Genomic DNA, 102,805 nt, shown 5'->3' with positions numbered 1-102,805 from the left:
CCAGGTTCCTGCAAGACAGAACTGACTTCCTCCATAAACACCATGAACAACTTCCCTCAGAACAACACCCTCGCCGCCATAGATGTCAGCTCCCTATACACCAACATCCTTCATAATGGCGGCATAGCTGCCTGCCTCAAATATTTACCAGACACTGGACAACCCTCACACATCACTCCAAACACATCACCAAACTCATCCATTTCATCCCAGCTCATAACAACTTTACATTACACAGCAAACACTGTGAACAAACCACGGGAGCATCCAGGGGTACTAGGATGGCTCCCCAACAGGAAGAAGAATTTCTGGACAAATGCACCATGAAACCAATGATATACCTGAGAGAAATCAATGATATATCCATCCTCTGGACAGATAGCTTAAACTCCCTCATAGATTTCCACCACCACATCAACAACCAACACCCATCCAGTGAACTCTCTTTTGGACACTCCCACACTAGCATCAATGTCTTGGACACCATGATCAGCTTCAACAATGGAACTCTACGGACAACTATGTACAAGAAACCCCCAGACCCACAAACACACCAAAGAAATCTGTTATCTACAGCCAGGCACTCATACCACAGCATATGCTCCAAGAAGAAAGTCCAGGATGTACACTTTAATATGATCAGAACTGCCTTCACCAAATAAGGACACTCCCCCAGAGAAGTAGATCACCGTCACAGCGTCCCCGGGAGATGCTCTGGATCTGCTCCCTATGAAGCCAGGCAGGACTCTGGGGGAGCCTCCTCTTTCTGAGCAGACTGTCTCCAGGGCAAGAAGCTCACACAACTTCGACCTTCCTGGGTCTGACCTCAGAGCATTCAGCCTCCTCTGCCCCTCCGTGCTTTTCCCACAGCGAGTCCACCCAGGCGGGGCTCCTGGAGAAGCCAGAGGGTCCTGCCCCCCAACTTCGCAGTCAGACGTGACTCTCAGCCAGCCAGTAAAACACAAGGTTTATTCATAGAATCATAGAAGATCAGGGTGGGAAGGGACCTCAGGAGGTCATCTAGTCCAACCCCCTGCTCAAAGCAGGATCGATCCCCAATTAAATCATCCCAGCCAGGGCTTTGTCAAGCCTGACCTTAAAAACTTCTAAGGAAGGAGATTCCACCACCTCCCTAGGTAATGCATTCCAGTGTTTCACCACCCTCCTAGTGAAAAAGTTTTTCCTAATATCCAACCTAAATCTCCCCCACTGCAACTTGAGACCATTGCTCCTTGTTCTGTCATCTGCTACCACTGAGAACAGTCTAGAGCCATCCTCTTTGGAACCCCCTTTCAGGTAGTTGAAAACAGCTATCAAATCCCCCCTCATTCTTCTCTTCTGCAGACTAAACAATCCCAGTTCCCTCAACCTCTCGTCATAAGTCATGTGTTCCAGTCCCCTAATCATTTTTGTTGCCCTCCGCTGGACTCTCTCCAATTTTTCCACATCCTTCTTGTAGTGTGGGGCCCAAAACTGGACACAGTACTCCAGATGAGGCCTCACCAATGTCGAATAGAGGGGAACGATCACGTCCCTCGATCTGCTGGCAATGCCCCTACTTATACAGCCCAAAATGCCATTGGCCTTCTTGGCAACAAGGGCACACTGTTGACTCATATCCAGCTTCTCATCCACTGTAACCGCTAGGTCCTTTTCTGCAGAACTGCTGCCGAGCTATTCGGTCCCTAGTCTGTAGCGGTGCATGGGATTCTTCCGTCCTAAGTGCAGGACTCTGCACTTGTCCTTGTTGAACCTCATCAGATTTCTTTTGGCCCAACCCTCCAATTTGTCTAGGTCTCTCTGTATCCTATCCCTACCCTCCAGCGTATCTACCACTCCTCCCAGTTTAGTGTCATCTGCAAACTTGCTGAGGGTGCAATCCACACCATCCTCCAGATCATTTATGAAGATATTGAACAAAACAGGACCAACCCTTGGGGTACTCCACTTGATACAGGCTGCCAACTAGACATGGAGCCATTGATCACTACCCATTGAGCCCGACAATCAAGCCAGCTTTCTTTCCACCTTACAGTCCATTCATCCAATCCATACTTTTTTAACTTGCTGGCAAGAATTCTGTGGGAGACCCTATCAAAAGCTTTGCTAAAGTCAAGGAACAACATGTCCACCGCTTTCCCTTCATCCACAGAGCCAGTTATCTCATCATAGAAGGCAATTAGATTAGTCAGGCATGACTTGCCCTTGGTGAATCCATGCTGACTGTTCCTGATCACTTTCCTCTCCTCTAAGTGCTTCAGAATTGATTCCTTGAGGACTTGCTCCATGATTTTTCCAGGGACTGAGGTGAGGCTGACTGGCCTGTTGTTCCCAGGATCCTCCTTCTTCCCTTTTTTAAAGATGGGCACTACATTAGCCTTTTTCCAGTCGTCCGGGACTTCCCCCAATCGCCATGAGTTTTCAAAGATAATGGCCAATGGCTCTGCAGTCACATCCGCCAACTCCTTTAGCACTCTCGGATGCAGCGCATCGGCCCCATGGACATGTGCACGTCCAGCTTTTCTAAATAGTCCCGAACCACTTCTTTCTCCACAGAGGGCTGGTCACCTCCTCCCCATGCTGTGCTGCCCAGTGCAGTAGTCTGGAAGCTGACCTTGTTTGTGAAGACAGAGGCAAAAAAAGCATTGAGTACATTAGCTTTTTCCACATCCTCTGTCACTAGGTTGCCTCCCTCATTCAGTAAGGGGCCCAAACTATCCTTGACTTTCTTCTTGTTGCCAACATACCTGAAGAAACCCTTCTTGTTACTCTTAACATCTCTTGCTAGCTGCAGCTCCAGGTGCGATTTGGCCCTCCTGATTTCATTCCTACATGCCCGAGCAACATTTTTATACTCTTCCCTGGTCATTTGTCCAGTCTTCCACTTCTTGTAAGCTTCTTTTTTGTATTTAAGATCAGCAAGGATTTCACTGTTAAGCCACGCTGGTCGCCTGCCATATTTACTATTCTTTCGACACATCGGGATGGTTTGTCCCTGTAACCTCAATAAGAATTCTTTAAAATACAGCCAGCTCTCCTGGACTCCTTTCCCCCTCATGTTATTCTCCCAGGGGATCCTGCCCATCATTTCCCTGAGGGAGTCAAAGTCTGCTTTTCTGAAGTCCAGGGTCCGTATTCTGCTGCTTTCCTTTCTTCCTTGTGTCAGGATCCTGAACTTGACCATTTCATGGTCACTGCCTCCCAGGTTCCCATCCACTTTAGCTTCCCCTACTAATTCTTCCCGGTTTGTGAGCAGCAGGTCAAGAAGAGCTCTGCCCCTAGTTGGTTCCTCCAGCACTTGCACCAGGAAATTGTCCCCTACACTTTCCAAAAACTTCCTGGATTGTCTGTGCACCGCTGTATTGCTCTCCCAGCAGATATCAGGGTGATTGAAGTCTCCCATGAGAACCAGAGCTTGCGATCTAGTAACATCTGCGAGTTGCCGGAAGAAAGCCTCATCCACCTCATCCCCCTGGTCTGGTGGTCTATAGCAGACTCCCACCACAACATCACCCTTGTTGTTCGCACTTCTAAACTTAATCCAGAGACTCTCAGGTTTTTCTGCAGGTTCATACCGGAGCTCTGAGCAGTCATACTGCTCCCTTACATACAGTGCTACTCCCCCACCTTTTCTGGCCTCCCTGTCCTTCCTGAACAGTTTATAACCACCCATGACTGTACTCCAGCCATGTGAGTTATCCCACCAAGTCTCTGTTATTCCAATCACATCATAATTCCTTGACTGTGCCAGGACTTCCAGTTCTCCCTGCTTGTTTCCCAGGCTTCGTGCATTTGTGTATAGGCACTTGAGATAACCTGCTGATCGCCCCTCTTTCTCAGTATGAGGCAGGAGCCCTCTCCTCTCAAGCGCTCCTGCTCGTGCCTCCTCCCGGTATCCCACTTCCCCACTTACCTCAGGGCTTTGGTCTCCTTCCCCCGGTGAATCTAGTTTAAAGCCCTCCTCACTAGGTTAGCCAGCCTGCTTGCGAGGATGCTCTTCCCTCTCTTCATTAGGTGGATCCCGTCTCTGCCTAGCACGCACTCCTCCTTCTTGGAATACCGTCCCATGGTCAAAGAATCCAAAGCCTTCTCTCCGACACCACCTGCGTAGCTATTCGTTGACTTCCACGATTCAACAATCCCTACCCTGGCCTTTTCCTTCCACGGGGAGGATGCACGAGAAGACCACTTGCGCCTCAAACTCCTTTATCCTTCTTCCCAGAGCCACGTAGTCCGCAGTGATCCGCTCAAGGTCATTCTTGGCAGTATAACTGGTGCCCATGTGGAGAGGCAGGAAGGGGTCGCGATCCGATGAGTCTCGGCAGACTCTCCGTCACATCGTGAATCTTAGCTCCTGGCAAGCAGCAGACTTCTCGGTTTTCCCGGTCGGGGTGGCAGATAGATGACTCAGTCCCCCTGAAGATAGAGTCCCCAACCACCACCACCCGCCTCCTTCTCTTGGGAGCATTGGTTGTGGACTCCCAACCCTAGGACAGTGCATCCCATGCCTTCCAATCGGCAGAGTCTCCTTCTGCTCCCTTCCCTCAGACATATCATCTGGTCCACTCTCCGCATTAGTACCTGTGGAGAGAACATGAAAACGGTTACTTACCTGTATCTGCCCTGCTGGTAGATGGACGTTCCCCTTTTTTCTTCTGGAGGTCACATGATGCCAAATTTCTTCACCGTCCTCCTGTCCCCTGCTCTGAATCTTCAGAACCTTGTGCCTGTAGAAGCCTATCCTGACATCTGTCCAGGAAATCTTCAGTTTCTCTTATGCAACGCAGGGTCGATACCTGTTGTTCCAGACCTTGAACCTTCTCTTCCAATATGGAGACCAGCTTGCACTTTGTACAGACAAAGTCGCTTCTGTCCTGAGGAAGAAAGACAAACATGGCACATCCAGTGCAGGTCACAACAGCTGAACACCCCCCATCCATATTACCTTCCTTCTACGAGCTTCCTCAGGAGTTGTAGTAACTACTTAGAGAAGCCGACCAGATGTCAGCCTCAGCAGGCTCTCCCCAGGCGAACTCCCAGGCAAACTCCTTCTGTTCGCTGCTCAGCTGTTCGCAGCTGACTGGCTTTTTATACAGTCAGGCCCACTTAAGGCTCACCTGGAACAAAGCACTCCCAGTTCCCGCCCTTTTCAAACAACCCATCAAGCACACAGGACGACAGGAACATGGTCTAAAACAGAGTTTGTAGGTACAGAGAACAGGACCCCTCAGTCAGGTCCATCTTGGGGGTAGGTAGCCCAGACCTCAGTTCTGGGTCTCCCTCCATTTCCCCAGCCAGCTCTAAACTGAAACTCTCCAGCCCCTCCTCTGGCCTTTGTCTCTTTCCCAGGCCAGGAGGCCACCTGATCTCTTTGTTCTCCAACACCTTCAGTCGGCATCTTTGCAGGGGAGGGACCCAAGCCATCAGTTGCTAGGAGACAGGGTGTCGGCCATTCTCTGTGTAGACGCCATCACACTGGCTCTCTAAGGCTCTGCAATAATCGCACACCCTTATCCCCCCACCTAGATACTTAAGAATTGCGTAGGGAAAACTGAGGCACCCCCACAATATTCAGAGGAAACAGTCCTCTGAACAGTCCCACTTCATCACATCTCTCCCCGCTTCGAGACCGAACTGAACAGGGTCACTTTAGCCGGTGACCTGGGGAAGTTCAAAGCCACCAACGTTCGCATGGATGCCCCAACATCCTCCCATTCCTGGTGGGAGTTACACCAGGCCCTTCCCGTTTTACGTCCTTCCAGTTTCACGCCCTCCCTTAGGTCGGGGGTGCTCGATGGCACTTGCAGGCTGCATGTGGGAAGGTTTATGCGGCCTGTGCCCTTTTGCCACCCCAAAACCCCCAGGGGTCAAACTGGGATCTGGTCTTCTCCCAGCGCTCCAGTCTGGAGGGCTGCAATTTGGGCTGTCTTGGTTAAGAGCCCCCATCTTGACCTGGAAAGAAAAGGAGTACTTGTGGCACCTTAGAGACTAACCAATTTATTTGAGCATAAGCTTTCGTGAGCTACAGCTCACTTGACCTGGGCCACCCTCTGGCCAGGTGTCTCTATCACCCGCCGCTCGGCATCAGCCCCTTTATTGGATACAGCCACGTCGGGGCAGAAGGGTCAGGTATACCGCAAAGCGCCGCCCCATAGATCCGGCTGCAGCTTCTTAAGGGCCTGCCCCACGGCTAGGCATTTCTTCTCTATGGCCGCATAGTTCTGCTCCCGGGGCAGCAGCTTCTTGCTCACCTACCCAAAGGGGTGTCTCCCCCCCTTAGCATCAGGTTGCATTAGCACCGTGCCCAGCCCTGCATCTGAGGGGTCGGTGAACGCTGAAAAGGGTTTGGCACTGTCCGGGTTTATCAGATTTACCAGGCCCTGGATTAGAGCCTCCCTCAGTGCACAGAGAGCCCTCTGGCACGGCTCGGTCCAGACCAGCTCGTCTGGCTTCTCCTTCTTACATAGCTCAGTGATGGGGGCAGCTAGGGAGCTAAAGTGGGGTACAAACCTCCGGTAGCACCCCGTGTGACGAAGTGGGGGGAGTTTCTTGTTTTTCATTGTTTCCTGTGGGGGATTTTCTTGGTTTTCCTATGGTTTGCATGCAGAGGGGGTGGGACTCAGTTTCCCTAGGTGCTACGGGTTTAATGAGGGGATTGGAGAGGGAGTTTGTTGTTACAGAGGACCGGCAAGGGAACTTGGGACCCCAACCACTGGCGTGGAGAATGGAAACCCCAGCGACTGGTGACCTGGGGACCCGGAGGCCCAGATCGGGAGTCCCAGCAGGGTCTGGCCAGTGGGAGGACAATGGGCTGTGAAGAGAGGAGAGGGGGCCCAGGCGACACTGTTTACGCCCTGTTTACCTGGAGAGAAGACAATGGACAGAGGCGGGGCCTGGGGCCGGTGATATCAGATGCCCAGCTGGGAAGCAGGGGGGCTCGGGGCTGGAGGGAGGGAGCAGGCAGAGCCCCCCTGGATGCAGGGGAGACTTGGATATGCTGTGCTGAGGGAGGCCAGGACTGAGGCCCTGAGAGTTTCCTGTGCTGGGTTCAATGCTTAATATACCCTCCTGTGTTACGCTGGCTGAAAGTCGCTCCGGCCTAGAGAACAGGGTGGCATCATCCCCTTCGGGTGGTGGAGGCCCCAGGGGTCCAGAGCGAGGGGACTCCCTGAGGGGGCCCACGGCGAGAAACAGGTGTGCTAAGGCTCAGAGAGGTGCGGCTCCAGGAGGTGGAGGGGCTTAACCCCAAGAGAGAGTGGACCCCTGGGAGAAGGGCACCCCCCACGGACCGCACGGGGCCAAGAGTGGGCACGATCTGTGAGTCCGTGACACTCCACCATCCCAATAAAGGCCTGGACCTGTTCCTTGGTCTGGGGAATGGGCCAATCTCTGATCATCTCCCCCTTGGCCAACTCTGGGCTTGGGCATCCGCTCTCCACCTTGTGGGCCAGGTACGACACCTCTGCCATCCCCACCTTACACTTTTCAGCTTTTACCATCAGTCCTTCCTCCTTGAGGCAGCCCAGCCCCCTCTTCACCTGGGATACGTGCTCCTCCCAAGTCTGGCTAAAGACACAGATGTCGTCAATGGACGCCAGGGCCAAGTTCTCCATCCCCCTCAGTAGCCGATCCAGCCTGCGCTGGGAGGTGGCCAATGGCCCTTTGAGGTCGAAAGGCAGGATCAGGAACTCAAAGATCCCCAAAGGGGTGGTGAAGGCAGATTTCAGCCTGGCATCTGGGTTCAAAGGCATCTGCCAGTCGCCCTTGGTGAGATCCATAGTAGAGTGGTAATGAACCCCCCCCAGCCTGTCTAGAATCTCACCAGGCCTAGGCCTGGGGTAGGCATCGGACACGGTGATGGCATTAAGCTTCTGATAGTCCCCACAGAATCGGATCGACCCGTCTTTCTTGGGGACCAGCCCCATGGGTGAGGCCCATGGGCTGTTGAATGGCTGGATCACCTCTAAAGCCAGCATGTCCTTGACCTCTCTCTCCAGGTTCTGGGCTGTTTTCCCAGTGACTCTGGACGGGGGACCCCTGATGGGAGGATTGGCTCCCATCTCAGGGAAGAGGTCCACCAGGGGGTCTTCCCCCTTCTCCTCCCAATCGTCCCTTTCCAGGTCCAGGGGTCCCCTCACTCTCCTCCCATACAGCAGCTCGAAAGGGAAGAACCCGGTGGATTCCTGGGGCACCTCCCCGCAGCGCAGGTGGGGCAGGTCCTTGTCCCCTTCCTGCGGATGCTGAGTCATAAAAGTCCTCAGCATCAACCCCAAGGCCCCATAGACTCTCTCCACCAGCCCGTGGGACAGAGGGTCACCTGCAGAGGCCCAGGTGGGCCAGACCCCACCTTTCTCCCACCAGCCCTGGAGCCGGGCTGACAGGACATTGGACCCCTGGTCTGTAAGGGCCTCGCTGGGGACCCCCCTCTGCTGAAGATGGTCAGCAGCGCGTTTGCCCCGGTGTCTGTCTCGGTGGAGGACAGAGCCCCCGCCCCTGGGTAGCGGGTGGCGAAATCCATCACCCCCAGGACGTATTTCTTCCCTGACCGGGTCGCCTTGCTGAGGGCCCCAACTATGTCCAGAGCCCCCTTCTGGAAAGGTTCCTCTATGATGGGCAGGGGTCTCAAGGGGGCTTCACCCTTATCCCGGCCTTCCCCCCCCACCTTTGGCCGGGGTTGCAGGACCTGCCGTGCTCCCGGGCTGCGTCCCAGACTCCGGGCCAGTCACGGCTGCCTGGGGCCTGGATCCCCTGGTGTCCCAAGAGAGGGACATCGTGGGCCAGGTACGACAGCGCGGTGATACTTCTGGGGCACCCCCAGCTGCCTCCTGATCCCCAACAGTTCTACTTCCCCTGGGGGAGCCCCTTCCCGGTACAGGAATCCCTTCTCCCACAGGGATCTGTCCCTGCAGCCTTCCCCACGGGGGTTTGCAGCCTGTGGCCAGCAAGTCCCCTCAGCTCCTCCAAGGAGGGATCCTCCTGCCGCTCGGTCTGGAATTCAGCTGCTGGGGGAGGGAGCGGGACCTGTTCCCTCTCGCGGGCTGGGCCTGGGGTCACAGCCCCACTGAGCCCTGTCCCTGGTCGCTCCCTCCCTGCCGTGGGATCACTTCCCAGCAGCGCCTCTGGACAAGGTGAACCTGGTTGGCAGCTGACCTGCCCTGCCTGTGGGTCCCCCCACTCAGCTGGGGTCTCAGCTCCCACTGTGCTCAGCGCTGCCCTTGCTGTCCCAGTGGGGGTAGGCAGCGAGCTCGCTGCTTTCCTCACTGCATCAGAGCCAGCCTGAGCCCCCTCTCCGGTGTGCAGGGTGTGACCCAGCAGGGAGGGTGGAGGGTTGACCTGGGAATGTGGCAGGGGGGTTTCACTGGGGATGGGAGACCTGAAAGCCTTTCATCTGAGCCAGGAGGGGGAGGGGGAGGTAACACCTCTGCCCAGGAAACTGGACAAAGGCTGCAGGAGGGAGCCTCCTGGGGGCGGGGGGGGGGGGTTAGTTTCAGTTTGGTGCTGGGTGGAGGAATGCAGGGAACCCCAGGGCTGGGATCTAAGCTCCCTGCCCCCCAGAAGGACTTGACTGAGGGGTCCTGGTTGTACCCACAAGCTCTGTTTTAGACTGGTTTCAGAGTAACAGCCGTGTTAGTCTGTATTCGCAAAAAGAAAAGGAGGACTTGTGGCACCTTAGAGACTAACCAATTTATTTGAGCATAAGCTTTCGTGAGCTACAGCTCATTTCATCGGATGCATTCAGTGGAAAATACAGTGGGAGTGGATGGGTCCTTACACAAAGTAAAACTATTTCCCCTTGTTTATTCCCCCCCCCACACACACACACTCTGTTTCTCAGACGTTCTTGTCAACTGCTGGAAATGGCCCACCTTGATTATCACTACAAACGGTTCCAGCCCCCGGCTCTCCTGCTGGTAATAGCTCACCTTACCTGATCACTCTCCTTACAGTGTGCATGGTAACACCCATTGTTTCATGTTCTCTATGTTTATAAATCTCCCCACTGTATTTTCCACTGAATGCATCCGATGAAGTGAGCTGTAGCTCATGAAAGCTTATGCTCAAATAAATTGGTTAGTCTCTAAGATGCCACAAGTCCTCCTTTTCTTTTTGCGACTACAGACTAACATGGCTGCTACTCTGAAACCGTTCATTTTGTAGCGTTCTAGTTTCTTAATCAATAAGTCGTGTGGTACCAAGTCAAACGCCCTACAGAAGTCTAAGTACATTACATCACCACTGGTACCTATCGCCACCGAATAATCTCATCAAAAAGAGATCACGTTAGGTTCACAGGATCTATCCTCTACCACCCTCTGTGGCTTGGCATTAATTCTGTTACCCTCTTTGTATGTTTCTGAATCGAATCCCAGATCAGCCATCCCAGTACTTTGCCGGGATCGCTGTCAGTCTGTGTGACGTTATTGGCAGAATCTGTAACCATATAGATCATTGTTGCAACCACTGTTCTATATTTGCAGCAAATATTGTACCAAGGTTGTCGTGTGAGGTGTCTATGGGAGGGTTATGGTTTGCTGGTTAGGATGATGCTGTCTGGGTGCAGGTATCATTTAAAGATATAAGTATTGGCTCTACACTGTCTGTAGTTCAAACTTGTGCTGTGCTTCTGGGGGACACCCCGGACACGTTGGTGTCAGCTCTGCCTGGCCTGCTGGATGGCCCATTAAGGACCATCAGCGACACACCTGACCCATTGAGAGAAGGCAGACACGCCTTGCAACTCAGCCAGGGGTGCAGGGACCTGCCAATGGACAGAACTCTGAGGTGTTTCCAGGCCATGGGATGGGCAGCTTGTCTTTGGGACAAAGAAAGCAGAGACCACATGGCAAGAGACTATCAAAAGTTGCCGCAGCTCCTCCATCTGGTCTTCAGTCCTGCTTCCTACCTCTGGAGGGACTTTGCTACAAACGGAAGCTCTGAACCAAGGACTGAATGACCCATCCCAGCTGGGGATGTTCTCCAGAGACTTGATTTGAACCTGCCGTTTATTCCATCACTGCTACAAGCCCGAACCAAGGACCCTGCCATTCCTGTATGTCATTGATTCCATTTAACCAATTCTAGCTCTCGTCTCTATCTTTTTCCTTTTATGAATAAACCTTTAGATTTTAGATTCTAAGGGATTGGCAACAGCGTGATTTGTGGGTAAGATCTGATTTGTATATTGACCTGGGTCTGGGGCTTGGTCCTTTGGGATCGAGAGACCCTTTTTTCTTTTGCTGGGGTATTGGTTTTCATAACCATTTGTCCCCATGATGAGTGGCCCTGGTGGAGATACTGGGAAACTGTGTGTGTGTGTGCGGGGGCGGGGGGCGGGGGTGAGAAAACCTGGATTTGTGCTGGAAATGGCCCAACTTGATTATCATACACATTGTAAGGAGAGTGATCACTTTAGATAAGCTATTACCAGCAGGAGAGTGGGGTGGGAGGAGGTATTTTTTCATGCTTTGTGTGTATATAAAAAGATCTTCTACACTTTCCACAGTATGCATCCGATGAAGTGAGCTGTAGCTCACGAAAGCTTATGCTCAAATAAATTGGTTAGTCTCTAAGGTGCCACAAGTCCTCCTTTTCTTTTTGCGAATACAGACTAACACGGCTGTTACTCTGAAACCTGGGAAACTGGAGTGTCTAAGGGAATTGCTTGTGTGACTTGTGGTTAGCCAGTGGGGTAAAAACAAAGTCTGGGATGCAGTGGGGTAAAATTGGACCAGCCTCCTCCTGGCAAACCACCTAATGAGTTTTATGTAAGCTTCTGCCTGGGGTTTAAGTGAGGGGCTGGCCTGCGATAGCAGGGGCTGGACTCAGTGACCCAGCAGGGTCCCTTCCAGTCCTGTGCCCTACGCAGAGATCCCTGCACACGGAACATCCTCCAGCTCCTGAGAGGGATGCAGCTGTCACAGGCGGGCGGCCCCAGAAAATGGAGCAAGGCCAGCTCCCTGTGCAGAGCAGCTGCTCCCTTTTGCCCAGGTAAGAGGGCAGGGCAGCAGCTGGGGGAATGAAAGGTCCAGGAGAGCCAGTGAGGGAGAGTCCAGGGGTGAGTCAGGAGGTTAGAGGAGCTCTGGGGAAAGCTGTTAGGAACCACTAGGAAAGCGATAAATAACAAGACAAAAAATATCACATTGCCTCTATCTAAATCCATGGTACAGCCACAGCTTGAATACTGCTTGTGGATCTGGCTGTGACGAAGCAGGACTGTTCTTAATGTTTCCTCTGAATAGTGTGGGGGTGCCTCAGTTTCCCCTATGCAGTTCTTAAGTATCTAGGTGGTGGCGTAAGGGTGTATGATCCTTGCAGAGCCCTAGAGGGCAGGTGTGTGCGGGGGTCTGGACACAGAGAATGGCCGACACCCTGTTTCCTGGCACCTGATGGCCTGGGCCCTTCCCCCCTGCAAGGTGAGAGCTAAAGGGTTGGAGAACAAAGGAATCCGGTGACCTCCTGGCCCGGAAAAGGGACAAAGCCCAGAGGAGGAGGGGCTGGAGGGAGTTTCAGTTTGGGGCTGGCTGGGACATGGAGTGAAGTGCAGACGGGGTTGTCTGGCTCACTGCCCCGCAAAATGGACCCCGCTGAGGGGTCCGGTTCTCTGCACCTATAAGCTCTGTGTTAGACCATGTGCCTGTCATCTAATAAACCTCTGTTTTACTGGCTGGCTGAGAGTCACGTCTGACTGCGGAGTTGGGGTGCAGGACCCTCTGGCTTCCCCAGGACCCCACCTGGGCGGACTGGCTGTGGGAAGCGCACGGAGGGGCAGAGGAGGCTGAATGCTCCGAGCTCAGACCCAGGAAGGTGGACGTTGTGTGAGCTGTGTGTCCTGCAGACAGGCTGCTCCCAGAGAGGAGACTTCCCCAGAGTCCTGACGGGCTTTGTAGGGAGCAGTTCCAGAGCATCGCCCGGGGACTCCGTGACAACTGGCATCTCAAAAAAGATCTATTGGAAGTGGAAAAGGTACAGAGAAGAGCAACAAAAAATGATTCGGGGTATGGAACAGCTGCTGTATGAGGAGAGGTTAATAAACCTGGGACTTTTCAGCTTGGAAAAGAGACAGCGAAGGCGGGATGTGATCGAGGTCTATATGATTGTGACGGGTGTGGAGCATGTGAATAAGGACGTGTTATTTACGCCTTCATGTAACACACAAACCAGGGGGTCACCCAATGAAATTGACAGGCAGCAGGTTTAAAACAAACAAAAGGAAGTATTTCTTCACACAACGCACAGTCAACCTGTGGAACTCCTTGCCAGAGGATGTTGTGAAGGCCAAGATTATAACAGGGTTCAAAAAAGAACTAGGTAAGTTCATGGAGGACAGGTCATTCAATGACTATTAGCCAGGATGGGCAGGGATGGTGTCCCTAGCCTTTGTTTGCCGGAAGCTGGGAATGAGCGACGGGGATGGATCACTTGATGATTCTGTAGTATCTGGCTGATGAATCTTGCCCATATGCTCAGGGTTTAGCTGATCGCCATATTTGGGGTCGGGAAGGAATTTTCCTCCAGGGCAGATTGGAAGGCCCTGGAGGTTTTTCGCCTTCCTCTGTAGCATGGGGCACGGGTCACTTGCTGGAGGATTCTCTGCTCCTTGAGGTCTTTAAACTACAATTTGAGGACTTCAATAGCTCAGATACAGGTGTGAGGTTTTTCGCAGGAGTGGGTGGGTGAAATTCTGTGGCCTGCGTTGTGCAGGAGGTCAGACTAGATGATCATAATGGTCCCTTCTGACCTAAATATCTATGAATCTATGAATCTATGATTCCCTGTTTTGCCTGGCCTCCCCCACTGCTCTGCGCATGCAGGAGCCAGGGCTCCCTGAGAGGGCCTCGCTTGGCCCCATCTGCTGCGGTGCTGCCCTCCTCTTCCTCCTCCTGCCTGGCTCTAAGCCTCTGAACCCCGACAGGCCCCGCCTGGCAAGTCCCCCTCAGCGGGGTCGCCCCCTGACCCCGAGAGTGGAGCTGGCTTGGGGAGCTCCACAGCTTGTTATTGCCACGGGGCCCCGGGCATCTCCCCCGTCCCTTCCCCGGGGGCAACACCGGTCCCTGGTGGGTGAACCTTTCCTTTCCCGCAGGCTGCCCGGGGGTCGGTGGGGGCCAGGCAGCTGTGAAGGGGTGTGGGCAGGGTGGCACGGTCATAGCATGTCATCTCCTCGTTGCCCACCAGGTGTCTCTCCTGATCCACAGGCCACGTCCCCTCCCCGGGCGGCTGCTTCCTACCCCGGGCGAGGCAGGGAGCAAAGGTGGCCAGGCCGGGGGCTGCTGCTGGCACCCACGGGGCTCTGGCCAAGCACTGGGCACCAGCAGCCGTGGCATCTATTCCACAGACCCACCAACCCCCTGTCATGGCGCCCCCGGGCGATGCTCTGGACCTGCTCCCTACGAAGCCAGGCAGGACTCTGGGGAAGTCTCCTCTCGGGGAGCAGCCTGTCTGCAGGACACACAGCTCACCCGGGTCCACCTTCCTGGATCTGACCTCGGAGCATTCAGCATCCTCTGCCCCTCCCTGCGCTTCCCTCAGCGAGTCCGCTCAGGCGGGGTCCTGGGGAAGCCAGAGGGTCCTGCCCCCCAACTCCGCAGTCAGACGGGACTCTCACCCAGCCAGTAAAACAGAGGTTTGTTAGACGACAAGAACATGGTCTAACACAGAGCTTGTCGGTGCAGAGAAGAGGATCCCTCAGCTGGGTCCGTTCTGGGGGGCAGTGAGCCAGACAACCACGTCTGCACTTCACTCCATGTCCCAGCCAGCCCCAAACTGAAACTCCCTCCAGCCCCTCCTCCTCTGGGCTTTGTCCCTTTCCCGGGCCAGGAGGGCACCTGATTCCTTTGTTCTCCAACCCTTTAGCTCTCACCTCGCAGGGGGGAAGGGCCCAGGCCATCAGTGGCCAGGAAACAGGGTGTTGGCCATTCTCTGTGTCCAGACCCCTGCACACACCTGCCCTCTAGGGCTCTGCAACGATCATACACCCTTACCCCACCCCCTAGAGACTTACGAACTGCCTAGGGGAAACTGAGGCAACCCCACACTATTCAGAGGAACCTTTGAAAACAGTCCCACTTCATCACCCCCCCCGTGGCGCTGTGTCCCACAGGGGACAAGGACCCCCTCCCCGGTGCTTGGTGGTGCCGTGTTATGTCTGGAGAGCCGGCGTCTCCGTCCCAGGGCTCTGGGGCCGGGGTCACCCAGGGGAATGTACGTGTTCCATGTTCTGAACATCTTGAATTTTACTCTTGAAAAGCCTCGTGGCCGATCTCTCGCTGGCTGCGGGGGCCCGGCCGGAGAGCCAGACAAGCTGCTGGCCCCACTGCTGGGGCTGAGCCGCGAAGCTGGTGTTAGCTGTGCCCCCCCTTGCTTGTGCCCCCCCTTGTGCGGGGTTGTCTTATGTCCGGCCTGGCGCAATGACAGACCCTGTCCTGGGGACGGGATGGCAGCTGGTTATTCGGAGCACGCTCCTGCTTCGCACGGCTGCAGCCCTCGGCCTCCCTGGGCACCCCCCCCCAGGGGCCCACCCTACGTCCCCTTTCGCTGAAGCCCTACCCCACCCTGGCTGCACACCCCACCCCTTGCACCGGAGCCCCCCAGCACACACACTCTCGCCAGCCCATGCGGGGAGATATTTTTATTGCACAAGATTTAACTGAAGTCGGTTGTAACAAAACCAAGAGTGAGAAAGGGGAAGTTCCCAGCCCGGGCTGGGGGCTGGGGACGCAGCGGGACGCTCGCCCCAGGCTGGGTTTGGGGAAGCTGGGGCTGCGGGATGGGGTTTCTGACTGGCCTGTGAGCAGTTCCCACGCTTCTTCCACATCGCACCCGCTCTCGGAGACGTGACCCCAGCTGGACCCGGGCGGGTGGAGCTGTGAGATCTGTGGCGGCTCCCCAGCCCAGCACGGCCGCACGGCCCAGCCTGGCCAGGCGCAGGGGGCTCCTGCCTGGGCCGAGGGCTCCCAGCCGTGACCAGTTTGGCACAGCGCCGACTCCCTCCCGTTTGGCGTCTGGCTTGGGGCCCAGCCGCAGACACAGCCTGTGCTATGGATGGGCCCCTGCCCGCGACACGGCGGGCACAAGCGTCTCTCCTTCCCTGCCCAGCAGGGACCCCAGCACTGCCGGCCTCTGCGGGGCTGGGGGGCAAATGGGTTTTCTGACCCCTGGACAGCCGGAACTGACTGCCCCACCCCCTGGTCTGGCTTGCCAGGTCTAACACTGAGCGTGGCCCTGGCCTGGCCCAGCTCTTGCTTCGCCCCCCCTCCCACCCCCGCGGGCCAGGGAGAACGGAGCTCTGAGGCCTGGGAACACCCCCCACACACCCGAATCCTCCTGCTGACCATAGGGTTGCCAACCCTCCAGGATTGTCCTGGACTCTCCAGGAATTAAAGATTAATCTTGAATTAAAGACTATGTCATGTGATGAAACCTCCAGGAATATGTCCAACCAAAACTGGCAACCCTAGCCTGGCCAGCACCACGTCCTGGGGCCTGCAGAGGGTCTGACAGCTTCGGGGAGGGGGCAGCGTGGATGTGACCTACACGTCCCAACTCCCCATCACCTGGGGGACAGGGTCTGGAGTGGGGTCAGCTGCTTGTCCAGCTCCCACTCGCTGGGCTAGTGACCGTCAGGGCAGATCTCTGCCCGCTGCCTGGGGACGGGAGCCCTGCGTCTTGCTCTGGTTCACTCTCTGGCTCCATCTCTCCCCACATCCGGCTGACCCCCACTGCCATGGCTCCCTACGCCACGTTTCGCACTGGAGTGCCCAGGAGTGCCCCCAGTCCATGGGGCGTGTAGTCACTCCAGACCCTGGCGATAAGGGGGAAGGCTCCGGAGGCTCCCCCTTTGGTGTGAGCTCTGGCCGTTGGCCTGGAATAGCCCGTGTCTCCTGCCCCTCCTGCCCCACTGGGAGCAGTGGGTGCCAGAGGGTGCTGGCTCAAGGTGGGGGGGGGGATGGGTGCTGGATCTGTGCCAGATGGTGGGCCTGGGGGTCATTGCTGCTGCCCTCTTCTCTATGGATGGGAGGTCGGGTATCGATTATCCCGACCAGGGGGGTTGGCAGGGTGGTGCCCATCTAAGTTCCCTCTAAGCTGCGTGGCCGTGCATCAGGCTATCAAGGGCGTGCAGGCGCAGAGCCACAGGGGCCTGGACTGGAGCGGCGCCTCTCCCCCGGCACCAGGCTGCTGCAGAGCGCAAGGGCTGGGGGGAGTCATCTCTCCCTGCCGCAGCCCCAGGGCAGCCTGCACCCCAAATCCTCCATCCCCTCTCCCTCCCGAGCCCACACCCTTAGCTGGAGCCCTCTACTGCACCTTGAACCCGCCATTTCTGGCCCCACCCAGAGCCTGCACCCCCAGGCCAGAGCCTATACCCCACTGCACCCCTGCCCCAGCCCAGAGCCCTCTCCTGCACCCCAAACCCCTCATCCCCAACCTCACCCCAGAGCCCATACCCCCAGCCCAGAGCCTATACCTTACTGCACCCCAACTCCCTGCTGCAGCCTGGAGCCCCCTCCTGCACCCCAAACCCCTCATCCCTGGCTCCATTCCAGAGCCTGCCCCCTCAGCTGGAGCCCTCACCCCCATCCTGCACCCCAACCCTCTGCCCCAGCCCTGAGCCCCCTCCCACACTCTGACCCCCTTGGCCCAGCCCCGCCACACATCCCCTCCATATTGGTGCACATAACAAAATTCATTCCGCACATGGATGTAAAATATTAGGGGGAACACTGCCCTCCATCACACCTTGTGGTGGCAGGTTCTACACACAGAAGGGGGAGGCCCTTGGCCCAGAGGATACGACAGCTGCCTTTTGTGGGCTCCTAAATCTCACCAAATATCACCATTGCCATGGAAATGCCTGCGAGGGGTCCGCTCCCCGCAGCCCCCGATGGGTCCTGGTGCAAGGGGGCTGCTCCTGCCACCCCTCGACAGACCCGGGCATGAGGGGTCCACTCCTCCCACACCCCCTGATAGGTCTTGGCATGAGGGATCCCTTCCCTCCAGCCCCCGACAGGCCCTGGTGAGAGGGGGTCAGTCCCCATGCACACCCCAGGCCCGGCCCTGGGGGAGGAGCTCTCCTGCCCCCCGTGTTCTCAGAAATGCCCTGTACCTGGTTCTGCTGCTGCCCCAGAACCCCGGGCTCCAGATGTGCTCACGGCACCGGGGACACGTCTCCAACCTGCTCTCCCAGCCCAGCCGTGTCCCCTCCCCAATGGGGACTGCCCTCCCCATCGCCCCCCTGCCCGATACCCCCTTCCCCTACGTGCCAGCTCTGCCCCCCAGGGTGAGCAGCAGGCTCTGCCCTGGACTCCCTGGGTGAAGCTGCCTCTGGTCGCCCCCTGCACGGATGGCACCCCCAGCACCTATGTTAGGGCCCCGGCCCCCAGTGCTCTGCCCCATAGTCCCTGCCCTTGCTCCCAGTGCTGTCCCCAGATGCCGGTAGTGGCCCGCCCCAGGCAGGGCGAAAGTTCAGAGCAGCCCCAGGGGCTCGGCTGGTGCTGGGGTTCCAGGTTGGACCCCAGTTTCCTGTACAGGGCCGGAGTTCTGGTACCCAGGGGCTGGCGTTTCCCCTTTTCGCGTCTCAGCCTGGCCAAGCTCCCAGGGATGAATAGGTGCCCAGAAGCCACCCAGGGTAAGTGGGAACAGGGAAGTGCCCAAAATACCCTATGCCCAGAAGGGTCCGGATGGAAAAGGGAAGGAAAAGCCAAGCAGCTGCTTCCCAAGCGGGCTGGGACCAGGGGCTGGACGGGGGGCAGCGGAGCTGGGGCGCTCGGGGCTGCTCCACCCTCCTTCTCAGCACCCTCCGGGCAGGTCTGTCCTCCCCCTGCCCCGGCCAGGTTGGAGCAATGACCCCCCCTCGCTCGTGCAGGGGTCTCTGGGACTGGCCCTGTGCCTGGCCAGAGAATTCCAGGCACCTCTGCTCGGCCCAGGCCTCAAGGCGGGAGCAGGAGCACTCGGGGCATTACAGGCCCTCGGGCGCTTGTCGTCAGAGCCAGGGCGTGAACCCAGGCATCCGGGCCAAAGGCCAGCTGTTAATCACCAGTGGCCATGGGGTGCTGCTGCCCTACAGCGCAGCCCCACGGTGCCCTGCGTTGCTCACGCAGCCGGGCCTTGGTGCATGTGGCGAGCCCGGGGGCAGGATGGCAAAGGGGGGGAGAAATCAGGCCTCTGGCACTGCTGGCAGCTGCCCCTCCCTGGGCCATGCAGCGACAGCTCCAGTCTGACCCACGGCCCCCTGAGTGTCGGAGAGGGGGAGGGTTGCCACCTTTCTAATCACACAAAACTGAACAAGCTACCCCTGCTGTGACGTTCGGAGTGTAATATAATATCTCATTGAAAGGTGACAGGGCCAGAAAGAGTTAATTACCTCCCAGACTGCCTGACCCAGGCCTGACTTTAGGGACTGGTTAGGAAGAGATGGAAATGGAGAGAGCTGTGCAGTGCAGCCGGCATTGTGAGAGAGAGAAGGGGAGCTGTGTGCTCAGGGCTTGTGATGTCCACAAACAAGTCTTGTCTATGGCTGTAGCTTTGATTCAAAGATCAACAAAAGGAATATTAACATTTAGGAAGACACTTCAGTGAAATGTATCAGGGGGTCGCCGTGTTAGTCTGTGACCCCAAAAACAACAAGGAGTCCGGTGGCACCTTAAAGACTCTCACGAAAGCTTATGCTCAAATAAATCTGTTAGTCCTTAAGGTGCCACCGGACTCCTTGTTGTACTTGAGTGCAATAGTGTTATTGTCTATGGGTATGTCTACACTACGAAATCAGGTCGAATTTATAAAAGTTGGTTTTTTAGAAATCGGTTTTATATATTCGAGTGTGTGTGTCCCCACAGAAAATCCTCTAAGTGCATTAACTCGGCGGAGTGCTTCCACAGTACCGAGGCTAGCGTCAACTTCCGGAGTGTTGCACTGTGGGTAGCTATCCCACAGTTCCCGCAGTCTCCGCTGCCCATTGGAATTCTGGGTTGAGATCCCAGTGCCTGATGGGGCTAAAACATTGTCGCGGGTGGTTCTGGGTACGTATCGTCAGGCCCCCGTTCCCTCCCTCCTTCCCTCCGTGAAAGCAAGGGCAGACAATCATTTCTCGCCTTTTTTCCTGAGTTACCTGTGCAGACGCCATACCACGGCAAGCATGGAGCCCGCTCAGCTCACTGTCACCGTATGTCTCCTGGGTGCTGGCAGACGCGGTACTGCATTGCTACACAGCAGCAGCAACCCCTTCCTTGTGGCAGCAGACGGTACAGTAGGACTGGTAGCCGTCATCGTTGTGTCCGAGGTGCTCCTTGCTGCGTCGGCCGGGAGCGCCTGGACAGACAGGGGCTCAGGGACTAAATTTGGAGTGACTCGACCAGGTCATTCTCTTTAGTCCTGCAGTCAGTCCTATTGCACCGTCTTATGGTGAGCAGGCAGGCGATACGGATTGCTAGCAGTCCTACTGCACCGTCTTCTGCCAAGCAGCCATGAGATGTGGATGGCTTGCAGTCCTTCTGCACCATCTGCTGCCAGCCAAAGATGTAAAAGATAGATGGAGTGGATCAAAACAAGAAATAGACCAGATTTGTTTTGTACTCATTTGCTTCCCCCCCTCCCCCGTCTAGGGGACTCATTCCTCTAGGTCACACGCAGTCACTCACAGAGAAGGTGCAGCGAGGTAAATCTAGCCATGTATCAATCAGAGGCCAGACCAACCTGCTTGTTCCAATAAGAACAATAACTTAGGTGCACCATTTCTTATTGGAACCCTCCATGAAGTCCTGCCTGAAATACTCCTTGATGTAAAGCCACCCCATTTGTTGATTTTAGCTCCCTGAAGCCAACCCTGTAAGCCATGTCGTCAGTCGCCCCTCCCTCCATCAGGGAAACGGCAGACAAACGTTCCGCGCCTTCTTTCTGTGCGGACGCCACACCAAGGCAAGCATGGAGGCCGCTCAGCTCACTTTGGCAATTAGGAGCACATTAAACACCACACGCCTTATCCAGCAGTATATGCAGCACCAGAACCTGGCAGAGTGATGCCGGGCAAGGAGGCGACGTCAGCGCGGTGACGAGAGTGATGAGGACATGGACACAGATTTCTCTGAAAGCATGGGCCCTGCCAATGCATGCATCATGGTGCTAATGGGGCAGGTTCATGCTGTGGAACGCCGATTCTGGGCTCGGGAAACAAGCACAGACTGGTGGGACCGCAGAGTGTTGCAGGTCTGGGACGATTCCCAGTGGCTGCGAAACTTTCGCATGCGTAAGGGCACTTTCATGGAACTTTGTGACTTGCTTTCCCCTGCCCTGAAGCGCATGAATACCAAGATGAGAGCAGCCCTCACAGTTGAGAAGCGAGTGGAGATAGCCCTGTGGAAGCTTGCAACGCCAGACAGCTACCGGTCAGTTGGGAATCAATTTGGAGTGGGCAAATCTACTGTTGGAGCTGCTGTGATGCAAGTAGCCCACGCAATCAAAGATCTGCTGATATCAAGGGTAGTGACCCTGGGAAATGTGCAGGTCATAGTGGATGGCTTTGCTGCAATGGGATTCCCTAACTGTGGTGGGGCCATAGACGGAACCCATATCCCTATCTTGGCACCGGAGCACCAAGCCGGCGAGTACATAAACCGCAAGGGGTACTTTTCAATAGTGCTGCAAGCTCTGGTGGATCACAAGGGACATTTCACCAACATCAACGTGGGATGGCCGGGAAAGGTACATGACGCTCGCATCTTCAGGAACTCTGGTCTGTTTCCAAAGCTGCAGGAAGGGACTTTATTCCCAGACCAGAAAATAACTGTTGGGGATGTTGAAATACCTATAGTTATCCTTGGGGACCCAGCCTACCCCTTAACGCCGTGCCTCATGAAGCCATACACAGGCAGCCTGGACAGTAGTCAGGAGCTGTTCAACTACAGGCTGAGCAAGTGCAGAATGGTGGTAGAATTTGCATTTGGATGTTTAAAGGCGCGCTGGCGCAGTTTACTGACTCATTTAGACCTCAGCTAAACCAATATTCCCACTGTTATTACTGCTTGCTGTGCGCTCCACAATATCTGTGAGAGTAAGGGGGAGACATTTATGGTGGGGTGGGAGGTTGAGGCAAATCGCCTGGCTGCTGGTTACGTGCAGCCAGACACCAGGGCGGTTAGAAGAGCACAGGAGGGCGCGGTGCGCATCAGAGAAGCTTTGAAAACCAGTTTCATGACTGGCCAGGCTACGGTGTGAAAGTTCTGTTTGTTTCTCCATGATGAAACCCCCCGCCCTTGGTTCACTCTACTTCCCTGTAAGCTAACCACCCTCCCCTCCTCCCTTCGATCACCGCTTGCAGAGGCAATAAGGTCATTGTTGCTTCACATTCATGCATTCTTTATTCATTCATCACACAAATAGGGGGATGACTACCAAGGTAGCCCAGGAGCGGTGGTGGAGGAGGGAAGGAAAATGCCACACAGCACTTTAAAAGTTTACAACTTTAAAATTTATTGAATGCCAGCCTTCTGTTTTTTGGGCAATCCTCTGTGGCGGAGTGGCTGGTTGGCCGGTGGCCCACCCACCACATTCTTGGGCGTCTGGGTGAGGAGGCTATGGAACTTGGGGAGGAGGGCGGTTGGTTACACAGGGGCTGTAGTGGCAGTCTGTGCTCCAGCTGCCTTTGCTGCAGCTCAACCATACACTGGAGCATACTGGTTTGGTCCTCCAGCAGCCTCAGCATTGAATCCTGCCTCCTCTCATCACGCTGCCGCCACATTTGAGCTTCAGCCCTGTCTTCAGCCCGCCCCTTACTCTCTTCAGCCCGCCACCTCTCCTCCCGGTCATTTTGTGCTTTCCTGCACTCTGACATTATTTGCCTACACACATTCGTCTGTGCTCTGTCAGTGTGGGAGGACAGCATGAGCTCAGAGAACATTTCATCACGAGTGCGGTTTTTTTTCTTTCTAATCTTCACTAGCCTCTCGGAAGGAGAAGATCCTGTGATCATTGAAACACATGCAGCTGGTGGAGAAAAAAAAAGGGACAGCGGTATTTAAAAAGACACATTTTATAAAACAGTGGCTACACTCTTTCAGTGTGTTAACATTGCTGTTAACATTACATACATAGCACATGTGCTTTTATTCCAAGGTCGCATTTTGCCTCCCCCCACTGCGTGGCTACCCCCTCAACCCTCCCCCTCCCCGTGGCTAACAGCAGGGAACATTTCTGTTCAGCCGCAGGCAAACAGCCCAGCAGGAACGGGCATCTCTGAGTGTCCCCTGAAGAAAAGCACCCTATTTCAACCAGGTGACCATGAATTATATCTCGCTCTCCTGAGGATAACACAGAGAGATAAAGAACGGATGTTGTTTGAATGCCAGCAAACATACACTGCAATGCTTTGTTGTACAATGATTCCCGAGTACGTGCTACTGGCCTGGTGTGGTAAAGTGTCCTACCATGGAGGACGCAATAAGGCTGCCCTCCCCAGAAACCTTTTCAAAGGCTTTGGGAGTACATCCAGGAGAGCCGCGAATGCCAGGGCAAAGTAATCCTTTCACATGCTTGCTTTTAAACCATGTACAGTATTTTAAAAGGTACACTCACCGGAGGTCCCTTCTCCGCCTGCCGGGTCCAGGAGGCAGCCTTGGGTGGGTTTCGGGGGCACTGGCTCCAGGTCCAGGGTGAGAAACAATTCCTAGCTGTTGGGAAAACCGGTTTCTCCGCTTGCTTGCTGTGAGCTATCTACAACCTCACCATCATCATCATCATCTTCTTCGTCCCCAAAACCTGCTTCTGTGTTGCCTCCATCTCCATTGAAGGAGTCAAACAACACGGCTGGGGTAGTGGTGGCTGAACCCCCTAAAATGGCATGCAGCTCATCGTAGAAGCGGCATGTTTGGGGCTCTGACCCGGAGCGGCCGTTCGCCTCTCTGGTTTTCTGGTAGGCTTGCCTCTGCTCCTTAAGTTTCACGCGGCACTGCTTCGGGTCCCTGTTATGGCCTCTGTCCTTCATGCCCTGGGAGATTTTGACAAAGGTTTTGGCATTTCGAAAACTGGAACGGAGTTCTGATAGCATGGATTCCTCTCCCCATACAGCGATCAGATCCCGTACCTCCCGTTCAGTCCACGCTGGAGCTCTTTTGCGATTCTGGGACTCCATCATGGTCACCTCTGCTGATGAGCTCTGCATGGTCACCTGCAGCTTGCCATGCTGGCCAAACAGGAAATGAAATTCAAAAGTTCGCGGTTCTTTTTCTGTCTACCTGGCCAGTGCATCTGAGTTGAGAGTGCTGTCCAGAGTGGTCACAATGGAGCTCTCTAGGATAGCTCCCGGAGGCCAATACCGTCGAATTGTGTCCACAGTACCCCAAATTCGACCCGGCAAGGCCGATTTAAGCGCTAATCCACTTGTCAGGGGTGGAGTAAGGAAATCGATTTTAAGAGCCCTTTAAGTCGAAATAAAGGGCTTCATCGTGTGGACGGGTGCAAGTTTACATGATTTAACGCTGCTAAATTCGACCTAAAGTCCTAGTGTAGACCAGGGCTATGTCTCTTTGAAGGTTGCGGTAACCTGTGTCTGAACTGTTAATGGATAAGTTACCCTGTGCTAATGGCCAGGATGTTTGGAAGAAGGAAAGTTAAACTTATTGTTTTCTCAGGCCAAAAGGCTGCAGGAAATATATAAAAACCTTGGGACACGATCCTTCTTCATCTCAGATCTGCTCTGGGTTTCAAGAGGGGGAAACCTTAAGCCATAAGGACTGAGATCCCCAGTCACTGACTGGAGTCACCCTGAACATGGACATTGGACTATAACCCGTGGACTATTTCTAAAAGGACTTTTGGCAACTACAAGCTCAGCTCTGCTACGTATCTGACCTCAAGAATTGAATTCAAGTCTGTCTGTGTATTGATCTTTTAACCAACTCTCTCCCTCTTTTTTTCTTTTTTTTAATAAATTTTAGTTTAGTTAACAAAAATTGACTATAGCGTGTATTTTGGGTAAGATCTAAGTTATTATTTGACCTGGGTCTGGGGCTTGGTCCTTTGGGGTCAGGAGAACCTTTTCTTTTATATGATTGTGACGAAGTGGGACTGTTCTTAATGTTTCCTCTGAATACTGTAGGGGTGCCTCAGTTTCCCCTATGCATTTCTTAAGTCTCTAGGTGGTGGGATAAGGGACTGTAATTGTTGCAGAGCAAAGGGCCAGGGTACATAAATAGCCGGCACTCTGTCTCCTGGCAACTGATGGCCTGGGCCTTTCCCCTGCAAGGTGAGAGCTAAAGGGTTGGAGAACAAAGGAATCCGGTGACCTCCTGGCCCGGGAAAGGGGAAAGCCCAGAGGAGGAGGGGCTGGAGGGTGAGTCAGTTTGGGTCTGGCTGGAGATGTGGAGTGAAGTGCAGACATGGTTGTCTTGCTCACTGCCCCCCAAAATGGACCCGGCTGAGGGGTCCGGTTCTCTGCACCTACAAGCTCTGTGTTAGACCATGTTCCTGTCGTCTAATAAACCTTCTGTTTTACTGGCTGGCTGAGAGTCACGTCTGACTGCGGAGTTGGGGGGCAGGACCCTCTGGCTTCCCCAGGACCCCGCCTGAGCGGACTCGCTGTGGGAAGTGCACGGAGGGGCAGAGGAGGCTGAATGCTCCGAGGTCAGACCCAGGAAGGTGGAAGCCGGGTGAGCTGTGTGTCCTGCAGACAGGCTGCTCCCAGAGAGGAGACTTCCCCAGAGTCCTGCCTGGCTTCGTGGGGAGCAATTGCAGAGCATCGCCAGGGGACGCCGTGACAATGATGAAATAAGATTTTCAGAGATTATCATCTTCTGTTTGATGTGTGTGTCTGGATGGAGGCCGGAGGCCGGTACTTTAAGGGAACTGCGTTGTGTGGACGTCTGAGCACCCAGGGAGGGGCTAGAGAAGCTGGTTTGGGCTGGCTGGGTAAATCCCAGTGTTGGAATATCCCCCAGCGTTTGGGGTTTGTCTGCCCTGCTCTGTTTGCAGATCACCCTGACTGAGTGACCTCAGCTGGCTCCCAGGGACAAGCCCGCCTGTCCCAGAGGCCCCGCCCCACTCAGTCCATCCCCCTCCCTCAGTGGCTCGCTCTCCCCCACCCTCACTCACTTTCACTGGGCTGGGGTTGGGGCTTGGGATGCTGGAGGGGGTGAGGGCTCCGGCTGGGGGTGCTGGCTCTGGGGTGGGGCTGGGAATGAGGGGTTTGAGGTGCAGGGGGGGACTCCAGGCTGGGAGGTGGGGCTGAGGGATTCAGAGTGTGGGAGGGGCCAGTGGGTTGAGGCAGGGGGGTGGGGTGTGGGAGGGGGTGCAGGCTCTGGGCTGGGGCTGGGGATGAGGGTTTTGGGGTGCAGGAGAGGACTCCAGGTTTGGGGGGGCTCAGGGCAGGGGCAAGGGGTTGGGGTTCAGGGTTGGGGCGTGGGCTTACACAGCAGGGGGGCTAATGCAGGCTGCCTGCTTGTCCTGACACCCTGTTGCGTGTGCCCCAGAAGTGGCCAGCAGGTCTGGCACTAGTAGGCGGGTGGGCAGGAGGCTCTACATGCTGCTCTTGCCTGCAGGCACCGCCCCCCAGCTCCTATTGGCCATTTCCCAGCCAATGGGAGTGCGGAGCCGGTGCTCGGGGCAGGGGCAGCACGCGAAGCCCTGTGGCGCCCCTGCCTAGGAGCTGGACCTGCTGCTGGCTGCTGCCGGGGCGCCGCGTGGAGCCAGGACTGGTCGGGACCAGCCTGTCTTAGCACCACAGCACGGCCAAGCAGACCTTTAACGGCACGGTCGGTGGGACTGACCGGAGCCGCCAGGGTCCCTTTTTGACGGGGTGTTCCGGTCACCAAGGGGACACCGGGTCACCCTAGCAGAGGGGAGGCTGCCGGCAGGGCACTGCCATGTGGGCCCTTCAGCTGTGGGCTTCACCCCACGCCCGCCTTGGCCGAGTCTGCAGGAGCGTGGCCCTGCAGAGCATGCTGGGAGGAGCCTGCGGGAAGGGGCTGGGGCCAGGCAGTTGCTTGTTCTGCCCTGCTCCAGGGGAGGGCGGGGGGAGGTTGGCAGTAGGGTAACCAGATCCAAGGTGTGAGAAATCGGGACGGGGTGGGGAGTGATAGGCGCTTATTACCCCAAAATATCAGGACTGTCCCGATAAAATTGGGACATCTGGTCACCCTGGCTGGCAGGGGCGCTGGTTTGGTGTCACTGGAGGAGCCGGCTGGGAGGAGATAAACAAAGGCCAGTGACCCTCGGAGCTCACCACTAAGGGCAGGGGCCTGGATGGCCTGGACCCGGGGCCTGGGCTTGTCCCGGGAGAGGTCAAAGTCAGCCACCCCCTGCCGGCTGCAGCCACACGCCTTCAGCCTCTTTGATGACACTGGGCTGGGGCTTAGGCCTGAGCGGTGGGTCCAGAGGGCCAGGGAGGCTGAGCCGCCCCAACCCAGGCTGTGGCCCTGCCCGTGCTCTGCCCCAAGGCCCTGACCTCGCTCCCCCTCTCCCCTGAAGACGGCGGGGGCTCAGCTCCAGCCAGCGGCCGGCAGGGGGGCACTTGAGACTCCTCCAGCTGCGGGGTGGGGGGGGGGGCACTTGGGGCTCTGGTGGGCAGGGGGTGGGGCCTCGGGCAGAAGGGGTGGGGGCGGGGCCTCTCGCTCAGCAGCCATTGAACCCGCAGCCCGGACAGACACGGGGTGTGACCGGGAGTCACGGCCATGGCAGCCACGCAGGGCATCCTGCAGGACATGTGCCCCCCGACCCCTTCGCTGGAGGACATGGCTGGCTGAGCTTCAGGGGCCTCAGGGGTCCCTCTGGGGTGAGCTGGTCATTTCAGCTCCCGGCTGGGCTAGCCTGGCTCACACAGAAGCCCTTGCCCGGGGGTCCCCATCAGGCCAGCCCAACCCCTATTCTGCCAACAGGGGCCCCTTAGGGCTCCCCTTGCCGGGTGGAGGACAGAGCCATGCTGGCTGGCCAAGCAAAGACCCACACCTGCTGGCTGAGGGAAGGCACAGGTGGAAGCCCTTGGGGCATCTAGAGCCCTGCTCCCCTTCCCCAGAGGCACTTGCCTTCCTCCCACCTTCCCTTGCACTCCCACCTGCTGGGAACAGCTGGCATCACTCTGTGGGGAAGGGGAGTGTGGGACCAATTCGTCTGCAGGACGCTCCATGGGCAGGGTGTGACAAAGTGGGAACAGTTTGTAATATTTTTATGAGGCCTGTTTGTGCCTCAGTTTCCCCATATGCTGCATTGTTACCTGGGTGGAAGGGGACTGCTTGTTCTCAGGGCAGGCTGACACACATAGGTGTGGGTGTCCCCAGCTGTCTGGGCCTGAGAAGAGAGAGCAACTCCAACCAACAGGACACTGGCGCCTAGCAACCAATGACCCAGGGGATATGGACTGTCCCGCCTCTCCTTAGGGAAACTGAATAATCCCCAGCTCGAGATCAAAGGACTGGGGAGGAACAAGGTGGAGGATCAGAGCTGGCAGCTGGGAGGAGTCAGGCTCTCACCTGGAGTCTGATCTACGAGGTCAGACAGAGCTTGACCCAAGGGGTTCCCTACAGCTTGGCTGGGCTCTGGGCTGACCAGACTGGACGATGCTCCAACCGTCAGTTCTCTGGGCTACTGTGATGTTATTGACATCATCTGGGACCGTATAGATCATTGTTGCAACCAAGGTCATGCAGTGGCACCAAATCTTGTATAAAGGGGGTCAAATGAGGTGTCTAAGACGAGGTTATGGTTTGCTGGTTTTGATTATGCTGTCTGTTTGCATGTATCATTTTTGTATTTAAAGTTATAAGTATTGGCTCTAGACTGTCTGTTTTTCAAACTTGTGCTGTGCTTCTGGGGGACACCCCAGACACGTTGGTGTCAGCTCTGCCTGGCCTGCTGGATGGCCCATTAAGGACCATCAGCTACACACCCGGCCCATTGAGAGAAGGCAGACATGCCTTGCGACCTGCCTATGGACAGAAGTCTGAGGTGTTTCCAGGCCAGGTGATGAACAGCTTGTCTTTGGGACAAAGAAAGCAGAGACCACATGGCAAGAGACTATAAAACGCTGCTGCAGCTCCTCCATCTTGTCTTCAGTCCTGCTTCCTGCCTCTGGAGGGACTTTGCTACCCTGAAGCTCTGAACAAAGGACTGAATGACCCATCCCAGCTGTGGATGTTCTCTAGAGACTTGATTTGAACCTGCCGTTTATTCCATCACTGCTACAAGCCCGAACCAAGGACTCTGCCATCACTGTATGTCATTGATTCCATTGAACCCATTCTAACTCCCATCTCTATCTTTTTCCTTTTATGACTAAACCTTTAGATTTCCAATTCTAAAGGATTGGCAACAGCGTGATTTGTGGGTAAGATCTGATTTGTATAGTGACCTGGGTCTGGGGCTTGGTCCTTTGGGATCAAGGGAACCTTTTTTCTTTTACTGGGGTATTGGTTTTCATAACCATCTGTCCCCATAACGAGTGGCACTGGTGGAGATACTGGGAAACTGGACAGGTTTCAAAGTAGCAGCCGTGTTAGTCTGTATTCGCAAAAAGAAAAGGAGGACTTGTGGCACCTTAGAGACTAACCAATTTATTTGAGCATCAGCTTTCGTGAGCTACAGCTCACTTCAACGGAGTGTCTAAGGGAATTGCTTGTGTGACGTGTGGTTAGCCAGTGCTGTAAAATCAAAGTCCTTTCTGTCTGGCTGGTTTGGTTTGCCTTGGTGTGCATAGAAACCCAGCCTGGGGCTGTGACTGCCCTGCTCGAAGCCGTTTGTCCTGAATTGGCACTCTCGGGTGGGTTACTGCTACCCTAAGGGCTCCCTGTGCTGTGTCCAGGTGACTGATCGACCCGACGGCTCTGGCAGCGCTGTGGGATCATAGAATCATAGAATCATAGAATATCAGGGTTGGAAGGGACCCCAGAAGGTCATCTAGTCCAACCCCCTGCTCAAAGCAGGACCAAGTCCCAGTTAAATCATCCCAGCCAGGGCTTTGTCAAGCCTGACCTTAAAAACCTCTAAGGAAGGAGATTCTACCACCTCCCTAGGTAACGCATTCCAGTGTTTCACCACCCTCTTAGTGAAAAAGTTTTTCCTAATATCCAATCTAAACCTCCCCCATTGCAACTTGAGACCATTACTCCTCGTTCTGTCATCTGCTACCATTGAGAACAGTCTAGAGCCATCCTCTTTGGAACCCCCTTTCAGGTAGTTGAAAGCAGCTATCAAATCCCCCCTCATTCTTCTCTTCTGCAGACTAAACAATCCCAGCTCCCTCAGCCTCTCCTCATAAGTCATGTGCTCTAGACCCCTAATCATTTTTGTTGCCCTTCGCTGGACTCTCTCCAATTTATCCACATCCTTCTTGTAGTGTGGGGCCCAAAACTGGACACAGTACTCCAGATGAGGCCTCACCAGTGTCGAATAGAGGGGAACGATCACGTCCCTCGATCTGCTCGCTATGCCCCTACTTATACATCCCAAAATGCCATTGGCCTTCTTGGCAACAAGGGCACACTGCTGACTCATATCCAGCTTCTCGTCCACTGTCACCCCTAGGTCCTTTTCCGCAGAACTGCTGCCTAGCCATTCGGTCCCTAGTCTGTAGCGGTGCATTGGGTTCTTCCGTCCTAAGTGCAGGACCCTGCACTTATCCTTATTGAACCTCATCAGATTTCTTTTGGCCCAATCCTCCAATTTGTCTAGGTCCTTCTGTATCCTATCCCTCCCCTCCAGCGTATCTACCACTCCTCCCAGTTTAGTATCATCCGCAAATTTGCTGAGAGTGCAATCCACACCATCCTCCAGATCATTTATGAAGATATTGAACAAAACCGGCCCCAGGACCGACCCCTGGGGCACTCCACTTGACACCGGCTGCCAACTAGACATGGAGCCATTGATCACTACCCGTTGAGCCCGACAATCTAGCCAGCTTCCTACCCACCTTATAGTGCATTCATCCAGCCCATACTTCCTTAACTTGCTGACAAGAATGCTGTGGGAGACCGTGTCAAAAGCTTTGCTAAAGTCAAGAAACAATACATCCACTGCTTTCCCTTCATCCACAGAACCAGTAATCTCATCATAAAAGGCGATTAGATTAGTCAGGCATGACCTTCCCTTGGTGAATCCATGCTGACTGTTCCTGATCACTTTCCTCTCCTCTAAGTGCTTCAGGATTGATTCTTTGAGGACCTGCTCCATGATTTTTCCAGGGACTGAGGTGAGGCTGACTGGCCTGTAGTTCCCAGGATCCTCCTTCTTCCCTTTTTTAAAGATGGGCACTACATTAGCCTTTTTCCAGTCATCCGGGACTTCCCCCGTTCGCCACGAGTTTTCAAAGATAATGGCCAAGGGCTCTGCAATCACAGCCGCCAATTCCTTCAGCACTCTCGGATGCAATTCGTCCGGCCCCATGGACTTGTGCACGTCCAGCTTTTCTAAATAGTCCCTAACCACCTCTATCTCTACAGAGGGCTGGCCATCTCTTCCCCATTTTGTGATGCCCAGCGCAGCAGTCTGGGAGCTGACCTTGTTAGTGAAAACAGAGGCAAAAAAAGCATTGAGTACATTAGCTTTTTCCACATCCTCTGTCACTAGGTTGCCTCCCTCATTCAGTAAGGGGCCCACACTTTCCTTGGCTTTCTTCTTGTTGCCAACATACCTGAAGAAACCCTTCTTGTTACTCTTGACATCTCTTGCTAGCTGCAGCTCCAGGTGCGATTTGGCCCTCCTGATATCTTTCCTACATGCCCGAGCAATATTTTTATACTCTTCCCTGGTCATATGTCCAACCTTCCACTTCTTGTAAGCTTCTTTTTTATGTTTAAGATCCGCTAGGATTTCACCATTAAGCCAAGCTGGTCGCCTGCCATATTTACTATTCTTTCGACTCATCGGGATGGTTTGTCCCTGTAACCTCAACAGGGATTCCTTGAAATACAGCTGGGCGAGCTGCATTAATCCCTGCGGAGTGGACAGGTCTCCACTGGGCTCTGTCTCAGTGGGACTCACTGAGCGGAGCTCATGGGGTGAAATGGGGGGGGCTGCAGGCCCAGGGGTCCAGCCTAAGGAGGCGGTGAAACTGCGTGGCTCACCCTGGAGGAAGAAGAGCAAGACCCCTAGGGGTCTGGCACTCTGACAGGTTCCTCTTACAGACCATTGCAAAGCTGGGACCTAGCAGCGACCCTGTGGGTCCTTGACACCTCTGTGCCAAGGCAGCCAGTACAGCAGGGCCTGGTCCTGCTCAGGGCCTGGGGGTGCTGCTGAAAGGCAAAGAGGTAACAATCCTGCCCTGCCAGGGGCCCCAGCGCCCCTTTGCCTGGGTATCTGTCACGGGCCGCTGCCCTGCCCTGCAGCGAGCGCTGACACACTTGGCTCACCATGAGCACTGGCTCGCACACACACTTGTAAAAGCCCCTGGCCTGGAGGATGCTAATTTCCTCTGGGAGAGAGTCGGAGACCTGTTTGTCCAGAGCCAGTCGAACCTGCCCAGGCAGGGATCAGCAGGGTGGGGTAACTGACATCCTGAAATAGGACAGGAGAGAAACTAGGCCAGGGCTAGTCTGGTTATTTATTCATGCCATGGAGGTCCCTGGAGCCCCAGCTGGGAGCAGGGCCCTGTTGCACCGGGCGCTCTGCCAGCTGCTGCACAGACGCAGTGGGAGACAGGCCCCACTATCGGGCAGCGAGAGGTGGCGCAGCGGGGAGAGCGCTGGCCTCCTGTCTACACTAGCGGCCCCCCTGCACTAGCCCAGACACAGATACTAGGGGCTCCGGCCATGGGTGTCACCAGGCTGTTCTCTCACCCAGTGCCCCACACAGCCCACACCTTCCTGGGGAGCTGGGAACACGGGTGCTGTTTGAACCCTTTTCCTTCCCCATTTGTAGCCTGCCTGGGGAGTGCAGCGAGCGGCTCTCTGGCCTCAGAGTGTCAGAGAGACCGTCCCGCAGAGGATCTCCCTGTCTGCCCAGGCTGTGCGACCCCGGCACATCTGGCCAGGTGGAGGGGCGAGGGATGTTCCTAGCAGCCAGCCTGGGGCTCGGCCACTGCAGCAGCTGCGGGAGGCAGGTTTTCCCCGGGCCGGCTGGTTCTGATCCACGCTCGGCTCACGCTGGGGGCTGCCTCGGCGTGGAGCAGCAGAAGAGGATGAGAAATGTCAGCGAGCCGCGTGGTTGCTTATTAAGCTCTAAATGGGATTTGCCAGGCCGGGAGAGGCAATAAAGGGCAGAGCCTGCATTGGCTCTGAGCAGCAGCAGAGTCCCCGGCCAGCCCGCCCCCCTCGTCCCATCGCCCACTCAGCTCTGCGGCATCGGAGCGGGATGGGCCCTTCTGGGCTCTGTGATGGTCAGTGGGGCGCTCTCGGGGAGCTGGGGGGCCAAGCCCAGCAGCTCTCCCCGGGGCTCTCTGCCCCCTTCCTGGCACAGGAAGCAGCCGCTGTGGGCAGCGTGGGGGCTGGGTGCCTTACGCTAATGCTCTCTCCGTTTGTGGTGGTTCCTTAGCAACATCCCCAAAAGTGCCCTGCCCACATGATGCCCCCTCCGCCCCACGGGAGGGGGTGAGGCACCAGCCTCAGGCCGGGCGGTGCTGGGTTAACACCCTCAGCCAGGGAGGGGATGGAGCTAGGAGTAAGGAGGTGAAATGCACCATATCCTAGGAGCTTTCTTCTGGGCGGGGGAGAGGGTCCAAGAAGCTGGCAGCTCGTGGGGGCTCAGCACAGACCCACGAAAGGATCGCCCCACAGCCAGGCTGCCCAGCTCCCGCCCTTGTCTGAGCCTGGGGCTGCCTGGCTAGTGAAGGGCAAACAGAGGTGAGATCGGCTTCCTCTTCTGCTGTGACTTCCTGTCCCTGAGCCTGTGCCTCACGTTCTAGCCCCTCATCCTCAGCCCTGCCCTACTCTCGGCTTCTACTGTCAGTACCACTCACCTTCACTCTGCCCCCTGAGCCCAGCTGGCCCCAACCTCACTGTCACGGGGTCCCTGGGCGATGCTCTGGAACTGCTCCCCATGAAGCCAGTCAGGACTCTGGGGAAGTCTCCTTTCTGTGAGCAGCCTGTCTGCAGGACACACAGCTCACCCGGCTTCCACCTTCCTGGGCCTGACCTCGGAGCATTCAGCCTCCTCTGCCCCTCCGTGCGCTTCCCACAGCGAGTCCACCCAGGCGGGGTCCTGGGGAAGCCAGGGGGTCCTGCCCCCCAACTCCGCAGTCAGACGGGACTCTCAGCCAGCCAGTAAAACTGAGGTTTATTAGATGACAGGAACATGGTCTAAACCAGAGCTTGTAGGTACAGAGAACAGGACCCCTCCGCCGGGTCCATTTTGGGGGCAGTGAGCCAGACAACCACGTCTGCACTTCACTCCATGTCCCCAGCCAGCCCCAAACTGACTCACCCTCCAGCCCCTCCTCCTCTGGGCTTTCCCCTTTCCCGGGCCAGGAGGGCACCGGATTCCTTTGTTCTCCAACCCTTTAGCTCTCACCTTGCAGGGGGGAAGGGCCAGGGCATCAGTGTCCAGGAGACAGAGTGTCGGCCATTTATGTACCCTGGCCCTTTGCTCTGCAACAATTGCACCCCCTTATCCCACCACCTAGAGACTTAAGAAATGCATAGGGGAAACTGAGGCACCCCTACAGTATTCAGAGGAAACATTAAGAACAGTCCCATGTCGTCACACCCACGGGGCTCCTATGCCCAGAGCAGCCCCCTCTGCATGCCTGGCACCTTGTCTTGCCCCAGAGCTCGGTCCTTGGGCCTCCTCCCATCTGGGCTGCTCCTGGGCTCACAGCTGGGTACCCGCCATGCAGACAGGCCCTGGCTGCAGACAGGCCCTGGCTGGTGCATCACATCTGCTATCGGGCCACAGGCGGCCGGGGGGGTCTGCCCAGAGCTCAGAACTAGCTGTTTCCTAGTCACTGCTGGATCCTAGCATAGCGAACATCGGCAGGACTCTGGGACCTGGTGAATGCGGGAGGAGGTGAGACCTGTCATCTGGCTCAGAGAGAACAGCTGAGATCCCTGACCTAGCCCCGCTCTGTGTGTATGGCCGGGGGGGATGCAGGCTGAGTGCTGACACAGCGAAAGGGCTGCGACCAGAAGAGAAGGAAGAGGGCACAAAGATTACCCGTTAGGGAGGCGACACTCTGCCGGCGGGGGTGGCTCATAAAAGGCGGATCCCAGCTCTCAGAAGGGGACAAGCGCCATGTGGATTGACTGGGGGGGCGGGGGAAGCTCCTTGTTAGACCGGGCAGGACTGCATGAAGAGGTGCGGGCTCTACATTGCACGGTACGTTTTTCTGTTCTCTGCAGACAGATCTTTTCAAACCCTTTTGTTTGAATTTCTGTCTCAGGCTCTGGTAAATAAACATCAGTTGGGATTGACTATGAACCGGTCTAGGTGCCTGGTGCTTAGGAGAGCTGAGCTGAGGTGAGACGGGGCCCAGGGGACACTGCTTCCCCGAGGGCAGTGGGTCGGTGGGCATGTCGGTGGCCAGAACATAGGGGACGGGGCACTTGAGTGTAGCAAAGCAGGGTGTGTAAGCTGCAAGCCTGCGGAGGGAAAGGGCAGGGCCTGCAGCAGCCTGGAGTGGGGTGCGTGTGTAGCCGGCAGCCGGTAGCTTTGGGGGAACCTCCCCTGGTGGGCTCAGACAAGACGCCTTCGCGCTGCGAGCAGGTGGTAGCGATTCACCCTGACCCCCCGGCTCCCCCGAGTGATGGCACAGGACCAAGATGTGGGTGGCTCAATACCGAGGTGAGATAATACCGAGCGTGTGAGAGGACAAACCCTCCCGGCTCCCCCGGCTCGGTCCCCCGGCCCCACCGCTGGGACGCTCCTTGGGGCACAGGCCTGGGCTTACCCCATCGCCAAAGCCCAGGGCCGGTCCCGGGGCGGTAACACCTCCAGCAGCAGCCCCTCCATGGCGGACTCTGCGCCCGGGTTCCCATCCCACGCCATGCAGCAGGGCTCGCAGGGGCGCGGGAGCTGGAGACGGTTCTGCTGGGGGCCCTGGTAGGGAGCAGAGGGGACAAGAGCCGCATGAGACCCTGGGGCGGGGGGGGAACGGCCAGGGGGCAGCGCCGGGGAGATGCGCTGGAAGCCAGGGGCCGGCAGGGAAGATGGCTGCGCCCTAGGGAGCACAGCCAGGCCTCGCCAGCGACAGCAAGTGTAGCAGGAGCCGGGGAGCAGGCGGGCGAGGCTGGGGCCGCAGGGAGAAGGACTGTGTCAAGTGTCCCAGGCCCACAGGATCGGGGCTGAGCCCCAACTTAGAAACGGGCTCTCGGAGGATCCCTTCAGTAGGTCAGGACCACCCCCCCCGCTGGGGCCGCTCTTCCTTCCGGCACCCGCTGGCCTCCGAGACTGAGGGCAGACGCTGCAAGCCGGGGGGGAGCACTCCCCGTGGGCGTGGTGAACCCCCCTCCCCGAGGGGCGGGAGAAGCCATAGCGCGGCCTGTGCGGGGCCAAGGGCGGTGTGACTGCATGTGGGTTACCCCGAGGGACGGAGCTACACCGAAGCAATTCTGCAGTGTGGACCGGGGCTGAGCCTCCTGCCACCCCTGGACCCCTGCCCCCTGAGCCAGACCCTGGTACTGACGCGCCCAGCTCGGCCCTGCAGGGACACCCGGCAGCCTGGCCCAGCCGGAGCAGGTGTGTTAGTCTGTAGCCAGGCGGCTGCAGGATCCGTTCCCTGGCTCTGCCTGTCTGTCAGTCAGTCCCAGCGAGAGCTCAGCTCTGAACACAGACACCTCCTGGCATCTCAGGCCACTGCCCCCCGCAGCCCCACGCCGGGTCACGGGCTCCACCTGCAGGGGATTCGTTCTGTCCCTGGGGCTCCCCTTGTGCTCTGGGATCCTCCGTCCGTCTGGCTGGCTCCAGCCAGATTGTTAACACCCCATGCACCCCCACCCCGATGGTCACGTGACCCACCCCACCCCTGTCTCCCGCTCTGCCCACTGGGGAGCAATCCACTATCCGGCCAGGCACTGCCAGGCTCAGGGGTCACCCCGACATCACAGGCAGGCCCCATGTGGGCACACAAGGGAGGGTTTCTCACTTACCCCCAGGGCAGGGCCCCCCAGCGGAGTGGAGTTGGGGGGCGGGGGGAGGGTTGGTCTCAGCTGTTTTCTCTCACCTGCCTCAGAAGAAAACAACCTGAAATTCACCAGAATTTGAGTAGCACCCAGGGCCACCCCTAAGTGAGCTCACCCCCCCAGCAGCCCCCAGATCCTACCCACCCCACCCCAGGGACCCCATCTCCCCAGCAGCCCCCAGATCCCACCCCACCCCAGGGACCCCTATGTCCCCGGCAGTCCCCAGATCCCACCCCACCCCAGGGACCCCTATGTCCCCGGCAGCCCCCAGATCCCACCCCAGGGACCCCTAACTCCCCAGCAGCCCCTAGGGCCCCCTCCCAACTTCCTCTTTGCATTCCCCACATTGTGGTGCCCAGTCTCCTGCTGTATTTGGAGGTTTGTCCCTGGCACATTTCTTCCCATCTGATCATCTCTGCTGCCGTACGTGCCAGGCAAGGGACCAGGAGCCGGACCAGCGTGAGGGGCCCTGGCCTAGGGAGAAGGTCCCAGCTTCACTGGCTAAACTCCAGGTAGCACGGGGGCCCAAGGCTGCTCTGGGATGGGGGACCCATGGAGACCAGGGCCCCTGGCATGCAAAGCATCAGCCAGCTCTGAACAGCTTGGCCCCACTGCATGCTGGGATCTGCAGTCTCCCCCCACGTCTAGCCGTGAGCTTCTGCAATCCGCTTCCAGCAACGAGCTTCGAGCTTCGGGTCAGGGCTCAGCCTCGCCCCGTGCCAGCGAGTGACTCCCACCAGCGCTCCAGCTGCCAGGCCGGGCAGACGGGGTCACTCTGCTGGGGGCGTGGCTGGGAGCTCCAGGGCGTTTGTTATCAGCCCGGGGTTTGTTATCAGTCACTCGGGCATGAACCTGCAGTGCCATCTGGTTAATGAGCCTCCTGCACATTGAGCCGCTCTTATCTCCTGCTGTCGTATGCAATGCCAGGCCCTGCACCCCATGGGCAGGGCTGCCTCTGGGCTCCCAGCTGCACCGGGAGCAGCCAGGGACCCACGTGGTTCCAGGCGGATTCGGAGCGATTGCCCCCTGTACATCCTCTGCTCCAGCGAGCGATGGGACCGCAGTGCTCTGCATGCAACGGGCACCATGAGAACCCAAACTGGCCCTAACCCTGAGCCCCGATGAGCAGGCCTGGCCCAGCAGCCCCTCGGGCTCTCGGGACAGGCCTTGGTCTGAGCGGTGTCTGTGCAGCCAGGCCAGCCTGCCAAGGCGGCTCTGAGAAAGCCAGGACCAGCTGGCCCCGGCTATGGCCACCCCTCCTCCATAGTTCACTGATCAGAGTTGCTGAAGTCGGGGGGGACAGCCCGTCAGGCGATCTAGCCCATCCTTAGCCCGGCTGGGTAAACAGGGCCCATGGCAGCCCCTTCCCCGGCACCTGCCATCCTTAGCCCATCTAGCCCATCCTCCGAGCCACAAGCCACAGGACGGAGCTGCTGTTATTTGCCCATGAGGGGGCCATCCAGAGTGCAGCCTCTGTAGGGATGGGCATGGGCAGAGCTGCCAGGCACATATACAGTTTGACCAGTTCACAGCTTCCATGGCAAATAACAAGAGTTCGCCCTTCCCTACACCTCACCCACTCCCTAGGAGAGGTGCTGTCACTAGATGGGGAAACTGAGGCTCAGAGAAGGGACGTGGCCTGCCTAAGATCACATACTGAGTGAATGGCAGAGCTGGGAAGAGAACCCAGGAGTCCTGGCTCCCAGGTCCCTGCTCTAACCACTTGATCCCACTCCCCTGCCAGAGCTGGGGATAGAACCCAGGAGTCCTGCCCCCATCCCCGCTCTATCTAGGTGTCATGGATCCACAAGATGTGTGCTATGCCCCAGCTTGTGAACAGTCCTTTGGAGGATCCCTTCAGAGGGCCAGACTCCCACAGGGCCCTGCTCTGGGAATGGGTGACAGGGGATGGATCACTTGATGATTCCCTGTTCTGTTCATTCCCTCTGGGGCACCTGGACTTGGCCACTGTCGGGAGACAGGATACTGGGCTAGATGGACCTTTGGTCTGGCCATTCTTCCTTCTCCCAGCCCCACAGCCCCATCGCCTCCGAATCTGAGCCCCTGGGCCCCAGCCTCCTGCTCCACCCCCAGAGCCCTGCCCAGCGAGTCCCAGCCAGACCCTGGGCAAGACGTGTCCCCTCCACAGGGACCGATGCCCCCTGCCAGGGTCTGCAGCGGTGCCCAGCAGCCTGTTCCAGCCAGAGCAGCGTTTGTCAGACACCTGGAGCCCCCATGGGCAGCCCTTAGCTCAGCCCAGAGACCTGCAGGCTGGAGCATCATCCACCTGGCCGAGCAGAGCAGCTCCCCAGCCAGGCTGGCCTGGCCCCAGCTCAGGCCCTGGCCCTCTCTCGCTCCCTCGGCTGGTCAGTCCCAGGTGCGAGCAGCCAGTTCCCTCCAGTAGCCTGCTCTGTACCCCCTGCCTGGCCTGTCTCAGCCCTTTGTCCTCGAGCGGGGATCTCTGCCCAGCTTCCCTGCTGAGAGCTGGGGGGACCTCCTGCCCCTTGCCTGTGGGTCCCTGGGTGTCCAGGTGCTGGGCACTGGGGGTCCCATGGCCTGGCTGGGATCCAGCATCACCACGGGGTGCGGCCAGCTCCTTAAGAACCCTCTGCACTGCGGCCCAGACAGCCCCGGGACACCCACTTCCTGTTCTGCGCTGGCCCTGGAGCAGACTTACCCCCCCCCCATGGGTAACAACGCAAAGTGCGGCAGGAAACTGAGGCACGCCTAGGAGTCATCCAGACACTACAGACCATCCCCCTTCTTTGGCGGCCAGTATCGGGGCCCCGTCCCCCAGCCCACGGGGCCTGCCCAGAGCAAGTTGCCAGAGCGGTGCTGGGAGAATCTCTGCCCTCAACACCGTGGCCCTGGCAGGAGCACGCAGTCTTGCGGGCGGTGCCAGCTCGGCCAGGGGGTCGCTGGGCTGCCGTTCCCAAAGACACGGAGTCCAGTTGCCCTCCTGGCGCAGGCTGCGCTCAGCCCACTCGGGGCCATCTGTAAATGGCTGGGGCTGGGCACAGCAGGCCGGGGAGGCCGGCGGGGAAGTGGAGCCCAGAGTCCTGGGTGACGGAGCAAGGCCGACGGGACGTGGCGGGGGCTGGCGGCCGGCTCGGGGGGGCTGGGACCTGAGGGCAGGTCTAAGACCCGTCCAGGCCTGTAGTGGAGACACCCCCACACCGAGGGGCCATTTCTGTCACCCTCCTCTGAACCTTTCCGATTTGAATGTACCGGCTGGGGCTGGGGCAACCAGCCCTGCCCGCCGTGTTCACGGGGTGGGGACCGGGGATTTCTACAGGGGCTTCATGGCATTTTCCCTCTTAATAACTAAACATTAATCACGGGGGACCCTGCCCAGGTAGGCGCTAGGTGTTCTTGGGGGCAGGGCCCCACACGCCCTGGGGAGCCCCGTCCCGGCCAGGCTCTGGGATGTTGGGCCCTTTGCAGGGCCTGCGGCTTGTCAGGTCAGAGGCTGAACCGGAGCGGAGGCTGGGGCAGGGGGCCGGGGCAGGGGCCAGGAGGGAGCCGGAGAGTGGGGCAGGGGGACGGGACAAGAGCCGGGAGGGGGCCGGGGAGCGGGGCTGGGGCAGGGGCAGGGGCCGGGAGGGAGCCGGGGAGCGGGGCAGGGGGACGGGGCAGGGGCCGGGAGGGAGCCGGGGAGCGGGGCAGGGGGACGGGAGGGAGCCGGGGAGCGGGGCAGGGGGACGGGACAAGAGCCGGGAGGGGGCCGGGGAGCGGGACGGGGCAGGGGCAGGGGCCAGGAGGGAGCCGGGGAGCGGGACAGGGGGACGGGGCCGGGGCAGGGGGCCGGGGCAGGGGCAGGGGCAGGGGCCGGGAGGGAGCTGGGGGGCGGGACAGGGGGACCGGACAGGACCCAGGGAGCGGGGCAGGGGAACGGGACAGGGGCCGGGAGGGAGCCGGGGAGCGTGGCAGGGGGACGGGACAAGAGCCGGGAGGGGGCCGGGGAGCGGGGCTGGGGCAGGGGCAGGGGCCAGGAGGGAGCCGGGGAGCGGGACAGGGGGACGGGGCCGGGGCAGGTGGCTGGGGCAGGGGCAGGGGCAGGGGCCGGGAGGGAGCCGGGGAGCGGGACAGGGGGACGGGGCCGGGGCCGGTGGCCGGGGCAGGGGCCGGGAGGGAGCCGGGGAGCGGGACAGGGGGACGGGGACGGGGCCGGGGCAGGTGGCCGGGGCAGGGGCAGGAGCTGGGGGGCGGGACAGGGGGACCGGACAGGACCCAGGGAGCGGGGCAGGGGCCGGGAGGGAGCCGGGGAGCGGGGCAGGGGGACGGGGAAGCTGGTACCCAAGGAGTTAAGGGCTCGCCCCGCCCCGGCTCCGCCTCTCCGGTCCCCTCCGCTCTCAGGGCCGCGCTCGGAGCCGCAGAGAAGCGGAGACACGGAGCGGCGGAACCGAGCCCGGCCGGGCCCCTGGCGAGCCCGAGCTCCGCTGCGCCCCGGGGCTGCCCCCGCCGGAGCCCCCTGCTCCCGATCCCCTGCCCCGGCTCCAGCCGGGGCCCCCGCCCCCACTCCGGCCATTGCCCCGGGCCTGCTGCAGCCCCCCGGCCCCTCCCCAGGGCATGACCCCCCCATCCCCACCCCTCCCCAGGGGCTGCCCCCTCCCCTGCCCCTGGTGCCAAACTCCCCTGGATCCCCTCTGGTCCTGGGGCCCCTGAAGGCCCCCAGGCCCTGCGCCTGTCTGTGCCCCCGCCCGGGCAGGACACTGGGCTCGCAGCTGGGGGCGAGGGGAGCTGTGCCCAGGCAGGGGGCCGAGCCGAGCACTATGTGAATGGCGCTGGGGGTGCTCAGCGCGCCCGACATGGACTGGGAGAAGCTGAGCCGGCGGCCCGGGCTCTCCCTGCGGGTGGACCGGCTGGACGAGGGTGACGGGGAGCCTCTGGCCGCCTGGCAGGGCTGTGGGCGCCTCCGGCCCTCCTCGTACCGGGCCCTGCGCAGCGCTGTCTCCACCCTGGCCCGCATCGACGACTTCTATTGCGAGAAGATTGGAGCCGGCTTCTTCTCCGAGGTCTTCAAGGTACAGGGATGGGCACCTGGGGACGGGCAGTGCGGGACGGGGACGGGCACCTGGGGACGGGCAGGGCAGGATGGGGACGGGCACCTGGGGACGGGCAGTGCGGGATGGAGACGGGCACCTGGGGAGAGGCAGTGCGGGACAGGGACGGGCACCTGGGGATGGGCAGGACGGACATGTGAGGATGGGCAGCGTGGGATGGGGACAGGCACTTCAGGGACAGGGCAGGTGCATGGGTTGGGCACCTCAGAGGGGCAAGGGATGGGTGCCATGGGGATGGGCGTTTGCGCAGGGTTCTGTGGAGACTGGCGCTTCAAAGGGGTGGGGCAGGTGCATGGAGATGGGAGGGCTCCGTGGGGATGGCGCCTTGGAGGGGTGGGAAACTGGGCAGTGTGGGGACCGTACATGGGGCAGGGACCATGGTTGCCTTGTGGCAGTTGCCTCTTCCTTGTCCTATGCCCCTGGCTCAAGGCCTCTGGCTGGGGGTGGAGAGGGCCGGCTCAGCAACCTGTCAGAGCCGTTCCTCCAGTTCCTCTGGGCCATGGGCGCGTGGGCTGGGCTGTGGGCTAGGGGCTAGAAGATAGGAGGGTGGGTACCAGTGGGCACCAGCCATGGGGGCTGGGTGCCTGGGAGCGCCGGCCATTGGGCTATTGTGGGGACACCCCACTCCCTCTCCCAGGTCCCTGGCACAGCTTCCCCCAGGCTCCTGCTGGCCTCTGGTCTTCGGGCCTTGGTCCTGGCATTTGGCCAGGTATAGAGTTCAGCAAGGCAAGCAAGGCTGGTCGGCGTGGCTGGGGAACCCTGAACCCCGCACCTCGTCTCCAGGACAGTGGCTTTCCCCTCCCCCACCCAAACCTGGGAGCCCAGGGTCCCTGGCGTGGGGACCTGGGTCAGGCAGCTCCGCTGTGGGCAGTGCTTCCCCTCTGCAAACCCAGAGCAACCTCACCTTGGGGCTCTGGGACGCGCCAGACACCACACGCTCTCTGCTGGGCCCTGGGCTGTTAGGCACCACAGGGCCTGGGCACGAGGAGGGGGCTTTGTTAGCTGGGGTGTCCCGTCCCCTTGGGTCTCGGGTGCTTCAGAACCCCCCCTTGCTGAGCTCCTGAGTGTGTGCGCGGGTGTCGGGACTCCTAGGGCAGAGGGGCAGTGTGTGTGCGTGGCTGTGTGGGGGTGTCGGGACTCCCAGGGTAGAGGGGCAGTGTGTGTGTCCGCCCAGCCGCAGGGGAGGGGGCTGCCGTGGCTGAGCTGTGGGGGCCCCTGCCCCGGGCTCCCAGGGCAGAGGGCTGGCAGCTGGGGCCGGAGCACAGGATTGTGTGTCGCAGGGTGTGGGGCGTGTCCAGGCTGTTTACAGCTGTAGGGACAGTGGGAAGCCAAGCCAGGAAGCTCTGGGTGTGAGTGGAGCCCATGGGGCCGAGTGGGAGACAGGGGGTCCCTTGTAGTTCTGTGGGGCAGGTCAGGGAAGAGCAACGTCTTTGCACCTCAGTATGGCAGCTTAGCAGGGTGCAGCTGTGGGCCCAGGTGGCATTGGGCAGAATGGGATGGGGGTGCTGGGCCCATCGATGACCTGGGTCCCACCCACTGTTGAGGGCGGTGGCGGGGCCAGTTGTGGGCAGGGCGCTGGCCCTTCCGTCTGCCTGCCTGGGGTACAGGGGAAGGCTCGTGCACAGGGTGCCGGGGGGCAGCTGTGGCATCGCCGACCCGGATGATGGCTGGGGCTTGGGGAAGCAGTTTGATTATCGAATCGCAGCCCAGCAGAGGGGCCCTGACGCTGGCTGTGGTGGTGTGTCTGTGCCGTGGGCTGCAGGGAGTCGGGCCCTGCCCCTGTGGTTCCAGAGCTCATCGCGCCAGGGGCCATGGGGCCGGGGTTGTGCCTGCCGCGGGGTTCGTGGGCCGCAGGGACGGCCTGTCTCGCCAGGGGCCGTGGGGCTGGGGTCGTGCCTGTTGCGGGGTTCGTGGGCCGCAGGGGCCGTGGGGCCGGGGTCGTGCCTGCCGCAGGGTTCATGGGCCGCAGGGGCCGTGGGGCCGGGGTCGTGCCTGCCGCGGGGTTCGTGGGCCTCAGGGGCCGTGGGGCTGGGGTCGTGCCTGCTGCGGGGTTCGTGGGTTGCAGGGGCGGCCCGTCTCACCAGGGGCCATGGGGCCGGGGTCGTGCCTGCCGCGGGGTTCGTGGGCCGTGGGGCCGGGGTCGTGCCTGCCGCGGGGTTCGTGGGCCGTGGGGCCGGGGTCGTGCCTGCCGCGGGGTTCGTGGGCCGCAGGGGCCGTGGGGCCAGGGTTGTGCCTGCCGCGGGGGTCGTGGGGCCGGGGTCGTGCCTGCCGCCGGGTTTCTGGAGGGGGGAGCGGCAGGGTCTGGCCTGGGCTCCCCGCACGGCCTGTCTCACCGCCCCAGGGCGCTGCTCGTTTTCACAGCAGCTGTCCTGGTGCGATGTGGGGAGGGGCCGCTGGGGGCGGGAGGCTCCTTCTCTGCCCCTCCCTCCGCGGAGGAGCGTGCGAGTGTGTGCCTGCCCGGCTGCCCGGGACGGTTCGGCAGCGTAAGGCACGAGGTGTTCGAGGCGCCCACGGGCCGTGGGCGGGTAACACCCTCCCCCCCATGCCTGGCCCATGCGGCTTCATCCCTGGGGTCCTTTCAGGGGGGAGCAGAGCTGAGAGGGGCTCCCCAGGGTGCTTGTGGGTGCTGCCCAGCATGACAGCGCGAGCTCCAGCCCCCGTTGGCAGCCCTCCGGTGGGGCGCGGGGTCAGCCTGGGTCCCATGGAGCTCGCTAGCTCCGTGCCTGGACGAGCCCCCTGAAGGTCCCCCTGCCCCGGCCTCCTGCTGTGGCCTTGGCACCTGGGGCCGGTGGGCAGGGATCTGGGTCTGGCGTGCTTTCCCCGCCCCAGGGCCCCGCAGGAGGGCTGGCGGCCGTGGGGAGCAGCTGCTGCCTTGGTGACGCTGGCCGTCCCCGCGAGAGGCTGGCCCAGGCAGGCTAAGGGTGGCATTCAACACAGCCAGGCGGGCGGTTGGCTGCTCAGGGAATACGGCTCCATCTAATAACGACTCTCCTGCCAGCCGGTGGGATCCGCGCCCCCTGCGCCCCCAGCCGGCAGGATCTGTGCCCCCAGCCGCCGGGATCCACGCCCCCTGCGCCCCCAGCCGGCAGGATCCACACACACTGTGCCCCTGCTGGGGGTTAGGGTGGCAGTGGCGGGGGAAGGGCCAGGGGTTCGGGTGGCAGCAGCGGGGGAGGGGCTGGGGGTTAAGGTGGCTGCGGCAGGGGAGGGGCAGGGGGTTAGGGTGGCAGCGGCGGGGGAAGGGCCGGGGGTTAGGGTGGCAGCGGCGGGGGAGGGGCAGGGGGTTAGGGTGGGCAGCGGCAGGGGAGGGGCAGAGGGATAGGGTGGCTGTGGCGGGGGAAGGGCTGGGGGTTAGGGTGGCTGTGGCGGGGGAAGGGCAGGGGGTTAGGGTGGCTGTGGCAGGGGATGGGCAGGGGGTTAGGGTGGCAGCGGCGGGGGAAGGGCAGGGCGTTAGGGTGGCAGCGGCGGGGGAAGGGCAGGGCGTTAGGGTGGGCAGCGGCGGGGGAGGGGCAGGGGGTTAGGGTGGCAGCGGCGGGGGAGGGGTAGGGGGTTAGGGTGGCAGCGGTGGGGGAAGGGCAGGGGTTTAGGGTGTCAGCGGCGGGGAATGGGCAGGGGGTTAGGGTGGCAGCGGCGGGGGAAGGGCAGGGAGTTAGGGTGGCAGCGGCGGGGGAGGGGCAGGGGTTTAGGGTGGCAGCAGCGGGGGAAGGGCAGGGGGTTAGGGTGGCAGCGGCGGGGGAAGGGCGCAGTTGGGCGGGGCAGAGGCGGAGGAAGTCCCGGGGGTTAGGTTGTCAGAGGCGGGGGAAGGGCAGGGGGTTAGGGTGACAGCAGCGGGGGAGGGGCAGGGGGTTAGGGTGGCAGCGGCGGGGGAAGGGCAGGGGGTTAGGGTGGCAGCGGCGGGGGAAGGGCAGGGGGTTAGGGTGGCAGCGGCGGGGGAAGGGCGCAGTTGGGGGTGGGCAGCGGCGGGGAAAGGGACGGGGTTAGGGTGACAGCAGCGGGGGAAGGGCAGGGGGTTAGGGTGGCTGTGTCGGGGGAAGGGCACAGTTGGGGGTGGGCAGCGGCGGGGAAGGGCAGGGGGTTAGGGTGGCTGTGTCGGGGGAAGGGCGCAGTTGCGGGTGGGCAGCGGCGGGGGAAGGGCAGGGGGTTCAGGTGGCAGCGGCGGGGGAAGGGCAGGGGGTTAGGGTGGCTGTGTCGGGGGAAGGGCACAGTTGCGGGTGGGCAGCGGCGGGGGAAGGGCAGGGGGTTCAGGTGGCAGCGGCGGGGGAAGGGCAGGGGGTTCAGGTGGCAGCAGCGGGGGAAGGGCAGGGGGTTCGGGTGGGCAGCGGCGGGGGAAGGGCAGGGGGTTAGGGTGGCAGCGGCGGGGGAAGGGCAGGGGGTTAGGGTGGCTGTGTCGGGGGAAGGGCGCAGTTGCGGGTGGGCAGCGGCGGGGGAAGGGCGGGGGGTTCAGGTGGCAGCAGCGGGGGAAGGGCAGGGGGTTCAGGTGGCAGCGGCGGGGGAAGGGCAGGGGGTTAGGGTGGCAGCGGCGGGGGAAGGGCAGGGGGTTAGGGTGGCAGCGGCGGGGGAAGGGCAGGGGGTTAGGGTGGCTGTGTCGGGGGAAGGGCACAGTTGGGGGTGGGCAGCGGCGGGGGAAGGGCAGGGGGTTAGGGTGGCAGCGGCGGGGGAAGGGCAGGGGGTTAGGGTGGCTGTGTCGGGGGAAGGGCACAGTTGGGGGTGGGCAGCGGCGGGGGAAGGGCAGAGGGTTCAGTTGGCAGCGGCGGGGGAAGGGCGGGGGGTTAGGGTGGCAGCGGCGGGGGAAGGGCGGGGGGTTAGGGTGGCAGCGGCGGGGGAAGGGCGGGGGGTTCGGGTGGCAGCGGCGGGGGAAGGGCGGCCGGTCGGCGTTCAGTGTGCGGTGGGGGAAGGGACGGGGGTTAGGTGGCAGTGGTGGGGGAAGGGCAGGGGGTTAGGGTGGCAGCGGCGGGGGAAGGGCAGGGGGTTAGGGTGGCAGTGGCGGGGGAAGGGCAGGGGGTTAGGGTGGCTGTGTCGGGGGAAGGGCGCAGTTGGGGGTGGGCAGCGGCGGGGAAAGGGCGGGGGGTTCAGGTGGCAGCAGCGGGGGAAGGGCAGGGGGTTAGGGTGGCAGTGGCGGGGGAAGGGCAGGGGGTTAGGGTGGCTGTGTCGGGGGAAGGGCGCAGTTGCGGGTGGGCAGCGGCGGGGGAAGGGCAGGGGGTTCAGGTGGCAGCGGCGGGGGAAGGGCAGGGGGTTAGGGTGGCAGCGGCGGGGGAAGGGCAGGGGGTTAGGGTGGCTGTGTCGGGGGAAGGGCACAGTTGGGGGTGGGCAGCGGCGGGGGAAGGGCAGAGGGTTCAGTTGGCAGCGGCGGGGGAAGGGCAGGGGGTTCCGGTGGCAGCGGCGGGGGAAGGGCGGGGGGTTAGGATGTCAGCAGCGGGGGAAGGGCGGGGGGTTCGGGTGGCCGCGGCGGGGGAAGGGCGGGGGGTTCGGGTGGCAGCGGCGGGGAAGGGCAGGGGGTTCGGGTGGCAGCGGCGGGGGAAGGGCAGGGGGTTCGGGTGGCAGCGGCGGGGGAAGGGCGGCCGGTCGGCGTTCAGTGTTCGGTGGGGAGGTGTCGTTCCATACCACGGGGGTCCTGGCTTAGTACAGCTGGGGAATCTCACCTGTTACCCCTGTGCTAAGCCCAGTGCCTGGTTTGACCAAAGCCCCCTCCAGAAGGGCTCCGGCGTGGATCGGCAACCCGAGCCGGGGAGTCCCTGGCCGTCTGTGCCAGCGGGAACCACCTCCCTGGCACGCATTTGGGTCTTGTTTCTAATGTGCATTTCTTTGGCCTCAGCTTCCAGCCCTTTGTCTCTCACTCGTCGTTTTCACCAGTGCTGGAATAATTTGTAACAGCAGCGAGGAGTCCTTGTGGCACCTTAGAGACTAACCAATTTGTCTGAGCACAAGCTTTCATGAGCTACAGCTCACTTCATCGGCTGCCTGCAGTGGAAAATAATTTGTGTGTCTCTTCTCTGCACCTCTCCAAGTTTTCCACATCTCTTTAATACTGTGGCCCCCAGAGCTGGACGCAGGATCCAGCATCCGTCTCAGCAGCGCTGTGTACGGAGGTAAAATCCCCCCGCTCCTGCTCATACACCCCCGGGCTCACCTTAGCCCTTTGCAGCAGAGCATCGCGCTGGAAGCGCTTGTTTTCTTCCTCATCCACTCTGGGCCCGGATCCTTTTCCGAGTCGCTGTTTGCGTTTGGCTGTTTTAAACCCCATGTTGTTTGAATGGGCCCAGCTTAGCGAGTGTCACCCTGTCCTCATTACTTGCTGCCCCGCCCGTCTGGCTGCTCTCCACAGATCTCCCCAGATTGCTGATGACAGTAGTAATCCCTGGCCTTTTCCTCAGTAGCTCTGCACAAAGGAGGGCAGGATCAGTCTCCAGTTTTACAGGTGGAGAAATCGAGGCACAGGGCAGGGAAGCGACTTGCCCCAGGTCACGCAGCAGGCCAGTGGCCAAGCTCAGGCTAGAACCCAGCTCTCCTGAGACCCAGCCCAGTGCACTATTCCAGTATTCTAGCCACTTGGCCAGGCCACCTCTTACAGTGACTAGTGTCAGGCATAGTACCAATCCCAGCAGAACCCCACTAGAAACACCCCCGTTCAGTGATTCCCCATCAGTGACCGCTTCTTGAGATCCGTCAGTTAGCCAGTCCTTAAGCTATTTAGCAAGTGCCTTATTGATAGTGTACACTGCTCGTTTTTAACCAGAATGTCACACACCTTCCAACAGTCTGTTCCATCTGCGCCGTTACCTTCGTTAACTTGGAATCTCATCAAAGGATGAAATCAGATATGGTTGACAAGACCTGTTTTCCATAAAACCTGTTTTCCTGTCTTTCCATTCTTTGTCACTTGAATCCCATATCAGTTTTTCCATTATTTTGTCTGGGATTTATGTCAGGCTAACCAGCCTATTGTTACCCGGGTCATCCTGCTTGAGCTTTTTGAATATTGATGCAACATTAGCACTTTTCCAGTGTTCCGAATTTTCCCCAGTATTCCGGGATTTATTAAACATTTATCATCAGCAGGCCAACTCTTTTAGGACTCTTGGGTGCAAGTTACCAAGACCGCTGATTTAAAAATGTTTATCCCTAGTAGATGTTGTCTAACATCATCCTCAGTTCCTACTGGACTGGGTAGTACTTCATTCTTGTGTGATATGAGTACATCATCCTGCTTCTTTCCAAATACAGAATAGAAATATTTTTGAATGCTTCTTCATTTTCTGTGTCATTGTGAAAAACTTTGCCATCTCCATCTAGTAATGAGCCTCTGCCATTGCTAGGGTTTCTTTTATTCCTGACATACCTTAAAAAAACCCTCCTTTTTATTGTCCTTGGCCCAGCCAGCCATGGATATTTTCCCTGATGTCTTCAGCTTCCCTTATCAATTTTCCATTCTGCATAACTTCTCATTTATATCAGTTGCAATCTGCTTGCCCCCATTCCCGTTCTGTTCCTCTTAGTTCCATTTGTTAGATATTGCTTTTTTATTTCTAATTGCTGCCTTCGCATCGTGTCTGAACCTGGATGGGATTTAGCCCATGTTGGGAACATGCCTAGAGCCTGAGGTGCAGACTGGCACCCATGCCTAAGCACATAAGGATCCCTGGCCGTTAGGGTCAGGAACGCATGCTGGGGCGTGTGTCCATACTGCAGCTAACAGCTACCTGCCATGTTGCAGAACCCCATGGCTCATGCTCTGGGACCCAGTGAGGGCCGGGGGGCACAGCGCAGCTGCAGGAGTTCCAGTTCCCCAGAGCCTGGCCGTGCCCAGAGGAGGTGCTGAATGCCAGAGCCCAGAGAGGCTAACCTGGAGCATGGCAAGCGGCTGGTAACCATGGGGATGGGAGGGCAAGGTGCCCGCAGCACCGAAGGGCCCCAGGCAGTGCTGAGCCCAGGCATGGAGACTTGTGAGCAAAGAAGGCTGGCAGGGGAGCCACAGGCTGCTGACGGGGATCCCGCACTCGGGCTCCATCCTAACAGGCCGGATCAGCCTGGCCCGGGGGTGTGACGCTTGGACCCGGGCGACTCCGGCGCGCCTCCCAGCTGGGGCGTAGAGCCAGGCCCCCAGAGACCTGCCACCCTGCGCCCGAGTGCGCTCTGTGTCCATCCATGGCGAGTGGGCAGGTTCCCTGGAATCCGCCTGCTGTCCAGTCACCGGCTGCTGGAGCAGGTCTCCCCGCGCCCCCGGGGGCAGGACTGTCCCGTCTTGCAGGAGGAGGGGGCTGAGGCAGGGACGGGCCCCGGGTGCAGAGCGGGAGGTAGAGCATGGCCCCCAGGCTTGTGCCTAGGCAGTTAAGCCCTGCTGGGATGGCACCTTGCTGGGCTCTGCTGGGGAGGGGGGGACTGGTCCGTGGGGAAGCGGGGGCCAGGCTGCGGCTCATGGGCTGTCTGCTCGCTCTCATTAACGTTCTCGTTAATCCTTTCTAATGTCTGCTGCTAGGGCAGCTCAGCTGCCTGGTGCCCGGGTGGCGTGGCAGGGGATGGATCTTGGAGCTAGCGTGTGCCAGGGGCCCGGTGCTGGGGTCCAAGTGCTGGATGAACTAGAGCGGGCAGCCAGTGCTGTGGGGGTGTGGGGAGTCGCGGGGTGCCAGGCCGGGGGCACTGGGTGCCAGGCGGGTGTCACATAGGGAGGAGCAGAAGGGCCCATCCAGCCCTGTGGGTGGTGGGCAGGACCCGGCTGCCTGCCCGTCACCCAGAGCAGGGCTGCATGTGGTTGCCCGGCAGAGCTCAGCTCTGGGGAATGTGCCGGGATTCCAGGGCAGGGTGCCAGCGCCTGGGGATGCGAGGGCGGGTGGCGTAGCTTATCTCTGCCCCCCCCCCCCCCCCCGTGCTCTGGGCTGCAAGGGATCAGGCAGCCTGCCTACAAGGGCTCTGCCCGCGGCTCCCATCTCGCGGGGCTGCCCCTGCTGAAGGCTGTCCCGGGGCGGAGGGTGCATTAGACCCTGGTCGTGCCTGGCCGGGGCTGCCTGTTCCCTGATGTTGCCCACTGGGGAGTGAGCATGCAGCTGGGGGAGCCTTGTCTCTGCACACGGCCACAGCACCCCCCAGTGGGGAAGTGTGGGGAGGGAGCTGGAGTTGCAGGACCCAGCGATGGCCCTGGGGTTTCCTCTCTCTGGGGGCCATGCTGGGGTGGGCCCTGACGGGTGAGGTGCCCCCATGGTCCTGGGTAGCAGGAGCTTGGGGGCCTAGCGGGTGTGGGGCCCAGCTGGAGCTGTACCTGAGCTGGGGTGCCAGACAGAGGAGGTGCCCCGATGCAGGTGGGTAGGTGCAGGGAATGGGGGTCAGGCGGCCCCGCTAGGGGCACCCGAACCCTGGCAGCTCCCTGGAGCTGAGCCTGGGCCGGGGGGTGCCGTGGCCACACCCCACGCTCCCGGCACAGCCAAGCAGGGCGCCAGCCGCCGACTGCAGCCGTGTGTGGGAGGCTGGTTGCACGTACACCGCTTAACCCCTTCACCACTGGCCCAGGGTGCCCGCGGGCTGGGGGGGTCATGCTGGGGGCGCTGGGGCAGGGAACGGTAGTGATGTGCTAGGCGCGCAGGAGCTGCATGGAGAGGGGTTTCTGGGGGGCCCGGCTGGTCGCTGGGTACCGGGGGGGGAGCAGGATGTGGGGGGGGAGCTGGTCTCCCCAAGGTAGGGCTTGGCAGTCCCTCAGGCAGCCAGCTGGGAAGAGGTGCTCGACATGGGGTCCTTGGGGGGGGGTCTCCCATGTTTTAGTGAGGGAGGGGGAGGGGCAGGAGCTGCCTCGGCTCAGTGTGTTCACGGGGTGCCTGGGGGGCTTCTCCTGGGGGTTGCCACGGTGGAGGTCCTAGCAGAGGGAGGGGCCAGGGAACAATGCACTGGGGGGGGTGCATCATATGGGGGCCCAGCTGGTACCTCTCCATGCTGGGGGAGCTGTCACAGGGGGTCTGCAGGGAGCCCAGCGGGCCCTGCTCCCTGGGGCTGGGCAGGGCATGGGCTGTCGCTGTCTCATTTTGGTACCTTCTATGCCCAAGGCAGTTTTACTTCCTAATTTCATGGTTTGTTTCTCTCGCAGCTGAGAGGTGCTGGTTAGCCACCACCAGAGGGGTTTTATGTGGCTTTTAGGGGATTAGGCCTCTTTGTACCAAATTCGTAGTAGTATTTGCCTGCTTGCGAATGAGACTAGTTTGCAGCTGTGACAAGAAACGTAACTTGTTTTAGTTACCGTTAGGGTTACAGTATTTATAATTTTTGCTTTAAATTTAACTTTCTTTGCTGTGGTGTTTACTACATTTTGTCTTGCTCAGCCATTGGGGTGTGGATGTGTTTTTATTTGGGTTCCAATTTAGACATGTTTAGCTGAGTTTAATTTATACCAATTTTTATGTTTATTAATAGTGGATTTAACAAGACTTTTACTGGATCACTTTCAGTTACAAACAACTCTGGTGTGTCTATGTTAATTGGGGTGCCTTTTTTGAATGCATAGTTTTTGGTTTAGGTTTTGGTGCATGTGTTTGGGAACCATAGGGTCAGTTTACTACGGGGTATTGGGCAGGATCCCACAAGAACTGTTCGTACTGTTCCTGTTTTAACTGGCTGATTTTATTGATAGGGTCACTGTGGGTAGCTGGAGTGCTGGGTGGTATTTTCATAGGGACTCCTTATTTTAACCCCTGTTCCCCAGTGGTTTGGTATTTCTGTGGTGTTTATAAGGTGAACTTTAATTCCCACCTCCCCTTCCCAGGCGCTCATACTGGTATTTTAAAGGGGTTTGAGATTCGGCTGGTGTTCCATGAGGATCACCAGATCACGGGGGGAGGGGGGCGGATTTATGATCAGTTGGCAGGCAGTGAATTATTTCTTAAATATTGGCTTATAAGGAGGGCTGCGTTGGGGTGCGCGCTGCAGGGAGACTGTTGGGGAGAGGGCCCAGGAGGCAGGGTGAAGCTGCTCTCAGCCAGCTGGGGGTGCCTTGGCTCTGGGGTGCTGGGTTTGCCCAGCCCTCTGGCAGCGGAGTGGGGTGGGGGGTGCAGGCTCTGTCTGTCCCATGGCAGCCCCCTACCCAATCAGTGGGAATTCGGGCGCTCTCTTGCCTGCCTGTGCTACCCGGGCTGGCTCCTGGCCAGCAGAGCATGGCAGCCAGTGCCTTGCCCCCCCCCCCCCCCCCCCCCCCCCCCCCCCGTCTGTGGGATCCTGTTACGGGATCCAGTGACATGGGAGGAGTGGCGGGGGGCAGGGACTGACACAGAGCTGGGATCTCTCGGTGCCTGTTCCCCAGGGTGTGGAGGGGAGTGTTTGGGAAAGTTTGGGGGGGTGCAGTGTCCTTGGCAGGAGATGGGGCAGGGCTGGGCCGGCCCATGGGAAGAAATTGGGGCAGGGAGGGGTCTGTGCCCAGCTAGCTGACCCCTTGGAGATGGCCCCACATGCCTGCTCTAGGATGACCAGACAGCAAGTGTGAAAAATCCTGACCGGGGTGGGGGGTAATAGGAGTCATATCAGAAAAAGACCCCAAAATCGGGACTGTCCCTATAAAATCGGGACATCTGGTCACCCTACCCTGCTCTGTCCTGCTGCCCTGGGCGGGCAGGGTCCAGAGATATGCAGGGATCCCGGGGGACCTGCCCCCAGTGCAAGGGGAGTGTCTTGTCTGCCCCCCACCTTTTCAGACAGCTCCTCCTGGGGGGCCCTGCCATGTGCTGGCCCTCACCTTCCCCCAGTCCTGCAGCACTTGGGAGCCCCCCTTCCCCCTCCCTGCCCCCGTACAAGGGGATTAGGCCGCATTAGTCTCCATCTGTCCTGGCCAATTACCATGGGAGGAGGCTTATTAGAGGGGATGAGGACGGGGGCTTCCCAGCCAGCAGAGCCGAAGGAGCTCACCCCTCCCCCATGGCAGGAGGCTGCCCACTTGTCCCTGGGCCCTTCCCGACCCATGTGGGATCCTGCTCCCTGCCCCGGCTGCTGGGGTCCCCTGGGCATTGGGGCGCCTGGGCCCGACTGCACAGCCCCCGCTCCCCTGCTGGGACCCGGGCTGGCTGCGCACGACGGGGGCCTTGCTGCTCCTGGCGGGGTGCAGGGGGGCTGGGCCATCCCCTGCTGGGGAGCTGGGCTCTCGCAGGCCTGGCACCTGGGCGTGCATCCCAGTCCCCTGCCCGACGGGGCCCGCACTCCCCCAGAGCGCACTGCTGTGAACAGCAGGCCAGGGCGCGTGCGTGCGTGTGTATACAGGTTTGTGCGTGCGTGTGTATATATGTGTTTGTGCGAGCGTGTGCGTGCAGCTCCCGGCACAATGGGGCCCGGTGCTGCCGCGCCCTGTGCGCCCTTTGCTGGGGGGTAGCAGCAGAACCTGCTCCTGCCTCTCGTGCCGATGGGCCTTAGCTGGCGCTTGTGTGCCGGGGCAGCTCTGCTTGTGCCCTCCGGCGGGGCAGCGCCTGTGAGCCCGCTCTGCGGGGAGTGCTGGGTGGGGAGAGAGCGCCCGCTGCTTGACGGGGACCCAGCGGGCTGGTACTTCCAGCTGGGGAGCCGGGGTGCACGGGGGTGAGGTGGGGTGGTCAGGGATCACGATCGCCCCGGGTACTCTGGCTGGGGAGGGGGGTATCAGGAATCAGGGTGCCCCTGGGAGTGGCCAGGCCTGGGTCTCTGTCTGGTCGCTGCCCTTGGGCCAGGTGGCTCCAGAGGAGAGCGGGTGCTAAGCAGGGAGCTGCCCTTAGCGCCCGGGCCCCTCGGTGGCACAGGTGCGGGGAGCTGGCTGGGAAGGCGACACCGGTGAAACGCGAGCGCCCAGGCCGAGGGGCTGCTGAATAATGCAGGGCCCGCGGGAGGGCAGAATGGAGAGGCAGGCGCAGGCGAGGCCATTGGGGCCCAGGGGAGACACCCGGCCTTGGGACACAGGGCGCCAGCCTGGGGGGTGCTCTGGCTGTAGCCTGAATCTGCCCCCCCAAAGCCGTGGGAATGAGCGCAGGGTACCATGGTGGGGGTGCGTCTACCCTAGGCCCCGTGCACCACGAGCATGGCCACGGACGTCTGTAGGGAAGGGGCACTCAGTCTGGCTGGGCCCGGCGCCTCCTGGGGCCCCACCTGGGCAAGGCACGGCAACGCCCGGGCACAGTGCCCCCCGGGCCGGGCATGGCGCCTCCCGGCTACGTCTCCTGTGTGCTGTGTGTGCGTGGGAGCGCCCGGTGGGGCAGGGGGCTCTGTGTGACCCCTCACTCTCCAGCCCAGAGAAGGGGCTGGGTTTGAGGCAGGCTCCCCCCAGAACCCCCTGGCCCCTGCCCCCCAACCTCGGCTGGCCTGCCAGCTGCAGTATCTGGTCCCCGCATGGCTCTCGCCCCGTGGTGGAGGCTGTGCCGGGATCACCACGTGCCCCGCTCTGCACTGGGGGGCAGGAGGGGGCACAGGCATCTGCGCAGGTCCCTGAGGGATGGGGCACCCCCCACAGGATGACGCACTCGGGTCCTGTGCTGAGGGAGGGGGCAGGCAGCAGAAGGAGACAGGTTCACGGTGTAACTATCATTTCCTTGGCCCCATTCACCCAAAGTGCTGCACACACGGTATGTGGGGCACCCCTGCCCAGCACTGGCATGCAGCCACCTCTGGGGCAGGCTTGGCAGCTCTCTTAACAGTGCACAGCAACACCGCCCAACTGCTCAGGACAGCAAGGGAGGCAGACAGCCTTGTGCTGCGAGGGGCCTGCTCCCCTCCTGCCTCTGCCGGGGGAACTGCCCAGGGCCTGTCTACATCTGCCCCCCAGACAGCTCCCGTGCCCTGCCGGTACTGACTGGGGGAGGCAGACTCTGCCTAGAGCCCAGCAGAGCCCCTCACGGGGGGGGCAGGCCTGGCTGGGGGCGGGCCGGGGCCTGGCACAGCCACAGCGACTCAGAGCTGCATTGACTAAAAAGGGCAAACGTGGGGAGCTGACAGCAGCCCTGAGGAATGTCTGAGCCTGCCTGCGGCTCCCTGGGGGCTGGGGCTCCTCCCTCAGCGGCTGGGCCCCACCGCAGGGCCCCGCCCGGTGGGCAGCTGGGCTGGGGGGTGCTCTGCACTGCTCTCCGGAAATGGGGCGAGGCCCCTTGTTCTTCCCAGCACCCCCAGAGCCCAGGGACCCCCCTAGGGAATTGGAACCCCCGGGGAAGACTCTGAGCCTGTGTGGCAGTGGGGGCTCCGTGTGTGCGCGTGCGTCTGTCAGCCGTGTGTGCGTGTGGCGGGGACTCCGTGTGCGTGTGTGTGTGTCAGCCGTGTGTGCATGCGATGGGGGCTCTGTGCCTGCGTGTGCGTGTCAGCCGTGTGTGCATGGCAGTGGGGGTTCCGTGTGCATGCGTGTGTCAGCTGTTTGTGTGTGTGTGTGATGGGGTCTGTGTGCGTGTGGTGGGGGCGCCGTGTGTGCATGCATGTGTCAGCCGTGTGTGCGTGTGGCGGGGGCTCCGTGTGCTTGCGCATGTCAGCTGTGTGTGCGTGCGGCGGGGTCTGTGTGCGTGTGTGTGTCAGCCGTGTGTGCGTGTGGCAGGGGCTCCGTGTGCTTGCGCATGTCAGCTGTGTGTGTGTGCGGCGGGGTCTGTGTGCATGTGTGTGTCAGTCGTGTGTGCGTGTGGCAGGGGCTCCATGTGCTTGCGCATGTCAGCTGTGTGTGCGTGCGGCGGGATCTGTGTGCGTGTGTGTGTCAGCCGTGTGTGCGTGTGGCAGGGGCTCCGTGTGCTTGCGCGTGTCAGCTGTGTGTTCGTGTGGCAAGGTCTGTGTGCGAGCGACGGGGGCTCTGTGTGTGCTGGGAGGACGGACCCCGGCAGCCACCGCCCCTCTGGGATTCCCTGGAGCAGCCCCAGTAACGCGGATCACGTGGTGGCCTCCGCTCAGAGCAGGCTAAATATACCGCCCTGCTACGGCTGCCAGGGCTGGGCGCCGAGCCCCCGCTCCCTGCGGCCGGCTGCTCACCCAGGCAGGGCCCCCGGGTCCGCCAGGGCCTGGTGCTGAGCCTGCAGGCTCGGGGCCGACGCTGCGCTTTGGGAAAGTGGTTCTGGTCAGTTGCAGAGTGCTGAGCTCCCGGCTCCTCCCCTAGCCCCCGAGAGCCTTGCCGGGCTCCAGGGGCCGCTCAGTCCTCTGCTAAGGGGCCTTGTTAATACAACGGCGCTGACGTGCCCAGAGCCGGCCATCCGCAGTGTGCTTGCAGACCTTCCTCTCCACTTCACATGGGGAAACTGAGGCTCCTGGCAGGGTGGGACCCAGCAGGTCCCTCTCAGCACTCGGCGTCCTGGCTCCCAGTCCTGTGCTCTGCCCGCTAGGCCATGCTGTCTCCCACCCCTAGAATTATAGAAGATCCAGGTTGGAAGAGGGCTCAGGAGGTCATCTAGTCCAACCCCCTGCTCAAAGCAGGACCAATCCCCAACTAAATCATCCCAGCCAGGGCTTTGTCCAGCCTGACCTTAAAAACCTCTAAGGAAGGAGATTCCACCACCTCCCTAGGGAACCCATTCCAGTGCTTCACCAGCCTCCTAGTGAAATAGTGTTTCCTCACATCCGGCCTAGACCTCCCCCACTGCAACTTGAGAGCATTACTCCTGGTTCTCCGCTCCCCCAGGTGCGGCACCGCCAGTCCGGCCAGATCATGGTGCTGAAGATGAACAAGCTGATGAGCAACCGGGGGAACATGCTGCGGGAGGTGCAGCTCATGAACCGCCTCTCGCACCCCAACATCCTCAGGTGAGGGGCCCGCAGTGACCCCCCCGTCGCCCCCTGCCACCCGGGCGGCCCTTGCCCTGCTCTGCAGAGAGGGGCAGCTGGCTTCTGCGAGCCCTGCTCCCAGCCGAGCGTGGCCCCTCCTGGCCCGGCCTGGCTGCTGCGCCTGGCTCTGTGGCCCTCGTGGAGGCCCTGGCTCTGCCCGTGTGCCTCCGCCCAGGGCAAGGGGAAGCCAGCTCGGGCTCGGGGGGTGAGGTCCCTGCCCCGGATTGGCATGTGCTGGGCAGAGGGAGCCGGTCCCTTCTCCGCCTCGTGGATTCTCTCTCTTCTCTGCGAGCGGCTCTGGCCCGTCCAGGGGGCAGGTCCCTGGCGCTGCCGGTCTAACCCGCTCCCCTCTGTGTCTCAGGTTCATGGGGGTCTGTGTGCACCAGGGCCAGCTGCACGCGCTCACGGAGGTAAGCGGGGGAGGCGGTGGGGAGGTGGGCAGGGCAGGAGGACGGGGGGATGGGCCCCATGGGGGAGGCGGGCAGGGCAGGGTGGCTGGGGAGGTGGGCAGGGCAGGGCAGTAGGTCGGGCCCCATGGGGGAGGCAGGCAGGGCAGGGTGGCTGGGGGAGGCGGTGGGGAGGCGGGCAGGGCAGGAGGACGGGGGGACGGGCCCCATGGGGGAGGCGGGCAGGGCAGGGTGGCTGGGGGAGGTGGTGGGGAGGTGGGCAGGGCAGGGCAGTAGGACGGGCCCCATGGGGGAGGCAGGCAGGGCAGGGTGGCTGGGGGAGGCGACAGGGCAGGGCAAGGCAGGGGAACGGGCCCCGTAGGGGTGCGGGGGGCTGACGGCACGCTGCCCGTCCCCTCTCCCTGGCAGTACATCAACGGCGGGAACCTGGAGCAGCTGCTGGACAGCCCGGTGCCGCTCTCCTGGGCCGTGCGCATCCGGCTGGCCCTGGACATCGCCTGCGGCCTGCGCTACCTGCACTCCAAGGGCATCTTCCACCGTGACCTCACCTCAAAGGTGGGCAGTGCCCCCCCTGCACTCCCCCCAGCTGACAGGCCCCTCCCCTGCACTCCCCGGCCCCCCGGAGCCCTCGCTCGCTCGCCCACGGCGCAGGGTCCCGGAGGAGCCAGCCCCTCCATTGCCCGGCCCCGTGGAAGCCGCGGGGGCCTCGGGACGAGCCGGGGCTGGCAGGGTGCTGAGCCCAAGCCTCGCTCTGCCGCCTGGGGGCTTCCCTGACGGGACGGTGTGAAGGGCACGTTGTCCCGGCCCCGTACGGTCCCTGGGGGGGCCCCCTCAGTGTGACAGCTCTTCGCGGGGTCCGCTTGCTCTCAGGGGTCCAGCCCCTCCACCTCCTGGAGCGGCACCGCTCTGAGCCTTAGCCCGCCTGTCTCTGCCATGGGCCCCCTCGGGGAGCCCCCTCGCTCTGGACCCCCAGGGCCTCCACGGCCAGAGGGAATAATCCCCCTGATCTCTAGACCAGAGCGGCTCTCAGCCAGCATAACACAGGAGGGTTTATTGAACGTCTGAACCCAGCACAGGAAACTCTCCGGCCTCAGGCCTGGCCTCCCTCTGCCCAGCACATCTAGGGCCATCCCACATCCAGGGGGGCTCTGGTTGCTCTGCCCTCCCAGCCCAGAGACACCCCCCCCCCCTCCAGCTGGGCATCTGATATCACCGTCCCCAACAGCTCCTCCCCTGGCCTTTGTCTTCAGTCCCAGGTAAACAGGCTGCCTGGTTTCCTCTGCTCTCTTCTGTCCTTTGTTCCCTTCTGGCTGGACCAGCTGGTCAGGTCACCTGGGTCCTCTCTCCGCAGCCCGGTGTCCTCCCACTGGCCAGAACCGGCCGACTGCCAAGCGGGGGTGGGCCTCTTAGTCACCAGGACAGCAGTTGTTGGGGTTCCCCATCTCCAGGCCGTTGTCTGGGGGTCCCAGCTGCTTGGCGAGGTCACACCTGGTCCTCTACAACAACAAACCCTCTCCCGCCACCTTGTTAAACATGCAGCACACAGGGAAACTGAGGCGCGCACACGCTATTCGTGTAGAACGCTACAAACATCCCCAACTTCATCACACACGCAGAGAGGGCCGAGCTGGACCCCCTGCGCTCCCTCGGACGCTCGCTGCCCTCCCCCGGCACAGCAGGGTGGGAATGCCCCTGCCCGCGACCCTCTCGATTGCCTGTGGGGGGCAGTGTGTCATGGGGCAGGTGCCAGGCGGGGCGGGCAGCATGACGTCTCCTCTCCTCTGGCTCTCAGAACTGCCTGGTGAAGAGCGAGGACAACGGCTACACGGCCGTGGTGGGCGACTTCGGCCTGGCAGAGAAGATTCCCACCTACAGGTGCGTGGGGAGCTCCCCCACCCCGGAGTGGGGCAGGCCTAGGCAGAGGGGCCAGCAGTCCCCTCTGGACCCTTCCCACACCTGAGGCAGGGCGGCACCCACCCCCTCCTGGGGATCAGAGCCAGCTGGGGGAGGGAAATCGGGGGGTAGTTTGGGTGGTGTGGGTTGCCCCTGCCTGGAGGGGGGATGGGGAGGGCTTGGGGAAGGGATTTGAAGCGCTGCAAGCTGACCCTGGCTTGGGGCGGGGACCCAGGGGGACTGGGGGTTGCCTGGCTTGGGGAGGGGACCTGGGTGCTGGGGGTTGCCCCGGCTGTGAGCAGGGACCCCGGGGAGGAGACCCGGGGGCGGGGGGACTGCGGGCAGCGACCCAGTGGGGCTGGGGCTTGCCCGGCTGGGGGAGGAGACCCGGGGGGAGAACTGGGGGTTGCCCCGGCTGGGCAGGGGACGCAGGGGAGCTGGGCGTTCCCCGGGTGGGGGAGGAGACCGTGGGGGCTGGGGGTTGCCCGGCAGGGCCGGGGGCCGGGGCTAACCCTGCGGCTCTGCCCCACCAGCGAGGACGCTCAGAAGGAGCCGCTGGCCGTGGTGGGCTCGCCGTACTGGATGGCCCCGGAGGTGCTGCGTGGGGAGCTGTACAACGAGAAGGTAACTCGCTGCCTGCGCCTGGGGCCTTCCCCTCGCTGTGCTGGGCACCGGGCACGGCCAGGCTGGCGGGACCGGGGGCTGCTTGCCTTTGCCACGCCTGGGCTCGGCCATTTCCAGGGGCAGTGCCAGCCTGGCAGCCAGCAGGGCCCCAGTGGAGCGGGGGGATGTGTGTGTGATGGTGGGTCCTGGGGGTCGGCGGGGGGGAAGGTGCTGGGAGGCAGCAGGGCATGGGGGGGCCGGCAGGGTGCGGGGGGCATGGGGGGTGCTGGGGGCGGCAGGGCATGGAGAGGGTGAGGGGGCCAGCAGGGTGGGGGGAGATGTGGGGGCAGGGTGCGGGGGCCATGAGGGGTGGTGGGACATGGGGGGTGCCAGGGGATGGCAGGGCGAGAGGGCTGTGTGGGTGTCACAGATTCCCTGGGCGATGCTCTGGAACTGCTCCCCATGAAGCCAGGCAGGACTCTGGGGAAGTCTCCTTTCTGGGAGCAGCCTGTCTGCAGGACACACAGCTCATACGGCTTCCTGGGTCTGACCTCGGAGCATTCAGCCTCCTCTGCCCCTCCGTGCGCTTCCCACAGCGAGTCCGCCCAGGCGGGGTCCTGGGGAAGCCAGAGGGTCCTGCCCCCGAACTCCGCAGTCAGACGTGACTCTCAGCCAGCCAGTAAAACAGAGGTTTATTAGACAACAGGAACATGGTCTAACACAGAGCTTGTAGGTGCAGAGAACAGGACCCCTCAGCCGGGTCCATTTTGGGGGGCAGTGAGCCAGACAACCACGTCTGCCCTTCACTCCATGTCCCAGCCAGCCCCAAACTGAAACTCCCTCCAGCCCCTCCTCCTCTGGGCTTTGTTCCTTTCCGCGGGCCAGGAGGGCACCTGATTCCTTTGTTCTCCAACCCTTTAGCTCTCACCTTGCAGGGGGGAAGGGCCAGGCCATCAGGTGCCAGGAGACAGAGTGTCGGCCATTTATGTACCCAGCCCTTTGCTCTGCAACAATTACATCCCATTATCCCACCACCTAGATACTTAAGAACTGCCTAGGGGAAACTGAGGCACCCCCACAATATTCAGAGGAAACATTAAGAACAGTCCCGCTTTGTCACAGTGGTCACTGACACTGTCCTTCCAGCATTTCCTGGAGGGCATCCTGAACCTGTCACTCCCCTGGCCAACCCACCACACCTCCGACACGCACCCTGCTGGGAGCGGCCAGGCTGGAGTAGCCGGGAGCCCCCCACAGCCAGCACCCCCTCCCCCCCGCCGCATTGGGAGAGGCCGGGGCTGCAGAAGCCATGATGTGCCGCGCTGTACGGCGGGGCCGTGGCCCTGGCGGGCGCCGTGAGGATGTCCTGGCTCATGCGTGCCCAGCAGAAGGGCAGTCGGATTCCCCTCAGCGCCTCTGCCAAACCCTCCACCTCCTGCTCCTCTCCACAGGCCGACGTCTTTGCCTACGGCATCATCCTGTGTGAGACCATCGCGCGGGTCCCCGCGGATCCGGACTACCTGCCCCGCACCGAGGTAACGCTCGGCTGGGCCACCTGGTGCCGGGAGGGACGATGGCCTGCCCCGGGGTCGGGTGCGAGCTGGGGGGCCGAGGCGGAGTGTGGCGGGGGGGCCCGTGGCAGGGGTGCGGAGGCCTGCATGCGGCCTGGCTCCCGCTACAACCCTGCAGCCATGACTCTGCCCCATGTGCCAGCAGCATTGCCACGGGCTGAGCTACAGGTGCCAGGCTCCCTGGGGCACCCGGCCCATGGGGCACCCGGCCCATGGGGCACCCGGCCCATGGGGCCGCCTAGCTGTGAGCCAGCGCAAGGGGATCGTGTGACCTGGCGCCTGTGCGGGGAGCAGCCCCTGGGGGCCAGGCTCTTGTGTTCTCTGCGGGCAGCCAGGACCCCCGCAGACAACGCCAACGGGGCAGAGGCACCGCGGCCGGCACCCCCTGGCGTTTCCTGTCTCGAGTGTCTGCCCTGCTCCCCGGGATGCCCTTTCCCCTGGCTGGCCAGGGCTGCGTGGGGAGCCCCCTCGCGGGGCCAGCCGGGCTGTGCACACTGAGCGTCTCTGGGCTGTGAGCATGGCCTGAGGGGAGGCCCCTGCAGCTGGCCCACGCTGGTCAGTGATCCCGCCAGTCACGCTGCACTGCAGCAGGGAGTTCCGCAGGCTCCTAGCTCGCTCAGCGCCAGCACGCGGCGTGCGTCTCCTCCCTATGGGCCACGCCCCAGCTCAGATACCAGGGTGACGGGCGTCACGCCGCGAGAGCTGTGCAGACCCCACCGCCCAGCCGGGTCATGCTCCAAAGCCGGCGAGCTGTGGGTGACTGAGGCAGGGGCTGAGTGGGGATGCTTGGGCAGCCCTCGTGCTAGGGTCGCTGTCTCTCTAGCTGGGGTGTCCTGCCCCAAGGACCCTGGGGGTGCCAGCCCATCGCCCGGGCTGTGGCTGTGTTGCCCAGGGGTGGAGGTGCTGCTCCCCTCTGCGTTGCCCTGGGGTCGGGGGTCTGGTGTACGTGTGGGGTGACGGGGACGTGCTGCTCCGTGCTAATAACTGGACCCAGCGTTCAGAGCACGGACCAGCCTGCCCATTGTCCCTGTCCGGGGAGCCGGGGACGAGCTGGAGCCGCCTCCAGCTGCAGCGGGAGGGAAGGCCGAGGCCAAGCAATTCCTGGGCCCGGGCCCCCGGTGCTGGGAGGGAGGCCGAGCCCCTGCAGTGACCTGTCGGGCTGAGCCATCTCCGGCGCCGTCCCAGGAGACACTGGCTGCCCCCGACCCTTCCTCGTGGCAGGGGAGTTGTACTCCTGGTCCCGGTTTGACCCTGCGCCCTGAGGCCCCGATCCCCCCTGGGCACCTCTACGCTGCAAGCGAAACCCGCGGCGCCGCCCCAGAGCCGGCTCAGCTGGCTCAGGCTGCAGGGCTAGCCAGCAGCGTGGGCCCTGGGACCCTCCCCGTCGCCCCGCAGCCCCTGTCGGCTGAGCTGGGCCAGCTGCGGCTGTGCCACGGCTCCTTTAGTGCAGTGTAGACGCACCGCAGGAGGCCACGCACCCTCCCCCCCCCCCCCGGAGACACGGGGCCCTGCTCCCCGGGTCCAGGGACGGCTCCTGTGCGGGGCAGGGCTTTGGGGCACTTCCTGACCCATGGCTGGGATCCCCCTGGGGCGCCGTCTGGGGCAGGAGCTCGATGCAGAGGGGCGCTGGGGAGGGGGGCAGGCCTCCTGCCCTAGACCCCGTGATTCGGGCTCAGTTGCTGACCTCCCCTCGTCTCCCCGGGCAGGATTTTGGGCTGGACGTTGCTGCTTTCTGCAACATGGTGGGGGACGATTGCCCTGCGGCCTTCCTCCAGCTGGCCTTCCACTGCTGCAGGGTACGTATCCCTCTCTTCCCTTCCCTCCCCCTGGGCAGGGTCCCTGGGCCTGCCCCCGTCTCCCGGACACCGAGACGAGGCAGCCGGGTTATTGCCTCAAACAGGGACCCTCATCTGAAATTCAGATTCCTGGTGCCAAGGCCTGCCCCCCTGCCAGCCTGTCCCCGAATGGGACTGGGATCCTGGCACCACAGAGCCACTGGGATCCGTGCCTGCTCTCCCCTCCCTCGCCCCCAGCATGCAGGACGGGGAGCACAACCAAGCTGTCCCCTGCTCTGGAGGGAAGCTGCCCCCGTCTCCTGCCCAGCCATCCCCCCCAAGTCCCACGGGGGCGGGGGCCCCGGTGAAGCCGGGCAGGCGGGTGGGAGAGTTGGTGCCCCGTGGCCATCGGTGATGTGGCGACTCCCGCACCCAGATGGAGCCGACGGCCCGACCCGCCTTCGTGGAGATCACGCAGCGCCTGGAGGGTATCCTGCAGCACCAGCTGGGAGCGGGGGGCACTGGCCCCGACCCACAGAGCGGTGGGGAGAGTGTGCCCTCGCCCGGGACCCCGGCCACGCTGAACGGTACCGTGACTGCCCCTCCCCCGGGCCTGTCCGTCTTGCTGACCCCCCCGGGCACCCCCAGCAGCCCTTGGCACTGGGCTGGGCACTGCGGGTGCTGAAGGGACCTTAGGGCATGTGCTGCCCCCACGTGGCCAGAGCTGGGCGCTGCGGGCGCTGAGCCCGTCCCCTGGGCGCTTGCTGGACAGGGCTGCAGCAAAGGGGTCCGCGGGCGGCTTGCTGGCTGTCCCCCCCGTGGGGACCCGTCTCTCACCCCACTGAACTAATGGGGAGGCCCCACAGCCCTGGGGTGGGATCAGGCGGAAATGCCAGCCCCACTCTGCGGGGCTGGCGTGACCCAGGCCTGCTGAGGCGGGGCAGACGGCCGGCAGCAGGGTGCCCAGGGGGTTCTCCCGCCCGGTGCCCAGAGCCCCTGGCTGCGCACGGCGCCAGGCGCTCTCCAAACGGCCGGGAGGGGCTGGAGGCCGCGGGCCCGGGCCAGCCTGGGGGGCTGCTAACCCGCTGTCTGTGTTGTGCCAGGCGAGGCAGCGAGCGAGCCCGCGCTCCCCAAGCAGCCAGCGCCGCGGGATCTGAGCTGGCCGCACCTCCAGCCCGACCCCCGCCTCGCCCGCAGCCGCTCGGACATGTTCCCCCCCAGGTCCCCGGCCCTGCTGCCGCCCCAGGAGCCCGACGCGGGCGCCCGCCCCAAGGAGATGCCGCTGCGCCTCAACCCCTTCTCCCGGCGCGAGGACCTGAAGGGCGGGAAGATCAAGCTCTTCGACACGCCCAGCAAGTCGGTCATCTCGCTGACCTTCGCCCTGCCGCCGGCCGCCCCCTACCAGCTGGGCACGCCCGTCACGCCCGAGCCCGTGGTGGAGGTGCAGTGCGACTTCTCCGCCCCCCTGGTGCTGACACGCAAGTGCCGCTCGCTGCCCACGTCCCCCGAGCCGGCCCGCCGGGGGAGCCTGGCGCTGTGGGGGGAGCCGGCCCGCGCCTGCCGGCGGCAGGAGTCCCCGGCGTGTGGGGAGGGCCCCCAGCCTCACAGCCCCTTCCCCGCTCGGAGCTGGGGGGCGGCGGGGGAGGTGGCAGGGCGCTCGCCCCTTCCCAGCCCCCCCGCGGTGGAGCAGATGGACTGCAGCCCCGACAGCCCCGAGCCCGAGCCGGCGCCCGCCCCGCCGCTCACCAACGGCACCTTCATCAGCACCTCGGCGTCGGGCGCCCAGCCCTGGCCGCCGGGGCCCCCCAACGGCCTGCCCCTCAACAACAACAGCGTGGTGGTGAGCACCCCGCACGGCTGGGGCCGCGGCCTGGAGCGCGGCTGCTCGGAGCTCAGCATCCCCCGCGCGGCGGCCTTGGAGCGGACGGAGCACTCGAGCGCGCTGCCCCGGCACGCCTCCAGCGCCGGGCTGGAGCAGGACGAGGTGCTGGCCTGCCCCGGCTGCTGCCTGGGCCCCTTCAGCTTCAGCTTCGCCTCCGTCTGCCATCGGCCCGCGCCCAGCCCGCCCCGCTACCAGCACCTCACCTGCGAGGCCAAGAGCCTCCTCTGCCAGGACCGGGGCCGCCACCCCAAGCGCCCGCCCGAGCCCAGCCTCAAGCTGCCGGAGGCGCAGTCCTAGTGGGGGGCAGATGGGGCGATGGACAGATGGGCGAGCCCCCCGCCACGGCTCCAGCTCCCCCCATGGCCTGCGCTGAGCAGGGCCCGGAGCAAGGAGCCCAGCAATCCCCGGACCTGGCCTGCCGGCCGGGACCCCAGTTCTCCCCTAGGGCCGCCTCAGGACCGCTCGCCGTGTTGGTGAGACCGTCAGCCATTGTCAAGGCCGCGCACAACCTGGGCTCGGGTCCTGGCTGGCCAAGTGTGAGCGGGGTGGAGGGGGACCTCGTGCAGGGAGCTACAGGCTGGGCACAGACCCAGCAGCGAGGTGGTGCCGGCTCTGTGCGGGGCTGGCTCCCTGCAGTGGTACCAGGGGCGGGCGAGTCGTGCTGGGCTGATGTGCAATAACGTGGCGGCCTCATGCGCACGACCATGTCGGGGCCAGCGCTTCCCCTAGGAGGGGGGAGCGGTGCCGGTTCATGTCCCGCCATGGGGACGTGGCTGGGCAGAGGGGCTCTGCACCCCCACTCAAAGCTGGGGGCTCCAGTGACCAGACACAGGTGTGGCGCCGATGGACCAGCGGGGCGCGATGCCACCCAGGAGTCTCTGGGAAGGCTCGCTGGGGCAGGTGGGCTGGGCCGGCCCTCCAACCCGCCCCTCCCTGCCCGCGGCTGTGGGGAGAGGAGCAGGGGTGACCCCGAGCAGGTGCAGTCAGGGGGTCACTCCAGGGCCTGGGGCTCCTCCTTGGCCGCTTGTCCCTGCATGTCCGCTCCCCAGCCCCCGTGCTCAGAGGCGACGGGAGCACAAGCCTGGGGGGCAGCAGTGTGCACTGGGGGCTCCCCTCTGTCCATCACACGCAGGGGTAAGGGGGCTGGGTAACGGGTGAGCCGGGCGCTGAGCAGGGGAGACAGCGCGATGCCCTCCCCCATGGAACCTGCCTGTCTGGGGGGCGGGGGGGCAGGGCCTGCGGCCCACCGGGCACAAAGCAGGCTGGATGCCAGTCCCTGGCAAGTGGGGATAAATACACCCCCCCACCCCACCCCATCCCCATCATCACTTCCTGGTTCAGGCCCTGTCCCCTCCATGGCGGCTGTGGAGTGGCCAATGGGGCAGGTCTGTTTGCAATATGGTGGCTGGGGCTTGCCCCCCCCAGCTGCGTCCCCAAGCGGCCCAGTCCCTGCCTGGGGCGGCCCCCGGGCTCCCCGCAGCCGACGTGTACGATGCCCTGGTGAGTGCAGACTCTTGTTTTTTATTATGATTGATAATTGCTAGTAATATATACGGCTTATTTAAAGTGTTCCAATAAAAGTGACTGTCCCAGCACCCACTGTGTGTGTGCCGTGTGACCCAAGGGGGGCGGGGGGGCGCTGATCTTGCTGGTCTCAGGACAGGGACACAGCCAGGCCTGGGAGTGTGAGTCAGGAAAACCCACCTCAAGTGAGGCCCCTCAGTGCTGTGCCTCGGTTTCCCCATCTGTGCCCTTGGGATTGCACAGCCCTGGGGGTGGGCAGCGTGTCAGCAGCACTGAAGGCTGTTCCTGTGGGTTTCAGCCCCATGAGGCCCCTGGTTGCAGCGCAGGGAGGAGGGGATGGTGGGGGGCAGGCAGTGGGGCAGGTATGGCTCAGCAGCTGCTGGTGCAAAGGGAGGTGTTGCTGGGGAGGGGGCTCGTCCTTGCTGCCTTCTGGCCGGGGCCCAGGGGGATACACAGGTGGGAGGGATGGAGCCAATCCTGTGCTGGGAGCACGGCAGCTGGGGCCACCCTGGCTCCATCCCTGCACCATGTTGCTGGGGGCAGCTGTCACGGGGTCCCCGGGCGATGCTCTGGAACTGCTCCCCATGAAGCCAGTCAGGACTCCGGGGAAGTCTCCTCTCAGGGAGCAGCCTGTCTGCAGGACACACAGCTCACCCGGCTTCCACCTTCCTGGGTCTGACCTCGGAGCATTCAGCATCCTCTGCCCCTCCGTGCGCTTCCCACAGCGAGTCCGCCCAGGCGGGGTCCTGGGGCAGCCAGAGGGTCCTGCCCCCCAACTTCGCAGTCAGACGGGACTCTCAGCCAGCCAGTAAAACAGAGGTTTATTAGACGACAGGGACATGGTCTAACACAGAGCTTGTCGGTGCAGAGAACTGGACCCCTCAGCTGGGTCCATTTTGGGGGGCAGTGAGCCAGACAACCCCGTCTGCCCTTCACTCCTCGTCCCCAGCCAGCCCCAAACTGACTCCCCCTCCAGCCCCTCCTCCTCTGGGCTTTGTCCCTTTCCGGACCAGGAGGTCACGAGATTCCTTTGTTCTCCAACCCTTTAGCTCTCACCTGGCAGGGGGGAAGGGCCCAGGCCATCAGGTGCCAGGAGACAGAGTGTCGGCCATTTATGTACCCTGGCCCTTTGCTCTGCAACAATTACACCCCCTTATCCCACCACCTAGAGACTTAAGAAATGCCTAAGGGAAACTGAGGCATCCCTACAGTATTCAGAGGAAACATTAAGAACAGTCCCACTTCGTCACAGCAGCATCTCGGGGTGGGGCATGGGCATTGCCCCATCTCTGCACCTTGGCCCTGTGCTGCCCCCCTGCTCAGCCCAGCCCCGCTGCAGCGTGGCTCCCCACTCCAGCCTGGCCCCCTTCTGACCTGCCCCAGGCACGCGGCCGGCTCCCACCCCCCTGGGCTCGCCACTCAGTGACCCTCCTTGGTCATAAACCTTCACATGCCGGTGCCAGCCAAACTCCTGGGCCTGCTCTGCCCCCCTGCCCGCAGCACCGGCCTCCTCCCACGCCCTCTGCTTGCCCCCAGCCTCCGGCCGCTCTCAGCCCCTGCACTGCCCAGCTCCAGGCACGGCTGCTGGGCCGCACTTTGACAGGCCCCTGCAAGCCCAGCGGGGGGAGGGGGTGCCGTGTTGTGTCTCTGAAGCCTGGGGGAGCAGGGGGTGCCGTGTGGGTGCCATGTTGTGTCTCTGAAGCCCAGTGGGGGGGTGCCGTGTTGTGTCTCTGGAGCCTGGGGGAGTACGGGGGGCTTAAGGAAATCGAGGCTCAGGTGATCTTCAGTGGGATTCTGCCTGTTCCTAGAGAAGGGCAACAAAGGTGTGACAAGATTATGACTATCCACAGCTGGGTTAGGCAGTGGCGCTGTCAGGAGGGCTTTGGGATGTGTGGCCACTGGGAGGCATTCCTGGACAGAGGACAGTTCTCTCCGGATGGACTTCATCTGAGTAGGGAGGGAAATAGACTTCTAGGATGGAGGCTGGCACAACTGATTAAGAGAGCTTTAAACTAGGAATCTGGGGGAGATGGCTGGGACATGTCCAGGTAATCTCCACGCCGGATTTTAGCCTTGAGAGGGAAGAAAACGAAGTAAGAAAGGAGACAGCCGTGGGTAGGAGAATGGACATGAGGAGGAAGGGCAGTGTGGGTACCAGTCTAATAGGAGATACTGGCGGGAGTGTGTCTGTGTCCAATCGGGTACAGAATGTGAGCGAGGCCAAACAGCAAAAACGAAGATGTCTGTACGCCAGTGTGAGGAGCCCCGGTAACAAAAAGGAGGAACTAGAGCCACTGGTGCAGGGAGTGAAACCAGATATTCTAGGGAGAACAGAAACAGGGTGGAACAGTCGTCACGACTGGAGTACGGGTATGGAAGGGTAAGTGCTGTTTAGGAAAGACCGAAATAAAGGCAAAGGTGGTGGAGTAGCATTGTCTATCACTGAGGCGGTCGACTGTAAAGAAATAAGAAGTGATGAAATGGACAAGACAGAGTCAGTCTGGGCAAAAATCACATTGGGGAAGAAAGCTACTAGAGCCCCCCGGGATAGTGCTTGGGGTGTGCTAGAGACCGCCGGGATCCGATCTGGATACGGATAGAGCCCTCTTTAATGTTTTTAATGACGTAAATACTGATGGGAATTGTGTGATCATGGGAGACTTTAACTTGGAGGACGAGTGCTAGTAATAATAATCGGGCTCAGATGTGCCTAGATGCGATAGCTGATGGATTCCTTCACCAAGTAGTTGCTGAACCGACAAGAGGGGATGCCATTTTAGATTTGGTTTTGGTGAGTAGTGAGGACCTCATAGAAGTAATGGCTGTAGGGGACAGCCTTGGTTCGAGTGATCATGAGCTAAGTCAGTTCAGACTAAATGGAAGGATAAACAAAAATAGATCTGTGACTAGGGTTTTTGATTTCAAAAGGGCTGACTTTAAAAAATTAAGGAAATTAGTTAGGGAAGTGGATTGGACTGAAAAACTTGTGGCTCTCAAGGCGGAGGAGGCCTGGAATTACTTCAAGTCAAGGTTGCAGAAACTACCAGAAGCCTGCATCCCAAGAAAGGGGGGGAAATTCATAGGCAGGAGTTGTAGACCAGGCTGGGTGAGCAAGCATCTCAGAGAGGTGATTAAGAAAAAGCAGAAAGTCTACAAGGAGTGGAAGATGGGAGGGATCAGCAAGGAAAGCTACCTTATTGAGGTCAGAACATGTAGGGATAAAGTGAGAAAGGCCAAAAGGAGTTGGACCTTGCAAAGGGAATTAAAACCAATAGTACAAGGTTCTATAGCCATATAAATAAGAAGAAAACAAAGAAAGAAATTGCAAGTCCGTTAGCAAGAATTTTTAATGAATCTGTAAACTCAGGGGTTCTACCGTATGACTGGAGAATTGCTAACATAGTTCGTATTTTTAAGAAAGGAAAAAAAAGTGATCCTGGTGTGACGAAGTGGGACTGTTCTTAATGTTTCCTCTGAATATTGTGGGGGAGCCTCAGTTTCCCTATGCAGTTCTTAAGTATCTAGGGGGTGGGGTAAGGGTGTATGATCATTGCAGAGCCCTAGAGGGCAGGTGTGTGCAGGAGTCTGGACACAGAGAATGGCCGACACCCTGTTTCCTGGCAACTGATGGCCTGGGCCCTTCCCCCCTGCAAGGTGAGAGCTAAAGGGTTGGAGAACAAAGGGATCCGGTGACCTCCTGGCCCGGGAAAGGGGAAAGCCCAGAGGAGGAGGGGCTGGGGGGAGTCAGTTTGGGGCTGGCTGGGGACGAGGAGTGAAGGGCAGACGGGGTTGTCTGGCTCACTGCCCCCAAAATGGACCCAGCTGAGGGGTCCGGTTCTCTGCACCTACAAGCTCTGTGTTAGACCATGTTCCTGTCGTCTAATAAACCTCAGTTTTACTGGCTGGCTGAGAGTCCCGTCTGACTGCGGAGTTGGGGGGCAGGACCCTCTGGCTTCCCCAGGACCCCGCCTGGGCGGACTCGCTGTGGGAAGCGCACGGAGGGGCAGAGGATGCTGAAGGCTCCGAGGTCAGACCCAGGAAGGTGGAAGCCGTGTGAGCTGTGTGTCCTGAAGACAGGGTGCTCCCCGAGAGGAGACTCCCCCAGAGTCCTGCCTGGCTTCGCAGGGAGCAGTTCCAGAGCATCGCCCAGGGACTCTGTGACACCAGGTAACTACACGTCTTTTAATTTGACATCTGTAGTATGCAAGGTCTTGGAAAAAATTTTGAAGGAGAAAGTAGTTAAGGACGTTGAGGTCAATGGTAACTGGGACAAAATATGGCTTTACAAAAGGTAGATCGTGCCAAACCAACCTGATCTCCTTCTTTGAGAAGGTAACAGATTTTTTAGACAAAGGAAACGCAGTGGATCTAATTTACCTCGATTTCAGTAACACAGCTGATATGGTTCCACATGGGGAATTACTAGCTAAATTGGAAAAGATGGGGATCAATTTGAAAGGTGGATAAGGAACTGGTTAAAGGGGAGACTACAGCGGGTCACACTGAAAGGTGAACTGTCAGGCTGGAGGGAGGTTTCCAGTGGAGTTCCTCAGGGATCGGTTTTGGGACCAATCTTATTTAATCTTTTTATTACTGACCTTGGCACAAAACGCGGGAATGTGCTAATAAAGTTTGCGGATGATACAAAGCTGGGAGGTATTGCCAATACAGAGAAGGACCGGGATATCATACAGGAAGATCTGGATGACCTTGTAAACTGGAGTAATAGTAATAGGATGAAATTTAATAGTGAGAAGTGTAAAGTCATGCATTTAGGGATTAATAACAAGAATTTCTGTTGTAAACTGGGGACGCATCACTTGGAAGTAACGGAGGAGGAAAAGGACCTCGGAGTATTGGTTTATCACAGAATGACTATGAGCCGCCAATGTGACATGGCCGTGAAAAAAGCTAACGCGGTCTTGGGATGCATCAGGCGAGGTATTTCCAGTAGAGATAAGGAGGCGTTAGTACCGGTATACAAGGCACTGGGGAGACCTCCCCTGGAATACTGTGTGCAGTTCTGGTCTCCCATGTTTAAGAAGGATGAATTCAAACTGGAACAGGTACAGAGAAGGGCTACTAGGATGATCCGAGGAATGGAAAACCTGTCTTATGAAGGGAGACTCAAAGAGGTTGGCTTGTTTAGCCTAACCAAAAGAAGGTTGAGGGGAGATAGGATTGCTCTCTATAAATATACCAGAGGGATAAATACCGGAGAGGGAGAGGAATTATTTAAGCTCAGTACCAATGTGGACACAAGAACAAATGGATGTAAACTGGCCATCAGGAAGTTTAGACTTGAAATTAGACGAAGGTTTCTAACCATCAGAGGAGTGAAGTTCTGGAACAGCCTTCCAAGGGAAGCACTGGGGGCAGAAGATCTATCTGGCTTCAAGACTGAGCTTGATAAGTTTATGGAGGGGATGGTATGATGGGATAGCCTAATTTTGGCAATTAATTGACCTTTGACTATTAGCGGTAGATATGCCCAATGGCCTGTGATGGGATGTTAGATGGGGTGGGATCTGAGTTACTACAGACAATTCTTTCCTGGGTGTCTGGCTGGTGAATCTTGCCCATATGCTCAGGGTTTAGCTGATCGCCATATTTGGGGTCGGGAAGGAATTTTCCTCCAGGGCAGATTGGCAGAGGCCCTGCGGGTTTTTCACCGTCCTCTGCAGCGTGGGGCACGGGTCACTTGCTGGAGGATTCTCTGCACCTTGAAGTCTTTAAACCACGAATTGAGGACTTCAATAGCTCAGACATAGGTCAGGAGCGGGTGGGTGAGATTCTGTGGCCTGCGTTATGCAGGAGGTCAGACTAGACGATCATAATGGTCCCTTCTCACCTTAAAGTCTATCAGTCTGTGAATCTATGTTGTGTCTCTGAAGCCCAGGGGAGCAGGAGCGGGGGCGTGTTGTGTCTCTGAAGACCGGAGGGGTGTGGGGGGGGGGGCGTGTTGTGTCTCTGAAGGCTGGAGGGGTGTGTGGGGGGACGTGGGTGTGTGTGTTGTGTCTCTGAAGGCCGGAGGGGTGGGGGGGGCGTGGGGGGGCGTGTTGTGTCTCTGAAGACCGGAGGGGTGTGGGGGGGGGCGTGTTGTGTCTCTGAAGGCCGGAGGGGTGTGTGGGGGGACGTGGGGGGGTGTGTTGTGTCTCTGAAGGCCGGAGGGGTGGGGTGGGGCGTGGGGGGGCGTGTTGTGTCTCTGAAGGCCGGAGGGGTGGGGGGGGGCGTGTTGTGTCTCTGAAGGCCGGAGGGGTGTGTGGGGGGACATGGGGGGGGCGTGTTGTGTCTCTGAAGGCCGGAGGGGTGGGGTGGGGCGTGGGGGGACGTGTTGTGTCTCTGAAGGCCGGAGGGGTGTGGGGGGGGCGTGTTGTGTCTCTGAAGGCCGGAGGGGTGTGGGGGGGGGCGTGGGGGGGGGCGTGTTGTGTCTCTGAAGGCCGGGGGTATGGGGGGGGGGCGTGTTGTGTCTCTGAAGGCCAGGGGGGCGTGGGGGGGCGTGTTGTATCTCTGAAGGCCGGGGGGGCGTGGGGGGCATGTTGTGTCTCTGAAGGCCGGGGGCGGTGTGGGGGGGGCGTGTTGTGTCTCTGAAGGCCGGGGGGGGCGTGGGGGGGGCGTGTTGTGTCTCTGAAGACCGGCGGTGTGGGGGGGGGGGGGGCGTGTTGTGTCTCTGAAGGCCGGGGGCAGGACCGGGGGGGCCGTCTTGGGCTCACCCATCAAACGCCGGGTGCGGAAGGCGGGGCGGCGAGGGCTGTGCCCCAGGCCCGGTGCTGACACCCCCGGGCACAGCTGGGCCTGGGACCAGCCCTGGGTGCTCTGGGTCACTGCTCTGCAGCCCCAGAGGCTGGGCAGCGCCCCAACCCCAGCCACGCCGGGCTGTGGGCAGCAGAAATCACCCCGCACGAGTGACCCGGCCTGCGTGGGAGCCCGCCACCGTTAGAAAGGGGCAGGCCGCTTGCCCTGCATGGGCCCATGCCCATAGCCAGGGGCTGCAGGAGGATCTGTGGGGCAGAGCACAGCTCCCTGCTCCTGCCCTGCTGGCAGGTGTCGGCAGCCGTGGGGAGAGCTCTGGGCGCCCCTCCCCGGAGCCTGCCCCACTGGGGCATTTAGTGGCCGCTCGCCCCCATGGAACCCAGCCCCATGTGCGGGAAGGGGGCTGGCTGTGTGCTGATGGCCGGCAGCTCTTTTCCTGGGCATGACGCCCCCAGCCCTTTGCTGCGAGCACCCTGCCCTGCCCAGTGCGCGAGCTGGCACCTGCCGGGAGCGAGGCCGGGCTCCAGGCCGGAGCAGGGGCCCTGCCCCCCAGGCAGGGGGCAAGGCTGAGTGTGGAGCAGGCGATGCTGGTGGAGCCGGCCCTCGGGTGCTGTGTCCTCGGCACTGGGAGCAGGGCAGGAAGACGACACAGGAGCCGAGCCTGGCGCAATGGGAGCTGTAAGGGAACAGCCAGGGTGAGCTGGGCCGGGGGGTCAGTCCCCCGCCCCCGGCTGGGGCAGGCCTGAGACCCCGATGGATGCAATGGCAGTGCCAGCTAGGCCTGACCTCTGCCCCTCGTACAGCCGGGGTGGGGGGCCTGATTCTGTGGCTCTGCACGGCCTGGGGAACGGGGTGAGTTTGGGCTCAGGGGCGGCTGATTTGGGGCATGCCCAGGGCGACGCGAATCGACCTGACTGGTGCCCGGAGCCCGCAGGGGAGCCTGGCTGGTGCTTTAGTTCAGAAACATCCTCGGTTATACTGAGCCCTGGATCTGCACCACAGGGAGGAGGGGGACAGGCACGCTCACTGGGCCCCCCTGTTACCCCAGCACAACCCACTGAACCCACAGCTAACCTGTGTGCCCTGCCCCGCAGCACCACCCTGAAAACCCACCGCTCCCCTGCCCCCCGAGTGCCCTGCCCCCCAGCACCACCCTGCAAAGCCACCGCTCCCCTGCCCCCCATGTGCCCTACCCCCCAGCACCACCCTGAAACCCCCCCGCGCCCCTGTCCCCCGTGTGCCCTGCCCCCCCAGCACCACCCTGCAAACCCACCACTCCCCTGCCCCAGTCTGCCCTACCCCCCAGCACCACCCTGCAAAGCCACCGCTCCCCTGCCCCCCATGTGCCCTGCCCCCCAGCCCCGCCCTGCAAACACCCCGCTCCCCTGCCCCCCGAGTGCCCTGCCCCCCAGCACCACCCTGCAAACCCACCGCTCCCCTGCCCCCCATGTGCCCTACCCCCCAGCACCACCCTGAAAACCCTCCGCGCCCCTGTCCCCCGTGTGCCCTGCCCCCCCCAGCTCCGCCCTGCCAACCCCCTGCTCCCCTGCCCCCCGTGTGCCCTGCCCCCCAGCCCTGCCCTGCAGACGTGGACCTTGCCCGAGATGTCCCCAATACGGGGATGGTGCTGCAGACTCACAGGACTGTCCGGTAGGGCTCTCACTGATTGTCCCTCCAGGGACTCTAAGGAAACCAGCGTCCGGCTGGGCTGGGCTGGCTGGGTGCCTTCTCACAGATCCATGGCTTTCGATCGTAGCACGAGTCCCTGTTTATGACGCCATTTCTTATTGCTCCACACGACATATAGCCGTAACTCGGATAGCTCAAGTCTCTGGAAAGAGAAGGGGCATTGCTGAGACGGCCCGGCCCGCCCCACGCTGGCTGTCAGCTCTGCCACCCTGGCGCACTAAGGCCAGGTCACTAAGGCCAGGTCACCCAGCGACAGCCGCAGCCCACCCAGGAGCCCCTCCTTCAGCAAAAGCGACACCCACTCGTCACGGAAACCCGGGGGATGGAGACTCCGCCGCGTGCCTGGGTGAGTTGTTCCACTGGTTAACTCCCCGCCCGGTTTTCTGCCTTATTTCCTGTCTGATTTTTGTCTCTCTTCGTCTTCCAGCCACTGGGGCTTGTTCTGTTCTCGTCTGCAGCGAGATTGAGGAGCCGCCTGCCACCAGAAATCTGCTCTGTATGTAGGTGCCCTGGGCCCAGATCCACAAAGACACGCAAGTCCCAGGCCTAGGCACCCTGCGCTGCAGAAAATCCCCCCTCGGCTGCCGCTGAGCCCTGGAGGAGCCTAAAGTCACTCAGCACCTAACCTTTGGCTGTCAAGGGTTCCTGGCCCTGGCTGCTGTGGTCACAGCTGAGCTTCTGCCTTGGAATCCTGTTCCCCCTGGGCATTCACACCTCCCCTGCCTGCTGCTGCTTCTGCCGGCTCCCTTCAGCCTCTCCTGCCCCTCTCGGTGGGCTTGGCACAGGGCTCGTCTCCCTGTCCACCCTGGTCCAGTCGTGCTGCTTCTGCCCCCGGCTCTGCGGTGACTCAGCTCTGCCTCTCCATACTCAGCTTCATGGATTCCCGGGCCAGAAGGGACCACCGTGCAAATCTAGTCTGACCCCCTGCACAGCGCGGGCCCTAGGACCGGCCTGACCCCCTGCACAGCGCGGGCCCTAGGACCGGCCTGACCCCCTGCACGGCACGGGCCCTAGGACCGGCCTGACCCCTGCACAGCGCGGGCCCTAGTACCGGCCTGACCCCCTGCACAGCACAGGCCCTAGGACCGGCCTGACCCCCTGCACAGCACGGGCCCTAGGACCGGCCCGACCCCCTGCACAGCGCGGGCTAGAGACCTGCCCTGAAATAATTACCAGAGCAGATCTCTTAGAAAAAGATCCCATCTTGAGTTAAACATGGCCAGTGATGGAGAATCCACCATGGCCATTGGTAACTTGCTCCAATGGGTTAATTACTCTCACTATCAAAAATGTACACCTTATTTCCAATCTGAATGTGTCTAGCTTCAACTTCCACCCAATGGATCATGTTAGATCTTCCTCTGAAGAACCCAGTATTAAATACGTGTTCCCCATGCAGGTACTGATAGACTAATCAAGTCACCCTGTACCTTCTCCTTGTTAAGTTAACTAGACGGAGCTCTTTGCGTCTCTCACTGTAAGGCAGGTTTTCCAAACGCTTACTCATTGTCGTGGCTCTTCTCTGAACCCTCTCCAATTATCAACGTCCTTCTTGACCGGTGAACAGCTGAACTGGACACACTGTTCCAGCAACATTGGCTTCCTTCTGGGAGTTCCCCAGTGTTCCAAGAGTTACTGAAACTCAACACTCACTGTCCAGTTAAAGGGCCAGTTTCCCAAAGCTTAAAGCAATTGTTGGCATGGCTGACTGGGCACACCTGTTGACAGTTGGGTAGCTGTGATGGGATGGACTTGCCCCACGACAGTAGCGTTAACAAGAACTGGAATTGTTCAAGGCCATCCCACCGGATGTCCCAAATGCCACGATTTCACAAACATGAAGTTACTCTGGTCAAAAAACATCCTGCTTAAATGGAGCTGTGACAGCAGCCACAAAACATTTAAAAAAAAACAATGGAAGACGGGGGACTACCCCACAGGTGCTGAAAAGGCTGATGTGGGCCTGAGAGGCCAGTAACCCACCTGCGTACACCGGGAGGATGGGCCATGGCCAGGTAGTGAGGAAACCCAGCAGGGGGTGCTAGAAACAGAGGGTGTTTACAGCGGGAGGGCTGCCGGGGGAGCTTCACAGTCCCTCTCCGGGGAGTGAGGAGACCTGGGGGACAGCCAGGCTCTTGCAGGGTGAGGAAGAAGTGCAGGGAGGTGGGAGCAAGGAGTCTGGTGGAGTGACCCCTGACTGCCCGGCCTAGGTCCCTGGGCTGGAGCCCGGTGTAGGGGGCAGGCCTGGGCTCCTCCACCAGCCATGGGGAAGGAGGCGTGAAGGTCCCTGAGAAGGGGGGTGGATGACTCGAAGCCCTGGGAAAAGGGTCTATGGACCAGTGGGCCCAGAATGGAGGGTGACAGATGGGGCGGAGGGAGTGTATATTTGTTTCTGTGGGACTTTGTTACCGCAGAAGAGGTGGGGCTAAATGTGACCCAGCCAGAGGGCTGAGTCATGGGAAGAAAGAGACCACTGCAGGGCCACAGTAGTTGTCAACAGGGGGTGTGAGAAGCAGCGATCCTGCCACTCGCTGCCCAGCTGCGAAGGGGCGCACCAACCCCAACTAAATCATCCCAGCCAGGGCTTTGTCAAGCCGGGCCTTATAAACCTCAGTCAGCATGGTTTCATGGAAGGTCAGGCTGACAAGCCTTTTTTACAGGGTTACAGGTCTGGCTGGTAAAGATACAGTGTGATAAAAGTAGCTGTGTTCATACAGGTACAGCGTGATCAAGGTACAGCGTGACCAAGGTCCAGTGACTTGGATTTCTCCAGGCAGTTGACTTAGTACCACATGGTATTTTGATTTAAAAACTTGCAATATAGGTGTAAGCAGGGTCTGAAAGAGCTCTCCCCTGACAGCTAGCTGGGGAGCGGAAAACGTTTCAGGACCAGACTGTATTTACATGAACACACCCACTCGGCGTCGGTATCCAGCATTCAGCGCGGTGCTGCCCAAAGTGACCAACGCTGGCTGGTGTTGGGATACAAATCACTTCACTCCTGACTGCAGGGGGGAGTGAAACGGTGTTATCCATGTTACCTTTATTGTATGACTAAAGGGCAGCCGAACCATGCTGAGCCTGTCCTGATTGAGGGGGTCGCCCTCAACTGAAAGGAGCTTGCTAAGCCAGGGGCTCGAATGCCAGAGCCCTCCCCTGTGAAAGTAAGAGGGGTGGGGACAGGTGTCCCTGCTAGGAGGTGTGGATGATACTTAAGGGTCCCAGGTACAGTTTGACCTGCCCCTCCCCACTGTTCACAGATACAGCTGAGCGCGGCGTCTTTTGTTAAGTGCTCACTAGCACTGACATCACTTGTGGGGGGCAGCGTTTCTGTCCAGCCTGCTTCAGCAAGGCAGTCCCCCCCACCAAGAGCTGACAGTCCCTGAGAGCTGGGGGAGCCTCAAGGGACGGACGTGCCGAGGTCACAGCAGAGAGGCAGGAGGCAGTGGAAGATGACAGGGTGCAGTGGAGCAGCGAGTGGCTGGCAGAGCAGCGAGCGGGTTGGCCAGAGGAACCGCAGCTGGCAGGGCAGCCAGACAGAGCAAGTGCTCAGAGGCCGGAGCAAGCCAGGTACCTTCTTCCCTGGGTGGGAGGGGATCTCACACAGCTGCGCCTCTGAACCCTGGGTCCTCACTGACCCAGGACAACCCCTGTGAGTGGGGTGTGGTGAGGGAGCAGAGGGGGGCACAGAAAGGGAACGGTTGGTTGTAGATCTCAAGAACACGAGACGGAAGCTCTGCCCCATGCACTCTGGGCTGGGCGTCCTGCTCACAGTTTATGTTTATGTATCCTGCTTGTGGCATTTTCCCTAATTAATGTCAGGTGACTTTTTCCTTTCATTAAAAGTTTCTTTCCTACACTCAGCCTCAGAGTTTGTGAGAGGGGAAGTTTTGCCTCTCGAGGTGCCCAGGGGTGGGGGTGTAATTGTCCTAGGTCACTGGGTGGGGGCTCGAGCCGGTTTTGTGTTGGATAGATGGAAAGGAACCCCCAGATATTGAACCCGGCCCTGGTTGCTGCCGGCTCCACCTGGCAGAAGGGTTACAAATGGAACTAATAGGGCACATGTTAGATGGATTAAAAACTGGCTCACTGGGAGGTTGCAAAATGTCTTTGTTCCCAATGAGCGGGGCCATTTCTAGTGGGGGCTCCCAAAAATCGGTTCCTGGTCCAACACTTCAATATTATCAAGAATCTAGATCATGATATAAAATCTTGGTTGGTAATTATGCAGGTGACACAAAGATTCGTGGGGTGGTGAGTAATGAGGAAGACAGGAGACTGTCACAGTCATCTGTATTGGCTGGTTAAATAGTCACAATCCGACAAAACGTGATTTAATACAGCCAAATGCATGGCAGTGCATCTGGGAACCAAGAACACTGGTTATTTCTACAGGACATTTGACTTTGTCTTGGGAAGCAGCGACTCACAAAAGGACTTTGTGTGGCCTCAACCTGAGCCGTGAGTGCCAGGCTGTGGCAAAAAGGGCTAATGTGCTCCTTGGGTGTATAAAAAAGGGAATTTCAGTAGAAATAAGAAAGTGATCTTAGCCTGACCATGCTGTGTACAGAGGCGATACCAGAATACCGTGTCCAGTCCTGGTGTCCGCACCTGAAGAAGGATGTGGAAATACCAAAGAATGTTTAGAGGCGGGTCACAAAAATGATCCAGAGGATGGAAAACAAGATATATGATGTGAGGTTTAAGGAGCCCAATTTAATCAGCTTATCAAAGACAAGGTTGAGAGGTGACGCCGTCTCAGTGTCTAGGTTCTGACACATGGAAAAGAGAGCTGACACCAAGGGGCTTTTCAGGGTAGCAGACAAAGCCATAACAAGGTCCAATGGCTGGAAGTTGGAGTTGGACAAATTCATCCTTGAAATAAGATGCTGTTTCCTAGCTGTGAGGGTGATTAACCACCAGAACAGCTCACCATGGCAGGTGGTGGTGTCTCCATGGCCTGGAGTCTTTAAAGCGAGGTCAGATAGCTTTCTAGACGATATGTTTAGTGCATCTTTGGGGAGCAGCGCTCTGGCCTGTGTGTGACGGACGTCAGGCTAGATGAACACCGTGGTCCCTTCTGGTCTATGAATAAATTACTGGTTGGGACTGTCCTCTGTGTGCCCACACTGAATGTGATCAGGTCGTGATCACTGGTCTCTAGACAACCACCAGCTTCCAGTCTAGTGATGAATTCAGCTGTATCCATCAGAATGAGGGCCAAAATAGCTACCCCGTGTTGTGGGTAAGAACATAAGAGCGGCCAGAGGAGGTCAGACCAAAGGTCCATCTAGCCCAGTATCCTGTCTCCCAACAGTGGCCAATGCCAGGTGCTTCAGAGGGAATGCACAGAACAGATAATCATCAAGTGATCCATCCCCGTCGCTCATTCCCAGCCTCTGGCAAACACAGGCTAGGGACACCATCCCTGCCCATCCCGGCTAATAGCCATTGATGGACCTATCCTCCATGAACTTATCTAGCTCTTTTTCGAACCCTGTTATAGTCTTGGCCTTCACAACATCCTCTGGCAAAGAGTTCCACGGGTTGGCTGAGTGTTGTGTGAAAAAATACTTTCTTTTGTTTGTTTTAAACCTGCTGCCTATTAAACACCCCCTGTGTTAGAATATTATCGCTAATGTTTAGAAACTTAAATGAGGTTTTACTACTGGCTGCAGGAGACCTCCCACACCTCTCCCAGACTGAAGTCCCTCATAACACAGGTTTTCTTCCCACGTCACAGACAAGAGGTTAGTGAGTGTCCCATTCTGTTCTCTGGTTTGATTTGGTGTCTGTAACCCGCTGGGCTTTGTTAGCACATTCATCCATAGGCATCATCCTGCACTTCTGAGTTAGCAACACCTCTAAAACAGGTGATGCTGCCTTTCATGCAGAGTGCCCCCCAAAAACCTTCCTAAAGAGGCTGTAACCAGAGAGTTTAACATCCCCGTCCTGTGACTCATCCCGCCAGGCCTCAGTGATGACAATAATACCTCATTTCTTCTCATCAATGAGAATTTCCAATTCCTCTGGCTTGTTAGCCAGATTCCCAGCATTGGGTCAGAGACAATTAAGAAATGTCTCCTCTTCGCGTTCCCTGCCAGCGCTGTTCAGTACGTTCCTGACATCTGGATTTGTTTTACACTCATTTGCTCTGTGGTTTTGCCCCTTGCCCTCCCAGGAACCACCTGACTTACGCTTGGGCACTGCTGATAAAGAATTTACTCAGAGGACTTGAAACTGCTTGAAACTCGTTATTTTGCAGCTTTCAAGTACATGGTGTTGCTTTAAATATTCCCCTCTGGCAAAGGGTCCACATGAGGAACTGCAGGCCCGTTGGTTCCATTTCGGGGAAACCACTTCTAACCCTTCCAGCGCACTTTAGTCAGTGGCTTTAGCTACAGTTACCAAAGTGCATGTTTCTTTTGCATGGTGCCACTGGTTAGCAAATGGAGCATCTAGCTTAAGAAATAAATATGATACTCACTTTTCAAAGGGTGAGTTATCAACCCACTTCCACTGCCACTGTGTTTCCTTATTCCAGACTAGTCCAATCCAGTACTGGACATAAGTATTTTTCAGAAAATTCTAGGAAGAAAAGAGTTACATAATGACACCCCTGCATACAAGTGACTGCTGTGAAGAAGCAGAGAACTGCAGGGAGAGGATTAGCTGGTGGAGAAAAGGATGTTTCCATGAGCACGATCACATTGCTCCAGAAGTGGGGTTACCCAGGTAGCCAGGTGTGGGGCGGCGAACAGCATCCTCCCAGCGCGCCCTGCTATTGGTTATCCATCGTACTGGATCCCACTCACCCCAGCCCACCAGAAATGAGAGACCCTGGGTACTCTCCCTGCTGGGACCGGCTGTGCTAACTGGGCCTACGAGTTTCCCCGAAGTGTGAGCTCAGCTGTGAAAAGTGGGCGACGGTTCCTAAGATGTCACAATACCCCTAGGACAACAAATGTGATGGGAAAAGGTGGAAAAAGGAGACAGACTGAATTAGTCCAAACAAAAAGGCCCCCTGGTCTAACTCAAGGACTGCGTTAAGGCCTTGCCTGATAAACGAGAGATGTGTGGGATTGAAGTCAAGGAGCCAAAATTGGTGTGTCAGAAATTAGGTCTAATTGGTGGACAAAACAAGGAGGGCAGAGGCTGTTCTACCCACTACTCCCTTCGGCATCCTTAAAGAAAGAGACTTTGGGAGACAAATTGCCTACTGGAGCCAGCTTCACCATCCTGGCTGCCCTTCACCCCATCTCCTGGGACCATCATTCGGACCCTGAGAGATGTCCTGTCCTGACCAGACCGGACCAGAGAGAGGGACCCAGAGGACACCAGCTCTGGCTGAGTCCTGAACACCACTTGGGATGTGAGACTTCATCTCTCCATCTCCCTTGGGTGTCCCTTTCCTTCCCCACCTTATTTCTTCCCTCCCCTGTCCTTCTCCTTTTGACTTCTGTCTAATAAGAGTCTGGGTAGCCAGCCAAGACTGTACATTTTGCAGCAAGGCTGTGAGCCTGTGACCAGGGAGGCAGAGGAATGCAATGCCCTAACCAGCCCAATGGTGGTACGAGTTTGTCAGGTCTCAGAGTGGCCGATCAGACCTTGTGCTGGGCCTGAGTCTCTCCAGCAGTGAGGCTGCACGTGAGAGTCAGCACCAGAGAGAGAAGCTGCATTTTCTCTCTTTGCTGTTCTCTTCTCTCCCCTTTTGGGTGTTTGTCTTGTTTTGTCTTTTAGGAAACAGGACTGGACTTTAACAGCAGCGCTAGCCCATCTCAGCTAACGTCTTGTCCTCTCCCCAGAAGGACAGTTATCACCATCTTTGATACCATCTAGACACTGTCAAAAGGGGGGCTGGTTCTTTTTAAAAATTCTCTCCAGCTGAAGGGAAAGGGAACAAGGGATGTTGTTCAAATGCAAGCCTTACGTAATACTTTAATTCCAAAGGCTTTAACTGTTTTGCCTTCTCTTCTGTATCTTTAATGAAAGGTTAAGAGGCTGTTGAATGGGGTGTTTGCCGGGGCTCTCAGCAGGCCGAGGTCTCTGTAGACCAAACCCTGAACGTTGTTTAAAACTGTTCAATGCTGGACAGTGACAGGGTCGTGTTAACACCTTTGACTCTTTGGGCTGCTACATTCCCTCTAAATTAATACAACAGGCCTGCAGGCCCGGACCAGCCCAACGCTCCATGGCTATAGCGGAGGAGTTTGCTGCTGCAGAAGCTGGGAGAGCTGCATTTACCCTGCCTGGCCCCAGCTGCCCCAGTCAGAGTGTACTGCCCCACTGCATGGAGAGGGGCTGCTTCTCCCCAAGGTAATGAGCCCTTTCTCCCTGCTCATCAGCCCAGATGCACCATCAGCCATGAGCTGTGTCAGGTCCACCAAGGCTCAGCCCCCTCCTCTTCTCCCTCCACTCACCCCTCGCTCTGGGTGACCTCATCTCCACAGCCACTCACAAATTTGCCTCCTGCTCCTGCCTTGTCTCCTCCCTCCAATCCCACATCTCAGCCAGGCTCGGCGACATCTCCTCCTGGATGTCTCACCTGCAGCTTAACACTGAACTCCTGATCATCCCATGGAGAAGCCCATGGGGAAAGCAATAATTTGGTGTTCAGAGCAGGGTTTGATAGTGCGCAGTGAATAAGGCAGGGGCCACACCTTGAATGAGGAGCTGTGATAAATGAAGGGGGATAGCTCCCTTTTATGGACACCCAGCCAGCCAGTAGCTATAAAGTCCCTCTTGATGGTTGTTCTCTGCTTGCTTTACCTGTAAAGGGTTAACAAAGTCCTCCAGGTAAAGGAAAGGGAGTGGGCACCTGACCAAAAGAGAAGCTAGAACTTTTTTAAAAAACTTCCCCTTTGTCTCTGTTATTCTCCGGGAAAAAGGGGAACAGGGAGCAGTTACGCTGTGAGAAGCTTTAAGCCAGGTGTGATCATAGATCATCAGCTCATACCTAGAACTATTTATTTGGAACCCCCAAATGTGTAAGCAGATCAGGAATGTTTAGAAAGATGCGATTAGGTTTATTTCTGTTTATTTCTTATGGCTAGTGGCCTCTGTGCTATCCTCAAATGCTTTTGTTTGCTTGTAACCTTTAAGCTGAAACCCCAGGAAAGCTATTTTGGGCGCTTAATTTTTGGAATTGCTCTTTTAAAATCTAGCAAAAACCTAAGTTCCAGATGGATTTTCTTTCTTTTTTGTTTTTAATAAAATTTACCTTTTTTTTAAGAACAGGATTGGAGTTTTGGGGTCCTAAGAGGTTTGTGCACATGTTGTTTGATTAGCTGGTGGCAACAGTTAATTTCCTTTGTTTTCTTTCTCAGCTCTTCCCCTGGGGAAGGGGGGGAAGCGGGGTGTGTGAAAGGGCTTGAGGGTACCCCACAAGGAGGAATTCCCAAGTGCGTCTGCCTGGGTTCCAAAAGGCATTTTGCATTTGGGTGGTGGCAGCGTTTACCAAGCCAAGGTCAGAGAGAAGCTGTAACCTTGGGAGTTTATTACAAGCCTGGAGTGGCCAGTATTAATTTTTAAAATCCTTGTGGGCCCCCACCTTCTGCACTCGGAGTGCCAGAGAGGGAGATCAGCGTTGACAGGAGGATAAAAGAAACATCCTGGGAACAGGTCCATCTTGTGCCCTGAATGAGGCAGGGGTCATGGGGGAACAATAGCCTGTGGCCATGTAATTAAATGCTGTATCGTAAGGCATATGCATCAGGGGGCGAATTAAGGTAGCAAAGGCAACCTTAATTCTGGCATTTCCTACCTGTTACCTTGCCAGTGCCAAGTAGAGCAGGACAATTACCTCCCCCGTGTCTTACATACACCACTCCTGTTAACACACCCCAGCGTGCCATTTGTCTTTTTTGCAATGGCATCACATTTCTGTGACGAAGTGGGAATGTTCTTAATGTTTTCTCTGGATACTGTGTGTGCCTCAGTTTCTCCATGTGTTACTCAACTATCTAGGTGGTGGGATCAGAGTGTGCGATTGTTGCAGAGAACCCTGGAGGGCAGGTGTGACACTGACTGGCTGCCTGGGACAGAGAATGGCCAACACTCTGTATCCTGGCTGCTGATGGCCAAAGCCTGTCTCCTGCAAGGAGCCAGCTGGAGGTGCTGGAGAACAAAGAGAGAGGTGACCTGTTTGCCCAGGAAAGAGACAAAGCCCGGAGGGGGGCGGCTGGGCCTGACAGAGGCTGGGCTGCTGCGAGCTGGTCAGTCTCCTGGTTTGGGACTCTGGGGGAGTTGGGGGGATCCCTGGGATCTGGAGCCCCCCAAGATGGACTTTGATGAATGTTCCTGGTTTCTGAACTAACAAGCTCTGCTCTACGCTGGATATGAGTCAACAGTGTGCCCTTGTTGCCAAGAAGGCCAATGGCATTTTGGGATGTATACGTAGGGGCATTGCCAGCAGATTGAGAGACGTGATTGTTCCCCTCTATTCGACATTGGTGAGGCCTCATCTGGAGTACTGTGTTCAGTTTTGGGGCCCACACTACAAGAAGGATGTGGAAAAATTGGAAAGCGTCCAGCGGAGGGCAACAAAAATGATTAGGGGACTGGACTTATGAGGAGAGGCTGAGGGAACTGGGGATGTTTTGTCTGCGGAAGAGAAGAATGAGGGGGGATTTGATAGCTGCTTTCAACTACCTGAAAGGGGGTTCCAAAGAGGATGGCTCTAGACTGTTCTCAGTGGTGGCAGATGACAGAATGAGGAGTAATGGTCTCAAGTTGCAGTGGGGGAGGTTTAGGCTGGATATTAGGAAAAACTTTTTCACTAGGAGGGTGGTGAAACACTGGAATGCGTTACCTAGGGAGGTGGTGGAATCTCCTTCCTTAGAAGTTTTTAAGGCCCAGTTTGACAAAGCCCCGGCGGGGATGATTTAGTTGGGGATTGGTCCTACTTTGAGCAGGGGGCTGGACTAGAGGACCTCCTGAGGTCCCTTCCAACCCTGATCTTCTATGATTCTGTGATACCCTGGGTTCCCCACGCCTAATAACCCATCTGTGTCACATGCTGGCTGGGTCACTGCTGGCTGCGGAGTGGGGGGCAGGGCCCTTTGGGGGAGGGGTGAGGCTCCCCAGGGGTCCCGTCCAGGGAGACTCACTGCAAGGAGCTCCCGGGGTGACCAGGGGGCTGAATGCTCCGAGGTCAGACCCAGGAGGCACGGAAATCAAGCAGGCTCCTTGCCCTGGTGAGGGTGCCCTGAGGGGAGTCGCTGCCCCAGAATCCTGGCTGACTTCATTCAGAGCACCGGGACTGGGACTGCATGACAGATGCTAGCTCAGATTCTGATCCACTCCAACCCCTGGATCCTTTACAGCAGCATGACCACCCAGCCAGTTAGTCCCCATTTTGTAGCTGTGAGTTTGATTTTTTCCTTCCTAAGTGTCATATTTTGCACTTGTCTTTATTGAATTTCATCTTGCTGATTTCAGACCAATTCTCCAATTTGTCAGGGTTGTTTTGAATTCTAATCCTGTCTTCCAAAGCACTAGCAATCCCTCCCAACTCCGTGTCATCTGCAAACTTTATAAGCATATTCTGCACTCCATTATCCAAGTCATTAATGAAAATATTTACTAGTACAGGACCCAAGACAGACCCCTTTGCGACCCACTGGATAGGTCCTCCCAGTCTGACAGCAAACCATTGACATACTCTGAGAACAGACTTTCAGCCAGTTGTGCACCCACTTTATAGGGATTTCATCTGGCCTGCACGTCCCTGCTTCGCTGATGAGAATGTCGGGGGACTGTGTTGAAAATCTCACTGCGGCCCCTGCATTGCAGGTACCAGGGGCTGCGCTAGTGCAGTGTCTTGCAAGGCTGGGGCTTTAGACTGGAAGCTGTTTAAAGCAGGGGCCGCGTCTTTCTGTGCGTGCTACGAAGCGCCCGGTGCACTGTGGATGCTGTAAAGCAAGCTAATTAATACTAGTCTAGATTCCATGGACAGTGAAAGTGGAAATGGTATGAAAGGGCTGAATGGCAGGGCTCCCCTTATTCCTTTCCTAATTTCTCTGAGTTTTACCCCCTTTCTCACTCTCTGTATAGTTCCTCTCCTGCTTTGGGCTCTATAAATATTTGCCCCTGTTCCCATAACCTCCCCCACCCCAACGCTGGTCACAGAGCCCAGCTAGACCAATTCAGCTCTTTTAGCCTCCCCCATAAATCGATCCCTCCAGCCCCTGGATCATTGCCATTGCTCTTCTCTGAGCCCCTGCCTATTTGCCAACACCTCCCAGCCTGGAGACACCCGCTCTTTACACAGTGTTCTGGCTGTGGTCACACCGGCCGTGCATGTACCGTACCGGCATTGTCCACCAGTATTTGGTGATAAGAAGCCGAGCAGAGTTCATTTCACACTCTTCTTTACTTTTCTGCCAAGTCACCTTCTCCTTCGAGACGAACAAGCACTTTCCTCTGTACAACACCCACTGCGCCGGGCAGCAGCCTGGAGAGAAGAGGGGGTGAGAAGCTCAGAGGTTGTCCTGGCCCTGTGTGCAATTAAAGGGCTCATGCCCAGGGCCGTACAAAGAAGGCCTGGTCCCTCCCCAGGGGCTCTCACTCCCCCAGACTGAAGGCTGCTCCAGGAGCTGATCTGAGCTGGGGGGGGGGGGGGTTCCTCAAGGGTTTGGGGCAGGCTGGGAGCTGAGTCCAGGACTCAGATACAAGTGAACTGTTCATGGGGTTCAGGGGAGCTCCCAGCCTTCCCAATGTGTCCTGCAGCCCCTGACTGACCCTTCCAAAGGTGTGAACCCTCCAGTACCATGACAGTCAGCCCCAGCCAACTCCGCTGTGGCTCTGTGGGTTCAGCCACCGTGAGGACGTGGGCACTGCTCCGTTACAGCTCTGGCTGGAGGGCTGGGCAGTGATGCGCAGACAGACTGAGCCCTTCTAGGGATCGGCTGTTTCCCTCGTTCTGACAGAGCTCCTTGGTCCGTGTGAGCAGACAGCGACTCGCTGTCCTTGTCACCTGGCAGCCGCCTCCTCCCCGTGCCCCGCTCTGCCCGTTGGGGAGGCCCCAGGCTGTCTGCGATGGCGCACACACACTCCCCTGCACCATGCAGACCTGGGGGCCAGCGCTGCCTGGGGGAAGAGCTGCCCCTCCTGAATGACCAGAGCCACTTGCTGCAGCACAGCCCTGGTGCCCCTGCTGGGGGGTGGGGTGCCCTAGTGACCCCCGCCCCGGGAAGGCAGTACCTGTCTGCTCGCAGGAGTGGATGCTGGACAGGGCGCTCTCCGTTTGGTTCAGCTTCTCTTTAATTTCTCTCTGCTCCTCCTGTACCCTCGTCAGCTCCTCCTTCGTTCCCTCTAACGCGGCCTCCCGCTGTCGCAGCTGCTCCTGGCTGCTGTTCTCCTCCTGCCTCGCCTGCCCCAGCTCCCGCCTGGCCTGCTCCAGCTCCCGCCTGGCCTGCTCCAGCTCCTGCCTCGCCTGCCCCAGCTCCCGCCTGGCCTGCCCCAGCTCCTGCCTGGCCTGCTCCAGCTCCCGCCTGGCCTGCTCCAGCTCCCTCGCCGTCTGTGCCAGGGTCGCCCCCTTGGTGCTGACTTGCTGGGAGAGGCGGCTGCTCTCGGCCTCGTGCGCTCGGGACGCCTGCTGCAGATGCTGGGAAACCTGCCAGTCTGCAGGGGACAGACAGCGTGAGCCTGGCCGGACGCAGGGGCGCACGTGCCAGCAGGGCAGGGCGGGGCCGGGAGGGCGACTCGAGAAGTGGGCTCACTCATCCACCCCAGCAGGGCCCCAGGGGGACAGGGACCCTCCCGACCATGGAGAACAGCCCCGTAATGCCAGAGCCTCCAGCAGCGGTGACGGAGACTCAGGAACGCTGGGCCGAGGTGGTTCAAACAGCTGGGAGGTGAGTGGGGGCTGCAGCCAGCGGGCAGCCTCCGAACCCACAGCGAGGGGCCGGGCAGAGCGCCCTGCAGGCAGCCAGCCAGGGCCAGCCGAGTGCCAACCCAGCAGCCTTTCCTGGCCCTGCCAGGGGCCCGCCTGTGCCCTACAGCCCTTGGCCAGCGGAGCTGGGGAAGCGTCAGCCCCGCCATGCGCTGACTGGCCCCAGCAACGTCTGTGCCGGTGGGCGGGTGCCAGGCGGGCAGCGGGTAGAGGGCCCAAGAAACAGGGCCCCGCCCCTCCCCCCATGGGCCCCTCCCCAGAGAGGATTCCCTGACAGGGCCCCCCATGGCTCCCTTGTGACAGGGCCCCCCCAACTGCCCCAGGACAGGGCCCCCCCCACACATCTCCCTGGTAACAGGGCCCCCGCCTGCCCCGGACAGGGCCCCACACATCTCCCTGGTAACAGAGCCCCCACCTGCCCTTGGACAGGGCCCCCCACATCTCCCTGGTTACAGAGCCCCCGCCTGCCCCAGGACAGGGCCCCCCACACATCTCCCTGGTAACAGGGCCCCCACCTGCTCTGGGACAGGGCCCCCCACATCTCCCTGGTAACAGGGCCCCCAGATGCCCCGGACAGGGCCCCCCCATGGCTCCCCAGCGGATCCGTGTTGCTGCTGGGGAGGTTTCCTGAGCTGCAGCCCAAACTCTCCTTTGCTCGGGTTCACCCCCCGCCCGCGCCCTGTGTCGCCCTGAGCCCCCCCCATGGTGCCCCCTGCCCCCCACATCATCACTCCCCACATGCAGCTCCTTCCCTCTCTCCCCTTGCCGGGCGTTTTGTCCCCACAAGCCCCCCACAGCCCGAGTCCCCTACTCACAGCGCACCCCCAGGCCGATGGTGGTGGCCAGGAGGAAGAGGCAGGTCCCCAGCAAGCCGAGGGGCAGGTACCGTGTGCTCCACCAGGGCTCTGCGGGAGAGAACCAGCTGCGTTAACGCGGGGAACCCTGGGCACCAGGTCCCCCATCCCCTTCCCCCGAGAGGGCAGCGTGCCTGGGAACCCAAACCCACGGCCCAGCTCCCCCCTCCGGCCACCCAGGTCTCACGGCGTCCCCGGGCGATGCTCTGGAACTGCTCCCCACGAAGCCAGGCAGGACGCTGGGGAAGTCTCCTATCTGGGAGCAGCCTGTCTGCAGGACACACAGCTCACCCGGCTTCCCCCTTCCTGGGTCTGACCTCGGAGCCTTCAGCCTCCTCTGCCCCTCCCTGCGCTTCCCACAGCGAGTCCACCCAGGCGGGGTCCTGGGGAAGCCAGAGGGTCCTGCCCCCCAACTCCGCAGTCAGACGGGACTCTCAGCCAGCCAGTAAAACAGAGGTTTATTAGACGACAGGAACATGGTCTAACACAGAGCTTGTCGGTGCAGAGAACAGGACCCCTCAGCCGGGTCCATTTTGGGGGGCAGGGAGCCAGACAACCACGTCTGCACTTCACTCCATGTCTCCAGCCAGCCCCAAACTGAAACTCCCTCCAGCCCCTCCTCCTCTGGGCTTTCCCCTTTCCCCGGCCAGGAGGGCACCGGATTCCTCCAACCCTTTAGCTCTCACCTTGGAGGGGGGAAGGGCCCAGGCCATCAGTTGCCAGGAAACAGGGTGTCGGCCATTGTCTGTGTCCAGACCCCTGCACACACCTGCCCTCTAGGGCTATGCAATGATCATACACCCTTACCCCACTCCCTAGAGACTTAAGAACTGCCTAGGGGAAACTGAGGCACCCCCACACGATTCAGAGGAACCATTAAGAACAGTCCCACTTCGTCGCACCAGGGAATGGGGCTCAGCCCCCCAGGAGGGCAGTGGGAGCCAGGGAAGAGCTCCCAGTGCCGTGAGGCTGCAGGGACACGACCTGCCCGGGCTTAGGCTACCGGCTCCGGTTCCCCCACAGTGCGTGGCTGGCAGCCTGGTGGAGCTCTGCCTGGTGGAGCCCTGCCCGTGCAGTGGGCCACACACCCAGGCTTTGCCCTGTGCTCCTGCCCACCCAGCTGGGGCCTCTGCCCTCACCCAGCCACACTCCCCCATCCCCATCCCCACCAGGAACAGGGACACCCTGCCCAGGGGCCTGGACAGGCTCCTGGGGGCATGGCCAGCACCAGCTGCTGGAGTGCAGGGGAGCACCCCGTGGGCAGGTCTGGGCTAACCCCAGGTGCTGGGTCATTCCAACCTGATCCCTGAGCCAGCCGGGCGAGGACCCCGCAGACAGAAGAGCCCCAGCAGCCCCCCAAGCCCATCCCCGGGGCTGGGTCAGGTATCGCCTGGGGCCTGGCCCAGCCTCCTGGGGAGACAGGGGCCAGTTCACTATAGCGCCCGTCCCTGCCCAAGAAGTCTGTTCTCTCTCGTTCAGAGCCTGATGGGGGCCGTGTTGGAGGGGGCTGCGTGGGGGGTCTGAGCTCCTGTGAGCGGGCTCCATGCCCCTTGTGTGGGCTCTCCCCACGCATGCCCCACCAGCCGCTGGATTTCCTCTCTGTGGCCAGGCGGCCTGCTGCAGGCACTGGGCCTGGGGCCTCGTGCCTGGCTGGCTACTCTGGGCGCTCACAGCTCCACTCAGAGCTGGGTGAGCGGCAGGGCCCAGGCCCCAGCCCCTCCGAGCGGCAGGGGGAGGCAGCTCCAGCCGGGCACCCGCAAAGGAGGCTCCAGCGAGCATCGGCCGCAGCAGCTCTGTAGGGCTCCACGCCCCAGGGGCTCTGCAGCCAGCGGGGACACAGGGCACAGCCCTTGTTATCCTATTCGGCAATTCGTTACCATGGCCCGCTTGTGTTGAGGTGTCTGCGGATGTAGGTCATGTACCTGTTATATGTGTAACCCTTCTGCCCGTCAGCGTCGGCAGCCGCAAGGGCCGGGTTCAGTATCTGGGGGGGCCGTTTCAATAACACAATGCAACCGGCTCGAGCCCCCACCCAGTGCCCTGGGACAATTACACACCACCCCCTGGGCGCCTCTGAGAGGCAATACTTCCCCTCTCGCAAGCACGGAGTCTGAGTGCAGCCAAAGTCTTTTAACAAAGGAGGGAAACAATGCGGCATTATGTTGGGGAAACACCACCAACAGGATTCATAACACCAACCATGAGCAAAAGACCCACCCCCAAGTGAGTTGGGCAGCGTCCTCTTCCTCTCAGGGTCTTAAGTCCAGCAACCCAAAAGTCACCCAACTCTCAGCCGCTGTCCTTCCTCAGTGCAGCCCCAGAGTTCAGAACTTCATCCGCAGAGTTCACCTCCCAGCCCAGGTGGAAGGTACGGAGGCACCTTGCACGCTCCGCTGCTCAGGGCCAATTGCCTCACTGCTGTGTGGGGTCCTGCCCCAGTCCTCGCCACTAGCCACCCACCAATATGCCCTCAGGGCCACCCCCCACTTAACACAGCTCTCAGTGAGTTCAACTGTTAGCAGAGGAGCCTTGCTGCTGGCACACTGCATAAGCTTCTTACACTAGAATCACCCGCCCAGAGCAGATCTAACACTTAAACTCAGGTCTCACTGATTTCAGCTCAACAGCATTTCACAAGACTCTTATCTGAATCAGCTCTATTATTACACAGCATAAAAAAAAAAGAACAAAAGAGCAGTATTTCAAAACCAGACTACCAAGTACAACTACAGGTTTCAGAGTAACAGCTATGTTAATCTGTAGTTGCAAAAAGAAAAGGAGTACTTGTAACACCTTAGAGACAAACCAATTTATTTGAGCATGAGCTATAACTACATACAACTACCACTCCTAAGCCACAGGCCTGTGGAACCCATGTCCCTTGCCTAGTGAGTGCTTCTCAGTTGAGGGAGAGCCCCTCAGGCATAAAATGCCAAGTACAGTTCTACTGTCCTGGATTCAAATAACCAGGATAACAACACTTTATTACTCCTGCCCCAATAACAAAGAGACCGGGGATCCCACAGCAGGCAAGGTGACCTTTGGGCAAGCAATCCCATCATGCTAGGCGGGGTGGGTGTGCCCATGCAAACGAGATCAGCCCCTGAAGGCCTTTTCCACAGCTCACCACCAGATGTCAGGGAGAGCTCATTCTGACTCTGCTTACAGAGACCTCGATTCACTGCCACGACACTCTGGTGGTTGGTTGTTCCTGTGGTCAGAAATTCCCCTTAAACCCTCAACTTTCAGCTCCCCAATACTTGGGGTTTCCGTTGGGCCGTTGATCTCTTCGAAGCTCATAGACCTCAAGACATACGCTACCTGCGGACGCTAATGTCTTACAGGAGACAGGCCTGTCGGCTGACTATCACTACAGCCGCTAAATATCATGAAGGGAAGGAAGGAAAAGGCCAGCTAGCCCTATGGGCTACGCTCCCAGCCCGGGCAAGGAGACACCCCCGGGGCCAAGCCACATCCTGGGGTCCCTTGGTGGGGATTCCTGCAAACGGTCCCCTCAGCCCCACAGATTGGCTCCCCCTTGTCCTGCACCGCTCCTCCAGCCCTCCGGCAGTGGGGCTGCTGCAGTGGGGGAGGGAGTGGGGCAGGCCTCTGCCGGGGGCGCTCCAGCGCTTTCCTGGCAGGGATCTGGTCACATAGGCACCGCTGCAGGGTGTGATGGCGAGCGGCTCTCCTCTCCAGAGCCCCTGGGGCCCAGCCCTGCAGAGCTCGGCTGAGGGCTTGGGGGCCATACTAAGGGGGGGCCCCCTCAGGGCACAGCCACCTGGGTAAGGTCCCCTCTGGGGGCCTAAGCCAGCACAGCAGGGGGTCCTAGAGTTAGAGCCCAGTCATGGGCTCGCACCCGGCCCCCTGGACTGAGCCCAGGGTGGGTCTGACTAACGCATGGTCCAGACAGTCGCCAGGCTGGCGCTGACGCCACCAGGAGACAGGGAACCCCCCCCCAGCCCCTGGCTGGCTGTGCCAACGACCCTCAGCGTTAAATGTGGGATGGTTTCAAACTGGCTTTTGTCTGGCTCCAGCTTCCAGGCCTTGGCTCTTGTCCTGCCTCTCCCGGCTAGACCGAGCAGCCCTTCAGCGCCGGGGTCTCTGGCTGGGCCGGTGTCAAACGCTCGTCACCTGGCCAGCTGCTGCTGGACGGCGTCTCACTCGCTCCCCGGCGTTTCCTCCAGCCCTCCAGTCATTGCTGCGACGCGTCCGGCCCCCCAGCATCCTTTGTAGAGCTCAGCCCCCGGAGCTGGCGCGGGATCCTGGGCCGGCGTCACCGACCCTCCCCCCGGCCTACTCCCCTCTTTGTGCACCCCAGGGTCGCTTTAGCCCCTTGTGCCACAGCATCGCGCTGGGTGCTCGTCTTCCCTTTGTCCACTGTGACCCCAATTCCCCCTCCGAGTCGCTGCTCCCCAGATACAGCCCCACTCTGCACGCCGGCTGCGGTCCTGCTCCCCACGGGGAGGGCTCTGCCTCTGTGTGCCTGGGCCCAGCTGACCAAGCGATCCCGCTCGCTCTGCGTGCCAGGCCTGGGGACGGGGCAGGGTCCCTGCAAAGGGAGCGGGAGGCCCCTGGGTGCCTGCCCGGCTTGCTCCCCCCGGGACCCCTGGGCTAGGGGCAGGGCGAACAGCCACACACTCACCTTTGCTCTGCTCCGCCCCTTGCCCCCGCCTCACCTCCCCAGGCTGGGCCAGCTGGATGTTCTCGTAGGTGAGCTCTGCCTCCTCCTCGTCTGCGGGCGCTGCAGGGAGAGGGCGCTGGTTAGTCTGCAGCCTGGCTCCGGGCAGGGGGCGGCACCACGCAGGGGCAGGTCAGCTCTTACCTGCCTCCCGCGACCTGGAGCACACGCTGCTCCCCACAGGGGCCTTCACGAACTTCAGGTCGGCATAAACAACGCTCTGGGCCATCTGGGAGCCGGCTGCAGCTCCGGGGCTCGCTGGGGAGGGGCTGGCAGTGCCTGCGCGGCGCTGGCTGTGGAGGGACCGGCTGTGCCCACGTCGCTGGCTGTGGAGGGACCGTCTGTGCCCGCGGTGCCGGCTGTGCGGGAACCGGCTGTGTCTGCGGCGCTGGCTGTGGAGGAACCGGCTGTGCCCGCGGTGCCGGCTGTGGGGGAACCGGCTGTGTCCGCGGTGCCAGCTGTGGAGGGACCGGCTGTGTCCGCGGCGCTGGCTGTGCGGGAACCGGCTGTGTCCGCGGCGCTGGCAGTGGGGGAACCGGCTGTGTCCGCGACGCTGGCTGTGGAGGGACCGGCTGTGTCCGCGGCGCCGGCTGTGGGGGAACCGGCTGTGTCCGCGGCGCTGGCTGTGGGGGGACCGGCTGTGTCCGCGGTGCCGGCTGTGGAGGGACCGGCTGTGTCCGCGGCGCTGGCTGTGCGGGAACCGGCTGTGTCCGCGGCGCTGGCAGTGGGGGAACCGGCTGTGTCCGCGACACTGGCTGTGGAGGGACCGGCTGTGTCCGCGGCGCCGGCTGTGGGGGAACCGACTGTGTCCGCGGCGCCGGCTGTGGGGGGACCGGCTGTGTCCGCGGCGCCGGCTGTGCGGGAACCGGCTGTGTCCGCGGCGCTGGCTGTGGGGGGACCGGCTGTGTCCGCGGTGCTGGCTGGAGAGGAACCGGCTGTGCCCACGGCGCTCGCAGGGGAGCTAGCTCACTCGCTCTGTGGCAGAAGAAAAGGGATCTCACAGACAGCAGGAAGCAGAAGTTTGCATAGAGCTGGGAGCAGGTGGGGCCGGCCAAGCGCAGACGGGCTCTTGCCAGCAGCCAACTTCTCTTTTACTTTCTCCAAGCAGAGAAAGTCCCGACCCCCCCTGGAGCTAATGAACTTACAGGAGCAGGCTGGAGGGGCTGGAGCGATTCACCCCACGCTCTGTACGGAGATGCCCAGCCTGGCAGAGGCAGAGTTGGTCCATATCCCACCGGGGTTACCGGGGAGGGGCCTTTGTGGCTGGGTGACTCTGGGGAGAGCAGAGCAGCTTGTCTGCTGGCAAGAGCTGCAGCATTGATTTGCCACCCCTGGCCACGTGCAAGGCGCTGCTCAGACAGGGACGGAGACGCTGTCCCTGCCCTGGGACCTATGCTCGGCACCGGCTCCATGCAGAGGGCAGGGTGCTGGGAAGAGGAGCCTCTGGCTTGGCCTGTGGTTGAAGCTGGAGACTTTGTGAGTCGCTGCCATGCAGGGCTGGGGCCGACGCTGACCCATCTGCCAGCCTGTCTCTGTCGGTTCAGAGCGTGACGACGTCACCCCGAACGCCGTGCCATGCTGGCAAAGCCCCACGTGGATGCGGTTCTCCCGGCTCCAGGGGCCGAAGCCGGGGCAGCGTGTTCCCTCCAGGGCACTGGTCTAAGCTATGCCGGCAGTCGCACCCTCTGGTCAGCCCTGCGGCGTCTCCCGCGTGTCGGGGTGTCTGGTCTGGCAGGGCCTCCCAGGGCAGACAAGGGCTCCGGGGCCCGTGGAGGAGGAGCGGCCGGCAGGGCCCGGTGGGGGTTTGGTGCCAGGCACAGGGAGCAGGCAGGCTTGGAGCAGGCAGTGAGATGTTTGACTTCGGGGCAATAGCACGGGGCAGCCGGCCCCTGTCTACCTGCGACGGGCTTCTTTCCGGAGAACCAGCCCGTCTCAGCCCAGCTGTTAACAATCAACCGGCTGCTGGCTGGCGGCTGCCTGGCTAACGAGCCCCTGGGCCCCGTACGAGGCGACCGGAGCTCAGCTGGACGAGGGGCTCGTGGAGAGAGATGCTCCGGGAAGGGAGGTGGGGCGGGACCTTCCCGAGAGCTGCGGGAGGCCCAGGCTGTGAGGAGCCGTGTGCTGGGAGAAGGGCTGCAGCTGGCAGGAAGGCCCCGGCTCCAGGGACGGGATAACGGGGGGGTGAGGGGTGCCTTGGGGGTGCGGCCGGGGTGTGGCACTGCCGGACTCAGCCGGAGGCGTCCGGGGAAAGGTCTTTCTCGTGTTCCTGGAAATTGTCTGTTCATGAAACCGGCGCCTCCGAAGGGGGCTGCTCTTGGACTGATGGCAGCCTGGCTGAAGCTACGGGTGGGGCGACCTGCCTGGCCCCCTGCTCTCCGTGCCCAGCCCCAAGGGGCGCACGGGTGTCAAGGAGTCCCTGGGCGATGCTCTGGAACTGCTCCCTACGAAGCCAGGCAGGACTCTGGGGCAGTCTCCTTTCTGTGAGCAGCCTGTCTGCAGGACACACAGCTCACCCGGCTTCCACCTTCCTGGGTCTGACCCCAGAGCATTCAGCATCCTCTGCCCCTCCGTGCGCTTCCCACAGCGAGTCCGCCCAGGTGGGGTCCTGGGGAAGCCAGAGGGTCCTGCCCCCCAACTCCACAGTCAGACGGGACTCTCAGCCGGCCAGTAAAACAGAGGTTTATTAGATGACAGGAACATGATCTAACAAAGAGCTTGTAGGTGCACAGAACAGGACCCCTCAGCTGGGTCCATTTTGGGGGGCAGTGAGCCAGACAACCCTGTCTGCCCTTCACTCCATGTCCCCAGCCAGCCCCAAACTGAAACTCCCTCCAGCCCCTCCTCCTCTGGGCTTTGTCCCTTTCCCGGGCCAGGAGGTCACCGGATTCCTTTGTTCTCCAACCCTTTAGCTCTCACCTTGCAGGGGGGAAGGGCCAGGCCATCAGTGGCCAGGAAACAGGGTGTCGGCCATTCTCTGTGTCCAGACCCCTGCACACCCCTGCCCTCTAGGGCTCTGCAACGATCATACACCCTTATCCCACCACCTAGAGACTTAAGACCTCCCTAGGGGAAACTGAGGCACCCCCACACTATTCAGGGGAAACATTAAGAACAGTCCACTTCGTCACAAGCACACCCATACACAGCCATCACCGGTCCCCAGGGAAGCTGTCCCCCACCCCCGCCACTGGGGCTCACAGCGACAGTTCCTGTCATAGAAACATAGAATACCAGGGTGGGAAGGGACCTCAGGAGGTCATCTAGTCCAGCCCCCTGCTCAAAGCAGAACCGATCCCCAATTAAATCATCCCAGCTAGGGCTTTGTCAAGCCTGACCTTAAAAACTTCTAAGGAAGGAGATTCCACCACCTCCCTAGGTAACCCATTCCAGTGTTTCACCAGCCTCCTAGTGAAAAAGTTTTTCCTAATATCCAACCTAAACCTCCTCCACTGCAACTTGAGATCATTACTCCTCGTTCTGTCATCTGCTACCACTGAGAACAGTCTAGATCCATCCTCTTTGGAACCCCCTTTCAGGTAGTTGAAAGCAGCTATCAAATCCCCCCTCATTCTTCTCTTCCGCAGACTAAATAATCCCAATTCCCTCAGCCTCTCCTCATAAGTCATGTGTTCCAGTCCCCTAATCAGTTTTGTTGCCCTCCACTGGACGCTTTCCAATTTTTCCACATCCTTCTTGTAGTGTGGGCCCCAAAACTGGACACAGTACTCCAGATGAGGCCTCACCAATGTCGAATAGAGGGGAACGATCACGTCCCTCGATCTGCTGGCTATGCCCCTACTTATACATCCCAAAATGCCATTGGCCTTCTTGGCAACAAGGGCACGCTGTTGACTCATATCCAGCTTCTCGTCCACTGTCACCCCTAGGTCCTTTTCTGCAGAAATGCTGCCGAGCCATTCGGTCCCTAATCTGTAGCGGTGCATGGGATTCTTCCGTCCTAAGTGCAGGACCCTGCACTTGTCCTTGTTGAACCTCATCAGATTTCTTTTGGCCCAATCCTCCAATTTGTCTAGGTCCCTCTGTATCCTATCCCTACCCTCCAGCGTATCTACCTCTCCTCCCAGTTTAGTGTCATCCGCAAACTTGCTGAGGGTGCAATCCACACCATCCTCCAGATCATTAATGAAGATATTGAACAAAACCGGCCCCAGGACCTACCCTTGGGGCACTCCACTTGATACCGGCTGCCAACAAGACATGGAGCCATTGATCACTACCCGTTGAGCCCGACAATCTAGCCAACTTTCTACCCACCTTATTGTCCATTCATCCAGCCCATACTTCTTTAACTTGCTGGCAAGAATACTGTGGGAGACCGTGTCAAAAGCTTTGCTAAAGTCAAGGAACAATACATCCACTGCTTTCCCTTATCTCGTCATAGAAGGCAATTAGATTAGTCAGGCATGACTTGCCCTTGGTGAATCCATGCTGACTGTTCCTGATCACTTTCCTCTCCCTTAAGTGCTTCAGAATTGATTCCTTGAGGACCAGCTCCATGATTTTTCCGGGGACTGAGGTGAGGCTGACTGGCCTGTAGTTCCCAGGATCCTCCATCTTCCCTTTTTTAAAGATGGGCACTACATTAGCCTTTTTCCAGTCATCCGGGACTTCCCCGGATCGCCATGAGTTTTCAAAGATAATGAAAACTCATCTAATAAACCTCTGTTTTACTGGCTGGCTGAGAGTCCCGTCTGACTGCGGAGTTGGGGGGCAGGACCCTCTGGCTTCCCCAGGACCCCGCCTGGGCGGACTCGCTGTGGGAAGCGCACGGAGGGGCAGAGGATGCTGAATGCTCCGAGGTCAGACCCAGGAAGGTGAAGCCGGGTGAGCTGTGTGTCCTGCAGACAGGCTGCTCCCAGAGAGGAGACTTCCCCAGAGTCCTGCCTGGCTTCATGGGGAGCAGTTCCAGAGCATCGCCCGGGGACTCCGTGATAGCGCTCAAGGGAATGGATGCAGGGGTCCCCCTCCCCGACACACGGGCTCCCAAGAGCAGGTGAGAGGGGAACATTTTAAGGGTTTATTGGTGAGCTTTACAGAGGTGGGGTGGGGGAAACAGCTTCCCCCCGGCTGCTGCTGCCCATCACCATTGCAGCTGGGTGACTTCCCATCAAATCTAGAGCGACAGCACGGTCCTTAGGGGGCTTCACGGAGCCTCTGGCATCCTTCCCCTTTGGGGATAAAATCGGGGTTGGGGGATGCAGTGGGGGGCGGGGAGTTCGGATGGGGAAAGCCTTGTCGATGAGGGAGGTGTTGCAGAGTTCCCCGGAGTGGCTCTGACTCCGGATTCACCTGATCTCCAGAAGCTCATGCCACCGCCGGTCCCCTCGCCCGGGCATGCCGGGTCCCGGCTCAGGCGCTGTGCCCTGGACTCTGCGGTCTGCATTGCCCCAGAGGAGCGCAGCTGTCGGGGGGCCAGAGAGCGACAATCTGGCTCTGGCGGAGCGGGGGCTTGATCCGGTGATTGCTCTGACGGTTAGGCCTGGGCAGGACCTGGGGGCCGCTGGACAGAGTGGAGCATGGGCCTGACGGGCTCATGGAAGCCCAGACCCCGGGGCGGGCGGCAGCCGCAGTCTGGGCCAGCTGGAGCCTGGCCAGCATCTGCACAACTGGGCTAAGGCCGGGATGTGCCAGGAGCTGCTGCTCTTCGTGTGTCGATGCCGTGCCGTGCCCGGCCTTGCCCTGCGCTCCAGCCCGGGATCAGACACAGCCAGCGCTGGCAAGGGCTGTCCATGACAGAGCACACTGCAGGGCATGTCCTGGACAGCAGGGGACTTGGGGAGGCAGGAGTGTGGGGCCTTCGTTTGGGGGGGTCTGGGCCTGGGCAGCAGGCTTCCTGGTGAGGGGCAGTCTGGGGACGGGAGACAGTGCAGCAGGCTCTTGGGGCGTGGGGGTGCATGGATCACTGGGCTCCCAGGAGGGGAGGAGGACTGGGAGTAGAGGGGAGCAGGTCACCAGGTGCAGGGTCCCGGGGCTGGGCCCTCAGCCGCTCTCACTGGGGATCGAGGCAGGTGTAGGTCGTGTTCCCCCCAGGAAAGTGGGAGGGGCAGAGCCGTGGCCCCACTGCAAGGTGAGGGCACTCTGCTCACAGATCCAGCAGCAGGGGTCTGTGCATGACCTGTCTGTGACGTTATGAGTGTAATATAATATCTCACTGAAAGGTGATAGGGCCTGTGACGTTATTGACTTGAACTGGGACCGTATAGAACATTGTTGCAACCAGGGTCCTGTCGTGGCACCAAATCTTGTATAAAGGGGGTCAAATAAGGTGTCTAAGACACGGTTATGGTTTGCTGCTTATGATTATGCTGTCTGTATGTGTGAATCATTTTTGTAGTTAAAGTTATGAATATTGGCTCTACACTGTCTGTTTTTCAAACTTGTGCTGTGCTTCTGGGGGACACCCCAGACAAGTTGGTGTCAGCTCTGCCTAGCCTGCTGGATGGCCCATTAAGGACCATCAGCTACACAACTGACCCATTGAGAGAAGGTAGACACGCCTTGGGACTCAGCCAGGTAGGCAGGGACCTGCTGATGGACAGAACTCTGAGGTGTTTCCAGGCCATGGGATGGGCAGCTTGTCTTTGGGACAAAGAAAGCAGAGACCACATGGCAAGAGACTATCAAAAGCTGCTGCAGCTCCTCCATCTGGTCTTCAGTCCTGCTTCTTACCTCTGGAGGGACTTTGCTACATAACGGAAGCTCTACACAAAGGACTGAATGACCCATCCCAGCTGGGGATGTTCTCCAGAGAGTTGATTTGAACCTGCCATTTATTCCATCACTGCTACAAGCCTGAACCAAGAACTTTGCCCTCACTGTCTGTCATTGATTCCATTTAACCAATTCTAGCTCTCGTCTCTCTCTTTTTCCTTTTATGAATAAACCTTTAGATTTTAGATTCTAAGGGATTGGCAACAGCGTGATTTGTGGGTAAGATCTGATTTGTATATTGACCTGGGTCTGGGGCTTGGGCCTTTGGGATCGAGGGAACCTTCTTTCTTTTACTGGGGTGTTGGTTTTCATAACCATTCGTCCCCATAACGAGTGGCGCTGGTGGAGATACTGGGAAACTGGAGTGTCTAAGGGAATTGCTTGTGTGACTTGTGGCTAGCCAGTGGGGCAAAACCAAAGTCCTCTCTGTTTGGCTGGTTTGGTTTGCCTTGGTGTGCATAGAAGCCCCAGTCTTGGGCTGTAACTGCCCTGCTCTAAGCAATTCGTCCTGAATTGGCACTCTCCTTGGGGTCCCACGAGAACCAGCATCGTTACAAGGTCAGAAAGAGTTAATTAACTCACAGACTGACCTGACCCATGGCCGAACTTTAGAGACTGGTTAGGAAGAGATGGAAATGAACAGAGCTTTGAAATGCAGCCTGTATTGTTAGAGGTAGAAGGGGAGATGTTTGCTCAGGTGTTGTGATGTCAGCAAACCAGTCTTGTCTATTGCTATGGCTTTGATTGAAAGATCAAAAATGGA

General features: G+C 59.9%; 2 protein-coding genes and 1 long non-coding RNA gene across 4 annotated transcripts; 1 reads left to right on the top strand and 2 right to left on the bottom strand.

Moving 5' to 3' along the window:
* Positions 1-11,283: 11,283 nt before the first annotated feature.
* On the bottom strand, positions 11,284-29,648 carry LOC122465777. The gene is made up of 3 exons (XR_006290821.1): positions 29,565-29,648; positions 23,033-23,035; positions 11,284-11,303 (listed from the first exon to the last, which is right to left on the bottom strand). It is a non-coding gene; the product is annotated as an uncharacterized LOC122465777 (long non-coding RNA).
* Positions 29,649-41,280: 11,632 nt separating this feature from the next.
* TESK1 (testis associated actin remodelling kinase 1) lies at positions 41,281-67,510 on the top strand. The gene is made up of 10 exons (XM_037902606.2): positions 41,281-42,043; positions 57,642-57,763; positions 58,146-58,194; positions 58,600-58,746; positions 59,984-60,066; positions 60,618-60,708; positions 62,139-62,222; positions 63,965-64,054; positions 64,470-64,620; positions 65,137-67,510. Exons 1-10 carry the CDS (start codon positions 41,798-41,800, stop codon positions 66,210-66,212), a joined length of 2,139 nt encoding a protein of 712 aa, XP_037758534.1. The 5' UTR covers positions 41,281-41,797; the 3' UTR covers positions 66,213-67,510.
* Positions 67,511-74,076: 6,566 nt separating this feature from the next.
* On the bottom strand, positions 74,077-96,300 carry LOC119566630 (B-cell differentiation antigen CD72-like). 2 transcript variants are annotated; one of them, XM_043547731.1, is made up of 8 exons: positions 95,455-96,255; positions 95,275-95,373; positions 90,591-90,680; positions 89,085-89,504; positions 88,193-88,335; positions 82,369-82,469; positions 75,832-76,023; positions 74,077-74,892 (listed from the first exon to the last, which is right to left on the bottom strand). In XM_043547731.1, exons 1-7 carry the CDS (start codon positions 95,537-95,539, stop codon positions 75,876-75,878), a joined length of 1,086 nt encoding a protein of 361 aa, XP_043403666.1. In that variant the 5' UTR covers positions 95,540-96,255; the 3' UTR covers positions 74,077-74,892; positions 75,832-75,875. The 2 variants fall into 2 exon arrangements, with proteins under 2 accessions (XP_043403666.1, XP_037758533.1); XM_037902605.2 differs by having other exon boundaries at positions 74,081-74,868; positions 95,455-96,300.
* Between the last annotated feature and the right edge of the window lie 6,505 nt (positions 96,301-102,805).

This window comes from Chelonia mydas, chromosome 5 (assembly GCF_015237465.2).
Source record: "Chelonia mydas isolate rCheMyd1 chromosome 5, rCheMyd1.pri.v2, whole genome shotgun sequence".
Classification (NCBI taxonomy): domain Eukaryota; kingdom Metazoa; phylum Chordata; order Testudines; family Cheloniidae; genus Chelonia; species Chelonia mydas.
This window is presented reverse-complemented; position numbering and strand designations above follow the sequence as displayed.

Excerpts from the sequence above, each read along its gene's own strand:
- TESK1 (XM_037902606.2), top strand. The coding sequence starts at position 41,798 with ATGGCGCTGGGGGTGCTCAGCGCGCCCGACATGGACTGGGAGAAGCTG. Across the intron at positions 42,044-57,641 it reads TCTTCTCCGAGGTCTTCAAG|GTGCGGCACCGCCAGTCCGG; the intron begins GTACAGGGATGG and ends CCGCTCCCCCAG. Across the intron at positions 60,709-62,138 it reads GGGAGCTGTACAACGAGAAG|GCCGACGTCTTTGCCTACGG; the intron begins GTAACTCGCTGC and ends TCCTCTCCACAG.
- LOC119566630 (XM_037902605.2), bottom strand. The coding sequence starts at position 95,539 with ATGGCCCAGAGCGTTGTTTATGCCGACCTGAAGTTCGTGAAGGCCCCT. Across the intron at positions 90,681-95,274 it reads AGGGGCGGAGCAGAGCAAAG|AGCCCTGGTGGAGCACACGG; the intron begins GTGAGTGTGTGG and ends TCTCTCCCGCAG. Across the intron at positions 76,024-82,368 it reads GATAACTCACCCTTTGAAAA|AGACTTGAGCTATCCGAGTT; the intron begins GTGAGTATCATA and ends TTCTCTTTCCAG.